The 144179-nt window shown below is 48.4% G+C and overlaps 2 protein-coding genes across 2 annotated transcripts in view; one reads left to right on the top strand and one right to left on the bottom strand.

Moving 5' to 3' along the window:
* Positions 1–10100, top strand: part of LOC139233090 (hemicentin-1-like) — a 530358-nt gene extending 520258 nt beyond the window's left edge. The window contains exons 104-106 of the mRNA XM_070863608.1: positions 2697–2816; positions 4904–5030; positions 6411–10100. Of these exons, the coding sequence (XP_070719709.1) occupies positions 2697–2816; positions 4904–5030; positions 6411–6768 (605 nt within the window). The 3' untranslated portion in view covers positions 6769–10100. The remainder of the gene's footprint in view (positions 1–2696; positions 2817–4903; positions 5031–6410) is intronic.
* Positions 10101–42941: 32841 nt separating this feature from the next.
* Positions 42942–131677, bottom strand: prdm12b (PR domain containing 12b). Its single transcript, XM_070863370.1, has 5 exons — positions 131455–131677; positions 129553–129743; positions 125500–125655; positions 123280–123394; positions 42942–43330 (listed from the first exon to the last, which is right to left on the bottom strand). Exons 1-5 carry the CDS (start codon positions 131675–131677, stop codon positions 42942–42944), a joined length of 1074 nt encoding a protein of 357 aa, XP_070719471.1.
* Between the last annotated feature and the right edge of the window lie 12502 nt (positions 131678–144179).

Below are 144179 nucleotides of genomic sequence, written 5' to 3'. Positions count from 1 at the left end.
CCCCGCCCTCCGGGGAGCTGGCTTCTGAACTTCCCCACCCGCTGGGCATTGCTGTAGGCCACTGGGCCAGGAACCTCAGGCTCGTCAAGCCCAGGCTCCTCTGCCGATGTGATGCCCCCATTCAGTGGGACTGATGGCGTGTCCCGCTCAGTTATCAAACTGTTGATCCACCCCCCCCTCGTCATCACCCCCGTCCCCCGATGTTGATGGCTCAGGGGAGGCTGAGGTGGGATTTGGCAAAAGTGGATTGGAAACGGCTACTTGATGGTAAATCAGTGTCAGAGGGAGGCATACAAGGAGGAGATCCTGAGAGCAAACAAATCTACTCTGGATGTCAAGGGACATACAGGGTAATATAAAGAAAAAAAAGGAAGCCTATGACAGATACCGGGAACTCAACACTGCAGAAACTCCAGAGGAACATAAGAAGTGCAGGGGTGCAATTAAAAAAGATATCAGGAAAGCAAAGAGAGAGCACGAAAGAATGTTGGCAAGTAAAATCAGGGAAAACCCAAAGATGTTTTATAAATACATTAAGCGCAAGAGGATAACTAGAGAAAGAGTGGGGTCTATTAGAGAGCGTAAAGGAAATCTGTGTGTGGAGGCAGAAGACGTGGGTAGTATTCTTAATGAATACTTTGCATTTGTTTTCACAAAAGAGAGGGGTGATGCAGACTTTGCAATGAGGGAGGAGTGTGAAATATTAGACGAGATAAACATAGTGAGAGAGGAAGTATTAAGGCAGCTTTGAAAGTGGATAAATCCCCAGGCCCAGATGAAATATATCCAAGGCTGTTAAGAGAAGCAAAAGAGGAAATAGCAGAGGCTCTGACCATCATTTTCCAATCCTCTCTGGCTGCAGGTGCGGTGCCAGAGGACTGGAGGACTGCTAATGTTGCACCTTTGTTTAAAAGGGGAGAAAGGGATAGACTGAGTTATTACTGGTCAGTCAGCCTAACCTCAGTGGTGGAAAAATTATTGGAAAAACTCCTGAGGGTCAGGATAAATCTTCATTTGGAAAGACATAGATTAATCAAAGACAGTCAGCATGGATTTGTCAAGGGGAAGGTCGTGTCTGACTAACTTGATTGAATTTTTCGAGGAGGTAACCAGGAGCGTCGATGAGGGCAGTGGATATGATGTAGTGTATATGGATGTTAGCAAAGCTTTTGATAAGGTCCCACATGGAAGACTGGTCACGAAAGTAATAGCCCATGGGATCCAGGGTAAAGTGGCAAGTTGGATCCAAAATTGGCTCAGAGGCAGGAAGCAAAGGTTAATGGTTGATGGGTGTTTTTGTGACTGGAAGGCTGTATCGCAGGGCTCAGTGCTGGGTCTCTTGCTTTTTGTGGTATATATTAATGACTTGGACTTAAATGTTGGGGGTATGATCAAGAAGTTTGCAGATGCACTAAAATAGGCTGTGTGGTTGATAATGAAAAAGAAAGCTGCAGACTGCAGGAAGATAGCAATATACTGGTCAGGTGGGAAGAACAGTGGCAAATGGAATTCAATCTGGATAAGTGTGAGGTAATGCATTTGGGGAGGTCTAACAAGGCAAGGGAATACACATTAAATGGTACGACACTGAAAAGTGTAGAGGGACAAAGGGACCTTGGAGTGCAGATCCCTGAAGATAGCAGGCCAGGTAGATAAAGTGGTTAAGGCGGCATATGGAATACTTGCCTTTATGAGTCGAGGCATGGAATACAAGAGCTTGGAGGTTATGCTTGAACTGTATAAAACATTGGTTAGGCTGCAGCCAGAGTAGTGTGTGGAGTTCAGGTCACCACATTACAGGAAAGATGTGATTATACTGGAAAGGGTGCAGAGGAGATTTACAAGAATGTTGCCTGGACTGAAGAATTTTAGCTATGAGGAAAGATTCGAGATGTTGGGTCTGTTTTCTTTGGAACAGAGGAGGCCAAGGGGAGACCTGATTGAGGTGTATAAAATTATGATGGGGCTGGATAGAGTGGATAGGAAGGATCTGTTTCCCTTGGCAGAGGGATAACAACCAGGGGGGCATAGATTTAAAGTAATTGGTAGAAGGTTTAGAGACGATTTGAGGGGAAATTTCTTCACCAGAGGGTGGTGGGGATCTGGAACTCGCTGCCTGAAAGGGTGGTAGAGGCAGAAACCCTCACCACATTTAAAAGGTACTTGGATGTGCATAAGAAGTGTCGTAACCTACAGGGATTAAGGTGCTATATAAATGCAAGTTGTTGTTGATAGGGTGGAAGGCAGGAGTGATTAAAAGGCAAGTGTGCAAGGTAAAAGGGGGTGGAAATAACATAAGAAATAGGAACAGGCCATTCGGCCCATCAAGCTTGCTCCGCCATTCAATATCCCAGGGCGCTACACAGCACTTTATTTTTCTTACGTACCAGAGCTGGATTCAAGCTGAAGGTGCTCGCCTCCTCTCTCCTCAGCACAGTGCTCCTCACTTAAGAAAGAAAGAACTTGCATTTATATAGCATCTTTCACAACCTCAGGACGTCTCATTGCACTTTACAGCCAATAAAGTGCTTTTAAAGTGCAGCCGCTGTTGTAATGTAACGTTTCGTGCGATTAAACAATGCGGGCAGGTGAGAGCTGATGACGTGGGATAGAAATATTACCCGAGTTGTGAACCGATATCCCGAGTGATGTGATCCAGCGCTGTGCCTGATTGGCCTGTGTGGGGTTTTTTTCAGACATCAACGAATGCCAGACTTGGAATTTCTGCCAACATGATTGCAGGAACACGCAGGGCAGCTTCCACTGTATGTGCCCGTCTGGGTATCGACTGCTGCCCAACGGGAGAAGCTGCCAGGGTAAGTGCCTGTCGCTGGCAAACCACATGAGCGGAGCATGCTGCTCGTCATGGCAACAGCTGGTTCCTCGCGGTTTTACCCATCGGTGAAATAACCCACTTTTTGCCCCGCTCGCTGATTTTCTCCTGAAGGTGCCGACACCCAGCTGCTTCCTGGCTGGTCAGTCACTGGTGTGTGTGTGTGTGTGTTTGTGTGTGTGTGTGTGTTTGTGTGTGTGTGTATCTGTGTGTGTGTGAGTGTGTGTATCTGTGTGTGAGTGTGTGTATCTGTGTGTGTGTGTGTATCTGTGTGTGTGTGTGTATCTGTGTGTGTGTGTGTGTGTGTGTGTATCTGTGTGTGTGTGTGTGTGTGTGTGTGTGTGTGTGAGTGAGTGTCTGTGTGTGTGTGTGTGTATCTGTGTGAGTGAGTGTCTGTGTGTGTGTGTGTATCTGTGTGAGTGAGTGTCTGTGTGTGTGTGTATCTGTGTGAGTGTGTGTGTGTGTGTATCTGTGTGAGTGTGTGTGTGTGTGTATCTGTGTGTGTGTGTGTATCTGTGTGTGTGTGTGTATCTGTGTGTGTGTGTGTGTATCTGTGTGTGTGTGTGTATCTGTGTGTGTGTGTGTGTATCTGTGTGTGTGTGTGAGTGTGTGTGTGTCTGTTTTTGTGTGTGTGAGTGAATGTCTGTGTGTGTGAGTGTGTGTGTGTCTGTGTGTGTGCGTGTGAGTGTGTGAGTATGTGTGTGTCTGTGAGTGTGTGAGTATGTGTGTGTCTGTGAGTGAGTGAATGTGTGTGTGAGTGTGTGTGTGCGTATCTGTGTGTGTGTGTGTGTGTGTCTGTTTTTGTGTGTGTGTGTGAGAGTGTGTGTGTGTGTCTGTTTTTGTGTGAGTGTGTGTGCGTGAGTGAGTGTGTGAGTGTGTATCTGTGTGTGTGTGTGTGTGTCTGTGTGTGTGTCTGTTTTTGTGTGTGTGTGTGTGAGTGTGTGTGTGTCTGTTTTTGTGTGTGTGTGTGTGTGAGTGAGTGTGTGTGTGTCTGTGTGTGTGTCTGTTTTTGTGTGTGTGTGTGTGAGTGTGTGTGTGTGTGTGTGTGTGTCTGTGTGTGTGTCTGTTTTTGTGTGTGTGTGTGAGAGTGTGTGTGTGTGTCTGTTTTTGTGTGTGTGTGAGAGTGTGTGTGTGTGTCTGTTTTTGTGTGAGTGTGTGTGTGTGTGTGAGTGAGTGTGTGTGTGTGTATCTGTGTGTGTGTGTGTGTGTGTGTGTCTGTGTGTGTGTCTGTTTTTGTGTGTGTGTGTGTGAGTGTGTGTGTGTCTGTTTTTGTGTGTGTGTGTGTGTGAGTGAGTGTGTGTGTGTCTGTTTTTGTGTGTCTGTTTTTCTGTGTGTGTGTGTGTGTGTGTGTGTGTCTGTTTTTCTGTGTGTGTGTGTGTGTGTGTGTGTCTGTTTTTCTGTGTGTATGTTTGTGAGTGACTGTGTATGTGTCTGTTTTTGTGTGTGTGACTGTGTGCGTCTGTGCGTGCGTGCATACCCCCACCCGCCTCCCCACCCACTGGCTCCGCCCACCCTCGGGACACCGTTTTGGTCCCCACACTTCAAAAGGGACAAAAGTCTGTCGGCGAGGGTGCAGGGAGCAAGTGACCCGAATGATCCCAAGGGATAAAGGGATCCAGCTCGGAGAAACGGTTAGAGAATTCAGAACTCTACGCTTCAGCTCTGCTGGGAGCGACCTGCCGGTGGGCCAGGACAGACCCAGGGACGGTGACGGAGAACTCTGTGACATTGGCTGATGGTGGTGATTCTGGGAGTACACCTCTGTGTCAAGCTGTCGCTGGACTAGTTTTGGGAGAACAGCTCCCCCAACATTGGCACTGGACCCCACGATGTAAGCGAGGGTGGCCTCCCAGGCCAGGGGTGGCAGGGCTGGGCGCATCCTGATTGGATGCCCAGGGCGCGGCCGAGTGGTTTGTACAGTTTGATCAGTTTTGTTGCTCACAAGAATGCGTGGGGGGGAATGCGAGTATTGGGCGCCAATGGGCCAATTGCCTTTTAGCGGGGATGTTGAGGTATTTTTCTATTGGCAACAGAGCACCACATCCCATCAATCTTGCTTCTTTGTTTCAGATATTGACGAATGTCGGGAACAGAACGTGAAATGTGGGCTGAACCAGATGTGCTTCAACACACGAGGCAGCCATCATTGCATCGATACCCCATGTCCAGCCACCTACCGCCAGGGAGCCAGCCCAGGGTAGGAACACATAAGAATATAAGAAATAGGAGCAGGCGTATGCCATTTGGCCCCTCGAGCCATTCAATAAGATCATGGCTGATCTTCTACCTAAACTCCACTTTCCTGCACTATCCCCTTATCCCTTAATATCCAAAAATCTATCGATCTCCATCTTGAATATACTCAAAGACTGAGCCTCACAGTCCTCCGGGGTAGAGAATTCTAGAGATTCACCACCCTCTGATTGAAGAAGTTTCTCCTCATCTCAGTCCTAAATGGTCAACCCTTTATTCTGAGAATCTGACTCATTGTTCTAGACTCCCTAGCCAGAGGAAACATTCTTCCTGCATCTACCCTGTCAAAAGAATATAGACCTAGTCTATTCAATCTCTCCTCATAGTACAATCCCCCAACCCAGGAATCAGTCTGATGAACCTTTGTTGCACTTTCTCTATGGCAAATATATCCTTTCTTAGGTAAGGCACACAAATGTACTCAGAACATAAGAACATCAGAAATAGGAGCAGGAGTAGGCCATTTGGCCCCTTGAGCCTGCTCCGCCATTCAATAAGACCATGGCTGATGTGACCTTGGCCTCAACACCACTTCCCTGCCCGCTCCCCATAACCCTTGACTGCCTTATCATTCAAAAATCTGTCCATCTCCAGCTTAAATATATTCAATGACCCAGCCTCCACAGCTCTCTGGGGTAGAGAATTCCACAGATTCACGACCCTCTGAGAGAAGAAATTCCTCCTCATCTCTGTTTTAAATGGGCGGCCCCTTATTCTGAAACTATGCCCCCTCGTTCTAGATTCCCCCACGAGGGGAAACATCCTCTCAGCATCTACTCTGTCAAGCCCCCTCACAATCTTATACGTTTCAATAAGATCACCTCTCATTCTTCTAAACTCCAATGAGTACAGGCTCAACCTTTCTTCATAAGACAGGTTTGTAGAGCTGATGCATTGTGAGTGGCTTAGCCAGTCACGTGACATTCACAAGACTCCACGAAACCCCAGTCAGCTGGGTCTAGGTTCGTCATCTCGGGAATCAACCTAGTGAACCTTCTCTGAACTGCCTCCAATGCAAGTACACCCTTCCCTAAATACAGAGACCAAAACTGTACGCAGTACTCTAGGTGTGGTCTCACCATCGCCCTGTACAGTTGTAGCAGGACTTTCCTACTTTTATACTCCACCCTCCTAGCAATAAAGGCCTGGAGGAATCCTGGGGTTCATTGTCGCCCTTTGGCCATGTGGGGGGGGGGCGGGGCCTGGCGGGGGCGGCGGGGGGGGGGGGGTGTGGGTGGGAGGGTGTTTAATTTTCCGGGCCTGAAACCCATCGCTGTCTCGTTTTTTTTAAATTTCTTCTTCTTCCTCTCTTCCTCCTCGGCAGGACCTGTTACCGACGCTGTGCGCTGAACTGTGCGGCCAGCCCCCTCGCCCTGCAGTACAAGCTGCTGACCCTCCCCCACGGCATCCCGGCGCGGCACGATGTGATCCGACTCTCCGCCTTCTCCGAGCGGGGGGTGCTGCAGAGCCGCACCAACTTCACCACCGTGCAGCGGGAAGCGGGCAGCCCCTTCACCATCCGGACCGAGGGGGGCCGGGGGATTGTGCAGACGCTGAGGCCGCTGGCGGAGTCCGGGGTCCACCGGCTGAAGGTGCGAGCCGCCACCTACGACGAGGGCGGGGCGCTGAAATACCAGAGCGTCTTCGTCATCTTCATCGCCGTGTCCCCCTACCCTTACTGAGGAAGGGACAGGAGTCTGGCCCGTCGGGGGGAAAAATGTTGATTCAAAGTTCTCTCCGTTTCTATGTTGCGTTTTTTTTTTAAAAAGATAGATGGTTTATTTTTTTGAACATTTTTCCTCCTCCTGACCATGACTTGCCAGGTCTTCACAGCTCAGCTCTTCCACAAGGTCTGGTCGTGTGGTGCTCACAGTTATTGTAAAATATATGCTTCGCGGGTTCTTTGCTTAAGAATTCAGAGCAACACATTGCTATTAAGAACTAAGTTGATTTATTATCAAAGGATTAACAATCACACTATACATTACCAATTTATCCACTAGGCTCACAACTGCATACCTCATCGTGTATCCAACTGAACCCAACTGGCTGGGGTTTTATTGAGTTTTGTGAATGTCATGTGACTGGCTAAGCCACTCCCAATGCAACAGCTCGACAACCATTTTAATTATAACATTAAGCCAAATGCCTCAGTTTGTAAGGGCACCAAAACCCACGAATTAACATTTAAAAAACAAAACTGAATTTAAATTCCCCGGCTGCCATGATGGGATGTGAACTCACATCTCTGGATCACCAGTCTTAGGCCTCTGACTTAGGAATCCAGTAACATAACCACTATGCTACCATACTCTGCTCTTGCTTGAAAAGTTAATCAGGAGTGAGCATGCCTTGTGTATGTACTTTGATTGGTGGCCATTCAAACAGCCCAAAACCAATTCCACAACATTGCCGTGATGAGCACACGCTCTAACCAACCCCACTAAGCATACTCACAGCTGGTCACGTGTCTGGGGTGGGGGGGGGGTAGCGCCAGAGACGGAGACAACATGACCGTAAGTTTGCTGTTGACCCAACTCGTTCAGCAACGTCCTTCAGGCTCGGGCAACCCAGCCTACCGGGGACTTTAGTCCACAATACTAGATCTTAATGCCCACTGGGCAGACTGGCAAAACCACGCGCTTGTTTGTAGGCGATGGTTCAAGGAGGTGGCCCTCCTCCGCGGGACAACCAGAAATGGGCTGTGAAGGCAGGAGGGCAACAAGGGCCAGCCTCAACACACGCTGCCGTTCCCACGGCACTGGGAACTGTCTCCTCAGACTGACCCCAAGAGCTGGTGAGGAGTCGCTCGACCCTGGCCAAGGTCCACTGTCCAACGGGCAGGGATAACTGATGCCTTTGCGAACAAGTCTATCTAAATGCGTGTGCATTTCCCCCCCACGCTTTGAAGTGGTGCAGAACTCTGGTGCAAGATTGCCCCCCCCCCCGTGGACTTGCTGTCACTTTAAGAGAAGGTATGGGTGGGCGGCTCCTGTTAAATTGAGGCTGAGTTGAAGGACTGACCACACAAACCCTGATCCTCTGGAGGGTTTTAGCTTCTCCTGAATTTGACGGGATAGTCACAGGCAATCCGTCACCCCTTCCCAAAAGGGGATTTGTTTTTAAAAAAAAAAAGACTTTGTTCGATGTTTTCCCATGTGTGTTTTTTTTGTTGTAAACTTAACCGGGTCCCTGTTTGGAAGGGCAGTCAGACTGTGTGAGGACCTGTAATAAGAAAAACAAGAGAGTGAGGGGCCTGTTCACAGAGGATCTGTGCAGTGCAGTGACAGTGCGTTGGGGCGAGCGGGGCCAGGGGATTGTCCATCGCTACTCGATTGGAGATGTTGCGAGGGTTGTGTCTCTGTGAGAGGGCTGTAGACCAGGTCTGTGATTTTCAGCATCTGTGGCCTGTTTGGACTTCTGTATTTCCTGCTTTCTCTAGTATTTCTCCGCCCACAGCGTACCTCACTTGATAACCGATCTTTCAACATTTTGGCCGCACCCTATAGAATTCTCTCCCTACATCTTGCTGCTTCCCTTTCTGCCTTTAAATATCTCCTCAAAACCTATCTTTTTAATTGCACCTTCAGCCAACACTCCAATATCCTCCATCTCTTGGTTGATGTCCCTCCTACATCCCTCCAACATTCAATCTTCCCTCTCTCCTAAATCTTCCGACATTCAGTCTTCCCTCTCTCGTAAATCCTCCAAAATTCAGTCTTCCCTCTCTCCTAAATCCTCCAAAATTCAGTCTTCCCTCTCTCCTAAACCTTCCAAAATTCAATCCCTCGCTCCTAAACCCTCCAATATTCAATCTTTCCCCCTCTCCTAAACCCTCCAATATTCAGTCTTCTCACTCTCCTAAACCCTCCAATATTCAATCTTTCCCCCTCTCCTAAACCCTCCAATATTCAGTCTTCTCACTCTCCTAAAGCCTCCAAAATTTAAATCTTTCCCCCTCTCCTAAACCCTCCAATATTCAGTCTTCTCACTCTCCTAAACCCTCCAATATTCAGTCTTCTCACTCTCCTAAAGCCTCCAAAATTTAAATCTTTCCCCCTCTCCTAAACCCTCCAATATTCAGTCTTCTCACTCTCCTAAACCCTCCAATATTCAATCTTTCCCTCTCTCCTAAACCCTCTAAAACAACATTGACAGCAATTTGTATTTATATAGCACCTTTAATGTAGTGAAACGTCCCAAGACGCTTCACAGGAGGATTACAAGACAAACATTTGACACCGATCCACATTAAAAAAAAATTAGGGCAAGTCACCAAAAGCTTGGTCAAAGAAATAGGATTTAAGGAGCATCTTAAAGGAGGAAAGAGAGGCAGAGAGGTTTAGCCAGGGAGTTCCAGAACTTGGGGCCCAGGCAGCTGAAGGCACGGCCACCAATGGTTGAGCGATTTATAATCAGGGATGCTCATGAGGGCAGAATTTGAGGAGCGCAGACATCTCGGGAGGTTGTGGGGCTGGAGGTGATTACAGAGATAGGGAGGGGCGAGGCCATGCAGGGATCTAACGTGCAGTCTTTCCTCTCTCCTAAACCCTCTAGCGCTCAGACCCCCTCCCCAATGTCACAGCACCTCCTGCCTAAGTTTCCTGGGTCTCCGCTTGCATGCAGGATGACCAGAGGCAAATGGGCCTCACTGCTTGAGTTCAGACCGCAGGATCTCGGAGACAGACAGCAAGCAGTCAGAAACCGAACTAAAGTAAGCCCTTTGTTAGAGCCAGTGTCAGCATACAGTCACCAAAATGTGTTTAATGTTCCTCACTCCTGAACGAGCTGCTTCATATATTGCAGCCCCCCCGATGTGTCTGAATGTGTCGCGCTGAGTTATGAGATCCAGTGTTTGGAGGGACAAGTGCAGGCAGAACAGTCACAACCCTGTGTCAGGCAGCTGTGATTTTTATTGTAAAACAGTGCCACAAATTCTGTATGAAATGCTTTTTTTCCCCTATTTATTTGTCCTTGTGCAGGGTCTGAACATGTTCACGGAAACATTAAAATGAGGAATTGAAAAAAAAATAAAAGTTTTTAAAATGTGAAAGGCTCGAATGGTGTGGATGTCTTCCAATACACACCGCACACGCACTCACTCACACGCACTCACTCACGCGCACACACACACGCGTGCACTCACACACGCGCGCACACACATGCGCACTCACGAGTGCACTCACTCATACACGCGCGCACTCACTCACGCGAACTCACATACGTGCACTCAAGCGCGCGTACTCACGCGCACTCAGTCATATGCGCGCTCACTCACACGTGCACTCACTCACGCGTATTCACTCACACACGCACTCACACACGTGCATTCATTCACACACACACTTGCACTCACTCACGCACTCACACTCACTCGCACACATGCACTCACACACGCACACACACACGCGCGCGCACTCACTCACACACCGCACTCCCTCACACATGCATACACTTACAAAATTATAAACTCTTTGGCCTGGATTTTACACTGGTGATCACCCATTGCTCCAGCATAAATCGAGCAGCTACTTGTGATCAATAGCCGAGATAGACTAATTGGCCAGACCCACCAAGAAGCCACCAAATTTTTCTGCACTCCTACTTGTCAATGACCATGAAAGAAAGCAAGTCTTACACATTGGGTAGCACACTCGTCTCGATGAGTCAGAAGGTTGTGGGTTCAAGTCCCACTGCAGGGATCTGCGCATAGAAATCTAGGCTGACACTCCAGTGCAGTGACGAGGGAGTGCTGCACTGTCGGAGGTGCCATTTTTGGGGTGAGACGTTAAACCGAGGCCCCGTCTGCTCTCAAGTGGACGTAAATGATCCCACGGCACTATTTCGAAGAAGAGCAGGGGAGTTATCCCATGTGTCCTGGCTAATATTTAACCCTCAATCAACATAACAAAAACAGTTTCTTTTTTAAAATTCGTTCTTGAAATGTCAGTGTCACTGGCAAGGCCAGCATTTATTGGCCATCGCTAATTGTCGTCGAGAAGATGGTGGTGAGCCGCCTTCTTGAACCGCTGCAGTCCGTGTGTTGATGGTTCTCCCACAGTGCTGTTAGGGAGGGAGCTTCAGGATTGTGATCCAGCGCTGATGAAGGAACGGCGATATGCTTCCAAGTCAGCATGGTGTGTAACTTGGAGGGGAATGTGGAGGTGATGGTGTTCCCATGCGCCTGCTGCCCTTATCTTTCTAGGTGGTAGAGTTCGCGGGTTTGGGAGGTGCTGCCGAAGAAGTCTTGCCGAGTTACTGCAGTGCTTCTTGTGGATGATACACACTGCAGTCACGGTGCGCCGGTGGTAGAGGGAGTGAATGTTTAAGATGGTGGATGGGGTGCTCCTGGATGGTGTCGAGCTTCTTGAGTGTTGTTGGAGCTGCACTCATCCAGGCAAGTGGAGAGTATTCCATCACACTCCTGACTTGTGCCTTGTAGATGGTGGAAAGGCTTTGGGGAGTCAGGAGGTGAGACACTCACCACAGAATACCCAGCCTCTGACCCACTCTTGTGACCACAGTATTTATGTGGCTAGTCCAGTTAAGTTTCTGGTCAATGGTGACCCCCAGGATATTGATGGGATTCGGCGATGGTAATGCCGTTGAATGTCAAGGGGCGGCGGTGGTTAGACTCATGCTTGTTGGAGATAGGCATTGCCTGGCACTTGTGTGGCGAGAATGTTACTTGCCACTTACCAGCCCGAGCCTGAATGTCGTCCAGGTCTTGCTAGATGTGGACATGGGAGCTATGCTAAAGAGCTGACCTCACAAATTTGCATGCAATCAGCACATTTCTAATTGAGTCTCTCCAAACAATGGCTGTTCCACCATACACTAGGCCAATGGAGGATCATGGAATGATATAGCACAGAAGGAGGCCATTTGGCCCATCGTGTCTGTGACCAATGATTCCTCTGGCCACGTAGCGCTCCAGGAATTCCGCATTTTGAATGTAAAAACCGTGCATGCGAGATATTTTGAATGGTCCGCACAGCCCCTTAAAGGGACCGCGCGGTGCCAAACAACATTACAGGGAATATTGCCTGTGCCAGCTCTTTCGTAGAGCTATCCAATTAGTCCCACCACCCTACTGTTTCCCCATAGCCCTGCAAATTTTCCCCCTTCAAGTATTTATCCAATTCACTTTTGAAAGTTACTATTGAATCTGCTTCCACCGCCCTTTCAGGCAGTGCGTTCCAGATCTTCACAACTCGCTGTGTAAAAAAATTCTCTTCCTCTTCCCTCTGGTTAATTTGCTAATTATCTTAAATCTGTGTCCTCTGGTTACTGACCCTCCTGCCACTGGAAACAGTTTCTCCTTATTTACTCTATCAAAACCCATCATGATATTGAACACTGCTATTAAATCCCCCCTTAACCAGCTCTGCTCTAAGGAGAACAACCTCAGCTCCAGTCTCTCTACATTACTGAAGTCCTGCAGGATTGTGGTTTCGTCTCACACAGAGGTGAGTGATTGGCGTGCGTAGAGAACCAACTGGATAGACATATAGAAAAAGATGGAGAGGCCGAGGGAAAGATGGAATGAGAGCGATGGGGCACTGTGCACCTAACCGTGGTCGTGATCAGCTCTTTCTATCCCAGGATGACCAGCTCCAAGTACAATGATTCTACATTGTTCTGATCAATGGATGATATCAAATGGGAGACTATTAAAATATCAGTGTAACTATTTGTACTGCACTTTTTTGACAGACATGCAACAAGCCCTCCCCCTGCGACAAGCCCTCCCCCCCCCCCCCCCACCCCCAACCTCCATTCCATCTACATGCTGCTGAGAAGCAGGACCTGAGGCTCCGACCCTCTTCACCCCCCCCCCCCCTCCCCACCCCCACCCCAGGCGGGCCTGGGGAAGGTGGCTGGCATGGGGCCAAGAGGGAGAGAGAGGCTGGGGGGAGGGGGAGAGAGAGAGAGGCTGGAGAGGGGGTGGGAGTGAGTGAGAGAGGCTGGGGGGAGGGGGAGAGAGAGGCTGGGGAGAGGGGAGAGAGAGAGAGGCTGGGGGGAGAGAGAGAGAGGCTGGAGAGGGGGTGGGAGTGAGTGAGAGAGGCTGGGGGGAGGGAAAGAGAGGCTGGGGGGAGAGAGAGAGGCTGGGGGGAGGGGGGAGAGAGAGAGAGAGGCTTGGGGGAGAGAGAGAGAGGCTGGAGAGGGGGTGGGAGTGAGTGAGAGAGGCTGGGGGGAGGGAAAGAGAGAGGCTGGGGGGAGAGAGAGAGGCTGGGGGAGAGAGTGAGGCTGGGGGAAGAGAGAGAGGCTGGGGGGAGAGGGGGAGAGAGTGAGGCTGGGGGAGAGTGAGAGAGGCTGGAGGGGGGGAGGCTGCAAGAGGCTGGGGGAGGGGAGAGATACGGGTGGGGGGGAGGTGGATCGGAGGGGAGAGAGGGAACTCACTGAAGATGGATCACATTCTTCCAACCCCCTACAAGGGACATCGTTGGAGTGGATGATATCCAGAAGTCATGAAACTGTCACTATTTACTTCATACCCAATAAACCTGTTAACAATCCGCACACAATGTCCCATCTTTGGTGGGGTGGGGGAGGGGGGGGGAAGAATGCTCTTGCGCTGGGGTAATGCATGCACTTGGACTGGGGTAAGGCACTTTGGCTGGGGGAGGTAAACACTTGGACTGGGGTAAGGCACTTTGGCTGGGGGAGGTAAACACTTGGACTGGGGTAAGGCACTTTGGCTGGGGGAGGTAAACACTTGGACTGGGGTAAGGCACATTGGTTGGCCCTTGCTGTCTTCTGGGAGTGCTCTGTCCTCAGGAAGTCAAAGTGGATCGAGTTAGAATTTGCAAAGTCAGTGAAAACTTAGGATGGGCAGTTCCAGTTACACATTCCAGTGAATCTTCAGGATCTGGCTTATCCTCCAAGGGGACCAGTTATAGACAAAGGATGGAGCATGGTGACCGTTTTAGCAGTACAAATAAGCACGTCTGTTGTGGAAGATTTCAAAAGACTCCACACAAGTCTGACATCGAGAGTTCAAACAGTCTTTAATCGCACGCGTAGGGAGACAACCTGCTTTCTGTCCTTAGCCAAGTCTCTCCGAATTGATACAGAAATTTACAGATATTTATACTCATAAATGACACATTGTACAATGTCCCCGCCTACTTTCTAGATTTCATCATTCATCTTAATTCCTGTTTACTATTAGATGTTCACCTTAGTTTTGATAACAGTTAGACAGTAGGCGGTTTCAGTCCGCATTATATAACACGTAAACAGTCACTTTATAAACAGTTGTGGTCAACAGTTAGTCTGCCCTATAACACACAATGTTGTAACTGATTTACTACTGGCAGTTGGGGTCAGCAGGTTTAGCTTAATCACATTTCACTTTATCTTGTTATTGTTTTACCACTCAAACTGTTGTCCAAGATATCCTTGGTTTTCCTGCCACACAAACTATTTCTAGGCTCCTCTTTCAGTCCCCCCTTTTGGCCCTTGGCTATTACCGGCCCAAAGTAGCCACTAAGGGCCACATCGCTAATAGTGATGATAGTCTAGGCCATTGTGCAGCTATCTGTAAATGTTCTCCTATATGGCTCTCTGTACGTCAGCCTTTGTGACCTCTGCCAACCTTTTGGTTCTTAGTCCCCTGCATTTATGACAGCAGCCTGCTAACAGGTATAGAGTGATTAATCCCTGTAGGGACACCAAGGTGGGGGACACTATTCTTATCCAGGGATGTATCTGGACATTCATGCCCCAGTCCCATGCCATGGAGTAACACGGGGGAGTGCCCAACATTTCGATTTCTTCCCCAGTTGTCTTGATTTCTTCTTGTAACTGGTGGTATTGCTTCACCATTTTCTCCAGTTTTTCTGCTAACTGGGTTAGGTGTTCGGGGAGTTTTGGGATTTCGAGGCCCGCAGGTCCCCTCTTAAACTCTCCGTGGCATTGAGAACCACCTGTTGTCTTTTATATATTGCTATCAGATGTCCGATAGTCGTTGGTGTTAGTGGGCAGGAACAGAAGCTCGCAGTGTTAATTGGGCGTACAATGGATCTGTAGACATACTGTTTTTCACTTGTAGTCACACAGGATTCCCCTTTGCCCTGGTATACATACGAACATAAGAACTAGGAACAGGAGTAGCCCATACGGCCCCTCGAGCCTGCTCCGCCATTCAATAAGATCATGGCTGATCTGATCATGGACTCAGATCCACTTCCCCGCCCACTCCCCATAACCCCTTATTCCCTTATCTTTTAAGAAACTGTCTACTTCTGTCTTAAATTTATTCAATGTCCCAGCTTCCACAGCTCTCTGAGGCAACGAATTCTACAGATTTACAACACTCTGATAGAAGAAATTTCTCCTCATCTCAGTTTTAAATGGGCCCCTTATTCTAAGATCATGCCCTCTAGCTCTAGTCTCCCCCATCAGTGGAAACATCCTCTCTGCATCCACCTTGTCAAGCCCCCCCATAATCTTATACGTTTCGATAAGATCACCTCTCATTCTTCTGAATTCCAATGAGTAGAGGCCCAACCTACTCAACCTTTCCTCATAAGTCAACCCCCTCATCTCCAGAATCAACCTAGTGAGCCTTCTCTGAACTGCCTCCAAAGCAAGTATATCCTTTCGTAAATATGGAAACCAAAACTGCACGCAGTATTCCATGTGTTGCCTCACCAATACCTTGTATAGCTGTAGCAAGACTTCCCTGCTTTTATACTCCATCCCCTTTGCAATAAAGGCCAAGATTCCATTGACCTTCCTGATCACTTGCTGTACCTGCATACTCTCCTTTTGTGTTTCATGCACAAGTGCCCCCAGGTCCTGCTGTACTGCAGCACTTTGCAATCTTTCTCCATTTAAATATTAAATTGCTCTTTGATTTTTTTCTGCCAAAGTGCATGACCTCACACTTTCCAACATTATACTCCAGCTGCCAAAATTTTGCCCACTCACTTAGCCTGTCTATGTCCTTTTGCAGATTTTTTGTGTCCTCCTCACACATTGTTTTTCCTCCCACCTTTGTATCATCAGCAAACTTGGCTACATTACACTCAGTCCCTTCTTCCAAGTCGTTAATATAGATTGTAAATAGATGGGGTCCCAGCACTGATCCCTGCGGCACCCTACTAGTTACTGGTTGCCAACCAGAGAATGAACCATTTATCCCGACCCTCTGCTTTCTGTTAGTTAGCCAATCGTCTATCCATGCTAATATATTACCCCCAGGGTGGGTCGGCTCATATTGGTCCTTGGTTACCTCCACGATGCAATTCGAGGGAGTATTAAATCCGCATAGTGCCTGGGTTCCAGTCCCTTTTGGATGTGGGCACATCACTGTGTTTCTGTGTTCCTTGCATCCTGTCAGTGATACTCTGACCAGGGTCTCTCCCATACCGGGCGCTAGCTCCTTTCTAGTGGCATGGCTCAAAGTCGGGTCGTATCTAACGTGTGCTTTTCCCTGGTTGATCCCTATGTTTTCTACTTGGTGCAGTGGGTAGGGTATTTGGCTCTCGACCGGTATCATCGTGATCATTCTGAGGCATTGTGTGTGGTTCATCACACAATTCCGTACCAGTGGGGTGTACTCGGAATAACCCTCGTAGTTGGCATGCTGTCAGACTGTTGGGATTACTGGCCATACCTTTTACTTTCTCGTTACTGATCCAGCTACGGACCTCTCTCTGATACAGCTGGTCCAGATTGGCCCGGACTTGACCAGTTACCCTTGCCCCATTGATGTGACATAGCATTTCGTTTTTAATTTCTTGCTGATTCACTCTGTTGACATCTATTAGGTGGTCTCTGCATGTGCCTCTAGGATGTGAGTTATTCCCAACAGGATTTTTACTGTGTTCGTCCCCAGCTGGCCTCCCTTTTGAGCCTCGCTGTTTGTTTGTGTTAGCACCCACTTTAGTTTGTCGTTTAACTTTCCTCGTTCTTGGTCTACTGCCTCGATATATTGGGTATTGATTAGTGAAGTTCCTGTGTTAAACACGGTCCCCATATCCCTCAGTGTGCTCCTTTACCTTCTACCCCACTTTCTTTCTCCTTTCCTACGCGGCCCTGACCTTTGTGCAGTTGGTCTATTACATTTTTTATCAGTGATTTATATAGCTGTTGCGTTTGTGGACTGCACCATGTGGGTAGATAGATCCGTGCCAAATTCAATACCACAGGCACGAGCTCGTGGCGTACATTATCATACAATATTCTCTGATTGTCCACTAATACCAGTCCACCTTTGGGACCTGGGGTTGTCTCCAGACATTCCCTGGGTTTTGGTGTTGTCCTAATGTTTGGTGTGAGTGCAGTGGTGGTTCTGTTTGCAGGACACATCTTCCACCACTGGGTATTGTCAGCCATAGCGAATGGTGAACACTCCCTTTCCTGCCGGTCAGCCTTATTTGTGAATGTCTCCTTCGAGCCTCAACAGGCCAACATCGCCAGCATCGAAGCACTGACCACACTCGACCAGCTCCGTTGGGCGAGCCACATTGTTCACATGCCCAACACAAGACTCCCAAAGCAAGCACGCTACTCGGCAAGCGAGCACCAGGTGGGCAGAGGAAACGTTTCAAGGACACCCTCAAAGCCTCCTTGATAAGGTGCAACATCCCCGACACCTGGGAGTCCCTGGTCAAAGACTGCCCTAAGTGGAGGAAGAGCATCCGGGAGGGTGCTGAGCACCTCGAGTCTCATCGCCAAGAGCATGCAGAAATCCAGCGCAGGCAGCGGAAGGAGCATGCGGCAAACCAGACTCCCCACCCACCCTTTCCTTCAACCACTGTCTGTCCCACCTGTGACAGCCTGTAATTCTTGTATTGGACTGTACAGCCACCTGAGAACTCACTTTTGGAGTAGGAGCAAGTCTTCTATAAATATGTGAAGAGAAAAAGATTAGTGAAGTCAAACGTAGGTCCCTTGCAGTCGGATTCAGGTGAATATATAATGGGGAACAAAGAAATGGCAGACCAATTCAACAAATACTTCAGTTCTGTCTTCACGAAGGAAAACACAAATAACCTACCAAATGTACTAGGGGACCGTGGGTCTAGTGAGAAGGAGGAACTGAAGGATATCCGTATAAAGCAGGAAATTGTGTGAGGGAAATTGATGGGATTGAAGGCCGATAAATCCCCGGGGCCGGATAGTCTGCATCCCAGAGTACTTAAGGAAGTGGCCATAGAAATAGTGGATGCATTGGTTCTCATTTTCCCACAGTCTATCGACTCTGGATCAGTTCCTATGGACTGGAGGGTAGCTAATTAATGTAACACCACTTTTTAAAAAAGGAGGGAGAGAGAAAACAAGTAATTACAGACCGGGTTAGCCTGACATCAGTAGTGGGGAAAATGTTGGAATCAATTATTAAGGATGAAATAGCAGCGCATTTGGAAAGCAGTGACAGGATCGGTCCAAGTCAGCATGGATTTATGAAAGGGAAATCATGCTTGACGAATCTTCTGGAATTTTTTGAGGATGTAACTAGTAGAGTGGACATCGGAGAACCAGTGGATGTGGTGTATTTGGACTTTCAAAAGGCTTTTGACAAGGTCCCGCACAAGAGATTGGTGTGCAAAATCAAAGCACATGGTATTGGGGGTAATGTACTGACGTGGATAGAGAACTGGTTGGCAGACAGGAAGCAGAGAGTTGGGATAAACGGGTCCTTTTCAGAATAGCAGGCAGTGACTAGTGGAGTGCCGCAGGGCTCAGTGCTGGGACCCCAGCTCTTTACAATATACATTAACGATTTAGATGAAGGAATTGAGTGTAATATCTCCAAGTTTGCAGATGACACTAAGCTGGGTGGTGGTGTGAGCTGTGAGGAGGACGCTAAGAGGCTGCAGGGTGACTTGGACAGGTTAGGTGAGTGAGCAAACGTATGGCAGATGCAGTATAATGTGGATAAATGTGAGGTTATCCATTTTGGGGGCAAAAACACGAAGGCAGAATAATATCTGAAAAACACGAAGGCAGATTAGGAAAAGGGGAGGTGCAACGAGACCTGGGTGTCATGGTTCATCAGTCATTGAAAGTTGGCATGCAGGTACAGCAGGTGGTGAAGAAGGCAAATGGTTTGTTGGCCTTCATAGCTAGGGGATTTGAGTATAGGAGCAGGGGGGTCTTACTGCAGTTGTACAGTGCCTTGGTGAGGCCTCACCTGGAATATTGTGTTCAGTTTTGGTCTCCTAATCTGAGGAAGGATGTTCTTGTTATTGAGGGAGTGCAGCGAAGGTTCACCAGACTGATTCCAGGGATGGCTGGACTGACTAATGAGGAGAGACTGGATCAACTGGGCCTTTATTCACTGGAGTTTAGAAGGATGAGCGGGGATCTCATAGAAATGTATGAGATTCTGACAGGACTGGACAGGTTAGATGCGGGAAGAATGTTCCCGATGTTGGGGAAGGCCAGAACCAGGAGACATAGTCTTAGGATAAGAGGTAGGCCATTTAGGACTGAGATGAGGAGAAACTTATTCACTCAGAGAGTTGTTAACCTGTGGAATTCCCTGCCACAGAGAGTTGTTGATGCCAGTTCATTGAATATATTCAAGAGGGAGTTAGATATGGCCCTTACGGCTAAAGGGGATCAAGGGGTATGGAGAGAAAGCAGGAAAGGGGTCCTGAGGAAATGATCAGCCATTATCATATTGAATGGCAGTGCTGGCTCGAAGGGCCGAATGGCCCACTCCTGCACCTATTTTTCTATGTTTCTATGTTTCCTCGATTTCGAGGAACTGCCTATGATGATGATGATGATGGAACAATTGGCTCAGGAATAATGCAGGATTCCCCTTTCTCGTTCTCCCAGCTGTTGGGGAGGATTGTTGTCCATCCGTCTTCACACTTTACGCATTCGGCTGCCCCTGTGCTCGCCTGGAGTATCCCATTGGCACATGTCACTCCGCCCTCCGTCTTGTACCGGTGTTTATTGACAGACCACCGATGGCCCAATGATATGCAGCGCATATCAGTATTTTACCTGCGGGAAGATAGTACGGTCTTGGTCGTCACCAAGGGTTAGTGGCCTTTACTACTATATCTCTTAAGCTGGGTCCAGTGTCTCATGTATTTAACTCTTTGTAACCTGCATGACACTGACCACCAGAGGGCCCACCTGTTGGAGACCCAAGGGATTCCAGCATCCCTTGGGAGCACAGTATATAAGCAGGCCACCTATGAGGTACCTGCACTCTGGAATCTTATTAAAGGAGCTAAGGTCACACTTGCTCATTGTACACAGCACCCAGTTTCACCCTTTATTATGTGCGTATCAATTGGCGAAGAGGTAATGAACAACCGCGCGAAAATGCAAAGAACAGTCGGCATCCTGGAAAAGTTCTCAGAAGGGGACGATTGGGAGGCATTCGTGGAGAGACTTGACCAATACTTCGTGGCCAACGAGCTGGAAGGGGAGGAGAACACTACCAAACGAAGGGCGATCCTCCTAACTGTCTGTGGGGCAACAAACTATGGCCTCATGAAGAATCACCTGGCCTCGGCAAAACCAACAGAGAAATCCTAGGAAGAATTGTGTACGCTGGTCCGGGAGCACCTAAATCCTAAGAAAAACGTTTTGATGGCGAGATATCGGTTCTACACGTGTCAACGATCGGAGGGCCAGGAAGTGGCGAGCTACGTCGCTGAACTAAGGCACCTCACAGGACATTTTGAGTTTGAGGGATTCCTAGAACAACTGCTCAGAGACTTTTTTGTACTGGGCATTGGACATGAGACAATTCTTCGCAAACTGTTGACTGTAGAAACTCCAAATCTAAGTAAAGCCATAACGATAGCCCAAGCATTTATATCCACCAGCGACAACACCAAGCAGATTTAGCAGAATAAAGAAGTTTCAGCCAGTACTGTACATAAAGTAACGTCGGTTTTGAGCAGAAACGTACATAGCAGAACACACACATCAGCTGCTGTGGCCCGACCTCACATAACCCAGAGTCCGCCATCAATTGTTAATGCGAGGCAGTTAACACCTTGTTGGCGCTGCGGAGGTGATCATCGGCCCCATCAATGCCACTTTAAGCACTATGCCTGCAATGGTTGCAGAACAATGGGACACTTCCAATGAATGTGCAGGCGAGCTGCAAACCCTGCAAAGCACCATGTTGCAGAGGAAGATCGATCTGCAGTGGATCAGGTTGATTTTGGGACTCGTACTGAGGAGGTAGAAGTGTACGGCATACATACATTCACTATGAAATGTCCACCAATAATGTCGAAAGTTGAACTGAACGGTATTCCAGTGTCTATGGAGCTGGACACAGGGGCAAGTCAGTCCAACAATGAGTAAAAAGCGCCTTCGACAGGCTGTGGGGCAAAAAGGCACACAGGCCCAAGCTCAGTCCCATTCACACCAAACTAAGGACTTACACCAAGGAACTAATCCCTGCAATTGGCAGTGCAGAAGTCAAAATCTCCTGTGACAGAGCAGTACACGAACTCCCGCTGTGGATTGTGCCAGGGGATGGTCCCATGTTGTTTGGCAGAATCTGGCTGGGAAAAATCGTCTGGAACTGGGACGACATCCGAGCACTTTCGTCCGACGCTTCATTTACCCAGGTTCTGAGCAAGTTGCCAGGTTTGGTTGAGCCAGGCATCGGAAGCTTCTCGGGGGGCGAAAGTGCAGATCCATTTGGTTCCCGGTACGCGACCCATCCAACACAAGGCCCGGGCGATACCGTATATGATGCATGAAAAAGTGGAAATTGAGCTGGACAGGCTGCAACGTGAAGGCATCATCGCGCCTGTGGAATTCAACGACTGGGCCAGTCCGATTGTCCTGGTATTTAAGGGGGACAGCATGGTTAGAATTTGTGGGGACTATAAAGTAACGATTAACCATTTTTTGCTGCAGGACCAGTACCCGCTACCCAAGGCAGACAACCTATTTGCGACCCTGGCTGGAGGGAAGACATTCATCAAGCTGGACCTGACCTCGGCCTACTTGGCGCAGGAGCTGGAGGAATCTTCGAAAGGCCTCACCTGCATCAACACTCACAAAGGTCTGTTCATCTACAATAGATGTCCATTTAGGATTCGATTGGCTGCGGCTATTTTTCAAAGGAACATGGAGAGACTGCTAAAGTCGGTTCTGCTCACCGTGGTTTTCCAGGACGACATATTGATCACAGGTCGGGACACCATCGAACACTTGCAGAGCCTGAAAGAGGTTCTTAGTCGGTTGGATCGCGTGGGGCTCAGGTTGAAACGCTCGAAGTGGGTTTTCCTGGCACAGGACGTGGAGTTCCTGGGAAGGAGAATCGCGGCAGATGGCATCAGACCCATCGACGCCAAGACGGAGGCCATCGAGAACGCACCACGACCACAGATCGTGACGGAGCTGCGGTCATTCCTGGGACTCCTTAACTATTTCAGTAATTTCCTACCTGGGTTAAGCACCCTGCTAGAACCACTACATGCACTACTGCGCAAGGGAGACGACTGGGTATGGGGGAATTCACAAGAGGCTGCCTTTAAGAAAGCCAGAAATCTGTTGTGTTCTGACAAACTGCTTGTCCTGTAATAACCCTTGTAAACGATTAGTGCTAGCTTGCAATGCGTCGTCATACGGGGTCGGGTGTGTGTTACAACAGGCTAATGAGCCGGGGATTTTGCAACCGGTCATTATGCATCCAGGAGTTTGTCCAAGGCCGAAAGGGCCTACAGCATAGTTGAAAAAAAGGCTCTGGCATGCATTTACGGGGTAAAAAAATGCACCAGTACTTATTTAGCCTCAAGTTTGAGCTTGAAACTGACCACAAGCCGCTCATGTCGCTGTTCTCTGAGAGCAAAGGGATTAACTCCAATGCCTCTGCCCGCATCCAAAGATGGGCGCTCACGCTGTCGGCATACAATTGTGTAATCCGCCACAGACCAGGCACAGAGAACTGCACAGATGCTCTCAGTCGGCTGCCATTGCCCACCATTGGGGTGGAGATGACACAGCCAGCGGACTTGCTCATGGTCATGGAGGCATTTGAGAACGAGAAGTCCCCCGTTATGGACCAGCCAGGATCTTTTACTATCCTTGGTAAAAAACCGTGTCCTGCATGACACCTGACCACACTGTTGGAGTCCCAAGGGATCCCAGCATCCCTTGGGAGCACAGTATATAAGCAGGCCACCCACGAGGTATCTGCACTCTTGAATCTTATTAAAGGAGCAAAGGTCACACTTGCTCATTGTACACAGTACTCAGTCTCACCCTTTATTATGAGCATATCACAGTGTTTCCACCGTCCCTTTCCATTCATATCTACAGATGCACACGTATCGCTTATCTGTATTACTTCATGTGGTCCAGTCCACCATGGGGCAAACCCTGGTCGCCCTGGCAATGTTTGGACCATCGTGGAGTCGCCTAACTTTGGTAGGGGTTCCATTGGTCCTGCCATTTAGTTCTCCTGATCTCTAATAGCCTGTTGGTCCCTTACCTCCTGTCACAGAGCTTTCAGCTGCTCGTGTAATATTTTAACCTAATTTTTGATTGGATCCCTGACTGGCCCTAATTCTGCGCTTCCCGTGGAGGTTCCTTCAGGTAGGCGCATTGCGCGTCCAGTCATTAACTAGTACGGGGTCAGTCCGGTTGTCCGGTTGGGTGTTACTCGTAGGGGCATTAATATATATATTAATGCTGTTATGTCTTGAATGAAGAGTCAGACTAGATACTGCAAGCTCAAAGTAAGGTGTGACCGCAGTCCTTTATTGCAGATCTCAGAGTGCCTCTCCAGCCTGTGAGGCCTCCTTATGTACAGGTGCTTCCAAGGGATTGTTGGATCCCTTGAGACTCCAGGGGATAAGCTCTCTGGTGATTAGACATGGTATTTACATATATATAACAAATACGTCTGACCATGATTTTCCTGTTTCTGTGATCGCTTTGGCTATTGCTGTTTGAAGAGTTCGGTTCATACGTTCAACCATTCCTGAGCATTGTGGATGATACGGTATGTGAAATCATTGTTGGATACCTAATAATTGACAGGCCTCTTTCATTACCTTTCCTATAAAGTGGGTTCCCTGATCGGAGTCTATTTGCAAAGGAACGCCCCATCTTGGGATAATCTCATATACAAATATTTAGGCTACTGTTCTCGTGGAGCCATCTCTGGTGGGGTACGTCTTTACCCACCCTAGTCTATTATTACCAAGCAGTACGTTTTACCTCGACTGTTTTGTAACGGTCCCGTAAAATCTATTTGGAGATTCTCCCATGGTCCCTTTGGTCTAGGTTGATGTGCCTTTCGGATCTTTATAGGTCGTCCGGGATTATGTTGGGCACATATGATGCAGCGTTGGCAATGTTTAGCCACATCCTTACCTAATCCACCTCACCACCAATCTCTTTTGAGTCTATTTATCATATTTCCCCTTCCCACATGGTCAGCCCGTGATATATGTCTAATAGGTGTTTCTGGATGCAGCTGGGGGCTAGGTATTTAGGTATTATTTCTCCATATCCCGTCTGTTTCTTGTTTCGCCCCCTTTCTCTCCCACCCTTCCTTTTCGTTAACGCCTGTGTCCTCCTGTAGTTGCTTTATGTTAATTTTTTCTGACCCAAAGGCTATTTCGGCACAGCTTCCGTTTCTGCCACCTTAAGGGGGGGCTTGGTCGGTTACCTCGTTCCCCCTTTGGATCGCATCTGTCACCTTTTGGTGTGCTTTCATCTTGATTACTGCTGCCTCTGTAGGAGCCTTTGCAGCTGCTATAAGGTTCTTTACTATGTGTCTGATGTGCCGTGCCCCGGAGGTAACGTATCCTTTCCGATTCCATGCGGTCATGTGATCAGGCCGAAAGCGTATCTACTGTCCGTAGAGATATTTACTTGTTTTTCTTCTGCTAATTCTAGGACTTGAGTTAGGGCGACTAGTTTGGCTACTTGTGCTGACATAGATCCTTCCAACCCCCCTTTTGCTATTACCTCCTCATCCTGATCTACCATTGCCCACCCTGTTTGTGGTTCCCTATCAATATAGTTCCTGGAGCTATCCACATACAGTGTGAGGCCTGGATTTTCAATGGCTTCATCCAATATCCCACTGGGATTTTCCAACTCTATTGCTATCTCGCAGAGGTGTTCTTCTCCCTCGGACAGTATTCCGTCGGCGGGGTTAGGGCGGGAATCCTTCATTATCTGTACCGATCGGTCCTTGGGGATCAGGACTACCTCCCAAGTGGCCCTTCTGCTGTCTGATACTGCCCTTAGCTTCCCTGTATTTAATAGTTCTGCTAGTGTGTGCTAGGTGTGTAGGATTATTTGGCCAGACATGACTACTGGTTCACTGAACCTTACAGCCCACACTGCACAGTCCAGTGCTGTCACACATTGAGCTAATCCCACTGGTGTTTGTTGGGTCGAGTAGTATGCTACTGGTTTCATTCTATCGCCATGGTCTTGTGTGACTACTGCGTTATAGAAATTCCCTTCTATACTACAGTGTGTATGAAAGAGCCGTCCCATGTTAGTTAGTTCTAAGGCGGATACTGCCATTCAGGCAGTCTTAAGTTCAAGGTACGCTACATCTTGTTCAGGTCCCCAGTCTATCTTTTCTGCCAATGGTTTTCCACCCTTAATCGATCGCTGAATCGCTATGGCTGTGAAGTTTGGTATGACGTTTCTACAATAATGAAACAGTCCCAAGACTTTCCGGAACTCCCTCACTGCGGTTGGTCGGGGCATTTCGCTGACAGCCGTTTTCTGGTCTTGCGGCAATGCTTTTGATCCCTGGCTAATCTCGTGGCCTAGATACCGCACCTGCTCTACTCCCACTTGAGCCTTTTTGGGGGTTTACCTTAAAACCTGATTCTTCCAAAGCCTGTAAAATGAGTACCAATGTTCACAAGTGCCCCGTTTCATTTCCGACGCTATTAGTATATCGGCAACGTATTGTAACACCATGCTATTATATGGGGCCAGGTCCAAATTTTTTAGAGATAGACTCATTACTTGGTGAAATATTCCAGGGCTATAATGGAACCCTGTGGGCCTCCCTTTCAGGTATATTGTCGATTTTCCACCGTAAATGTGAAATTATCCGGTGATTCCTGAGCCAGTGGCATTGACCAAAATCCATATCCAATACCATAAATACCCGATGTTGGGGCTTAAATCCATTAAATATTGTTGCCACAATATGTTCTCTCGTGGGACGACCTTATTCAGGCCCGTTTAATCTATTGTTTGGCAATATGAGCCGTCAGACTTTGTTACTGACCAGATTTGTGAATTGGTGGTTGACACCGTTTCACATAATACCCCTTGCTTCACTAATTCTTCAACAATACCGGCTACGGCTTGTTTGGCCTCGGGTGTTATGGGATATTGTCGGTGGGCTATGTGCGGGTCCTGGTACCTCAATGGGCTCAGTTTTTACCAAACCACAGTCTTGTTTTGACTGGGTCCAGACTCCTGGTATGTTTGCACAAATATTTCCACATTGCCCATCTTGTAACTAATCTCGAGATAGCATTTTAGTACTACCCAGTCGTGTGGTATAATTGGCTCGTGCCTTAGGTCTGGACCCTCGTTGATTCCTTCCAGATTTGTCCGTCCAAACTAGCTGTCTTTTTGTGGGGTCTATCGGGACTCCGAATTCGCTCAAATGGTCTATTCCCAATATTCTCCTCTCGGGGTTTTTGCATACCCAAAATTGTACGGGTAATCGTAATCCTTCTACTTCCTGTAGTTGAGTTTCACTTTTATATGCTCTTGTCTGAGTTCCTCCTATTCCCTGGATTAATATGGAGTATTTGGTTAGTGGTAAATTTAAATTTGTTATTGACAGATACCAACATCATCATCATAGGCAGTCCCTCGGAATCGAGGAAGACTTGCTTCCATTCTTAAAATGAATTCTTAGGTGGCTGAACAGTCCAATACGAGAACCACAGTCCCTGCCACAGGTGGGACAGACAGCTGCTGAGGGAAGGGGAGGGTGGGACTGGTTTGCCGCATGCTCCTTCCGCTGCCTGCGTTTGATTTCTGCATGCTCTCGGCGATGAGACTCGAGATGCTCAGCGCCCTCCCGGATGCACTTCCTCCACTTAGGGCAGTCTTTGGCCAGGGACTCCCAGGTGTCGGTGGGGATGTCGCACTTTATCAGGGAGGCTTTGAGGGTGTCCTTGAAACATTTCCTCTGCCCACCTTTGGCTCGTTTGCCAACATATCGCACTGCCGGTCCCCTAACAGCGCTGTTATGTACATACATGGATCGGTCCTTCCTCCGGGGGCCGAGGCTACCTATTTCTTAGTCAACGACTTTACCAACTGCAGAAGCTGCCCCTTATTTAAGGTTTCTACGGGAGATATCTCATCGATTGGTGCATACCTGCCCTGTGGCCCTCGCCCTTCACTGCCTCCTCCCCATGTCCAGCAGTCCTTTGTCTCATGTCCCATTTTATTGCAGTTTCTGCACTGCACTCTTCTTTTTAAGGTGATTTTTGAGCGATAAGGGATTAAAGGGTTATGGGGAGCGGGCAGGGAAGTGGAACTGAGTCCATGATCAGATCAACCATCATCATCATAGGCAGTCGCTCGAAGCGAGGATGACTTGCTTCCACGCTGAAAAAGGATGAGTTCACAGGTGTTTCAATGAAGGACCTAATATTCCGGATCCCGAACTGCATGTTGAAGGGTGGAAGATGCCTGTGCATGGCTTTTTTTAATGTGTGGTGGCCGTTGCACACCAGCCACCACACGGGCTTGACAGAGCTAGGTCTTGGTCCAGTGGCAAGGACGACTGGAGACCAGCTCTGCTGCACAGACTTAGTGCGCGCACATACTGCAGTGTGGGCTGCCCCGGGCCCTCGCCTCTCCTGGGCCCCAAACACTCACCCTCTCCTGGGCCCCGATCACATCCCTCTACGAACTCTCGCCGCTCCTTCGCCCCGACCTCACCGCTCCTGCTGTAACCTGCCCGCACTGCAGTCAGCCATCGGCCTCCTGCAGCAGCACGCACTGCTCCCTGCAGTGGTATACCACCACACACTGCTCCCTCCAATGGCCCCGGCCTGCTGATGGTCTTGCAGGCCGGGACCGGGCCGATTTCCGGGCAGGGCCTCCGCACGCTGTTCCTTCCATGATCATATTGAATGGTGGAGCAGGCTCGCTGGGCCAAATAGCCTCACCCTGCTCCTATTTCTTACATTCTCCTATCTTTCCCTGGTGCCCTACAGTCTTGGCGGCGGTGTCCTGGGTTATTGCAGTTAAAACATCACTTTGGTCTGTCTACAGCTCCCATATATTCTTTTCCTCCCATGGCGGCCACCTTTGACCTCTGCTGGTTGTCTACTGCAGTGGCCCATCGCGTTACTCCGTCATAACCTTGCATGGTGACTAAGCCGGTTTTAAGATTAACTTGGTGCGTGCTGCTGGGCCCATCTTTAAACATTTTTAGAAAGGCTGCATTATCTCGGGTAGGACCCACCACTATACCGGAGTGTGCCTGACAGCTGGTGTATCTCCTTTCACCATCGTCGTGTGCGGAGTCGCCTTTATTTTGGGTAACTCCCATTATCAGTCCCCAATTTATAGGGACTGCTCCCATTACACGTGTTACTGCAGCTCTGAACAGCGTGTGTTCGGCCTCGCCTTGTCCCACACCATGGGTGCCACATGCACGCTCCAGGTTCCATCCCGGAACCGCTGGTCCAACTCTTCCCACATACTTTCCTGCATTTTTGCCAGTACCAGCCCCTCCACATCTCGGTTATGTAGAGTGGCAGATACGCATTTCTCTCATTTTTTTTGCCAAAATTCGGCGTTATTCTGTCTAGCTTTTACTTCTGGGAGTAATTGCAGAAACTTCAACTTGTTGCCGGGGGAGAATGGTACATTTGTAGTCCGGATTACACCCACTCCTGCTGCCGCTGGAGGGGCAGCATTTGGTTGGACAGGTGCTCCTGGGATGAATTCCGATATAATAGGAGTTCGTGAGAATGGTTTGCCATGGGGGGGTGCATCCCACCTGTGATCCCTGTTATAATCTGCTGCCTTTCTTCCTAAACCTCCCCAGTCTATGGATCCGTCATCGTTTGTACAGTTGTGCTGGCACATGATTTCTTAACATTTGCTTGCATTCTTTTAGCGACCGCCTCGGTAACTTTTTTGCTTAATTCATAATATGCTCGAGTTACTTTTATTCATGTCTTTTCTTCCTTAGCTTTCTTCTCGTCTTCCCACCACTTCTTTTGCTCGGCAGGAATTGCACTGCGATCCCATTTAATTTTCAGCATCTTTACTATAATCTGTTTATTCCTATCGGCTAAATACTTGGTCAGGGATCCCTCGTGTCCCCACTCCAAGTCCTCATCTTCCACGGTTATTTGTTGTCGGCGGTATCTTTCCTTTCAAACTTCTCCTGAGTGAGGCGGATACTTGCAACTTATATCGACTTTATACGTTCAATCGCAACGTTCTTAACATATACTCTACGCTACCGATTCAATCCAGATAACACAATATTACATGTCGTTTTAGCTGGGGTGGGGGTTAGCCATAGACTGCATGTAGTCTCGTTCAGATCTGCAGGATCACCAGACAGACTTCTACTTGTCCTGTGTGTGTGTGTGGTAATTGAAAATGTACGCACGCATTTGACGTGTTTCCATCTGCCAGTGTCTGCCATCCGCTTGAGATCCTGCCGACTACACAAATTGTTGTGGAATATTTCAAAATCATCCACACAAGTCTGACATCGAGAGTTCAAACAGTCTTTAATCGCACGCGTGGGGAGACAACCTGCTTTCTGTCCTTAGCCAAGTCTCTCCAAATTGATACAGAAATTTGCAGATATTTATACTCATAAATGACACATTTGTCCCCGCCTACTTTCTAGATTACATCATTAGTCTTAATTCCTGTTTACTACCAGATGTTCACCTTAGTTTGATAACAGTTAGACAGTAGGCAGTTGCAGTCAGCATTATATAACACGTAAACAGTCACTTTATAAACAGTTAGTCTGACCTATGACACACAATGTTGTAACTGATTTACTACTGGCAGTTGGGATCAGCAGGTTTAGCTTAATCATATTTCGCTTTTTCTTGTTTATTGTTTTACCACTCAAGCTGTTGTCCAATATATCCTTGGTTTTCCTGTCACACAAGCTATTCCCAGGCTCCCCCTTTAATGTCCTTAAAATATATGAACCATGCTATAGCTAAATTCACTCTGTGCACAGAACTAATCAGAGTGAAACAGGAACTGAGCAAGAGAGATTAGAAAGAAGACTTGCATTTAAATAGCGCCTTTCACGACCATCGAACATCTCAACGTGCTTTACAGCCAATGAAGTACTTTTGGAGTGTAGTCACTGTTGTAATGTTGGAAACGCGGCAGCCAATTTGTGCACAGCAAGCTCCCACAAGTGACAATGACCAGATAATCTGTTTTTATTATGTTGATTGAGGGATAAATATTTTCCAGGGTACCGGGGATAACTCCCCCTGCTCTTCTTCGAAATAGTGCCATGGGATCTTTTACATCCACCTAAGGTTTAACGTCTCATCCGAAAGACAGTGCAGCACTCGCTCAGCACCGCACTGGAGTGTCAGCCTAGATCTATGTGCTCAAGTTCCTGGAGTGGGATTTGATCCCACAATCTTCTGACTCGGAGGCAAGAGTGCTGCCCACTGAGCCACTGTAAGAGCAGGAAATAGAGAGAAAAATTGTGAATGTGGGAGAAAGAGAAATAGATTGGGATCTGCATCTCCTTTGATGGGGATGGACTCGGTAGATAGACAAAGTGATGACCAGCCACAGGAAAGCAACACTTGCTGAGACCTTGGCAGTCAGTGGCTCCTGTTCTTCACTCACTCGATCAGTGAGTGAGTTCTCTCTCTCCTCTGTGCCACCCATCACTCCCCAGTAATTGCGATAGGTTTTTGCAAAGGTTTTTTTTATCTATACAAGGGCTCATCACTAAAAACATTTGCAACTGTTTCTGTGCAGATCTGATTGAGGTCGGCGACTGATAAACCAGCTCTGGGTTGTTTGCGTAGGTTGTTGGGTAAATGAGTTCACCCCTTTCAACAACAACTTGCATTTGTATAGCATCTGTAAGATAGTCAAATGTCCCAAGGAGCTGCACAGGAGCGATTAGCAAATGAAAGTTGACACCGAGCCACATGTAAAGAGATGTTAGAACTGGTGACCAAAAAGCTTGGACAAAGAGGTCAGTCTTAAGGAGCGTCTTAAAGGAGCAGAAAGCGGTAGAGAGCAAGGTTCTCTGTTAAGCTCCCTCGCAGGCCGCTTGCCGGGACAAAACCCGCCTGCACGGAAATTTGAATGGGCCGCACAGCCCGTTTAAGGGGCCACGCACCCGAAAAAAACAATTAAAGGGAACATTGGTAGAGAGGCTTAGGGAAGAAATTTCAGAGCTGAGGGTTTAGGCAGCTGTGGGCATAGCCACCAATGGCGGAGCGATTAAAATTGGAGATGCCGCAAGATGCCAGTATGGGAGGAGCGTGGAGATCTCAGTACTTAGGTCATCGCATGGGCTGAGACATTCAACGTGTACAAGTAAATCACTGGGTGGGTGGATAGCTGGCAATATGGGTAGACAGGGTGTTCTCTACAGCGGAGTACTGCTCTCTGGAATGGCTTTCAAGTCCACATGTCAAATCCGTTGATGTCCAGCTGAATTCTACTATGAAAATGATCAGCGGTATGCTTTTATCGACACCAACACCTTGGCTGCTCGTGCTTGCAAACATCGCACCACCACACCTACGCCGCGAATGTGCAGGCTCCAGAGAATACAACCGCTCATTATCATAGGCGGTTCCTTATATAGAGGATGACTTGCTTCCACGCCAAAAAGGGTTGAGTTCACAGGTGTTTCAATGAAGGACCTAATATTCCAGATCCCGAACTACATGTTAAAGGATGGAAGATGCCTGTGCGTGGATTTTTTTAACGTGTGGTGGCCGTTGCACACCAGCCACCACACGGGCTTGACAGAGCTAGGTCTTGGTCCAAGTGGCAAGGGTTACCCAAGATCTGGAGACCAGCTCTGCTGCACAGACCTAGTGCGCACACATATCGCAGTGTGGGCTGGCCCGTGTGGCCCCTGGGCCCTCGCCTCTTCTGGATACAGAGTAGATTGACACATCTTGCATATTGTTAATTGCAGTTTCTCGAGATTATGAAATAGAAAGGCAATCTAAAAATGAAACATAATTATCATTAAGAAACTGTGCAACAGCACCACCTGCCGGTCACAGAGTGGTACAACACCACCTACCTGTCACAGCGTGGTCCAGCAGCACCACCTGCCGGACACAGAGTGGTACAGCAGCACCACCTGCTGGTCACAGAGTGGTGCAGCAGAGCCACCTGCCGGTCACAGAGTGGTACAGCAGCACCACCTGCCGGTCACAGAGTGGTACAGCAGCACCACCTGCCGGTCACAGAGTGGTACAGCAGCACAACCTGCCGGTCACAGAGTGGTACAGCAGCACCACCTGCCGGTCACAGAGTGGTACAGCAGCACCACCTGCCGGTCACAGAGTGGTAAAGCAGCGCCATCTGCCGGTCACAGAGTAGTACAGCAGCACCATCAGGGAATGAAGCTGGGCCTTGCTGGATTGTGTGGATCAGTCCAACATGTAGAGGTGTCTTTCAACTGATCGACCACGGGGGTAGGGAGAAAGGGAAGCTTGGAGCTTGGTGCGAAAGAACACACGGTGATGACACGAGAGGAAGGGGTGTGCTAAACGTCGATGGTGTCTGTCCACTCTCGTTGGCTGCTGGTCAGCAAATGATTCTGGTGATTTGCTTTGCTCGGAACGCATGGTGTTGCTCGCTTCACGGAGACCACGCTGTCGATTTACGTACACTGCAATTTGAAGACGAGGCCCTCAAAACTGCCACCAAGCTCATGATCTACAGGGCTGTAGTAATACCTGCCCTCCTGTATGGCTCAGAGACATGGACCATGTACAGTAGACACCACAACTTGCTGGAGAAATATCACCAACGATGTCTCCGCAAGATCCTACAAATCTCCTGGGAGGACAGGCGCACCAACATCAGCGTCCTCATTCAGGCCAACATCCCCAGCATTGAAGCACTGACCACAGTTAATCAGCTCCGCTGGGCAGGCCACATAGTCCGCATGCCAGACACAAGACTCCCAAAGCAAGTGCTCTACTCGGAGCTCCTTCACAGCAAACGAGCCAAAGGTGGGCAGTGGAAACGCTACATCGACACCCTCAAAGCCTCCCTGATAAAGTGCAACATCCCCACTGACACCTGGGAGTCCCTGGCCAAAGACCGCCCTATGTGGAGGAAGTGTATTCGAGAGGGCGCTGAGCTGAGAGCCTCAACGCCGAAAGCATGCAGAAATCAAGCGCAGGCAGCGGAAAGAGCGCGCGGCAAACCTGTCCCACCTACCCCTTCCCTCAACAACTATCTGTACCACCTGTGACAAAGTCTGTGGGTCTCGTATTGGACTGCACAGCCACCAAAGAACTCACTTCAGGAGTGGAAGAAAACCTTCCTCGATTCCGAGGGACTGTCTATGATGATGATGATGACTGCAGTAATGAATGGTGAGTGGTGCATGGAGTAATGTCAGCATGGTCTAAATCATCGGCCTTTGCAATGTGAAATAAGATGCTAAAATACTCACTTGGCTCAGGAGCAGAATCAGTTCTGATAATTGGTTGAAAAGTGGGGTTTTTATTTCTCTTCCACCACCCCCCCGCAGCACCCTGCCAACGTGTGTGAATCTGGACACTGAGAGAGCTCCAGTCGTCGTAGGAGAGGAGGACCCGGTCGCCGTTGAGGAGGAGGTCGCCTGTCACCGCAGGAGGTCCAGCGTCGTCAAGGAGGAGAGGCCCATCTGGCGCTGCTGGAGGTGTTCCATAAGAACATAAGAATTAGGAACAGGAGTAGGCCATCTAGTCCCTCGAGCCTGCTCCGCCATTCAACAAGATCATGGCTGATCTGGCCGTGGACTCAGCTCCACTTACCCGCCCGCTCCCCGTAACCCTTAATTCCCTTATTGGTTAAAAATCTATCTATCTGTGACTTGAATACATTCAATGAGCTAGCCTCAACTGCTTCCTTGGGCAGAGAATCCACAGATTCACAACCCTCTGGGAGAAGAAATTCCTTCTCAACTCGATTTTAAATTGGCTCCCCCGTATTTTGAGGCTGTGCGCCCTAGTTCTAGTCTCCCCGACCAGTGGAAACAACCTCTCTGCCTCTATCTTGTCTATCCCTTTCATTATTTTAAATGTTTCTATAAGATCACCCCTCATCCTCTGAACTCCAATGAGTAAAGACCCAGTCTACTCAATCTATCATCATAAGGTAACCCCCTCATCCCCGGAATCAGCCTAGTGAATCGTCTCTGTACCCCCTCCAAAGCTAGTATATCCTTCCTTAAGTAAGGTGACCAAAACTGCATGCAGTACTCCAGGTGCGGCCTCACCAATACCCTATACAGTTGCAGAAGGACCTCCCTGCTTTTGTACTCCATCCCTCTCGCAATGAAGGCCAACATTCCATTCGCCTTCCTGATTTCCTGCTGTACCTGCAAACTAACTTTTTGGGATTCATGCACAAGAACCCCCAGGTCCCTCTGCACCGCAGCATGTTGTAATTTCTCCCCATTCAAATAATATTCCCTTTTACTGTTTTTTTTCCCAAGGTGGATGACCTCACATTTTCCGACATTATATTCCATCTGCCAAACCTTAGCCCATTCGCTAAACCTATCCAAATCTCTTTGCAGCCTCTCTGTGTCCTCTACACAACCCGCTTTCCCACTAATCTTTGTGTCATCTGCAAATTTTGTTACACTACACTCTGTCCCCTCTTCCAGGTCATCTATGTATATTGTAAACAGTTGTGGTCCCAGCACCGATCCCTGTGGCACACCACTAACCACCGATTTCCAACCCGAAAAGGACCCATTTATCCCGACTCTCTGCTTTCTGTTAGCCAGCCAATTCTCGATCCATGCTAATACATTTCCTCTGACTCCGCGTACCTTTATCTTCTGCAGTAACCTTTTGTGTGGCACCTTATCGAATGCCTTTTGAAAATCTAAATACACCACAACCATCGGTACACCTCTATCCACCATGCTCGTTATATCCTCAAAGAATTCCAGTAAATTAGTTAAACATGATTTCCCTTTCATGAATCCATGTTGCATCTGCTTGATTACACTATTCCTATCTAGATGTCCCGCTATTTCTTCCTTAATGATAGCTTCAAGCATTTTCCCCACTACAGATGTTAAATTAACTGGCCTATAGTTACCTGCCTTTTGTATGCCTCCTTTTTTAAACAGAGGCGTTACATTAGCTGCTTTCCAATCCGCTGGTACCTCCCAGAGTCCAGAGAATTTTGGTAGATTATAACGAATGCATCTGCTATAACTTCCGCCATCTCTTTTAATACCCTGGGATGCATTTTATCAGGACCAGGGGACTTGTCTACCTTGAGTCCTATTAGCCTGTCCAGCACTACCTCCCTAGTGATAGTGATTGTCTCAAGGTCCTCCCTTCCCACATTCCTGTGACCAGCAATTTTTGGCATGGTTTTTGTGTCTTCCACTGTGAATACCGAAGCAAAATAATTGCTTAAGGTCTCAGCCATTTCCAGATTTCCCATTATTAAATCCCCCTTCTCATCTTCTAAGGGACCAACATTTACTTTAGTCACTCTTTTCCATTTTATATATCTGTAAAAGCTTTTACTATCCGTTTTTATGTTTTGCGCAAGTTTACCTTCGTAATCTATCTTTCCTTTCTTTATTGCTTTCTTAGTCATTCTTTGCTGTCGTTTTAAATTTTCCCAATCTTCTATTTTCCCACTAACCTTGGCCACCTTATACGCATTGGTTTTTAATTTGATACTCTCCTTTATGTCCTTGGTTATCCACGGCTGGTTATCCCTTCTCTTACCACCCTTCTATTTCACTGGAATATATTTTTGTTGCGCACTATGAAAGAGCTCCTTAAAAGTCCTCCACTCTTCCTCAATTGTGCCACCGTTTAGTCTGTGTTTCCAGTCTACTTTAGCCAACTCTGCCCTCATCCCACTGTAGTCCCCTTTGTTTAAGCATAGTACGCTCGTTTGAGACACTATTTCCTCACCCTCAATCTGCATTACAAATTCAACCATAGTGTGATCACTCATTTATTCTGATCGCCGCTGGAGGTGTAGGGGGTGGCGGGTCTGTCAGCTTGCCTTCCTGACTAGGGCAGTTTCGAGTCGCTCCCATTCCCTGGTTCTCGACATTGGATTATTAATCAGAGTATGATGAAGTGGAGCAGATAACTGTTTTGTACAAAGAAGGTTTGGGTTTTATTCAAGAAAGCAAATAACACAAATACACTCCAATAGAACTGTAAAATCTTACAAAAAGGCTCTAAACAATGGGGAATACTCTATTACAGGTGATAAGCACAACAGAAATACCTCCCAGCTCCCACTTACTCTCTAACTAGGTCAAACTCTAGGGCTCCAGGGATTTATGTTCACCAGATCCTTCCTTTGACAGTTAGGGCTGTTTCGCGGTTTCGGGGTTCTTTGGTTTTAGCCAGTTTGCCTTGCCATACCCCGGACGTGGTAGAAGACCACTGCTGCGTATTGAAACCAATTGGGGTGAGTCCGCTGATGCGGTTAGACACGTTTTGGATTTATCTCTGGTGAGTACCCAATTTTCTTTGTTATCAATAGGGTTTTAAATTCTTTAGGTAATTTTTAGCCGCTGGATATTCTAGGCACAAATTATAGAGTGGAAAACTTGCGTAGACCCTGGTTTTCTTGGTGGTTTATTTTCCTGGTTGGTTTCGTCGGTCGCAGTGGTCCGGTTGATGGCTGTTACCAAGTCATCACTGATTGTTGTTTTTTAAGTTCTTTTCTCCGATGTCGCGATGTTTCTTCCTGTGTTTTCTCGCCGTGTGCTCTCAATCTTGATCTTCTTGTTCTGAAGTGATGGCCAAATAGTTCCCTCTTGGTACGATAGGCCCACAGTTATACTCTGAGAGGCTGCTTAATCTTTGCGCCAAATCTAAAGTTTCTTTTATTTAAGTTTTGCTGCCCATTGATTTTAAGTGTCTTCTTTGTATAAGTTTTGGCGGGCTAGCCAACTGAAACTTGATTAAATGTTTTAATCTGGCGTTGATAGACTTTGGGATCGCGGTACTCCTTACTTATGAGCTGATGAACTCTTGTCCATTGTAATAGCACTGCTTTGGCTTCGGGAAGTCTGGACTGAGCCAGATATTTCTATGCATGTCGAAAAGGTGTTGGAATATATCTGTGATATTTGGGTCCTGTGGGTGGGGTGGATAATGTTTTCTTCCGTGGTCAATTGTTTAAATGCTAATGTTTTCTGGGAGCCTGACTATGGTTAAACAGCTCCCCCAGACAAACTGATTAGCTACAATATCCACATTTTCGAGGTAAAGGTTGTTCCCACCCCTCTGTTTCTGCAGTTTTTCCCCACAGGCCCAAACATGTCTTTTAAAATCCCAAACTTGGTTAAGACTCGTAGATTTCTTCCATGTGCCTTTTAAGATTCTACATTTTCTGTTTAATCGGCCCAAATCGAATTTCCTTTTCAGTGAATCCAAACATGGGGGGGAGGGATTTCCACCAATTTTGGAATCTTACAGAGGGTGGAGGGGAGGGGGGGATTGGAGGCCCGATAGCCAGGTCCAGGTTGTCATCGCAGGAGGCCCAGTCGCAGGAGGCCCAGTCGCAGGAGGCCCAGTCGCAGGAGGCCCAGTCGCAGGAGGCCCAGTCGCAGGAGGCCCAGTCGCAGGAGGCCCAGTCGCAGGAGACCCAGTCGTCGCAGGAGGCCCAGTCACAGGAGGCCCAGTTGCAGGAGGCCCAGTCACAGGAGGCCCAGTCGCAGGAGGCCCAGTCGCAGGAGGCCCAGTTGCAGGAGGCCCAGTCGCAGGAGGCCCAGTCGCAGGAGGCACAGTCGCAAGAGGCCCAGTCACAGGAGGCCCAGTCACAGGAGGCCCAGTCGTCGCAGGAGGCCCAGTCACAGGAGGCCCAGTCGCAGGAGGCCCAGTCACAGGAGGCCCAGTCACAGGAGGCCCAGTCGTCGCAGGAGGCCCAGTCACAGGAGGCCCAGTCATCGCAGGAGGCCCAGTCACAGGAGGCCCAGTCACAGGAGGCCCAGTCGTCGCAGGAGGCCCAGTCGCAGGAGGCCCAGTCACAGGAGGCCCAGTCGCAGGAGGCCCAGTCGCAGGAGGCCCAGTCGCAGGAGGCCCAGTCACAGGAGGCCCAGTCACAGGAGGCCCAGTCGTCGCAAGAGGCCCAGTCGCAGGAGGCCCAGTCACAGGAGGCCCAGTCGCAGGAGGCCCAGTCGCAGGAGGCCCAGTCGCAGGAGGCCCAGTCTCAGGAGGCCGAGTCGCAGGAGGCCCAGTCACAGGAGGCCCAGTCACAAGAGGCCCAGTCGCAGGGGGCCCAGTCGCAGGAGGCCCAATCGCAGGAGGCCCAGTCGCAGGAGGCCCAGTCGCAGGAGGCCCAGTCGCAGGAGGCCCAGTCGCAGAAGGCCCAGTCACCGCAGGAGGCCCAGTCACCGCAGGAGGCCCAGTCACAGGAGGCCCAGTCGCAGGAGACCCAGTCGCAGGAGGCCCAGTCACAGGAGGCCCAGTCACAGGAGGCCCAGTCACAGGAGACTCAGTCACAGGAGACTCAGTCGCAAGAGGCCCAGTCGCAGGAGACTCAGTCACAGGAGGCCCAGTCACAGGAGGCCCAGTCGCAAGAGGCCCAGTCGCAGGAGACCCAGTCACAGGAGGCCCAGTCATAGGAGGCCCAGTCACAGGAGGCCCAGTCGCAGGAGGCCCAGTCGTCGCAGGAGGCCCAGTCGCAGGAGGCCCAGTCGCAGGAGGCCCAGTCGCCGCAGGAGGCCCAGTCACAGGAGGCCCAGTCGCAGGAGGCCCAGTCGCAGGAGGCCCAGTCGCCGCAGGAGGCCCAGTCACAGGAGGCCCAGTCACAGGAGGCCCAGTCGCAGGAGGCCCAGTCGTCGCAGGAGGCCCAGTCCCAGGCGGCCCAGTCGCAGGAGGCCCAGTCGTCACAGGAGGCCCAGTCACAGGAGGCCCAGTCGTCGCAGGAGGCCCAGTCGCAGGAGGCCCAGTCGTCACAGGAGGCCCAGTCACAGGAGGCCCAGTCACAGGAGGCCCAGTCGTCACAGGAGGCCCAGTCACAGGAGGCCCAGTCACAGGAGGCCCAGTCACAGGAGGCCCAGTCGCAGGAGGCCCAGTCGTCACAGGAGGCCCAGTCACAGGAGGCCCAGTCGTCACAGGAGGCCCAGTCGCCGCAGGAGGCCCAGTCACAGGAGGCCCAGTCGCAGGAGGCCCAGTCGCAGGATACCCAGTCGTCGCAGGAGGCCCAGTCACAGGAGGCCCAGTCGCAGGAGGCCCAGTCGCAGGAGGCCCAGTCGCAGGAGACCCAGTCGCAGGAGGCCCAGTCACAGGAGGCCCAGTCGTCGCAGGAGACCCAGTCACAGGAGGCCCAGTCACAGGAGGCCCAGTCGTCGCAGGAGACCCAGTCACAGGAGGCCCAGTCACAGGAGGCCCAGTCACAGGAGGCCAGTCGCAGGAGGCCCAGCCGCAGGAGGCCCAGTCACAAGAGGCCCAGTCACAGGAGACCCAGTCACAGGAGGCCCAGTCACAAGAGGCCCAGTCACAGGAGGCCGTCGTCGCAGGAGGCCCAGTCACAGGAGGCCAGTCGCAGGAGGCCCAGCCGCAGGAGGCCCAGTCACAGGAGGCCCAGTTGCAGGAGGCCCAGTCACCGCAGGAGGCCTCGATGACCGACGGCGAAATGATTGGAAGAACTGCGACAAATGGAATGGATTCCTTACAGAGGACCCCACAGTAAAAACCTGAAGGATCAAACCTTCCTCGCAAACATCAACCGCCTCAGAACCGGTCACGGTCGATGCTGCCACCTTCTCCAGAGCTGGAAGATTAAAGTCTCCCCATCACGTGACTGTGGAGCTCCTAATCAGACCCTGGGGCACATTGTTGAGCACTGCCCTCGGAGGGAACTCACAGGCAGCCCACAAGTTATCCACGGTGTTACACCAGAAGCTTTGGCCTGGAGATCCGAATTAAGTATTGTTGTTTGATTTGCTTTGCTACCACTGTACAAAAGAAGAAGACAGGACAATAAGCTGAGCTCACTACCTGCTGGCCCAAGGTGAGAGTGTGACCCAGATCACATTGCTGGTTTTATAAATCTTAAATTTCCCATCAAAACACAGCTGATTTGTGGCATTTTCAGAAATAAGGTACGGTTTATTCAGGAATACAAGAAAAAAAAGTACAGATTTATTTATACATTTGCATACAGTGAACATTTACAATTCAATATATATAATTACAAATGTAATGATATGTCAGGCAAATATCTCGTTTAAATATTTACAGAGTAAAGTGACAATTATTTTTATTCTCTTTTGGAAGCTGCACACAATCACTGCAAACAATGTTTTATTTTTGTCATGATGATTAATAACTAATAGGTACTGTAGTTCACTTCACAGCGTTCGCACATTTAAAAAGGTAGTCAGAGGATGGTGCTGCAGTGGGTCAGCACAGACACCAGGGGGCAGCCAACACCAGTATACACAGACCAGGTGTGTGAGGAGGCAAGGTAACAGCACGTGTGCTTAGTCTGGTGGCCAGTTACCGAATGAATAAATCCAAGTGGGATCAGCTCCTAATTGAAATTATAGTCAAACCTCAATAAGAATACCCTTTGTAATTAAACAATCTCAATATTTCAAACACTGTTCTTCAATGATGCTTAACCCTTTGGGAAAAAAATTAAACAAATTCCATTATGGTGAGAGATTAAGCAAATTTGTATTATAAGAGGTTTTTATTAATCCATTTGATGTGGGTGTCACTGCTCATCCCTTATTAGTGAAATAGATGTGTTTTTAACCCAATATGGTAGTTTCACAGTCACCAATACTGCTACTAGCTTTTTATTCCAAATGTATTTAATTAATTCTATCGTAGCCATGGTGGGATTTGAAATCACCCCCCCAGATTATTCAGGTCAGGCCTCTGGATTATTAGTCCAGTAACATAACCACTATGCTACCGTTCCCATCTACAAAATGGGTTTCATTATAACATGGCCATGCACTGTGGTGCCATTTGGTCCTTACGGAAAGAACCATTTTATTCAGTCCCAGGGAGCCTCCAAGTTGTGCAATATTGAGCTATGCACATCATGGTGCTCCCACATTCATTCACTGGTCTGTATTATGATCGCTGCTGTCAGTATAATTGGCCTTGGCCTTTTTGAGCTCGAGTCGAGAAAATCAGACCGGGTTCCTCCCACTCCCAAGGCCTTCAACTGGACAATGTGCATGAACAAGCCGCACTTGACTCAGCTGTGGCTGCCTGCACCGTCAAATAGCCTCCACAACACGATACTTGATTATGAAGAAATACAAATACAGAGACTAGAAAAATTGGGGCTGTTTTTGTTAAGAATGGGGAGAGTACAGGGTGGTTTGATAACATGGTTTTAATGGGATGGGACAAAGGTGGATAGAACCAGATTGATTCAGGAGTCTAGAATGAGGGGACAGGTATAAAATTCGATTTAGATCTGAGAGCAGAAGGGATTCTTTTCACACAGAGGAATGAGAGGCGGTGGAGTGCACTGCTGGAGTTAGCGATACCTCGTCAATAATTAACAATTGTTTGGATCGGTTGTTGAGGGAAAAAGATCTGGGAGCAGAGAGGCGACATGGGATTAGGATTACTGTTGATGTGGACGATGAATGCCAACACTGGGCCAAAACGGCGGTTTCCATTTAGTAATCCCGATGTGATTCTATGATGGAACACCTGGGCGAGGTGTCGGGAGGCAGCTGGTCCTCAGAGTGAGCGAACACCTTCAGGAGCAGAGCAGGAGAGGCAGGGTGATAGGTTGGGTCGAGTCGGTAGTGAGGTAACTCGGTCGTGAAGTACATAAGAAATAGGAGCAGGAGTAGGCCCTACGGCCCCTCGAGCCTGCTCCGCCATTCAATAAGATCATGGCTGATCACCGACCTCAACTCCACGTTCCCCGCCTGATCTCCATATCCCTCGATTCCCCTAGACTCCAAAAATCTATCGATCTCAGCCGTGACTATATTCAGAGACTCAGCATCCACAGTCCTCTGGGGCAGAGAATTCCACAGATTCACAACCCTCTGAGTGAAGAAATTCCTCCTCATCTCAGTCTTAAATGGCCTACCCCTTATCCTGAGACTGTGCCCCCTGGTTCTAGACACTCCAGCCCCGGGGGAAACAACCTCTCAGTATCCACCCTGTCAAGCCCCCTCAGAATCGTGTATGTTTGTACGGAGCAGACTTTGATGGGCTGGCTGCAGGCTTCCCTTTGGACTTGCTGTCTAGCGTATCTTTCTTGGCGTTGACATTGCATTTTGATGATTTAATTGCTGGAAATTTTACCACTTTGTTTTAGAAAAAAAAACCCGGACGCGGCAACAGATGCAGGCAGTACAGCATACGTTAGCAACACATGAGAGACAGCGAGAGAGAGAGAGAGAAACAGGCTGAGTTCAGACAAACGTAACATTTCTGTTCTTTTGAACCTTTTTCTTGACCTCCACAGCTTGCTTCACCGGCCAAAATTGGAGGCTGAAACGGAAACTCCTTTTGGCCGAACGGGTCTGTCTCCACGATGCCGGTTTTTGACATATCTTGGTACAGGTGGCAGCGAGAGAGAGAGAGAGAGAGAGAGAGGGTCTCGTCTCCTTCCGCGGAAGGTTTTTTTGTTTCTTTTTTTTTTGTCGTGGGTTTCGAAGTGTCTCTGGTCAGCCCCGCCTCTGCAGTCACAGCACCATGGTGGGGATGTGGTGGGCCAAGGTGGCGGAGTGGGGCACGGCCAGGGTGGGGGAGTGGGGCTGCAGCGAGCCCGGGGGAGGCCGGTGGCGGGCGCTCTTCTGGTGGGCCCGCAGTCCGGCCAGCTGGGAGTAGGCGCTCTGGCAGACCTGGCACTTGTAGGGCCGCTCGCCCGTGTGCAGGCGCACGTGGTTCCGCAGCGTGGACGACTGGCTGAAGCGGCGGTTGCAGAAGCGGCAGATGAAGGGCTTGTCCAGGGTGTGGATGCGCATGTGCGAGCGCAGGTTGCTGCGTGAGTTGAAGCCTCGGTGGCAGATCACGCAGCGCATGCGCCCTGCGCTGCTGCTTCCGCCGGAACCGTCCGGCCCGTTCAGGTCGTCTGCAGGGGAGAGAGAGAGAGAGAGAGAAGGGGGGGGCGGGGGGGGGGAAAGGAAATGTCGTTTAGTCGGACATCTTCGCCCTGTTGCCGGAGCACTGCGTCCAAACCTGCGCGCCGCGCGACGGGAATCACGTCGAGGCCCACGGAGAGGGTGCAGAGGGTGATTTACCAGAATGGTACCCAGGGACGAGGGGGACTTTGGTTACGTGGAGAGATTCGACAAGCTGGGGGTGTTCTCCTTAGAGCAGAGAAGGTTAAGGGGAAGATTTACAACAACAACTTGCTTTTATACAGCGCCTATAACGTCCCAAGGCGCTTCACCGGAGTATTTTGAAATTTAAAAAATTGACACGGAGCCGCATAAGTAGAAATTAGGGCAGGTGACCGAAAGCTGGGTCAAAGAGGTAGGTTTTAAGGAGGTGGTCTTGAAGGAGGAATGGGAGGCAGAGAGGTTTAGCGAGGGAGTTCCAGAGCTTGGGGCCCAGGCAACAGAAGGCATGGCCACCAATGGTTGAGCGATTATAATCAGGGATGCTCAAGAGGGCATAATTAGAGGAGCACAGACATCTCGGAGGGTTGTGGGGCTGGAGGAGATTACAGAGATAGGGAGGGGCGAGGCCATGAGGGATTTGAAAATAAGGATGAGAATTTTGAAATCGAGCCGTTGCTTAACCAGAAGCCAATGTTGGTCAAAGATTTATTTAATAGAGGTGTTCAAAATGATAAAGCTTTTTGATAGAGTAAAGAAGGAAAGACTGTTTCCACTGGCAGAAGGGTCAGAAAGCAGAGGGCAGATAATTGGCAAAACAACCACGGGGGAGAGGTGAAGATTGTTTTAACGCAGCGAGTTGTTATGATCTGGAATGTGCAGCCTGAAAGGGTGGTGGAACTTCCAATAATGAATGTGTTATACACTTGCAGGGCTACGGGGAAAGAGCAAAGAAAGAAAGACTTGCATTTATGTAGCGCCTTTCACGACCACCGGATGTCTCAAAACACTTTACAGCCAATGAAATACTTTTGGAGTGTAGTTTCTGTTGTAATGTGGGAAACGCGACAGCCAATTTGCACACAGCAAGCTCCCACAAACAGCAATGTGCTAATGACCAGATAATCTGGTTTTTTTTTTAATGTTGCTTGAGGGATAAATATTGACCAGGACACGGGGGATAACTCCCCTGCTCTTCTTTGACATAGTGCCATGGGATCTTTTACGTCCACCTGAGAGGGCAGACTTGGTTTAATGTCTCATCTGAAGGACGGCACCGGCAACAGTGCAGCACTCCCTCGGCACTGCATTGGAGTGTCAGCTTAGATCTATGTGCTCAAGTCTCTGGAGTGGGACCTGAACCTACAACCTTCTGATTTAGAGATGAAAGTGCGACCCACTGAGCCACAGCTGACACAGCAGGGGAGTGGGACCAGTTGGAAAATTCCTCCGTAGAGCCGCGCAGGCATGATGGGCCGAATGGTTTCCTTCGGTGCTGTATGATTTTATGATTCTCTGGTTTATAATCAGCACAGCAGAGGCATTATAGTTAGAAGATAGGCTAATAAACAGATGATGTTAGTGGGATAGCAGGACAGCTTTCTGAAGGGCATGGGTCTTATTATGATGAGGGACATCAGTAGCTAAACATGTTTAAAACCACATTCAGTATCAAGCATTCACCGATGTGATACACCCAATGTTAAATTCACGGGAAACTGCCTAACACACTGCCCCACACTGCAAGCCTGGCTCAGGTACAGCTGATGGTAATTCAGATTAAAGCTCCATTGACATTGTCTCATCAAGGTTAGATACAGACTAACGCTCCCTTTACAATGTCCCGTCATGTATGCCCAGGTCAGCTACTGAGGTTAGACACAGACTAATGCACCCGCTGCACGCTTCCATTATGTACAACGTGGTACAGCACGGGTTAGATACAGACTTCCGTCTGATCTGATCTCAGCACCCCGCCAATCACCAGTGCCCCTTTCCGCCCCAAATGACATTCCCATTTTCCACTCGAACTGTTCTAAAGGCAACCCTAAATAAAACTGATTCTGTTTCCAAATGGTCTGCAGTAAATGGCGCTTTTCATCCAAACTCATTTCTCATAGAAACCTTAGCCTCTGCAGAGAGAGGAGACCATTTATTGCATCACTCTGGGCTGGGTTGAATAACAGAGTGTGAAATACAGTGTGATAACACACTGTGCACAGTCCCAGAGTGTGAAAGGACAGTGTGATAAACCACTGTACCCAGTCCCAGAGTGTGAAAGGACAGTGTGATAACACACTGTACCACCCAGTCCGAGACTGAGAAAGGACAGTGTGATAACCCACTGTACCCAGTCCCAGAGTGTGAAAGGATAGTGTGATAACCCACTGTACCCAGTCCCAAAGTGTGAAAGGACAGTGTGATAATTAACTGTACCCAGTCCCAGAGTGTGAAAGGACAGTGTGATAACGGACTGTACCACCCAGTCCTGGAGTGTGAAATGACAGTGTGATAAACCAGTGTACCCAGTCCCAGAGTGTGAAAGAACAATGTGATAAACCACTGTACCAGCCAGCCCCACGGTGTAAATTGACAGTGTGATAACCCACTGTACCACCCAGTCCGAGACTGAGAAAGGACAGTGTGATAACCCACTGTACCCAGTCCCAGAGTGTGAAAGGACAGTGTGATAACCCACTGTACCCAGTCGCAGAGTGTGAAAGGACAGTGTGATAACCCACTGTACCCAGTCGCAGAGTGTGAAAGGACAGTATGATGACCCACTGTACCCAGTCCCAGAGTGTTAAAGGACAGTGTGATAACCCACTGTACCCAGTCCCAGAGTGTGAAAGGACAGTATGATAACCCACTGTACCCAGTCCCAGAGTGTGAAAGGACAGTGTGATAACCCACTGTACCCAGTCCCAGAGTGTGAAAGGACAGTGTGATAACCCACTGTACCCAGTCCCAGAGTGTGAAAGGACAGTGTGATAACACACTGTACCCAGTCGCAGAGAAAGTGAGAGGACAGTATGATAACCCACTGTACCCAGTCCCAGAGTGTTAAAGGACAGTGTGATAACCCACTGTACCCAGTCGCAGAGTGTGAGAGGACAGTATGATAACCCACTGTACACAGTCCCAGAGTGTTAAAGGACAGTATGATAACCCACTGTACCCAGTCGCAGAGTGTGAGAGGACAGTATGATAACCCACTGTACCCAGTTCCAGACTGTGAAAGGACAGTGTAATAACCCACTGTACCATGCAGTCCAAGAGTGTGAAAGGACAGTGTGATAACCCACTTTACCGAGCCCCAGTATGTGAAAGGACAGTGTGATAACCCACTGTACCCGGTCCCAGAGTGTGAAAGGACAGTGTGATAACCCACAGTACCATCGAGTCCCAAAATGTTAATGGACAGTGTGATAACCGACTGCACCCAGTCCTACAGTATGAAAGGTCAGTGTGATGATCCACTGTATCACACAGTCCCAGAGTGTGAAAGGACAGTGTGGTAACCCACTGTACCCAGACCCAAAGTATGAAAGGATCCTGTGATAACCACTGTAGCCAGTCCCAGAATATGAAAGGACAGAGTGATAACCGACTGTACCCAGTCCTAGAGTATGAAAGGATGTGATAACCCACTGTACCTAGTTCCAGAGTATGAAAGGATAGTGTGATAACCGACTGTACCCAGTCCTAGAGTATGAAAGGATCGTGTAATTACCCACTGTACCCAATCCCAGAGTATAAAAGGATAGTGTGATAACGAATTGTACCCAGTCCCAGAGTATGAAATGATCCTGTGATAACACACTGCACCCAGTCCCAGAGTTTGAAAGGACAGTTTGATAACCCACTGTACCATGTCCCAGAGTGTGAAAGGACAGTGTAATAACCCACTGTACCCAGTCCCAGACTGTGAAAGGACAGTGCAATAACCCACTGTACCAGCCTGTCCCAGAGTGTGAAAGGACAGAGTGTTAAACCAACGTACGCAAATCCAGAATTTGAAAGGAAAGTGTGATAACTCACTGTACCCAGTCCCAGAGAGTGAGAGGACATTCTGATAACCCACTGTACCCAGTACCAGAGAGTGTAAGGAAGTGTGATAACCCACTGTACAACGCATTCCCAGTGTGAAAGGACAGTGTGATAACCCACTGTACCCAGTCCCAGAGTGTGAAAGGACAGTGTGATAACCCAATGTACCACCCAGTCCCAGAGTGTGAAAGGACAGTGTGATAACCCACTTTACCCAGTCCCAAGAGTGAAAGGACAGTGTGATAACCCACTGTACCCAGTGCCAGTGTGAAAAGACAGCGTGATACCCCACTGTATCCAGTACCAGAGTATGAAAGGACAGTGTGATAACCCACTGTACCCTGTCCCAGAGTGTGAAAGGACAGTGTAATAACCCACTGTACCGGCCTGTCCCAGAGTGTGAAAGGACAGTGTGATAACTCACTGTACCCAGTCCCAGAGAGTGAGAGGACAGTGTGATAACCCACTGTACCCAGTACCAGAGTGTGAAAGGACAGTGTGATAACCCACTTTACCCAGTCCCAAGAGTGAAAGGACAGTGTAATAGCCCACTGTACCACCCAGTCCCAGACTGTGAAAGGACAGTGTGATAACCCACTGTACCAAGTCTCAGTGTGAAAAGACAGTGTGATACACCACTGTATCCAGTACCAGAGTGTGAAAGGACAGTGTGATTACCCACTGTACCCAGTCCCAGAGTGTGAAAGGACAGTGTGATAACCCACTGTACCCTGTCCCAGAGTATAAAAGGAAAGTGTGATAAGCCACTGTACCCAATCGCAGAGTGTGAAAGTATAGTGTGATAACCCAATGTACCCAGAGACAGAGTATGAAAGGACAGTGTGATAACTCACTGTACCCAGTCGCAGAGTGTGAAAGGACAGTGTGATAACTCACTGTACCCAGTCCCAGAGTGTGAAAGGACAGTGTGATAACCCACTGTACCACGCAGTCCAAGAGTGTGAAAGGACAGTGTGATAACCCACTTTACCCAGTCACAAGAGCAAAAGGACAGTGCGATAGCCCACTCTACCACCCATTCCCAGAGTGTGAAAGGACAGTTTGATTACCCACTGTACCCAGACGCAGAGTGTGAAAGGACAGTGTAATAACTCACTGTACCCAGTCCCAGAGTGTGAAAGGACAGTGTGATAACTCACTGCACCTAGTGCCAGAGTGTGAAAGGACGATGTGATAACTCAACGTACCCAGTCCCAGAGTGTGAAACGACAGTGTGATAACTCACTGTACCCAGTCCCAGAGTGTGAAAGGACAGTGTGATAACTCACTGCACCTAGTACCAGAGTGTGAAAGGACGATGTGATAACTCAACGTACCCAGTCCCAGAGTGTGAAAGAACAGTGTGATAACCCAATGTACCCAGTCGCAGAGTGTGAAAGGACAGTGTGATAACTCACTGTACCCCGTCCCAGAGAGTGAGAGGACAGTGTGATAACCCAATGTACCCGGTCCCAGAGTGTGAAAGGACAGTGTGATAACTCACTGTACCCAGTCACAGAGAGTGTGAGGACAGTGTGATAACCCAATGTACCACCCATTCCCAGAGTGTGAAAGCAGAGTGTGATGACCCAATGTACCCAGTCCCAGAGTATGAAAGGATCCTGTGATAACCCACTGTACCCAGTCCCAGAGTATGAAAGGACAGTGTGATAACTGACTGTACCCAGTCCCAGAGTGTGTAATGACAGTGTGAAAACCCACTGTACCATGTTCCAGAGTGTGAAAGGACAGTGTAATAACCCACTGTACCACCCTGTCCCAGAGTGTGAAAGGACAGTGTGATAAACCACTGTACCCAGTCCCACGGTGTGAAAATACAGTATCATAACCCACTGAGCAACAATCCCGTAGTGTTAAAGGAGAGTGTGAAAACCCACTGTACCATATTCCAGAGTGTGAAAGGACAGTGTAATAACCCACTGTTCCACACAGTCCAAGAGTGTGAAAGGACAGTGCAATAACCCACTGTACCCAGTCCCAAAGTGTGAAAGGACAGTGTAATAACCCACTGTAGCACCCTGTCCCAGAATGTGAACGGACAGTGTGATAAACCACTGTACCCAGTCCCACGGTGTGAAAGGACAGTGTGATAACACACTTTACATAGTCCCAAGAGTGAAAGGACAGTGTGATAACCCACTGTCCCACCCAGTCCCACGGTGTGAAAAGACAGTATCATAACCCACTGACCAACAATCCTGTAGTGTTAAAGGACAGTGTGATAACCCCACTGTACCTAGTACCAGAGAGTGTAAGGACAGTGTGATAACCCACTGTATAACGCATTGCCAGTTTGAAAGGACAGTGTGATAACCCACTCTACCCAGTCCCAGAGGATGAAAGGACACTGTGATAACCCACTGTACCACCTAGTCCAAGAGTTTGAAAGGACTGTGTGATAACCCACTGTAGAACCCAGTCAGAGAGAGTGATACGACAGTGTGAGAACCCACTGTACCCAGTCGTAGAATGAAAGGACAGTGTGATAACCCACTGTAGCACCCAGTCCCAGTTTCAAAGGACAGTGTGATAACCCACTGCACCCAGTTCCAGAGTGTGAAAGGACAGTGTGATAACACACTTTACATAGTCCCAAGAGTGAAAGGACAGTGTGATAGCGCACTGTACCACCCAATCCCAGAGTGTGAAAGGGCAGCATGATAACTCACTGTAATCCAGTACCAGTGTGAAAAGAGAGTGTGATACCCCACTGTATCCAGTACCACAGTGCGAAAGGACAGTGTGATTACCCACTGTACCCAATCGCAGAGTGTGAAAGTACAGTGTGATAACCCAATGTACACAGACCCAGAGTATGAAAGGACAGTGTGATAACTCACTGTACCCAGTCCCAGAGTGTGAAAGGACAGTGTGATAACTCACTGCACCGAGTGCCAGAGTGTGAAAGGACAGTGTGATAACCCACTGCACCCAGTCCCAGAGTGTGAAAGGACAGTGTGATAACCCAATGTACCCGGTCCCAGAGTGTGAAAGGACAGTGTGATAACTCACTGTACCCAGTCACAGAGAGTGTGAGGACAGTGTGATAACCCAATGTACCACCCATTCCCAGAGTGTGAAAGCAGAGTGTGATGACCCAATGTACCCAGTCCCAGAGTATGAAAGGATCCTGTGATAACCCACTAACCCAGTCCCAGAGTATGAAAGGACAGTGTGATAACTGACTGTACCCAGTCCCAGAGTGTGTAATGACAGTGTGAAAACCCACTGTACCATGTTCCAGAGTGTGAAAGGACAGTGTAATAACCCACTGTACCACCCTGTCCCAGAGTGTGAAAGGACAGTGTGATAAACCACTGTACCCAGTCCCACGGAGTGAAAATACAGTATCATAACCCACTGAGCAACAATCCCGTAGTGTTAAAGGAGAGTGTGAAAACCCACTGTACCATATTCCAGAGTGTGAAAGGACAGTGTAATAACCCACTGTTCCACACAGTCCAAGAGTGTGAAAGGACAGTGCAATAACCCACTGTACCCAGTCCCAAAGTGTGAAAGGACAGTGTAATAACCCACTGTAGCACCCTGTCCCAGAATGTGAACGGACAGTGTGATAAACCACTGTACCCAGTCCCACGGTGTGAAAGGACAGTGTGATAACACACTTTACATAGTCCCAAGAGTGAAAGGACAGTGTGATAACCCACTGTCCCACCCAGTCCCACGGTGTGAAAAGACAGTATCATAACCCACTGACCAACAATCCTGTAGTGTTAAAGGACAGTGTGATAACCCCACTGTACCTAGTACCAGAGAGTGTAAGGACAGTGTGATAACCCACTGTATAACGCATTGCCAGTTTGAAAGGACAGTGTGATAACCCACTCTACCCAGTCCCAGAGGATGAAAGGACACTGTGATAACCCACTGTACCACCTAGTCCAAGAGTTTGAAAGGACTGTGTGATAACCCACTGTAGAACCCAGTCAGAGAGAGTGATACGACAGTGTGAGAACCCACTGTACCCAGTCGTAGAATGAAAGGACAGTGTGATAACCCACTGTAGCACCCAGTCCCAGTTTCAAAGGACAGTGTGATAACCCACTGCACCCAGTTCCAGAGTGTGAAAGAACAGTGTGATAACACACTTTACATAGTCCCAAGAGTGAAAGGACAGTGTGATAGCGCACTGTACCACCCAATCCCAGAGTGTGAAAGGGCAGCATGATAACTCACTGTAATCCAGTACCAGTGTGAAAAGAGAGTGTGATACCCCACTGTATCCAGTACCACAGTGCGAAAGGACAGTGTGATTACCCACTGTACCCAATCGCAGAGTGTGAAAGTACAGTGTGATAACCCAATGTACACAGACCCAGAGTATGAAAGGACAGTGTGATAACTCACTGTACCCAGTCCCAGAGTGTGAAAGGACAGTGTGATAACTCACTGCACCGAGTGCCAGAGTGTGAAAGGACAGTGTGATAACCCACTGCACCCAGTCCCAGAGTGTGAAAGGACAGTGTGATAACCCACTGTACCACGCAGTCCAAGAGTGTGAAAGGACAGTGTGATAACCCACTTTACCGAGACCCAGTGTGTGAAAGGACAGTTTGATAACCCACTGTACCCAGTACCAAGAGTTAAAGGACAATGTGATAACCCACTGTACCCAGTTCCAGAGTGTGAAAGGACAGTGTGATAACCCACTTTACCCAGTCCCAAGGCTGAAAGGACAGTGTGATAGCCCACTGTACCACCCAGTCCCAGAGTGTGAAAGGACAGCATGATAACCCACTGTACCCAGTCCCAGTGTGAAAAGACCGTGTGATAAACCTCTGTATCCAGGACCAGAGTTTGAAAGGACAGTGTGATAACCCAGTGTACCCAGTCCCAGTGTGAAAGGACAGTGTGATAACACACTGTACCCAGTCGCAGAGAAAGTGAGAGGACAGTATGATAACCCACTGTACCCAGTCCCAGAGTGTTAAAGGACAGTGTGATAACCCACTGTACCCAGTCGCAGAGTGTGAGAGGACAGCATGATAACCCACTGTACCCAGTCCCAGTGTGAAAAGACCGTGTGATAACCCTCTGTATCCAGGACCAGAGTGTGAAAGGACAGTGTGATAACCCAGTGTACCCAGTCCCAGTGTGAAAAGACAGTGTGATACCCCTCTGTATCCAGTACCAGAGTGTGAAAGGACAGTGTGATTACCCACTGTGCCCAGTCCCAGAGTGTGAAAGGACAGTGTGATAACCCACTGTACCCTGTCCCAGAGTATAAAAGAAAAGTGTGATAACCCACTGTACCCAGTCACAGAGTGTGAAAGGACAGTGTGATAACCCAATGTACCCAGACCCAGAGTGTGAAAGGACAGTGTGATAACTCACTGTACCCAGTCCCAGAGTGTGAAAGGACAGTGTGATAACTCACTGCACCTAGTCCCAGAGTGTGAAAGGACAGTGTGATCACCCACCATACCCAGTCCTAGCGTGTGAAACGACAGTGTGATAACTCACTGTACCCAGTCCCAGAATGTGAAAGGACAGTGTGATGAACCAATGTACCCAAATCCAGCGTGTGAAAGGAACAGTGTGATAACTCACTGTACCCAGTCCCAGAGTGTGAAAGGACAGTGTGATAACCCACTGTCCCACCCAGTCCCAGAGTGTTAAAGCACAGTGTGACAACCCAATGTACCCAGTCCCAGAGTATGAAAGGATCCTGTGATAATCCACTGTATCCAGTCCCAGAGTATGAAAGGGCAGTGTGATAACTGACTGTACCCATTCCCAGAGTGTGATAACCCACTGTAGCATGTTCCAGAGTGTGAAAGGACAGTGTAATAACCCACTGTACCACGCAGTCCAAGAGTGTGAAAGGACAGTGCAATAACCCACGATACCCAGTCCCAAAGTGTGAAAGGACAGTGTAATAACCCACTGTACCACCCAGTCCCAGAGTGTGAAAGGGCAGCGTGATAACTCACTGTACCCAGTCCCAGTGTGAAAAGACAGTGTGATACCCCACTGTATCCAGTACCAAAGTGTGAAAGGACAGTGTGATACCCCACTGTACCCAGTTCCAGAGTGTGAAAGGACAGTGTGATAACCCACTGTACCCAGTCCCAGAATGTGAAAGGACAGTGTGATAACCCACTGTACCCAGACCCAGAGTATGAAAGGACAGTGTGATAACTCATTGTACCCAGTCCCAGAGTGTGAAAGGACAGTGTGATAACTCACTGCACCTAGTCCCAGAGTGTGAAAGGACAGTGTGATCACCCACTGTACCCAGTCCTAGAGTGTGAAACGACAGTGTCATAACTCACTGTACCCAGTCCCAGAATGTGAAAGGACAGTGTGATAAACCACTGTACCCAAATCCAGCGTGTGAAAGGACAGTGTGATTACCCACTGTACCCAGTCCCAGAGTGTGAAAGGACAGTGTGATAACCCACTGTACCCAGTTCCAGAGTGTGAAAGGACAGTGTGATAACCCACAGTACCCAGTCCAAAGAGTGAAAGGACAGTGTGATAACCCACTGTACAACGCAGTACCAGTGTGAAAGGTCAGTGTGATAACCCACTCTACCCAGTCCCAGAGTGTGAAAGGACAGTGTGATAACCCAATGTACCATCCAGTTCCAGAGTGTGAAAGGACAGTATGATAACCCACTTTACCCAGTCCCAAGAGTGAAAGGACAGTGTGATAACCCACTGTACCCAGTCACGGAGTATAAAAGGAAAGTGTGATAACCCACTGTACCCAGTCACAGAGTGTGAAAGGACAGTGTGATAACTCACTGTACCCAGTCCCAGAGTGTGAAAGGACAGTGTGATAACTCACTGCACCTAGTCCCAGAGTATGAAAGGACAGTGTGATCACCCACCATACCCAGTCCTAGCGTGTGAAACGACAGTGTGATAACTCACTGTACCCAGTCCCAGAATGTGAAAGGACAGTGTGATAAACCAATGTACCCAAATCCAGCGTGTGAAAGGAACAGTGTGATAACTCACTGTACCCAGTCCCATAGTGTGAAAGGACAGTGTGATAACCCACTGTCCCACCCAATTCCAGAGTGTTAAAGCACAGTGTGACAACCCAATGTACCCAGTCCCAGAGTATGAAAGGATCCTGTGATAATCCACTGTATCCAGTCCCAGAGTATGAAAGGGCAGTGTGATAACTGTCTGTACCCATTCCCAGAGTGTGATAACCCACTGTAGCATGTTCCAGAGTGTGAAAGGACAGTGTAATAACTCACTGCACCTAGTCCCAGAGTGTGAAAGGACAGTGTGATAACTCACTGTACCCAGTCCCAGAATGTGAAAGGACAGTGTGATAAACCAATGTACCCAAATCCAGCGTGTGAAACGACAGTGTGATAACTCACTGTACCCAGTCCCAGAGAGTGACAGGACAGTGTGATAACCCAATGTACCCAGTCCCAGAGTATGAAAGGACAGTGTGATAACCCACTGTCCCATCCAGTCTCAGAGTGTGAAAGGACAGTGTAATCATTGTACCCAGTCGCAGAGTGTGGAAGGACAGTGTGATAACCCACTGTACCCAGTTGCAGAGTGTGAAAGGACAGTGTGATAACTCACTGTACCCAGTCCCAGAGTGTGAAAGGACAATGTGATAACTCCCTGTACCCAGTCCCAGTGTGTGAAAGGACAGTGTGATAACCCACTTTACCCAGTCCAAAGAGTGAAAGGACAGTGTGATAGCCCACTGTACCACCCAGTCCCAGACTGTGAAAGGACAGTGTGATACCCCACTGTATCCAGTACCAGAGTGTGACAGGACAGTGTGATTACCCACTGTATCCAGTCCCAGACTGTGAAAGGACAGTGTGACTCCCATTGCACCAATCACAAATGTGAAAGTACAGTTTGATAACCCAATGTACCCAGACCCAGAGTATGAAAGGACAGTGTGATAACCCACTGCACCCAGTCCCAGAATGTGAAAGGACAGTGTGATAACCCACTGTACCCAGTCCCAGACTGTGAAAGGACAGTGTGATAACTCACTGTACCCGGTCCCAGAGAGTGAGAGGACAGTGTGATAACCCACTTTACCCAGTCCAAAGAGTGAAAGGACAGTGTGATAGCCCACTGTATCACCCAGTCCCAGACTGTGAAAGGACAGTGTGATCATTGTACCCAGTCGCAGAGTGTGGAAGGACAGTGTGATAACCCACTGTACCCAGTTGCAGAGTATGAAAGGACAGTGTGATAACCCACTGCACCCAGTCCCAGAATGTGAAAGGACAGTGTGATAACCCACTGTACCCAGTCCCAGACTGTGAAAGGACAGTGTGATAACTCACTGTACCCGGTCCCAGAGAGTGAGAGGACAGTGTGATAAGCCACTGTACCCAGTCCCAGAGTGTGAAAGGACAGTGTGATAACTCACTGTACCCAGTCCCATAGTTTGAAAGGACAGTGTGATAACTCACTGTACCCAGTCCCAGAGACTGAGAGGACAGTGTGATAACCCAATGTACCCAGTCCCATAGTGTGAAAGGACAGTTTGATAACTCACTGTATCCAGTCGCAGAGTGTGGTAGGACAGTGTGATAACCCACTGTCCCACCCAGTCCCAGAGTGTAAAAGCACAGTGTGATAACCCAATGTACCCAGTCCCAGAGTGTGAAAGGACAGTTTGATAACTCACTGTACCCAGTCGCAGAGTGTGGTAGGACAGTGTGATAACCCACTGTACCCAGTCCAAGAGTGTGAAAGGACAGTGTGATAACTCACTGTACCCAGTCCCAGGCTGTTAAAGGACAGTGTGACAACCCACTATACCCGCTTCCGGAGTATGAAAGGATCCTGTGATAACCCACTGTTCCCAGTCCCAGAATATGAAAGGACAGTGTGATAACCGACTGTACCCAGTCCCAGAGTGTGAAAGGACAGTGTAATAACCCACTGTACCACGCAGTCCAAGAGTGTGAAAGGACAGTGCAATAACTGAGTGTACCCAGTCCCAGAATGTGAAAGGACAGTGTAAAAACCCACTGTCCCACCCTGTCCCAGAGTGTAAAAGGACAGTGTGATAACCCACTGTACCCTGTCCCAGAGTATAAAAGGAGAGTGTAATAACCCACTGTACCCAGTCCCAGACTGTGAAAGGACAGTGTGATAACTCAATGTACCCAGTCCCAGAGTGTGAAAGGACAGTGTGATAACTCACTGTACCCAAATCCAGAGTGTGAAAGGACAGTGTGATAACTCACTGTACCCAGTCCCAGAGAGTGAGAGGACAGTGTGATAAACCACTGTACCCAGTCCCAGAGTGTGAAAGGACAGTGTGATAACGCACTGTACCCAGTCCCATAGTTTGAAAGGACAGTGTGATTACTCACTGTACCCAGTCCCAGTGTGAAAAGACAGTGTGATACCCCACTGTACGCAGTACCAGAGTGTGAAAGGACAGTGTGATTACACACTGTACCCAGTCCCAGAGTGTGAAAGGACTGTGTGATAACCTACTGTACCCTGTCCCAGAGTATAAAAGGAGAGTGTGATAACCCGCTGTACCCAGTCCCAGACTGTGAAAGGACAGTGTGATAACTCAATGTACCCAGTCCCAGAGTGTGAAAGGACAGTGTGATAACTCACTGTACCCAGTCCCAGTGTGAAAAGACAGTGTGATACCCCACTGTACGCAGTACCAGAGTGTGAAAGGACAGTGTGATTACACACTGTACCCAGTCCCAGAGTGTGAAAGGACTGTGTGATAACCTACTGTACCCTGTCCCAGAGTATAAAAGGAGAGTGTGATAACCCGCTGTACCCAGTCCCAGACTGTGAAAGGACAGTGTGATAACTCAATGTACCCAGTCCCAGAGTGTGAAAGGACAGTGTGATAACTCACTGTATCCTGTCCCAGAGTGTGAAAGAAAAGTGTGATAACTCCCTGTACCCAGTCCCAGAGTGTGAAAGGACAGTGTGATAACTCACTGTACCCTGTCCCAGAGTGTGAAAGAACAGTGTGATAACTCCCTGTACCCAGTCCCAGAGTGTGAAAGGACAGTGTGATAACTCACTGTACCCTGTCCCAGAGTGTGAAAGAACAGTGTGATAAACCACTGTACCCAAATCCAGAGTGTGAAAGGACAGTGTGATAATTCACTGTACCCAGTCCCAGAGAGTGAGAGGAGAGTGTGATAAACCACTGTACCCAGTCCCATAGTTTGAAAGGACAGTGTGATAACTCACTGTACTCAGTACCAGAGACTGAGAGGACAGTGTGATAACCCAATGTACCCAGTCCCATAGTGTGAAAGGACAGTGTGATAACTCACTGTACCCAGTCGCAGTGTGTGGTAGGACAGTGTGATAACCCACTGTACCCAGTCCAAGAGTGTGACAGGACAGTGTGATAACCCACTGTACCCAGTTCCAGAGTGTGAAAGGACAGTGTGATAACTCCCTGTACCCAGTCCCAGAGTGTGAAAGGACAGTGTGATAACTCCCTGTACCCAGTCCCAGAGTGTGAAAGGACCGTGTGATAACTCACTGCACGTAGTCCCAGAGTGTGAAAGGACAGTGTGATAACTCACTGTACCCAGTCCCAGAGTATGAAAGGACACTGTGATAAGCCACTGTACCACCCAGTCCCACAGTGTGAAAGGACAGTGTGATAAAGCACTGTACCCAGTCCCACGGTGTGAAAAGACAGTGTCATAACGCACTGCGCCACAATCTCGGAGTGTTAAAGGACATTGTGATAACCCACCATACCCAGTCCCAGAGTGTGAAAGGACACTGTGATAACCCACTGTACCACCCATTCAGAGAGAGTGATACGACAGTGTGATAACCCACTGTGCCCAGTTGTAGAGTGAAAGGATAGTGTGATAACCCACTGTATCGCCCAGTCCTGGAGTATAAAAGGACAGTGTGATAACGCACTGTACCCAGTCCCAGAGTGTGAAAGGACAGTGTGATAACCCACTGTACCCAGTCCCAGTGTGAAAAGACAGTGTGATACCCCACTGTACGCAGTACCAGAGTGTGAAAGGACAGTGTGATTACCCTACTGTACCCAGTCACAGAGTGTGAAAGGACAGTGTGATAACCCAATGTACCCAGACCCAGAGTGTGAAAGGACAGTGTGATAACTCACTGTACCCAGTCCCAGAGTGTGAAAGGACAGTGTGATAACTCACTGCACCTAGTCCCAGAGTGTGAAAGGACAGTGTGATCACCCACCATACCCAGTCCTAGCGTGTGAAACGACAGTATGATAACTCCCTGTACCCAGTCCCAGAGTGTGAAAGGACAGTGTGATAACTCACTGTACCCTGTCCCAGAGTGTGAAAGAACAGTGTGATAAACCACTGTACCCAAATCCAGAGTGTGAAAGGACAGTGTGATAATTCACTGTACCCAGTCCCAGAGAGTGAGAGGAGAGTGTGATAAACCACTGTACCCAGTCCCATAGTTTGAAAGGACAGTGTGATAACTCACTGTACTCAGTACCAGAGACTGAGAGGACAGTGTGATAACCCAATGTACCCAGTCCCATAGTGTGAAAGGACAGTGTGATAACTCACTGTACCCAGTCGCAGTGTGTGGTAGGACAGTGTGATAACCCACTGTACCCAGTCCAAGAGTGTGACAGGACAGTGTGATAACCCACTGTACCCAGTTCCAGAGTGTGAAAGGACAGTGTGATAACTCCCTGTACCCAGTCCCAGAGTGTGAAAGGACAGTGTGATAACTCCCTGTACCCAGTCCCAGAGTGTGAAAGGACAGTGTGATAACTCACTGCACGTAGTCCCAGAGTGTGAAAGGACAGTGTGATAACTCACTGTACCCAGTCCCAGAGTATGAAAGGACACTGTGATAAGCCACTGTACCACCCAGTCCCACAGTGTGAAAGGACAGTGTGATAAAGCACTGTACCCAGTCCCACGGTGTGAAAAGACAGTGTCATAACGCACTGCGCCACAATCTCGGAGTGTTAAAGGACATTGTGATAACCCACCATACCCAGTCCCAGAGTGTGAAAGGACACTGTGATAACCCACTGTACCACCCATTCAGAGAGAGTGATACGACAGTGTGATAACCCACTGTGCCCAGTTGTAGAGTGAAAGGATAGTGTGATAACCCACTGTATCGCCCAGTCCTGGAGTATAAAAGGACAGTGTGATAACGCACTGTACCCAGTCCCAGAGTGTGAAAGGACAGTGTGATAACCCACTGTACCCAGTCCCAGTGTGAAAAGACAGTGTGATACCCCACTGTACGCAGTACCAGAGTGTGAAAGGACAGTGTGATTACCCTACTGTACCCAGTCACAGAGTGTGAAAGGACAGTGTGATAACCCAATGTACCCAGACCCAGAGTGTGAAAGGACAGTGTGATAACTCACTGTACCCAGTCCCAGAGTGTGAAAGGACAGTGTGATAACTCACTGCACCTAGTCCCAGAGTGTGAAAGGACAGTGTGATCACCCACCATACCCAGTCCTAGCGTGTGAAACGACAGTATGATAACTCCCTGTACCCAGTCCCAGAGTGTGAAAGGACAGTGTGATAACCCAATGTACCCAGTCCCATAGTGTGAAAGGACAGTGTGATAACCCACTGTCCCACCCAGTCCCAGAGTGTAAAAGCACAGTGTGATAACCCAATGTACCCAGTCCCAGAGTGTGAAAGGACAGTGTGATAACTCACTGTACCCAGTCCCAGAGAGTGAGAGGACAGTGTGATAAGCCACTGTACCCAGTCCCAGAGTGTGAAAGGACAGTGTGATAACTCACTGTACCCAGTCCCATAGTTTGAAAGGACAGTGTGATAACTCACTGTACCCAGTCCCAGAGACTGAGAGGACAGTGCGATAACCCAATGTACCCAGTCCCATAGTGTGAAAGGACAGTGTGATAACCCACTGTCCCACCCAGTCCCAGAGTGTAAAAGCACAGTGTGATAACCCAATGTACCCAGTCCCAGCGTGTGAAAGGACAGTTTGATAACTCACTGTACCCAGTCACAGAGTGTGGTAGGACAGTGTGATAACCCACTGTACCCAGTCCAAGAGTGTGAAAGCACAGTGTGATAACCCAATGTACCCAGTCCCAGAGTGTGAAAGGACAGTTTGATAACTCACTGTACCCAGTCGCAGAGTGTGGTAGGACAGTGTGATAACCCACTGTACCCAGTCCAAGAGTGTGAAAGGACAGTGTGATAACTCACTGTACCCAGTCCCAGGCTGTTAAAGGACAGTGTGACAACCCACTATACCCGCTTCCGGAGTATGAAAGGATCCTGTGATAACCCACTGTTCCCAGTCCCAGAATATGAAAGGACAGTGTGATAACCGACTGGACCCAGTCCCAGAGTGTGAAAGGACAGTGTAATAACCCACTGTACCACGCAGTCCAAGAGTGTGAAAGGACAGTGCAATAACTGAGTGTACCCAGTCCCAGAATGTGAAAGGACAGTGTAAAAACCCACTGTCCCACCCTGTCCCAGAGTGTGAAAGGACAGTGTGATAAACTACTGTACCCAGTCCCACGGTGTGAAAAGACAGTGTCATAACCCACTGCGCCACAATCCCGGAGTGTTAAAGGACATTGTGATAACCCACCGTACCCAGTCCCAGAGTATGAAAGGACACTGTGATAAGCCACTGTACCACCCAGTCCCACAGTGTGAAAGGACAGTGTGATAAAGCACTGTACCCAGTCCCACGGTGTGAAAAGACAGTGTCATAACGCACTGCGCCACAATCTCGGAGTGTTAAAGGACATTGTGATAACCCACCATACCCAGTCCCAGAGTGTGAAAGGACACTGTGATAACCCACTGTACCACCCATTCAGAGAGAGTGATACGACAGTGTGATAACCCACTGTGCCCAGTTGTAGAGTGAAAGGATAGTGTGATAACCCACTGTATCGCCCAGTCCTGGAGTATAAAAGGACAGTGTGATAACGCACTGTACCCAGTCCCAGTGTGAAAAGACAGTGTGATACCCCACTGTACGCAGTACCAGAGTGTGAAAGGACAGTGTGATTACCCTACTGTACCCAGTCCCAGAGTGTGAAAGGACAGTGTGATAACCCAATGTACCCAGACCCAGAGTGTGAAAGGACAGTGTGATAACTCACTGTACCCAGTCCCAGAGTGTGAAAGGACAGTGTGATAACTCACTGCACCTAGTCCCAGAGTGTGAAAGGACAGTGTGATCACCCACCATACCCAGTCCTAGCGTGTGAAACGACAGTGTGATAACTCACTGTACCCAGTCCCAGAATGTGAAAGGACAGTGTGATAAACCAATGTACCCAAATCCAGCGTGTGAAAGGAACAGTGTGATAACTCACTGTACCCAGTCCCAGAGTGTGAAAGGACAGTGTGATAACCCACGGTCCCACCCAGTCCCAGAGTGTTAAAGCACAGTGTGACAACCCAATGTACCCAGTCCCAGAGTATGAAAGGATCCTGTGATAATCCACTGTATCCAGTCCCAGAGTATGAAAGGGCAGTGTGATAACTGACTGTACCCATTCCCAGAGTGTGATAACCCACTGTAGCATGTTCCAGAGTGTGAAAGGACAGTGTAATAACCCACTGTACCACGCAGTCCAAGAGTGTGAAAGGACAGTGCAATAACCCACGATACCCAGTCCCAAAGTGTGAAAGGACAGTGTAATAACCCACTGTACCACCCAGTCCCAGAGTGTGAAAGGGCAGCGTGATAACTCACTGTACCCAGTCCCAGTGTGAAAAGACAGTGTGATACCCCACTGTATCCAGTACCAAAGTGTGAAAGGACAGTGTGATACCCCACTGTACGCAGTACCAGAGTGTGAAAGGACAGTGTGATAACCCACTGTACCCAGTTCCAGAGTGTGAAAGGACAGTGTGATAACCCACTGTACCCAGTCCCAGAATGTGAAAGGACAGTGTGATAACCCACTGTACCCAGACCCAGAGTATGAAAGGACAGTGTGATAACTCACTGTACCCAGTCCCAGAGTGTGAAAGGACAGTGTGATAACTCACTGCACCTAGTCCCAGAGTGTGAAAGGACAGTGTGATCACCCACTGTACCCAGTCCTAGAGTGTGAAACGACAGTGCCATAACTCACTGTACCCAGTCCCAGAATGTGAAAGAACAGTGTGATAAACCACTGTACCCAAATCCAGCATGTGAAAGGACAGTGTGATTACCCACTGTACCCAGTCCCAGAGTGTGAAAGGACAGTGTGATAACCCACTGTACCCAGTTCCAGAGTGTGAAAGGACAGTGTGATAACCCACTTTACCCAGTCCAAAGAGTGAAAGGACAGTGTGATAACCCACCGTACCCAGTCCCAGAGTATGAAAGGACACTGTGATAACCCAATGTACCCAGTCCCATAGTGTGAAAGGACAGTGTGATAACCCACTGTCCCACCCAGTCCCAGAGTGTAAAAGCACAGTGTGATAACCCAATGTACCCAGTCCCAGAGTGTGAAAGGACAGTGTGATAACTCACTGTACCCAGTCCCAGAGAGTGAGAGGACAGTGTGATAAGCCACTGTACCCAGTCCCAGAGTGTGAAAGGACAGTGTGATAACTCACTGTACCCAGTCCCATAGTTTGAAAGGACAGTGTGATAACTCACTGTACCCAGTCCCAGAGACTGAGAGGACAGTGTGATAACCCAATGTACCCAGTCCCATAGTGTGAAAGGACAGTGTGATAACCCACTGTCCCACCCAGTCCCAGAGTGTAAAAGCACAGTGTGATAACCCAATGTACCCAGTCCCAGAGTGTGAAAGGACAGTTTGATAACTCACTGTACCCAGTCACAGAGTGTGGTAGGACAGTGTGATAACCCACTGTACCCAGTCCAAGAGTGTGAAAGCACAGTGTGATAACCCAATGTACCCAGTCCCAGAGTGTGAAAGGACAGTTTGATAACTCACTGTACCCAGTCGCAGAGTTTGGTAGTACAGTGTGATAACCCACTGTACCCAGTCCAAGAGTGTGAAAGGACAGTGTGATAACTCACTGTACCCAGTCCCAGGCTGTTAAAGGACAGTGTGACAAACCACTATACCCGCTTCCGGAGTATGAAAGGATCCTGTGATAACCCACTGTTCCCAGTCCCAGAATATGAAAGGACAGTGTGATAACCGACTGTACCCAGTCCCAGAGTGTGAAAGGACAGTGTAATAACCCACTGTACCACGCAGTCCAAGAGTGTGAAAGGACAGTGCAATAACTGAGTGTACCCAGTCCCAGAATGTGAAAGGACAGTGTAAAAACCCACTGTCCCACCCTGTCCCTGAGTGTGAAAGGACAGTGTGATAAACTACTGTACCCAGTCCCACGGTGTGAAAAGACAGTGTCATAACCCACTGCGCCACAATCCCGGAGTGTTAAAGGACATTGTGATAACCCACCGTACCCAGTCCCAGAGTATGAAAGGACACTGTGATAAGCCACTGTACCACCCAGTCCCACAGTGTGAAAGGACAGTGTGATAAAGCACTGTACCCAGTCCCACGGTGTGAAAAGACAGTGTCATAACGCACTGCGCCACAATCTCGGAGTGTTAAAGGACATTGTGATAACCCACCATACCCAGTCCCAGAGTGTGAAAGGACACTGTGATAACCCACTGTACCACCCATTCAGAGAGAGTGATACGACAGTGTGATAACCCACTGTGCCCAGTTGTAGAGTGAAAGGATAGTGTGATAACCCACTGTATCGCCCAGTCCTGGAGTATAAAAGGACAGTGTGATAACGCACTGTACCCAGTCCCAGAGTGTGAAAGGACAGTGTGATAACCCACTGTACCCAGTTCCAGAGTGTGAAAGGACAGTGTGATTACCCTACTGTACCCAGTCCCAGAATGTGAAAGGACAGTGTGACAACCCACTGTACCCAGACCCAGAGTATGAAAGGACAGTGTGATAACTCACTGTACCCAGTCCCAGAGTGTGAAAGGACAGTGTGATAACTCACTGCACCTAGTCCCAGAGTGTGAAAGGACAGTGTGATCACCCACTGTACCCAGTCCTAGAGTGTGAAACGACAGTGCCATAACTCACTGTACCCAGTCCCAGAATGTGAAAGGACAGTGTGATAAACCACTGTACCCAAATCCAGCATGTGAAAGGACAGTGTGATTACCCACTGTACCCAGTCCCAGAGTGTGAAAGGACAGTGTGATAACCCACTGTACCCAGTTCCAGAGTGTGAAAGGACAGTGTGATAACCCACTTTACCCAGTCCAAAGAGTGAAAGGACAGTGTGATAGCCCACTGTACCACCCAGTCCCAGACTGTGAAAGGACAGTGTGATAACCCACTGTACCCAGTCCCAGTGTGAAAAGACAGTGTGATACCCTACTGTACCCAGTACCAGAGTGTGACATGACAGTGTGATAAACTACTGTACCCAGTCCTTCGGTGTGAAAAGACAGTGTCATAACCCACTGCGCCACAATCCCGGAGTGTTAAAGGACATTGTGATAACCCACCGTACCCAGTCCCAGAGTATGAAAGGACACTGTGATAAGCAACTGTACCACCCAGTCCCACAGTGTGAAAGGACAGTGTGATAAAGCACTGTACCCAGTACCAGTGTGAAAAGACAGTGTGATACCCCACTGTACGCAGTACCAGAGTGTGAAAGGACAGTGTGATTACCCTACTGTACCCAGTCCCAGAGTGTGAAAGGACAGTGTGATAACCCAATGTACCCAGACCCAGAGTGTGAAAGGACAGTGTGATAACTCACTGTACCCAGTCCCAGAGTGTGAAAGGACAGTGTGATAACTCACTGCACCTAGTCCCAGAGTGTGAAAGGACAGTGTGATCACCCACCATACCCAGTCCTAGCGTGTGAAACGACAGTGTGATAACTCACTGTACCCAGTCCCAGAATGTGAAAGGACAGTGTGATAAACCAATGTACCCAAATCCAGCCTGTGAAAGGAACAGTGTGATAACTCACTGTACCCAGTCCCAGAGTGTGAAAGGACAGTGTGATAACCCACTGTCCCACCCAATCCCAGAGTGCTAAAGCACAGTGTGACAATCCAATGTACCCAGTCCCAGAGTATGAAAGGATCCTGTGATAATCCACTGTATCCAGTCCCAGAGTATGAAAGGGCAGTGTGATAACTGACTGTACCCATTCCCAGAGTGTGATAACCCACTGTAGCATGTTCCAGAGTGTGAAAGGACAGTGTAATAACCCACTGTACCACGCAGTCCAAGAGTGTGAAAGGACAGTGCAATAACCCACGATACCCAGTCCCAAAGTGTGAAAGGACAGTGTAATAACCCACTGTACCACCCAGTCCCAGAGTGTGAAAGGGCAGCGTGATAACTCACTGTACCCAGTCCCAGTGTGAAAAGACAGTGTGATACCCCACTGTATCCAGTACCAAAGTGTGAAAGGACAGTGTGATACCCCACTGTACGCAGTACCAGAGTGTGAAAGGACAGTGTGATAACCCACTGTACCCAGTTCCAGAGTGTGAAAGGACAGTGTGATAACCCACTGTACCCTGTCCCAGAATGTGAAAGGACAGTGTGATAACCCACTGTACCCAGACCCAGAGTATGAAAGGACAGTGTGATAACTCACTGTACCCAGTCCCAGAGTGTGAAAGGACAGTGTGATAACTCACTGCACCTAGTCGCAGAGTGTGAAAGGACAGTGTGATCACCCACTGTACCCAGTCCTAGAGTGCGAAACGACAGTGTCATAACTCACTGTACCCAGTCCCAGAATGTGAAAGGACAGTGTGATAAACCACTGTACCCAAATCCAGCATGTGAAAGGACAGTGTGATTACCCACTGTACCCAGTCCCAGAGTGTGAAAGGACAGTGTGATAGCCCACTGTACCACCCAGTCCCAGACTGTGAAAGGACAGTGTGATAACCCACTGTACCCAGTCCCAGTGTGAAAAGACAGTGTGATACCCTACTGTACCCAGTACCAGAGTGTGACATGACAGTGTGATTACCCACTGTACCCAATCACAAATGTGAAAGTACAGTTTGATAACCCAATGTACCCAGACCCAGAGTATGAAAGGACAGTGTGATAACTCACTGCACCTAGTCCCAGAGTGTGAAAGGACAGTGTGATAACTCACTGTACACAGTCCCAGAATGTGAAAGGACAGTGTGATAAACCAATGTACCCAAATCCAGCGTGTGAAACGACAGTGTGATAACTCACTGTACCCAGTCCCAGAGAGTGACAGGACAGTGTGATAACCCAATGTACCCAGTCCCAGAGTATGAAAGGACAGTGTGATAACCCACTGTCCCATCCAGTCTCAGAGTGTGAAAGGACAGTGTAATCATTGTACCCAGTCGCAGAGTGTGGAAGGACAGTGTGATAACCCACTGTACCCAGTTGCAGAGTGTGAAAGGACAGTGTGATAACTCACTGTACCCAGTCCCAGAGTGTGAAAGGACAGTGTGATAACTCCCTGTACCCAGTCCAAAGAGTGAAAGGACAGTGTGATAGCCCACTGTACCACCCAGTCCCAGACTGTGAAAGGACAGTGTGATACCCCACTGTATCCAGTACCAGAGTGTGACAGGACAGTGTGATTACCCACTGTATCCAGTCCCAGACTGTGAAAGGACAGTGTGACTCCCAGTGCACCAATCACAAATGTGAAAGTACAGTTTGATAACCCAATGTACCCAGACCCAGAGTATGAAAGGACAGTGTGATAACCCACTGCACCCAGTCCCAGAATGTGAAAGGACAGTGTGATAACCCACTGTACCCAGTACCAGACTGTGAAAGGACAGTGTGATAACTCACTGTACCCGGTCCCAGAGAGTGAGAGGACAGTGTGATAAGCCACTGTACCCAGTCCCAGAGTGTGAAAGGACAGTGTGATAACTCACTGTACCCAGTCCCATAGTTTGAAATGACAGTGTGATAACTCACTGTACCCAGTCCCAGAGACTGAGAGGACAGTGTGATAACCCAATGTACCCAGTCCCATAGTGTGAAAGGACAGTTTGATAACTCACTGTACCCAGTCGCAGAGTGTGGTAGGACAGATTGATAACTCATTGTACCCAGTCGCAGAGTGTGGTAGGACAGTGTGATAACCCACTGTACCCAGTCCAAGAGTGTGAAAGGACAGTGTGATAACTCACTGTACCCAGTCCCAGGCTGTTAAAGGACAGTGTGACAACCCACTATACCCGCTTCCGGAGTATGAAAGGATCCTGTGATAACCCACTGTTCCCAGTCCCAGAATATGAAAGGACAGTGTGATAACCGACTGTACCCAGTCCCAGAGTGTGAAAGGACAGTGTAATAACCCACTGTACCACGCAGTCCAAGAGTGTGAAAGGACAGTGCAATAACTGAGTGTACCCAGTCCCAGAATGTGAAAGGACAGTGTAAAAACCCACTGTCCCACCCTGTCCCAGAGTGTAAAAGGACAGTGTGATAACCCACTGTACCCTGTCCCAGAGTATAAAAGGAGAGTGTGATAACCCACTGTACCCAGTCCCAGACTGTGAAAGGACAGTGTGATAACTCAATGTACCCAGTCCCAGAGTGTGAAAGGACAGTGTGATAACTCACTGTACCCTGTCCCAGAGTGTGAAAGAACAGTGTGATAAATCACTGTACCCAAATCCAGAGTGTGAAAGGACAGTGTGATAACTCACTGTACCCAGTCCCAGAGAGTGAGAGGACAGTGTGATAAACCACTGTACCCAGTCACAGAGTGTGAAAGGACAGTGTGATAACTCACTGTACCCAGTCCCATAGTTTGAAAGGACAGTGTGATAACTCACTGTACCCAGTCCCAGTGTGAAAAGACAGTGTGATACCCCACTGTACGCAGTACCAGAGTGTGAAAGGACAGTGTGATTACACACTGTACCCAGTCCCAGAGTGTGAAAGGACAGTGTTATAACCCACTGTACCCTGTCCCAGAGTATAAAAGTAGAGTGTGATAACCCGCTGTACCCAGTCCCAGACTGTGAAAGGACAGTGTGATAACTCAATGTACCCAGTCCCAGAGTGTGAAAGGACAGTGTGATAACTCACTGTATCCTGTCCCAGAGTGTGAAAGAACAGTGTGATAAACCACTGTACCCAAATCCAGAGTGTGAAAGGACAGTGTGATAATTCACTGTACCCAGTCCCAGAGAGTGAGAGGAGAGTGTGATAAACCACTGTACCCAGTCCCATAGTGTGAAAGGACAGTGTGATAACTCACTGTATCCTGTCCCAGAGTGTGAAAGAACAGTGTGATAAACCACTGTACCCAAATCCAGAGTGTGAAAGGACAGTGTGATAATTCACTGTACCCAGTCCCAGAGAGTGAGAGGAGAGTGTGATAAACGACTGTACCCAGTCCCATAGTTTGAAAGGACAGTGTGATAACTCACTGTACCCAGTACCAGAGACTGAGAGGACAGTGTGATAACCCAATGTACCCAGTCCCATAGTGTGAAAGGACAGTGTGATAACTCACTGTACCCAGTCGCAGAGTGTGGTAGGACAGTGTGATAACCCACTGTACCCAGTCCAAGAGTGTGAAAGGACAGTGTGATAACCCACTGTACCCAGTTCCAGAGTGTGAAAGGACAGTGTGATAACTCCCTGTACCCAGTCCCAGAGTGTGAAAGGACAGTGTGATAACTCCCTGTACCCAGTCCCAGAGTGTGAAAGGACAGTGTGATAACTCACTGCACGTACTCCCAGAGTGTGAAAGGACAGTGTGATAACTCACTCTACCCAGTCCCAGAGTGTGAAAGGACAGTGTGATAACCCACTGTAGCCAGTCCCAGAGTGTGAAAGGACAGTGTGATAACCCACTGCACCCAGTCCCAGACTATGAAAGGACAGTGTGATAACTCACTGTACCCAGTCCCAGAGAGTGAGAGGACAGTGTGATAAACCAATGTACCCAGTCCCAGAGTGTGAAAGGACAGTGTGATAACCCAATGTACCCAGTCCCAGAGTATGAAAGGACAGTGTGATAACCCACTGCACCCAGTCCCAGAATATGAAAGGACAGTGTGATAACCCACTGTACCCAGTCCCAGACTGTGAAAGGACAGTGTGATAACCCACTGTACCCAGTCCCAGAGAGTGAGAGGACAGTGTGATAAGCCACTGTACCCAGTCCCAGAGTGTGAAAGGACAGTGTGATAACCCAATGTACCCAGTCCCATAGTGTGAAAGGACAGTGTGATAACTCACTGTACCCAGTCCCAGAGAGTGAGAGGACAGTGTGATAAGCCACTGTACCCAGTCCCAGAGTGTGAAAGGACAGTGTGATAACTCACTGTACCCAGTCCCATAGTTTGAAAGGACAGTGTGATAACTCACTGTACCCAGTCCCAGAGACTGAGAGGACAGTGTGATAACCCAATGTACCCAGTCCCATAGTGTGAAAGGACAGTGTGATAACCCAATGTACCCAGTCCCAGAGTGTGAAAGGACAGTTTGATAACTCACTGTACCCAGTCGCAGAGTGTGGTAGGACAGTGTGATAACCCACTGTACCCAGTCCAAGAGTGTGAAAGGACAGTGTGATAACTCACTGTACCCAGTCCCAGGCTGTTAAAGGACAGTGTGACAACCCACTATACCCGCTTCCGGAGTATGAAAGGATCCTGTGATAACCCACTGTTTCCAGTCCCAGAATATGAAAGGACAGTGTGATAACCGACTGTACCCAGTCCCAGAGTGTGAAAGGACAGTGTAATAACCCACTGTACCACGCAGTCCAAGAGTGTGAAAGGACAGTGCAATAACTGAGTGTACCCAGTCCCAGAATGTGAAAGGACAGTGTAAAAACCCACTGTCCCACCCTGTCCCAGAGTGTGAAAGGACAGTGTGATAAACTACTGTACCCAGTCCCACGGTGTGAAAAGACAGTGTCATAACCCACTGCGCCACAATCCCGGAGTGTTAAAGGACATTGTGATAACCCACCGTACCCAGTCCCAGAGTATGAAAGGACACTGTGATAAGCCACTGTACCACCCAGTCCCACAGTGTGAAAGGACAGTGTGATAAAGCACTGTACCCAGTCCCACGGTGTGAAAAGACAGTGTCATAACGCACTGCGCCACAATCTCGGAGTGTTAAAGGACATTGTGATAACCCACCATACCCAATCCCAGAGTGTGAAAGGACACTGTGATAACCCACTGTACCACCCATTCAGAGAGAGTGATACGACAGTGTGATAACCCACTGTGCCCAGTTGTAGAGTGAAAGGATAGTGTGATAACCCACTGTATCGCCCAGTCCTGGAGTATAAAAGGACAGTGTGATAACGCACTGTACTCAGTCCCAGAGTGTGAAAGGACAGTGTGATAACCCACTGTACCCAGTCCCAGTGTGAAAAGACAGTGTGATACCCCACTGTACGCAGTACCAGAGTGTGAAAGGACAGTGTGATTACCCTACTGTACCCAGTCCCAGAGTGTGAAAGGACAGTGAGATAACCCACTGTACCCTGTCCCAGAGTATAAAAGGAGAGTGTGATAACCCACTGTACCCAGTCCCAGACTGTGAAATGACAGTGTGATAACTCAATGTACCCAGTCCCAGAGTGTGAAAGGACAGTGTGATAACTCACTGCACCTAGTCCTAGAGTATGAAAGGACAATGTGATAACTCACTGTACCCAGTCCCAGAGAGTGAGAGGACAGTGTGATAAACCACTGTACCCAGTCCCATAGTTTGAAAGGACAGTGTGATAACTCACTGTACCCAGTCCCAGTTTGAAAAGACAGTGTGATACCCCACTGTACGCAGTACCAGAGTGTGAAAGGACAGTGTGATAACTCACTGTACACAGTCCCAGAGTGTGAAAGGACAGTTTGATAACTCACTGCACCTAGTCCCAGAGTGTGAAAGGACAGTGTGATAACTCACTGTACACAGTCCCAGAATGTGAAAGGACAGTGTGATAAACCAATGTACCCAAATCCAGCGTGTGAAACGACAGTGTGATAAATCACTGTACCCAGTCCCAGAGAGTGACAGGACAGTGTGATAACCCAATGTACCCAGTCCCAGAGTATGAAAGGACAGTGTGATAACCCACTGTCCCATCCAGTCTCAGAGTGTGAAAGGACAGTGTAATCATTGTACCCAGTCGCAGAGTGTGGAAGGACAGTGTGATAACCCACTGTACCCAGTTGCAGAGTGTGAAAGGACAGTGTGATAACTCACTGTACCCAGTCCCAGAGTGTGAAAGGACAGTGTGATAACTCCCTGTACCCAGTCCCAGAGTGTGAAAGGACAGTGTGATAACTCACTGCACGTAGTCCCAGAGTGTGAAAAGACAGTGTGATAACTCACTGTACCCAGTTCCAGTGTGTGAAAGGACAGTGTGATAACCCACTTTACCCAGTCCAAAGAGTGAAAGGACAGTGTGATAGCCCACTGTACCACCCAGTCCCAGACTGTGAAAGAACAGTGTGATACCCCACTGTATCCAGTACCAGAGTGTGACAGGACAGTGTGATTACCCACTGTATCCAGTCCCAGACTGTGAAAGGACAGTGTGACTCCCAGTGCACCAATCACAAATGTGAAAGTACAGTTTGATAACCCAATGTACCCAGACCCAGAGTATGAAAGGACAGTGTGATAACCCACTGTTCCACCCAGTCCCAGAGTGTAAAAGCTCAGTGTGATAACCCACTGTACCCAGTCCAAGAATTTGAAAGGACAGTGTGATAACTCACTGTACCCAGTCCCAGAGAGTGAGAGGAGAGTGTGATAAACCACTGTACCCAGTCCCATAGTGTGAAAGGACAGTGTGATAACTCACTGTATCCTGTCCCAGAGTGTGAAAGAACAGTGTGATAAACCACTGTACCCAAATCCAGAGTGTGAAAGGACAGTGTGATAATTCACTGTACCCAGTCCCAGAGAGTGAGAGGAGAGTGTGATAAACGACTGTACCCAGTCCCATAGTTTGAAAGGACAGTGTGATAACTCACTGTACCCAGTACCAGAGACTGAGAGGACAGTGTGATAATCCAATGTACCCAGTCCCATAGTGTGAAAGGACAGTGTGATAACTCACTGTACCCAGTCGCAGAGTGTGGTAGGACAGTGTGATAACCCACTGTACCCAGTCCAAGAGTGTGAAAGGACAGTGTGATAACCCACTGTACCCAGTTCCAGAGTGTGAAAGGACAGTGTGATAACTCCCTGTACCCAGTCCCAGAGTGTGAAAGGACAGTGTGATAACTCCCTGTACCCAGTCCCAGAGTGTGAAAGGACAGTGTGATAACTCACTGCACGTAGTCCCAGAGTGTGAAAGGACAGTGTGATAACTCACTCTACCCAGTCCCAGAGTGTGAAAGGACAGTGTGATAACCCACTGTAGCCAGTCCCAGAGTGTGAAAGGACAGTGTGATAACCCACTGCACCCAGTCCCAGACTATGAAAGGACAGTGTGATAACTCACTGTACCCAGTCCCAGAGAGTGAGAGGACAGTGTGATAAACCAATGTACCCAGTCCCAGAGTGTGAAAGGACAGTGTGATAACTCACTGTACCCTGTCCCAGAGTGTGAAAGAACAGTGTGATAAATCACTGTACCCAAATCCAGAGTGTGAAAGGACAGTGTGATAACTCACTGTACCCAGTCCCAGAGAGTGAGAGGACAGTGTGATAAACCACTGTACCCAGTCACAGAGTGTGAAAGGACAGTGTGATAACTCACTGTACCCAGTCCCATAGTTTGAAAGGACAGTGTGATAACTCACTGTACCCAGTCCCAGTGTGAAAAGACAGTGTGATACCCCACTGTACGCAGTACCAGAGTGTGAAAGGACAGTGTGATTACACACTGTACCCAGTCCCAGAGTGTGAAAGGACAGTGTTATAACCCACTGTACCCTGTCCCAGAGTATAAAAGTAGAGTGTGATAACCCGCTGTACCCAGTCCCAGACTGTGAAAGGACAGTGTGATAACTCAATGTACCCAGTCCCAGAGTGTGAAAGGACAGTGTGATAACTCACTGTATCCTGTCCCAGAGTGTGAAAGAACAGTGTGATAAACCACTGTACCCAAATCCAGAGTGTGAAAGGACAGTGTGATAATTCACTGTACCCAGTCCCAGAGAGTGAGAGGAGAGTGTGATAAACCACTGTACCCAGTCCCATAGTGTGAAAGGACAGTGTGATAACTCACTGTATCCTGTCCCAGAGTGTGAAAGAACAGTGTGATAAACCACTGTACCCAAATCCAGAGTGTGAAAGGACAGTGTGATAATTCACTGTACCCAGTCCCAGAGAGTGAGAGGAGAGTGTGATAAACGACTGTACCCAGTCCCATAGTTTGAAAGGACAGTGTGATAACTCACTGTACCCAGTACCAGAGACTGAGAGGACAGTGTGATAACCCAATGTACCCAGTCCCATAGTGTGAAAGGACAGTGTGATAACTCACTGTACCCAGTCGCAGAGTGTGGTAGGACAGTGTGATAACCCACTGTACCCAGTCCAAGAGTGTGAAAGGACAGTGTGATAACCCACTGTACCCAGTTCCAGAGTGTGAAAGGACAGTGTGATAACTCCCTGTACCCAGTCCCAGAGTGTGAAAGGACAGTGTGATAACTCCCTGTACCCAGTCCCAGAGTGTGAAAGGACAGTGTGATAACTCACTGCACGTACTCCCAGAGTGTGAAAGGACAGTGTGATAACTCACTCTACCCAGTCCCAGAGTGTGAAAGGACAGTGTGATAACCCACTGTAGCCAGTCCCAGAGTGTGAAAGGACAGTGTGATAACCCACTGCACCCAGTCCCAGACTATGAAAGGACAGTGTGATAACTCACTGTACCCAGTCCCAGAGAGTGAGAGGACAGTGTGATAAACCAATGTACCCAGTCCCAGAGTGTGAAAGGACAGTGTGATAACCCAATGTACCCAGTCCCAGAGTATGAAAGGACAGTGTGATAACCCACTGCACCCAGTCCCAGAATATGAAAGGACAGTGTGATAACCCACTGTACCCAGTCCCAGACTGTGAAAGGACAGTGTGATAACCCACTGTACCCAGTCCCAGAGAGTGAGAGGACAGTGTGATAAGCCACTGTACCCAGTCCCAGAGTGTGAAAGGACAGTGTGATAACCCAATGTACCCAGTCCCATAGTGTGAAAGGACAGTGTGATAACTCACTGTACCCAGTCCCAGAGAGTGAGAGGACAGTGTGATAAGCCACTGTACCCAGTCCCAGAGTGTGAAAGGACAGTGTGATAACTCACTGTACCCAGTCCCATAGTTTGAAAGGACAGTGTGATAACTCACTGTACCCAGTCCCAGAGACTGAGAGGACAGTGTGATAACCCAATGTACCCAGTCCCATAGTGTGAAAGGACAGTGTGATAACCCAATGTACCCAGTCCCAGAGTGTGAAAGGACAGTTTGATAACTCACTGTACCCAGTCGCAGAGTGTGGTAGGACAGTGTGATAACCCACTGTACCCAGTCCAAGAGTGTGAAAGGACAGTGTGATAACTCACTGTACCCAGTCCCAGGCTGTTAAAGGACAGTGTGACAACCCACTATACCCGCTTCCGGAGTATGAAAGGATCCTGTGATAACCCACTGTTTCCAGTCCCAGAATATGAAAGGACAGTGTGATAACCGACTGTACCCAGTCCCAGAGTGTGAAAGGACAGTGTAATAACCCACTGTACCACGCAGTCCAAGAGTGTGAAAGGACAGTGCAATAACTGAGTGTACCCAGTCCCAGAATGTGAAAGGACAGTGTAAAAACCCACTGTCCCACCCTGTCCCAGAGTGTGAAAGGACAGTGTGATAAACTACTGTACCCAGTCCCACGGTGTGAAAAGACAGTGTCATAACCCACTGCGCCACAATCCCGGAGTGTTAAAGGACATTGTGATAACCCACCGTACCCAGTCCCAGAGTATGAAAGGACACTGTGATAAGCCACTGTACCACCCAGTCCCACAGTGTGAAAGGACAGTGTGATAAAGCACTGTACCCAGTCCCACGGTGTGAAAAGACAGTGTCATAACGCACTGCGCCACAATCTCGGAGTGTTAAAGGACATTGTGATAACCCACCATACCCAATCCCAGAGTGTGAAAGGACACTGTGATAACCCACTGTACCACCCATTCAGAGAGAGTGATACGACAGTGTGATAACCCACTGTGCCCAGTTGTAGAGTGAAAGGATAGTGTGATAACCCACTGTATCGCCCAGTCCTGGAGTATAAAAGGACAGTGTGATAACGCACTGTACTCAGTCCCAGAGTGTGAAAGGACAGTGTGATAACCCACTGTACCCAGTCCCAGTGTGAAAAGACAGTGTGATACCCCACTGTACGCAGTACCAGAGTGTGAAAGGACAGTGTGATTACCCTACTGTACCCAGTCCCAGAGTGTGAAAGGACAGTGAGATAACCCACTGTACCCTGTCCCAGAGTATAAAAGGAGAGTGTGATAACCCACTGTACCCAGTCCCAGACTGTGAAATGACAGTGTGATAACTCAATGTACCCAGTCCCAGAGTGTGAAAGGACAGTGTGATAACTCACTGCACCTAGTCCTAGAGTATGAAAGGACAATGTGATAACTCACTGTACCCAGTCCCAGAGAGTGAGAGGACAGTGTGATAAACCACTGTACCCAGTCCCATAGTTTGAAAGGACAGTGTGATAACTCACTGTACCCAGTCCCAGTTTGAAAAGACAGTGTGATACCCCACTGTACGCAGTACCAGAGTGTGAAAGGACAGTGTGATAACTCACTGTACACAGTCCCAGAGTGTGAAAGGACAGTTTGATAACTCACTGCACCTAGTCCCAGAGTGTGAAAGGACAGTGTGATAACTCACTGTACACAGTCCCAGAATGTGAAAGGACAGTGTGATAAACCAATGTACCCAAATCCAGCGTGTGAAACGACAGTGTGATAAATCACTGTACCCAGTCCCAGAGAGTGACAGGACAGTGTGATAACCCAATGTACCCAGTCCCAGAGTATGAAAGGACAGTGTGATAACCCACTGTCCCATCCAGTCTCAGAGTGTGAAAGGACAGTGTAATCATTGTACCCAGTCGCAGAGTGTGGAAGGACAGTGTGATAACCCACTGTACCCAGTTGCAGAGTGTGAAAGGACAGTGTGATAACTCACTGTACCCAGTCCCAGAGTGTGAAAGGACAGTGTGATAACTCCCTGTACCCAGTCCCAGAGTGTGAAAGGACAGTGTGATAACTCACTGCACGTAGTCCCAGAGTGTGAAAAGACAGTGTGATAACTCACTGTACCCAGTCCCAGTGTGTGAAAGGACAGTGTGATAACCCACTTTACCCAGTCCAAAGAGTGAAAGGACAGTGTGATAGCCCACTGTACCACCCAGTCCCAGACTGTGAAAGAACAGTGTGATACCCCACTGTATCCAGTACCAGAGTGTGACAGGACAGTGTGATTACCCACTGTATCCAGTCCCAGACTGTGAAAGGACAGTGTGACTCCCAGTGCACCAATCACAAATGTGAAAGTACAGTTTGATAACCCAATGTACCCAGACCCAGAGTATGAAAGGACAGTGTGATAACCCACTGTTCCACCCAGTCCCAGAGTGTAAAAGCTCAGTGTGATAACCCACTGTACCCAGTCCAAGAATTTGAAAGGACAGTGTGATAACTCACTGTACCCAGTCCCAGAGAGTGAGAGGAGAGTGTGATAAACCACTGTACCCAGTCCCATAGTGTGAAAGGACAGTGTGATAACTCACTGTATCCTGTCCCAGAGTGTGAAAGAACAGTGTGATAAACCACTGTACCCAAATCCAGAGTGTGAAAGGACAGTGTGATAATTCACTGTACCCAGTCCCAGAGAGTGAGAGGAGAGTGTGATAAACGACTGTACCCAGTCCCATAGTTTGAAAGGACAGTGTGATAACTCACTGTACCCAGTACCAGAGACTGAGAGGACAGTGTGATAATCCAATGTACCCAGTCCCATAGTGTGAAAGGACAGTGTGATAACTCACTGTACCCAGTCGCTAAGTGTGGTAGGACAGTGTGATAACCCACTGTACCCAGTCCAAGAGTGTGAAAGGACAGTGTGATAACCCACTGTACCCAGTTCCAGAGTGTGAAAGGACAGTGTGATAACTCCCTGTACCCAGTCCCAGAGTGTGAAAGGACAGTGTGATAACTCCCTGTACCCAGTCCCAGAGTGTGAAAGGACAGTGTGATAACTCACTGCACGTAGTCCCAGAGTGTGAAAGGACAGTGTGATAACTCACTCTACCCAGTCCCAGAGTGTGAAAGGACAGTGTGATAACCCACTGTAGCCAGTCCCAGAGTGTGAAAGGACAGTGTGATAACCCACTGCACCCAGTCCCAGACTATGAAAGGACAGTGTGATAACTCACTGTACCCAGTCCCAGAGAGTGAGAGGACAGTGTGATAAACCAATGTACCCAGTCCCAGAGTGTGAAAGGACAGTGTGATAACCCAATGTACCCAGTCCCAGAGTATGAAAGGACAGTGTGATAACCCACTGCACCCAGTCCCAGAATATGAAAGGACAGTGTGATAACCCACTGTACCCAGTCCCAGACTGTGAAAGGACAGTGTGATAACCCACTGTACCCAGTCCCAGAGAGTGAGAGGACAGTGTGATAAGCCACTGTACCCAGTCCCAGAGTGTGAAAGGACAGTGTGATAACCCAATGTACCCAGTCCCATAGTGTGAAAGGACAGTGTGATAACTCACTGTACCCAGTCCCAGAGAGTGAGAGGACAGTGTGATAAGCCACTGTACCCAGTCCCAGAGTGTGAAAGGACAGTGTGATAACTCACTGTACCCAGTCCCATAGTTTGAAAGGACAGTGTGATAACTCACTGTACCCAGTCCCAGAGACTGAGAGGACAGTGTGATAACCCAATGTACCCAGTCCCATAGTGTGAAAGGACAGTGTGATAACCCAATGTACCCAGTCCCAGAGTGTGAAAGGACAGTTTGATAACTCACTGTACCCAGTCGCAGAGTGTGGTAGGACAGTGTGATAACCCACTGTACCCAGTCCAAGAGTGTGAAAGGACAGTGTGATAACTCACTGTACCCAGTCCCAGGCTGTTAAAGGACAGTGGATTTGTGAAAGGGAAATCATGCTTGACAAATCTTCTGGAATTTTTTGAGGATGTTTCCAGTAAAGTGGACAAGGGAGAACCAGTTGATGTGGTATATTTGGACTTTCAGAAGGCTTTCGACAAGGTCCCACACAAGAGATTAATGTGCAAAGTTAAAGCACATGGGATTGGGGGTAGTGTGCTGACGTGGATTGAGAACTGGTTGTCAGACAGGAAGCAAAGAGTAGGAGTAAACGGGTACTTTTCAGAATGGCAGGCAGTGACTAGTGGAGTGCCGCAAGGTTCTGTGCTGGGGCCCCAGCTGTTTACATTGTACATTAATGATTTAGACGAGGGGATTAAATGCAGTATCTCCAAATTTGCGGATGATACTAAGTTGGGTGGCAGTGTGAGCTGCGAGGAGGATGCTATTAGGCTGCAGAGTGACTTGGATAGGTTAGGTGAGTGGGCAAATGCATGGCAGATGAAGTATAATGTGGATAAATGTGAGGTTATCCACTTTGGTGGTAAAAACAGAGAGACAGACTATTATCTGAATGGTGACAGATTAGGAAAAGGGAAGGTGCAACGAGACCTGGGTGTCATGGTACATCAGTCATTGAAGGTTGGCATGCAGGTACAGCAGGCGGTTAAGAAAGCAAATGGCATGTTGGCCTTCATAGCGAGGGGATTTGAATACAGGGGCAGGGAGGTGTTGCTACAGTTGTACAGGGCCTTGGTGAGGCCACACCTGGAGTATTGTGTACAGTTTTGGTCTCCTAACTTGAGGAAGGACATTCTTGCTATTGAGGGAGTGCAGCGAAGGTTCACCAGACTGATTCCCGGGATGGCGGGACTGACCTATCAAGAAAGATTGGATCAATTGGGATTGTATTCACTGGAGTTCAGAAGAATGAGAGGGGACCTCATAGAAACGTTTAAAATTCTGACGGGTTTAGACAGGTTAGATGCAGAAAGAATGTTCCCAATGTTGGGGAAGTCCAGAACCAGGGGTCACAGTCTGAGGATAAGGGGTAAGCCATTTAGGACCGAGATGAGGAGAAACTTCTTCACCCAGAGAGTGGTGAACCTGTGGAATTCTCTACCACAGAAAGTAGTTGAGGCCAATTCACTAAATATATTCAAAAGGGAGTTAGATGAAGTCCTTACTACTCGGGGGATCAAGGGTTATGGCGAGAAAGCAGGAAGGGGGTACTGAAGTTTCATGTTCAGCCATGAACTCATTGAATGGCGGTGCAGGCTAGAAGGGCTGAATGGCCTGCTCCTGCACCTATTTTCTATGTTTCTATGTTTCTATGTGACAACCCACTATACCCGCTTCCGGAGTATGAAAGGATCCTGTGATAACCCACTGTTTCCAGTCCCAGAATATGAAAGGACAGTGTGATAACCGACTGTACCCAGTCCCAGAGTGTGAAAGGACAGTGTAATAACCCACTGTACCACGCAGTCCAAGAGTGTGAAAGGACAGTGCAATAACTGAGTGTACCCAGTCCCAGAATGTGAAAGGACAGTGTAAAAACCCACTGTCCCACCCTGTCCCAGAGTGTGAAAGGACAGTGTGATAAACTACTGTACCCAGTCCCACGGTGTGAAAAGACAGTGTCATAACCCACTGCGCCACAATCCCGGAGTGTTAAAGGACATTGTGATAACCCACCGTACCCAGTCCCAGAGTATGAAAGGACACTGTGATAAGCCACTGTACCACCCAGTCCCACAGTGTGAAAGGACAGTGTGATAAAGCACTGTACCCAGTCCCACGGTGTGAAAAGACAGTGTCATAACGCACTGCGCCACAATCTCGGAGTGTTAAAGGACATTGTGATAACCCACCATACCCAATCCCAGAGTGTGAAAGGACACTGTGATAACCCACTGTACCACCCATTCAGAGAGAGTGATACGACAGTGTGATAACCCACTGTGCCCAGTTGTAGAGTGAAAGGATAGTGTGATAACCCACTGTATCGCCCAGTCCTGGAGTATAAAAGGACAGTGTGATAACGCACTGTACCCAGTCCCAGAGTGTGAAAGGACAGTGTGATAACCCACTGTACCCAGTCCCAGTGTGAAAAGACAGTGTGATACCCCACTGTACGCAGTACCAGAGTGTGAAAGGACAGTGTGATTACCCTACTGTACCCAGTCCCAGAGTGTGAAAGGACAGTGAGATAACCCACTGTACCCTGTCCCAGAGTATAAAAGGAGAGTGTGATAACCCACTGTACCCAGTCCCAGACTGTGAAATGACAGTGTGATAACTCAATGTACCCAGTCCCAGAGTGTGAAAGGACAGTGTGATAACTCACTGCACCTAGTCCTAGAGTATGAAAGGACAATGTGATAACTCACTGTACCCAGTCCCAGAGAGTGAGAGGACAGTGTGATAAACCACTGTACCCAGTCCCATAGTTTGAAAGGACAGTGTGATAACTCACTGTACCCAGTCCCAGTTTGAAAAGACAGTGTGATACCCCACTGTACGCAGTACCAGAGTGTGAAAGGACAGTGTGATAACTCACTGTACACAGTCCCAGAGTGTGAAAGGACAGTTTGATAACTCACTGCACCTAGTCCCAGAGTGTGAAAGGACAGTGTAATAACCCACTGTACCACGCAGTCCAAGAGTGTGAAAGGACAGTGCAATAACTGAGTGTACCCAGTCCCAGAATGTGAAAGGACAGTGTAAAAACCCACTGTCCCACCCTGTCCCAGAGTGTGAAAGGACAGTGTGATAAACTACTGTACCCAGTCCCACGGTGTGAAAAGACAGTGTCATAACCCACTGCGCCACAATCCCGGAGTGTTAAAGGACATTGTGATAACCCACCGTACCCAGTCCCAGAGTATGAAAGGACACTGTGATAAGCCACTGTACCACCCAGTCCCACAGTGTGAAAGGACAGTGTGATAAAGCACTGTACCCAGTCCCACGGTGTGAAAAGACAGTGTCATAACGCACTGCGCCACAATCTCGGAGTGTTAAAGGACATTGTGATAACCCACCATACCCAATCCCAGAGTGTGAAAGGACACTGTGATAACCCACTGTACCACCCATTCAGAGAGAGTGATACGACAGTGTGATAACCCACTGTGCCCAGTTGTAGAGTGAAAGGATAGTGTGATAACCCACTGTATCGCCCAGTCCTGGAGTATAAAAGGACAGTGTGATAACGCACTGTACCCAGTCCCAGAGTGTGAAAGGACAGTGTGATAACCCACTGTACCCAGTCCCAGTGTGAAAAGACAGTGTGATACCCCACTGTACGCAGTACCAGAGTGTGAAAGGACAGTGTGATTACCCTACTGTACCCAGTCCCAGAGTGTGAAAGGACAGTGAGATAACCCACTGTACCCTGTCCCAGAGTATAAAAGGAGAGTGTGATAACCCACTGTACCCAGTCCCAGACTGTGAAATGACAGTGTGATAACTCAATGTACCCAGTCCCAGAGTGTGAAAGGACAGTGTGATAACTCACTGCACCTAGTCCTAGAGTATGAAAGGACAATGTGATAACTCACTGTACCCAGTCCCAGAGAGTGAGAGGACAGTGTGATAAACCACTGTACCCAGTCCCATAGTTTGAAAGGACAGTGTGATAACTCACTGTACCCAGTCCCAGTTTGAAAAGACAGTGTGATACCCCACTGTACGCAGTACCAGAGTGTGAAAGGACAGTGTGATAACTCACTGTACACAGTCCCAGAGTGTGAAAGGACAGTTTGATAACTCACTGCACCTAGTCCCAGAGTGTGAAAGGACAGTGTGATAACTCACTGTACACAGTCCCAGAATGTGAAAGGACAGTGTGATAAACCAATGTACCCAAATCCAGCGTGTGAAACGACAGTGTGATAAATCACTGTACCCAGTCCCAGAGAGTGACAGGACAGTGTGATAACCCAATGTACCCAGTCCCAGAGTATGAAAGGACAGTGTAATCATTGTACCCAGTCGCAGAGTGTGGAAGGACAGTGTGATAACCCACTGTACCCAGTTGCAGAGTGTGAAAGGACAGTGTGATAACTCACTGTACCCAGTCCCAGAGTGTGAAAGGACAGTGTGATAACTCCCTGTACCCAGTCCCAGAGTGTGAAAGGACAGTGTGATAACTCACTGCACGTAGTCCCAGAGTGTGAAAAGACAGTGTGATAACTCACTGTACCCAGTCCCAGTGTGTGAAAGGACAGTGTGATAACCCACTTTACCCAGTCCAAAGAGTGAAAGGACAGTGTGATAGCCCACTGTACCACCCAGTCCCAGACTGTGAAAGAACAGTGTGATACCCCACTGTATCCAGTACCAGAGTGTGACAGGACAGTGTGATTACCCACTGTATCCAGTCCCAGACTGTGAAAGGACAGTGTGACTCCCAGTGCACCAATCACAAATGTGAAAGTACAGTTTGATAACCCAATGTACCCAGACCCAGAGTATGAAAGGACAGTGTGATAACCCACTGTTCCACCCAGTCCCAGAGTGTAAAAGCTCAGTGTGATAACCCACTGTACCCAGTCCAAGAATTTGAAAGGACAGTGTGATAACTCACTGTACCCAGTCCCAGGCTGTTAAAGGACAGTTTGACAACCCACTATACCCGCTTCCGGAGTATGAAAGGATCCTGTGATAACCCACTGTTCCCAGTCCCAGAATATGAAAGGACAGTGTGATAACCGACTGTACCCAGTCCCAGAGTGTGAAAGGACAGTGTAATAACCCACTGTACCACGCAGTCCAAGAGTGTGAAAGGACAGTGCAATAACTGAGTGTACCCAGTCCCAGAATGTGAAAGGACAGTGTAAAAACCCACTGTCCCACCCTGTCCCAGAGTGTAAAAGGACAGTGTGATAACCCACTGTACCCAGTCCCAGACTGTGAAAGGACAGTGTGATAACTCAATGTACCCAGTCCCAGAGTGTGAAAGGACAGTGTGATAACTCACTGTACCCTGTCCCAGAGTGTGAAAGAACAGTGTGATAACTCAATGTACCCAGTCCCAGAGTGTGAAAGGACAGTGTGATAACTCACTGTACCCTGTCCCAGAGTGTGAAAGAACAGTGTGATAAATCACTGTACCCAAATCCAGAGTGTGAAAGGACAGTGTGATAACTCACTGTACCCAGTCCCAGAGAGTGAGAGGACAGTGTGATAAACCACTGTACCCAGTCACAGAGTGTGAAAGGACAGTGTGATAACTCACTGTACCCAGTCCCATAGTTTGAAAGGACAGTGTGATAACTCACTGTACCCAGTCCCAGTGTGAAAAGACAGTGTGATACCCCACTGTACGCAGTACCAGAGTGTGAAAGGACAGTGTGATTACACACTGTACCCAGTCCCAGAGTGTGAAAGGACAGTGTGATAACTCACTGTATCCTGTCCCAGAGTGTGAGAGGACAGTGTGATAAACCACTGTACCCAGTCCCATAGTTTGAAAGGACAGTGTGATAACTCACTGTACCCAGTACCAGAGACTGAGAGGACAGTGTGATAACCCAATGTACCCAGTCCCATAGTGTGAAAGGACAGTGTGATAACTCACTGTACCCAGTCGCAGAGTGTGGTAGGACAGTGTGATAACTCACTGCACGTAGTCCCAGAGTGTGAAAGGACAGTGTGATAACTCCCTGTACCCAGTCCCAGAGTGTGAAAGGACAGTGTGATAACTCACTGCACGTAGTCCCAGAGTGTGAAAGGACAGTGTGATAACTCACTCTACCCAGTCCCAGAGTGTGAAAGGACAGTGTGATAACCCACTGTACCCAGTCCCAGACTGTGAAAGGACAGTGTGATAACCCACTGTACCCAGTCCCAGAGAGTGAGAGGACAGTGTGATAAGCCACTGTACCCAGTCCCAGAGTGTGAAAGGACAGTGTGATAACCCAATGTACCCAGTCCCATAGTGTGAAAGGACAGTGTGATAACTCACTGCACCCAGTCCCAGAGAGTGAGAGGACAGTGTGATAAGCCACTGTACCCAGTCCCAGAGTGTGAAAGGACAGTGTGATAACTCACTGTACCCAGTCCCATAGTTTGAAAGGACAGTGTGATAACTCACTGTACCCAGTCCCAGAGACTGAGAGGACAGTGTGATAACCCAATGTACCCAGTCCCATAGTGTGAAAGGACAGTGTGATAACCCAATGTACCCAGTCCCAGAGTGTGAAAGGACAGTTTGATAACTCACTGTACCCAGTCGCAGAGTGTGGTAGGACAGTGTGATAACCCACTGTACCCAGTCCAAGAGTGTGAAAGGACAGTGTGATAACTCACTGTACCCAGTCCCAGGCTGTTAAAGGACAGTGTGACAACCCACTATACCCGCTTCCGGAGTATGAAAGGATCCTGTGATAACCCACTGTTTCCAGTCCCAGAATATGAAAGGACAGTGTGATAACCGACTGTACCCAGTCCCAGAGTGTGAAAGGACAGTGTAATAACCCACTGTACCACGCAGTCCAAGAGTGTGAAAGGACAGTGCAATAACTGAGTGTACCCAGTCCCAGAATGTGAAAGGACAGTGTAAAAACCCACTGTCCCACCCTGTCCCAGAGTGTGAAAGGACAGTGTGATAAACTACTGTACCCAGTCCCACGGTGTGAAAAGACAGTGTCATAACCCACTGCGCCACAATCCCGGAGTGTTAAAGGACATTGTGATAACCCACCGTACCCAGTCCCAGAGTATGAAAGGACACTGTGATAAGCCACTGTACCACCCAGTCCCACAGTGTGAAAGGACAGTGTGATAAAGCACTGTACCCAGTCCCACGGTGTGAAAAGACAGTGTCATAACGCACTGCGCCACAATCTCGGAGTGTTAAAGGACATTGTGATAACCCACCATACCCAATCCCAGAGTGTGAAAGGACACTGTGATAACCCACTGTACCACCCATTCAGAGAGAGTGATACGACAGTGTGATAACCCACTGTGCCCAGTTGTAGAGTGAAAGGATAGTGTGATAACCCACTGTATCGCCCAGTCCTGGAGTATAAAAGGACAGTGTGATAACGCACTGTACCCAGTCCCAGAGTGTGAAAGGACAGTGTGATAACCCACTGTACCCAGTCCCAGTGTGAAAAGACAGTGTGATACCCCACTGTACGCAGTACCAGAGTGTGAAAGGACAGTGTGATTACCCTACTGTACCCAGTCCCAGAGTGTGAAAGGACAGTGTGATAACCCATTGTACCCTGTCCCAGAGTATAAAAGGAGAGTGTGATAACCCACTGTACCCAGTCCCAGACTGTGAAAGGACAGTGTGATAACTCAATGTACCCAGTCCCAGAGTGTGAAAGGACAGTGTGATAACTCACTGCACTTAGTCCTAGAGTATGAAAGGACAATGTGATAACGCACTGTACCCAGTCCCAGAGTGTGAAAGGACAGTGTGATAACTCACTGTACCCAGTCCCAGTTTGAAAAGACAGTGTGATACCCCACTGTACGCAGTACCAGAGTGTGAAAGGACAGTGTGATAACTCACTGTACACAGTCCCAGAGTGTGAAAGGACAGTTTGATAACTCACTGCACCTAGTCCCAGAGTGTGAAAGGACAGTGTGATAACTCACTGTACACAGTCCCAGAATGTGAAAGGACAGTGTGATAAACCAATGTACCCAAATCCAGCGTGTGAAACGACAGTGTGATAAATCACTGTACCCAGTCCCAGAGAGTGACAGGACAGTGTGATAACCCAATGTACCCAGTCCCAGAGTATGAAAGGACAGTGTGATAACCCACTGTCCCATCCAGTCTCAGAGTGTGAAAGGACAGTGTAATCATTGTACCCAGTCGCAGAGTGTGGAAGGACAGTGTGATAACCCACTGTACCCAGTTGCAGAGTGTGAAAGGACAGTGTGATAACTCACTGTACCCAGTCCCAGAGTGTGAAAGGACAGTGTGATAACTCCCTGTACCCAGTCCCAGAGTGTGAAAGGACAGTGTGATAACTCACTGCACGTAGTCCCAGAGTGTGAAAAGACAGTGTGATAACTCACTGTACCCAGTCCCAGTGTGTGAAAGGACAGTGTGATAACCCACTTTACCCAGTCCAAAGAGTGAAAGGACAGTGTGATAGCCCACTGTACCACCCAGTCCCAGACTGTGAAAGAACAGTGTGATACCCCACTGTATCCAGTACCAGAGTGTGACAGGACAGTGTGATTACCCACTGTATCCAGTCCCAGACTGTGAAAGGACAGTGTGACTCCCAGTGCACCAATCACAAATGTGAAAGTACAGTTTGATAACCCAATGTACCCAGACCCAGAGTATGAAAGGACAGTGTGATAACCCACTGTTCCACCCAGTCCCAGAGTGTAAAAGCTCAGTGTGATAACCCACTGTACCCAGTCCAAGAATTTGAAAGGACAGTGTGATAACTCACTGTACCCAGTCCCAGGCTGTTAAAGGACAGTTTGACAACCCACTATACCCGCTTCCGGAGTATGAAAGGATCCTGTGATAACCCACTGTTCCCAGTCCCAGAATATGAAAGGACAGTGTGATAACCGACTGTACCCAGTCCCAGAGTGTGAAAGGACAGTGTAATAACCCACTGTACCACGCAGTCCAAGAGTGTGAAAGGACAGTGCAATAACTGAGTGTACCCAGTCCCAGAATGTGAAAGGACAGTGTAAAAACCCACTGTCCCACCCTGTCCCAGAGTGTAAAAGGACAGTGTGATAACCCACTGTACCCAGTCCCAGACTGTGAAAGGACAGTGTGATAACTCAATGTACCCAGTCCCAGAGTGTGAAAGGACAGTGTGATAACTCACTGTACCCTGTCCCAGAGTGTGAAAGAACAGTGTGATAACTCAATGTACCCAGTCCCAGAGTGTGAAAGGACAGTGTGATAACTCACTGTACCCTGTCCCAGAGTGTGAAAGAACAGTGTGATAAATCACTGTACCCAAATCCAGAGTGTGAAAGGACAGTGTGATAACTCACTGTACCCAGTCCCAGAGAGTGAGAGGACAGTGTGATAAACCACTGTACCCAGTCACAGAGTGTGAAAGGACAGTGTGATAACTCACTGTACCCAGTCCCATAGTTTGAAAGGACAGTGTGATAACTCACTGTACCCAGTCCCAGTGTGAAAAGACAGTGTGATACCCCACTGTACGCAGTACCAGAGTGTGAAAGGACAGTGTGATTACACACTGTACCCAGTCCCAGAGTGTGAAAGGACAGTGTGATAACTCACTGTATCCTGTCCCAGAGTGTGAAAGAACAGTGTGATAAACCACTGTACCCAAATCCAGAGTGTGAAAGGACAGTGTGATAATTCACTGTACCCAGTCCCAGAGAGTGAGAGGAGAGTGTGATAAACCACTGTACCCAGTCCCATAGTTTGAAAGGACAGTGTGATAACTCACTGTACCCAGTACCAGAGACTGAGAGGACAGTGTGATAACCCAATGTACCCAGTCCCATAGTGTGAAAGGACAGTGTGATAACTCACTGTACCCAGTCGCAGAGTGTGGTAGGACAGTGTGATAACCCACTGTACCCAGTCCAAGAGTGTGAAAGGACAGTGTGATAACCCACTGTACCCAGTTCCAGAGTGTGAAAGGACAGTGTGATAACTCCCTGTACCCAGTCCCAGAGTGTGAAAGGACAGTGTGATAACTCCCTGTACCCAGTCCCAGAGTGTGAAAGGACAGTGTGATAAACCAATGTACCCAAATCCAGCGTGTGAAACGACAGTGTGATAAATCACTGTACCCAGTCCCAGAGAGTGACAGGACAGTGTGATAACCCAATGTACCCAGTCCCAGAGTATGAAAGGACAGTGTGATAACCCACTGTCCCATCCAGTCTCAGAGTGTGAAAGGACAGTGTAATCATTGTACCCAGTCGCAGAGTGTGGAAGGACAGTGTGATAACCCACTGTACCCAGTTGCAGAGTGTGAAAGGACAGTGTGATAACTCACTGTACCCCGTCCCAGAGTGTGAAAGGACAGTGTGATAACTCCCTGTACCCAGTCCCAGAGTGTGAAAGGACAGTGTGATAACTCACTGTACCCTGTCCCAGAGTGTGAAAGAACAGTGTGATAAATCACTGTACCCAAATCCAGAGTGTGAAAGGACAGTGTGATAACTCACTGTACCCAGTCCCAGAGAGTGAGAGGACAGTGTGATAAACCACTGTACCCAGTCCCATAGTTTGAAAGGACAGTGTGATAACTCACTGTACCCAGTACCAGAGACTGAGAGGACAGTGTGATAACCCAATGTACCCAGTCCCATAGTGTGAAAGGACAGTGTGATAACTCACTGTACCCAGTCGCAGAGTGTGGTAGGACAGTGTGATAACCCACTGTACCCAGTCCAAGAGTGTGAAAGGACAGTGTGATAACTCCCTGTACCCAGTCCCAGAGTGTGAAAGGACAGTGTGATAACTCACTGCACGTAGTCCCAGAGTGTGAAAGGACAGTGTGATAACTCACTCTACCCAGTCCCAGAGTGTGAAAGGACAGTGTGATAACTCACTGCACGTAGTCCCAGAGTGTGAAAGGACAGTGTGATAACTCACTCTACCCAGTCCCAGAGTGTGAAAGGACAGTGTGATAACCCACTGTAGCCAGTCCCAGAGTGTGAAAGGACAGTGTGATAACCCACTGCACCCAGTCCCAGACTATGAAAGGACAGTGTGATAACTCACTGTACCCAGTCCCAGAGAGTGAGAGGACAGTGTGATAAACCAATGTACCCAGTCCCAGAGTGTGAAAGGACAGTGTGACAACCCAGTGTACCCAGTCCCAGAGTATGAAAGGACAGTGTGATAACCCACTGCACCCAGTCCCAGAATATGAAAGGACAGTGTGATAACCCACTGTACCCAGTCCCAGACTGTGAAAGGACAGTGTGATAACCCACTGTACCCAGTCCCAGAGAGTGAGAGGACAGTGTGATAAGCCACTGTACCCAGTCCCAGAGTGTGAAAGGACAGTGTGATAACCCAATGTACCCAGTCCCATAGTGTGAAAGGACAGTGTGATAACTCACTGTACCCAGTCCCAGAGAGTGAGAGGACAGTGTGATAAGCCACTGTACCCAGTCCCAGAGTGTGAAAGGACAGTGTGATAACTCACTGTACCCAGTCCCATAGTTTGAAAGGACAGTGTGATAACTCACTGTACCCAGTCCCAGAGACTGAGAGGACAGTGTGATAACCCAATGTACCCAGACCCATAGTGTGAAAGGACAGTGTGATAACCCAATGTACCCAGTCCCAGAGTGTGAAAGGACAGTTTGATAACTCACTGTACCCAGTCGCAGAGTGTGGTAGGACAGTGTGATAACCCACTGTACCCAGTCCAAGAGTGTGAAAGGACAGTGTGATAACTCACTGTACCCAGTCCCAGGCTGTTAAAGGACAGTGTGACAACCCACTATACCCGCTTCCGGAGTATGAAAGGATCCTGTGATAACCCACTGTTTCCAGTCCCAGAATATGAAAGGACAGTGTGATAACCGACTGTACCCAGTCCCAGAGTGTGAAAGGACAGTGTAATAACCCACTGTACCACGCAGTCCAAGAGTGTGAAAGGACAGTGCAATAACTGAGTGTACCCAGTCCCAGAATGTGAAAGGACAGTGTAAAAACCCACTGTCCCACCCTGTCCCAGAGTGTGAAAGGACAGTGTGATAAACTACTGTACCCAGTCCCACGGTGTGAAAAGACAGTGTCATAACCCACTGCGCCACAATCCCGGAGTGTTAAAGGACATTGTGATAACCCACCGTACCCAGTCCCAGAGTATGAAAGGACACTGTGATAAGCCACTGTACCACCCAGTCCCACAGTGTGAAAGGACAGTGTGATAAAGCACTGTACCCAGTCCCACGGTGTGAAAAGACAGTGTCATAACGCACTGCGCCACAATCTCGGAGTGTTAAAGGACATTGTGATAACCCACCATACCCAATCCCAGAGTGTGAAAGGACACTGTGATAACCCACTGTACCACCCATTCAGAGAGAGTGATACGACAGTGTGATAACCCACTGTGCCCAGTTGTAGAGTGAAAGGACAGTGTGATAACCCACTGTATCGCCCAGTCCTGGAGTATAAAAGGACAGTGTGATAACGCACTGTACCCAGTCCCAGAGTGTGAAAGGACAGTGTGATAACCCACTGTACCCAGTCCCAGTGTGAAAAGACAGTGTGATACCCCACTGTACGCAGTACCAGAGTGTGAAAGGACAGTGTGATTACCCTACTGTACCCAGTCCCAGAGTGTGAAAGGACAGTGTGATAACCCACTGTACCCTGTCCCAGAGTATAAAAGGAGAGTGTGATAACCCACTGTACCCAGTCCCAGACTGTGAAAGGACAGTGTGATAACTCAATGTACCCAGTCCCAGAGTGTGAAAGGACAGTGTGATAACTCACTGCACCTAGTCCTAGAGTATGAAAGGACAATGTGATAACTCACTGTACCCAGTCCCAGAGAGTGAGAGGACAGTGTGATAAACCACTGTACCCAGTCCCATAGTTTGAAAGGACAGTGTGATAACTCACTGTACCCAGTCCCAGTTTGAAAAGACAGTGTGATACCCCACTGTACGCAGTACCAGAGTGTGAAAGGACAGTGTGATAACTCACTGTACACAGTCCCAGAGTGTGAAAGGACAGTTTGATAACTCACTGCACCTAGTCCCAGAGTGTGAAAGGACAGTGTGATAACTCACTGTACACAGTCCCAGAATGTGAAAGGACAGTGTGATAAACCAATGTACCCAAATCCAGCGTGTGAAACGACAGTGTGATAAATCACTGTACCCAGTCCCAGAGAGTGACAGGACAGTGTGATAACCCAATGTACCCAGTCCCAGAGTATGAAAGGACAGTGTGATAACCCACTGTCCCATCCAGTCTCAGAGTGTGAAAGGACGGTGTAATCATTGTACCCAGTCGCAGAGTGTGGAAGGACAGTGTGATAACCCACTGTACCCAGTTGCAGAGTGTGAAAGGACAGTGTGATAACTCACTGTACCCAGTCCCAGAGTGTGAAAGGACAGTGTGATAACTCCCTGTACCCAGTCCCAGAGTGTGAAAGGACAGTGTGATAACTCACTGCACGTAGTCCCAGAGTGTGAAAAGACAGTGTGATAACTCACTGTACCCAGTCCCAGTGTGTGAAAGGACAGTGTGATAACCCACTTTACCCAGTCCAAAGAGTGAAAGGACAGTGTGATAGCCCACTGTACCACCCAGTCCCAGACTGTGAAAGAACAGTGTGATACCCCACTGTATCCAGTACCAGAGTGTGACAGGACAGTGTGATTACCCACTGTATCCAGTCCCAGACTGTGAAAGGACAGTGTGACTCCCAGTGCACCAATCACAAATGTGAAAGTACAGTTTGATAACCCAATGTACCCAGACCCAGAGTATGAAAGGACAGTGTGATAACCCACTGTTCCACCCAGTCCCAGAGTGTAAAAGCTCAGTGTGATAACCCACTGTACCCAGTCCAAGAATTTGAAAGGACAGTGTGATAACTCACTGTACCCAGTCCCAGGCTGTTAAAGGACAGTTTGACAACCCACTATACCCGCTTCCGGAGTATGAAAGGATCCTGTGATAACCCACTGTTCCCAGTCCCAGAATATGAAAGGACAGTGTGATAACCGACTGTACCCAGTCCCAGAGTGTGAAAGGACAGTGTAATAACCCACTGTACCACGCAGTCCAAGAGTGTGAAAGGACAGTGCAATAACTGAGTGTACCCAGTCCCAGAATGTGAAAGGACAGTGTAAAAACCCACTGTCCCACCCTGTCCCAGAGTGTAAAAGGACAGTGTGATAACCCACTGTACCCTGTCCCAGAGTATAAAAGGAGAGTGTGATAACCCACTGTACCCAGTCCCAGACTGTGAAAGGACAGTGTGATAACTCAATGTACCCAGTCCCAGAGTATGAAAGGACAGTGTGATAACTCACTGTACCCTGTCCCAGAGTGTGAAAGAACAGTGTGATAAATCACTGTACCCAAATCCAGAGTGTGAAAGGACAGTGTGATAACTCGCTGTACCCAGTCCCAGAGAGTGAGAGGACAGTGTGATAAACCACTGTACCCAGTCCCAGAGTGTGAAAGGACAGTGTGATAACTCACTGTACCCAGTCCCATAGTTTGAAAGGACAGTGTGATAACTCACTGTACCCAGTCCCAGTGTGAAAAGACAGTATGATACCCCACTGTACGCAGTACCAGAGTGTGAAAGGACAGTGTGATTACACACTGTACCCAGTCCCAGAGTGTGAAAGGACAGTGTGATAACCCACTGTACCCTGTCCCAGAGTATAAAAGGAGAGTGTGATAACCCGCTGTACCCAGTCCCAGACTGTGAAAGGACAGTGTGATAACTCAATGTACCCAGTCCCAGAGTGTGAAAGGACAGTGTGATAACTCACTGTATCCTGTCCCAGAGTGTGAAAGAACAGTGTGATAAACTACTGTACCCAAATCCAGAGTGTGAAAGGACAGTGTGATAATTCACTTTACCCAGTCCCAGAGAGTGAGAGGAGAGTGTGATAAACCACTGTACCCAGTCCCATAGTTTGAAAGGACAGTGTGATAACTCACTGTACCCAGTCCCAGAGACTGAGAGGACAGTGTGATAACCCAATGTACCCAGTCCCATAGTGTGAAAGGACAGTGTGATAACTCACTGTACCCAGTCGCAGAGTGTGGTAGGACAGTGTGATAACCGACTGTACCCAGTCCCAGAGTGTGAAAGGACAGTGTAAAAACCCACTGTACTACGCAGTCCAAGTGTGTGAAAGGACAGTGCAATAACTGAGTGTACCCAGTCCCAGAGTGTGAAAAGACAGTGTAAAAACCCACTGTACCCTGTCCCAGAGTGTGAAAGGACAGTGTGATTACCCACTGTACCCAATCGCAGAGTGTGAAAGTACAGTGTGATAACCCAATGTACCCATTCCCAGAGTGTGAAAGCAGAGTGTGATAACCCAATGTAACCAGTACCAGAGTATGAAAGGATCCTGTGATAATCCACTGTACCCAGTCCCAGCGTATGAAAGGACAGTGTGATAACTGACTGTACCCAGTCCCAGAGTGTGATAACCCACTGTAGCATGTTCCAGAGTGTGAAAGGACAGTGTAATAACCCACTGTACCATGCAGTCGAAGAGTGTGAAAGGACAGTGTGATTACCCTACTGTACCCAGTCCCAGAGTGTGAAAGGACAGTGTGATAACCCACTGTACCCTGTCCCAGAGTATAAAAGGAGAGTGTGATAACCCACTGTACCCAGTCCCAGACTGTGAAAGGAAAGTGTGATAACTCAATGTACCCAGTCCCAGAGGGTGAAAGGACAGTTTGATAACTCACTGCACCTAGTCCCAGAGTGTGAAAGGACAGTGTGATAACTCACTGTACACAGTCCCAGAATGTGAAAGGACAGTGTGATAAACCAATGTACCCAAATCCAGCGTGTGAAAGGACAGTGTGATAACTCGCTGTACCCAGTCCCAGAGAGTGAGAGGACAGTGTGATAAACCACTGTACCCAGTCCCAGAGTGTGAAAGGACAGTGTGATAACTCACTGTACCCAGTCCCATAGTTTGAAAGGACAGTGTGATAACTCACTGTACCCAGTCCCAGTGTGAAAAGACAGTATGATACCCCACTGTACGCAGTACCAGAGTGTGAAAGGACAGTGTGATTACACACTGTACCCAGTCCCAGAGTGTGAAAGGACAGTGTGATAACCCACTGTACCCTGTCCCAGAGTATAAAAGGAGAGTGTGATAACCCGCTGTACCCAGTCCCAGACTGTGAAAGGACAGTGTGATAACTCAATGTACCCAGTCCCAGAGTGTGAAAGGACAGTGTGATAACTCACTGTATCCTGTCCCGGAGTGTGAAAGAACAGTGTGATAAACTACTGTACCCAAATCCAGAGTGTGAAAGGACAGTGTGATAATTCACTTTACCCAGTCCCAGAGAGTGAGAGGAGAGTGTGATAAACCACTGTACCCAGTCCCATAGTTTGAAAGGACAGTGTGATAACTCACTGTACCCAGTCCCAGAGACTGAGAGGACAGTGTGATAACCCAATGTACCCAGTCCCATAGTGTGAAAGGACAGTGTGATAACTCACTGTACCCAGTCGCAGAGTGTGGTAGGACAGTGTGATAACCGACTGTACCCAGTCCCAGAGTGTGAAAGGACAGTGTAAAAACCCACTGTACTACGCAGTCCAAGTGTGTGAAAGGACAGTGCAATAACTGAGTGTGCCCAGTCCCAGAGTGTGAAAGGACAGTGTAAAAACCCACTGTCCCACCCTGTCCCAGAGTGTGAAAGGACTGTGTGATAACTCACTGTACCCAGTCCCAGAGTGTGAAAGGACAGTGTGATTACCCACTGTACCCAATCGCAGAGTGTGAAAGTACAGTGTGATAACCCAATGTACCCATTCCCAGAGTGTGAAAGCAGAGTGTGATAACCCAATGTACCCAGTACCAGAGTATGAAAGGATCCTGTGATAATCCACTGTACCCAGTCCCAGCGTATGAAAGGACAGTGTGATAACTGACTGTACCCAGTCCCAGAGTGTGATAACCCACTGTAGCATGTTCCAGAGTGTGAAAGGACAGTGTAATAACCCACTGTACCATGCAGTCGAAGAGTGTGAAAGGACAGTGTGATTACCCTACTGTACCCAGTCCCAGAGTATAAAAGGAGAGTGTGATAACCCACTGTACCCAGTCCAAGACTGTGAAAGGAAAGTGTGATAACTCAATGTACCCAGTCCCAGAGTGTGAAAGGACAGTATGATAACTCACTGCACCTAGTCCCAGAGTATGAAAGGACAATGTGATAACTCACTGTACCCAGTCCCAGAGAGTGAGAGGACAGTGTGATAAACCACTGTACCCAGTCCCATAGTTTGAAAGGACAGTGTGATAACTCACTGTACCCAGTCCCAGTTTGAAAAGACAGTGTGATACCCCACTGTACGCAGTACCAGAGTGTGAAAGGACAGTGTGATAACTCACTGTACCCAGTCCCAGAGTGTGAAAGGACAGTTTGATAACTCACTGCACCTAGTCCCAGAGTGTGAAAGGACAGTGTGATAACTCACTGTACACAGTCCCAGAATGTGAAAGGACAGTGTGATAAACCAATGTACCCAAATCCAGCGTGTGAAACGACAGTGTGATAAATCACTGTACCCAGTCCCAGAGAGTGACAGGACAGTGTGATAACCCAATGTACCCAGTCCCAGAGTATGAAAGGACAGTGTGATCACCCGGCCCATCCAGTCTCAGAGTGTGAAAGGACAGTGTAATCATTGTACCCAGTCGCAGAGTGTGGAAGGACAGTGTGATAACCCACTGTACCCAGTTGCAGAGTGTGAAAGGACAGTGTGATAACTCACTGTACCCAGTCCCAGAGTGTGAAAGGACAGTGTGATAACTCCCTGTACCCAGTCCCAGAGTGTGAAAGGACAGTGTGATAACTCACTGCACGTAGTCCCAGAGTGTGAAAAGACAGTGTGATAACTCACTGTACCCAGTCCCAGTGTGTGAAAGGACAGTGTGATAACCCACTTTACCCAGTCCAAAGAGTGAAAGGACAGTGTGATAGCCCACTGTACCACCCAGTCCCAGTGTGTGAAAGAACAGTGTGATACCCCACTGTATCCAGTACCAGAGTGTGACAGGACAGTGTGATTACCCACTGTATCCAGTCCCAGACTGTGAAAGAACAGTGTGACTCCCAGTGCACCAATCACAAATGTGAAAGTACAGTTTGATAACCCAATGTACCCAGACCCAGAGTATGAAAGGACAGTGTGATAACCCACTGCACCCAGTCCCAGAATGTGAAAGGACAGTGTGATAACCCACTGTACCCAGTCCCAGACTGTGAAAGGACAGTGTGATAACTCACTGTACCCGGTCCCAGAGAGTGAGAGGACAGTGTGATAAGCCACTGTACCCAGTCCCAGAGTGTGAAAGGACAGTGTGATAACTCACTGTACCCAGTCCCATAGTTTGAAAGGACAGTGTGATAACTCACTGTACCCAGTCCCAGAGACTGAGAGGACAGTGTGATAACCCAATGTACCCAGTCCCATAGTGTGAAAGGACAGTGTGATAACCCACTGTTCCACCCAGTCCCAGAGTGTAAAAGCACAGTGTGATAACCCACTGTACCCAGTCCAAGAGTGTGAAAGGACAGTGTGATAACTCACTGTACCCAGTCCCAGGCTGTTAAAGGACAGTTTGACAACGCACTATACCCGCTTCCGGAGTATGAAAGGATCCTGTGATAACCCACTGTTCCCAGTCCCAGAATATGAAAGGACAGTGTGATAACCGACTGTACCCAGTCCCAGAGTGTGAAAGGACAGTGTAATAACCCACTGTACCACGCAGTCCAAGAGTGTGAAAGGACAGTGCAATAACAGAGTGTACCCAGTCCCAGAATGTGAAAGGACAGTGTAAAAACCCACTGTCCCATCCGGTCCCAGAGTGTAAAACGACAGTGTGATAACCCACTGTACCCTGTCCCAGAGTATAAAAGGAGAGTGTGATAACCCACTGTACCCAGTCCCAGACTGTGAAAGGACAGTGTGATAACTCAATGTACCCAGTCCCAGAGTGTGAAAGGACAGTGTGATAACTCACTGTACCCTGTCCCAGAGTGTGAAAGAACAGTGTGATAAATCACTGTACCCAAATCCAGAGTGTGAAAGGACAGTGTGATAACTCACTGTACCCAGTCCCAGAGAGTGAGAGGACAGTGTGATAAACCACTGTACCCAGTCCCAGAGTGTGAAAGGACAGTGTGATAACTCAATGTACCCAGTCCCAGAGTGTGAAAGGACAGTGTGATAACTCACTGTATCCTGTCCCAGAGTGTGAAAGAACAGTATGATACCCCACTGTACGCAGTACCAGAGTGTGAAAGGACAGTGTGATTACACACTGTACCCAGTCCCAGAGTGTGAAAGGACAGTGTGATAACCCACTGTACCCTGTCCCAGAGTATAAAAGGAGAGTGTGATAACCCGCTGTACCCAGTCCCAGACTGTGAAAGGACAGTGTGATAACTCAATGTACCCAGTCCCAGAGTGTGAAAGGACAGTGTGATAACTCACTGTATCCTGTCCCAGAGTGTGAAAGAACAGTGTGATAAACCACTGTACCCAAATCCAGAGTGTGAAAGGACAGTGTGATAATTCACTGTACCCAGTCCCATAGAGTGAGAGGAGAGTGTGATAAACCACTGTACCCAGTCCCATAGTTTGAAAGGACAGTGTGATAACTCACTGTACCCAGTCCCAGAGACTGAGAGGACAGTGTGATAACCCAATGTACCCAGTCCCATAGTGTGAAAGGACAGTGTGATAACTCACTGTACCCAGTCGCAGAGTGTGGTAGGATAGTGTGATAACCCACTGTACCCAGTCCAAGAGTGTGAAAGGACAGTGTGATAACTCACTGTACCCAGTCCCAGGCTGTTAAAGGACAGTGTGACAACCCACTATACCCGCTTCCGGAGTATGAAAGGATCCTGTGATAACCCACTGTTCCCAGTCCCAGAATATAAAAGGACAGTGTGATAACCGACTGTACCCAGTCCCAGAGTGTGAAAGGACAGTGTGATTACCCACTGTACTACGCAGTCCAAGTGTGTGAAAGGACAGTGCAATAACTGAGTGTACCCAGTCCCAGAGTGTGAAAGGACTGTGTGATAACTCACTGTACCCAGTCCCAGAGTGTGAAAGGACAGTGTGATTACCCACTGTACCCAAATCCAGAGTGTGAAAGGACAGTGTGATAATTCACTGTACCCAGTCCCATAGAGTGAGAGGAGAGTGTGATAAACCACTGTACCCAGTCCCATAGTTTGAAAGGACAGTGTGATAACTCACTGTACCCAGTCCCAGAGACTGAGAGGACAGTGTGATAACCCAATGTACCCAGTCCCATAGTGTGAAAGGACAGTGTGATAACTCACTGTACCCAGTCGCAGAGTGTGGTAGGATAGTGTGATAACCCACTGTACCCAGTCCAAGAGTGTGAAAGGACAGTGTGATAACTCACTGTACCCAGTCCCAGGCTGTTAAAGGACAGTGTGACAACCCACTATACCCGCTTCCGGAGTATGAAAGGATCCTGTGATAACCCACTGTTCCCAGTCCCAGAATATAAAAGGACAGTGTGATAACCGACTGTACCCAGTCCCAGAGTGTGAAAGGACAGTGTGATTACCCACTGTACTACGCAGTCCAAGTGTGTGAAAGGACAGTGCAATAACTGAGTGTACCCAGTCCCAGAGTGTGAAAGGACAGTGTAAAAACCCACTGTCCCACCCTGTCCCAGAGTGTGAAAGGACTGTGTGATAACTCACTGTACCCAGTCCCAGAGTGTGAAAGGACAGTGTGATTACCCACTGTACCCAATCGCAGAGTGTGAAAGTACAGTGTGATAACCCAATGTACCCATTCCCAGAGTGTGAAAGCAGAGTGTGATAACCCAATGTACCCAGTACCAGAGTATGAAAGGATCCTGTGATAATCCACTGTACCCAGTCCCAGCATATGAAAGGACAGTGTGATAACTGACTGTACCCAGTCCCAGAGTGTGATAACCCACTGTAGCATGTTCCAGAGTGTGAAAGGACAGTGTAATAACCCACTGTACCACGCAGTCCAAGAGTGTGAAAGGACAGTGTAATAACCCACTGTACTACCCTGTCCCAGAGTGTGAAAGGACAGTGTGATAAACCACTGTACCCAGTCCCACGGTGTGAAAAGACAGTACCAAAACCCACTGAGCAACAATACCGTAGTGTTAAAGGACAGTGTGATAACCCCACTGTACCCAGTACCAGAGAGTGTAAGGACAGTGTGATAACCCACTGTACAATGCAGTGCCACTTAAAAAGGACAGTGTGATATCCCACTGTACCCAGTCCCAGAGGATGAAAGGAGACTGTGATAACCCACTGTACCACCCAGTCCCAGAGTGTGAAAGGACTGTGTGATAACCCACTGTCGAACCAGTCAGAGAGAGTGATACGACAGTGTGATAACCCACTGTAAGCAGTCGTAGAATGAAAGGACAGTGTGATAACCCACTGTAGCACCCAGTCTCAGTTTCAAAGGACAGTGTGATAACCCACTGCACCCAGTCGCAGAGTGTGAAAGGACAGTGTGATAACTCACTGTACCCAGTTGCAGAGAGTGAGAGGACAGTGTGATAACCCACTGTACCATCCATTGCCAGAGTGTGAAAGGACAGTGTGATAACCCACTGTACACAGTCCCAGTGTGAAAAGACAGTGTGATACCCCACTGTACGCAATACCAGAGTGTGAAAGGACAGTGTGATTACTCACTGTACCCAGTCCCAGAGTGTGAAAGGACAGTGTGATAACCCACTGTACCCTGTCCCAGAGTATAAAAGGAGAGTGTGATAACCCACTGTACCCAGTCCCAGACTGTGAAAGGACAGTGTGATAACTCAATGTACCCAGTCCCAGAGTGTAAAAGGACAGTGTGATAACTCACTGTACCCTGTCCCAGAGTGTGAAAGAACAGTGTGATAAACCACAGTACCCAAATCCAGAGTGTGAAAGGACAGTGTGATAACTCACTGTACCCAGTCCCAGAGAGTGAGAGGACAGTGTGATAAACCACTGTACCCAGTCCCAGAGTCTGAAAGGACAGTGTGATAACTCACTGTACCCAGTCCCATAGTTTGAAAGGACAGTGTGATAACTCACTGTACCCAGTCCCAGAGACTGAGAGGACAGTGTGATAACCCAATGTACCCAGTCCCAGAGTGTGAAAGGACAGTGTGATAACTCACTGTACCCAGTCGCAGAGTGTGGTAGGACAGTGTGATAACCCAATGTACCCAGTCCCAGAGTGTGAAAGGACTGTGTGATTACCCACTGTACCCTGTCCCAGAGTATAAAAGGAAAGTGTGATAACCCACTGAACCCAGTCACAGAGTGTGAAAGGACAGTGTGATAACCCACTGTACCCAGTCCCAGAGTATGAAAGGACAGTGTGATAACCCACTGTCCCATCCAGTCTCAGAGTGTGAAAGGACAGTGTAATCATTGTACCCAGTCGCAGAGCGTGGAAGGACAGTGTGATAACCCACTGTACCCAGTTGCAGAGTGTGAAAGGACAGTGTGATAACTCACTGTACCCAGTCCCAGAGTGTGAAAGGACAGTGTGATAACTCCCTGTACCCAGTCCCAGAGTGTGAAAGGACAGTGTGATAACTCACTGCACGTAGTCCCAGAGTGTGAAAGGACAGTGTGATAACTCACTGTACCCAGTCCCATTGTGTGAAAGGAGAGTGTGATAACCCACTTTACCCAGTCCCAGACTGTGAAAGGACAGTGTGACTCCCAGTGCACCAATCACAAATGTGAAAGTACAGTTTGATAACCCAATGTACCCAGACCCAGAGTATGAAAGGACAGTGTGATAACTCACTGTACCCAGTCCCAGAGTGTGAAAGGACAGTGTGATAACTCACTGCACCTAGTCCCAGAGTGTGAAAGGACAGTGTGATCACCCACTGTACCCAGTCCTAGAGTGTGAAAGGACAGTGTGATAACCCACTGTAGCCAGTCCCAGAGTGTGAAAGGACAGTGTGATAACCCACTGCACCCAGTCCCAGACTATCAAAAGGACAGTGTGATAACTCACTGTACCCAGTCCCAGAATGTGAAAGGACAGTGTGATAACCCACTCTACCCAGTCCCAGAGTGTGAAAGGACAGTGTGATAACCCAATGTACCATCCAGTTCCAGAGTGTGAAAGGACAGTATGATAACCCACTTTACCCAGTCCCAAGAGTGAAAGGACAGTGTGATAACCCACTGTACCCAGTCCCAGAGTATAAAAGGAAAGTGTGATAACCCACTGTACCCAGTCACAGAGTGTGAAAGGACAGTGTGACAACCCAATGTACCCAGTCCCAGAGTATGAAAGGATCCTGTGATAATCCACTGTATCCAGTCCCAGAGTATGAAAGGGCAGTGTGATAACTGACTGTACCCATTCCCAGAGTGTGATAACCCACTGTAGCATGTTCCAGAGTGTGAAAGGACAGTGTAATAACCCACTGTACCACGCAGTCCAAGAGTGTGAAAGGACAGTGCAATAACCCACGATACCCAGTCCCAAAGTGTGAAAGGACAGCGTGATAACTCACTGTACCCAGTCCCAGTGTGAAAAGATAGTGTGATACCCCACTGTATCCAGTACCAAAGTGTGAAAGGACAGTGTGATACCCCACTGTACGCAGTACCAGAGTGTGAAAGGACAGTGTGATAACCCACTGTACCCAGTTCCAGAGTGTGAAAGGACAGTGTGATAACCCACTGTACCCAGTCCTAGAATGTGAAAGGACAGTGTGATAACCCACTGTACCCAGACCCAGAGTATGAAAGGACAGTGTGATAACTCACTGTACCCAGTCCGAGAGTGTGAAAGGACAGTGTGATAACTCACTGCACCTAGTCCCAGAGTGTGAAAGCACAGTGTGATCACCCACTGTACCCAGTCCTAGAGTGTGAAACGACAGTGTCATAACTCACTGTACCCAGTCCCAGAATGTGAAAGGACAGTGTGATAAACCACTGTACCCAAATCCAGCATGTGAAAGGACAGTGTGATTACCCACTGTACCCAGTCCCAGAGTGTGAAAGGACAGTGTGATAACCCACTGTACCCAGTTCCAGAGTGTGAAAGGACAGTGTGATAACCCACTTTACCCAGTCCAAAGAGTGAAAGGACAGTGTGATAGCCCACTGTACCACCCAGTCCCAGACTGTGAAAGGACAGTGTGATAACCCACTGTACCCAGTCCCAGTGTGAAAAGACAGTGTGATACCCTACTGTACCCAGTACCAGAGTGTGACATGACAGTGTGATTACCCACTGTACCCAATCACAAATGTGAAAGTACAGTTTGATAACCCAATGTACCCAGACCCAGAGTATGAAAGGACAGTGTGATAACTCACTGCACCTAGTCCCAGAGTGTGAAAGGACAGTGTGATAACTCACTGTACCCAGTCCCAGAATGTGAAAGGACAGTGTGATAAACCAATGTACCCAAATCCAGCGTGTGAAACAACAGTGTGATAACTCACTGTACCCAGTCCCAGAGAGTGACAGGACAGTGTGATAACCCAATGTACCCAGTCCCAGAGTATGAAAGGACAGTGTGATAACCCACTGTCCCATCCAGTCTCAGAGTGTGAAAGGACAGTGTAATCATTGTACCCAGTCGCAGAGTGTGGAAGGACAGTGTGATAACCCACTGTACCCAGTTGCAGAGTGTGAAAGGACAGTGTGATAACTCACTGTACCCAGTCCCAGAGTGTGAAAGGACAATGTGATAACTCCCTGTACCCAGTCCCAGTGTGTGAAAGGACAGTGTGATAACCCACTTTACCCAGTCCAAAGAGTGAAAGGACAGTGTGATAGCCCACTGTACCACCCAGTCCCAGACTGTGAAAGGACAGTGTGATACCCCACTGTATCCAGTATCAGAGTGTGACAGGACAGTGTGATTACCCACTGTATCCAGTCCCAGACTGTGAAAGGACAGTGTGACTCCCATTGCACCAATCACAAATGTGAAAGTACAGTTTGATAACCCAATGTACCCAGACCCAGAGTATGAAAGGACAGTGTGATAACCCACTGCACCCAGTCCCAGAATGTGAAAGGACAGTGTGATAACCCACTGTACCCAGTCCCAGACTGTGAAAGGACAGTGTGATAACTCACTGTACCCGGTCCCAGAGAGTGAAAGGACAGTGTGATAAGCCACTGTACCCAGTCCCAGAGTGTGAAAGGACAGTGTGATAACTCACTGTACCCAGTCGCATAGTTTGAAAGGACAGTGTGATAACTCACTGTACCCAGTCCCAGAGACTGAGAGGACAGTGTGATAACCCAATGTACCCAGTCCCATAGTGTGAAAGGACAGTTTGATAACTCACTGTACCCAGTCCCATAGTTTGAAAGGACAGTGTGATACCCCACTGTCCCACCCAGTCCCAGAGTGTAAAAGCACAGTGTGATAACCCAATGTACCCAGTCCCAGAGTGTGAAAGGACAGTTTGATAACTCACTGTACCCAGTCGCAGAGTGTGGTAGGACAGTGTGATAATCCACTGTACCCAGTCCAAGAGTGTGAAAGGACAGTGTGATAACTCACTGTACCCAGTCCCAGGCTGTTAAAGGACAGTGTGACAACCCACTATACCCGCTTCCGGAGTATGAAAGGATCCTGTGATAACCCACTGTTCCCAGTCCCAGAATATGAAAGGACAGTGTGATAACCGACTGTACCCAGTCCCAGAGTGTGAAAGGACAGTGTAATAACCCACTGTACCACGCAGTCCAAGAGTGTGAAAGGACAGTGCAATAACTGAGTGTACCCAGTCCCAGAATGTGAAATGTCAGTGTAAAAACCCACTGTCCCACCCTGTCCCAGAGTGTAAAAGGACAGTGTGATAACCCACTGTACCCTGTCCCAGAGTATAAAAGGAGAGTGTGATAACCCACTGTACCCAGTCCCAGACTGTGAAAGGACAGTGTGATAACTCAATGTACCCAGTCCCAGAGTGTGAAAGGACAGTGTGATTACACACTGTACCCAGTCCCAGAGTGTGAAAGGACTGTGTGATAACCCAGTGTACCCTGTCCCAGAGTATAAAAGGAGAGTGTGATAACCCGCTGTACCCAGTCCCAGACTGTGAAAGGACAGTGTGATAACTCAATGTACCCAGTCCCAGAGATTGAGAGGAGAGTGTGATAAACCACTGTACCCAGTCCCATAGTTTGAAAGGACAGTGTGATAACTCACTGTACCCAGTACCAGAGACTGAGAGGACAGTGTGATAACCCAATGTACCCAGTCCCATAGTGTGAAAGGACCGTGTGATAACTCACTGTACCCAGTCGCAGAGTGTGGTAGGACAGTGTGATAAGCCACTGTACCCAGTCCCAGAGTGTGAAAGGACAGTGTGATAACCCAATGTACCCAGTCCCATAGTGTGAAAGGACAGTGTGATAACCCACTGTCCCACCCAGTCTCAGAGTGTGAAAGGACAGTGTAATCATTGTACCCAGTCGCAGAGTGTGGAAGGACAGTGTGATAACCCACTGTACCCAGTCCCAGACTGTGAAAGGACAGTGTGATAACTCAATGTACCCAGTACCAGAGACTGAGAGGACAGTGTGATAACCCAATGTACCCAGTCCCATAGTGTGAAAGGACCGTGTGATAACTCACTGTACCCAGTCGCAGAGTGTGGTAGGACAGTGTGATAAGCCACTGTACCCAGTCCCAGAGTGTGAAAGGACAGTGTGATAACTCACTGTACCCAGTCCCAGAGAGTGAGAGGTCAGTGTGATAAACCAATGTACCCAGTCCCAGACTGCGAAAGGACAGTGTGATAACTCACTGTACCCAGTCCCAGAGAGTGAGAGGACAGTGTGATAAGCCACTGTACCCAGTCCCAGAGTGTGAAAGGACAGTGTGATAACCCAATGTACCCAGTCCCATAGTGTGAAAGGACAGTGTGATAACCCACTGTCCCACCCAGTCCCAGAGTGTAAAAGCACAGTGTGATAACCCAATGGACCCAGTCCCAGAGTGTGAAAGGACAGTGTGATAACTCACTGTACCCAGTCCCAGAGAGTGAGAGGACAGTGTGATAAGCCACTGTACCCAGTCCCAGAGTGTGAAAGGACAGTGTGATAACTCACTGTACCCAGTCCCATAGTTTGAAAGGACAGTGTGATAACTCACTGTACCCAGTCCCAGAGACTGAGAGGACAGTGTGATAACCCACTGTCCCACCCAGTCCCAGAGTGTAAAAGCACAGTGTGATAACCCAATGTACCCAGTCCCAGAGTGTGAAAGGACAGTTTGATAACTCACTGTACCCAGTCGCAGAGTGTGGTAGGACAGTGTGATAACCCACTGTCCCACCCAGTCCCAGAGTGTAAAAGCACAGTGTGATAACCCAATGTACCCAGTCCCAGAGTGTGAAAGGACAGTTTGATAACTCACTGTACCCAGTCGCAGAGTGTGGTAGGACAGTGTGATAACCCACTGTACCCAGTCCAAGAGTGTGAAAGGACAGTGTGATAACTCACTGTACCCAGTCCCAGGCTGTTAAAGGACAGTGTGACAACCCACTATACCCGCTTCCGGAGTATGAAAGGATCCTGTGATAACCCACTGTTCCCAGTCCCAGAATATGAAAGGACAGTGTGATAACCGACTGTACCCAGTCCCAGAGTGTGAAAGGACAGTGTAATAACCCACTGTACCACGCAGTCCAAGAGTGTGAAAGGACAGTGCAATAACTGAGTGTACCCAGTCCCAGAATGTGAAAGGACAGTGTAAAAACCCACTGTCCCACCCTGTCCCAGAGTGTAAAAGGACAGTGTGATAACCCACTGTACCCTGTCCCAGAGTATAAAAGGAGAGTGTGATAATCCACTGTACCCAGTCCCAGACTGTGAAAGGACAGTGTGATAACTCAATGTACCCAGTCCCAGAGTGTGAAAGGACAGTGTGATTACACACTGTACCCAGTCCCAGAGTGTGAAAGGACAGTGTGATAACCCACTGTACCCTGTCCCAGAGTATAAAAGGAGAGTGTGATAACCCGCTGTACCCAGTCCCAGACTGTGAAAGGACAGTGTGATAACTCAATTTACCCAGTCCCAGAGTGTGAAAGGGCAGTGTGATAACTCACTGTATCCTCTCCCAGAGTGTGAAAGAACAGTGTGATAAACCACTGTACCCAAATCCAGAGTGTGAAAGGACAGTGTGATAATTCACTGTACCCTGTCCCGGAGAGTGAGAGGAGAGTGTGATAAACCACTGTACCCAGTCCAAGAGTGTGAAAGGACAGTGTGACAACCCAATGTACCCAGTTCCAGAGTATGAAAGGACAGTGTGATAACTCCCTGTACCCAGTGCCAGAGTGTGAAAGGACAGTGTGATAACTCCCTGTACCCAGTCCCAGAGTGTGAAAGGACATGTGATAACTCACTGCACGTAGTCCCAGAGTGTGAAAGGACAGTGTGATAACTCACTGTACCCAGTCCCAGAGTGTGAAAGGACAGTGTGATAACCCACTGTAGCCAGTCCCAGAGTGTGAAAGGACAGTGTGATAACCCACTGCACCCAGTCCCAGACTATGAAAGGACAGTGTGATAACTCACTGTACCCAGTCCCAGAGAGTGAGAGGTCAGTGTGATAAACCAATGTACCCAGTCCCAGAGTGTGAAAGGACAGTGTGATAACCCAGTGTACCCAGTCCCAGAATATGAAAGGACAGTGTGATAACCCACTGCACCCAGTCCCAGAATATGAAAGGACAGTGCGATAACCCACTGTACCCAGTCCCAGACTGTGAAAGGACAGTGTGATAACTCACTGTACCCAGTCCCAGAGAGTGAGAGGACAGTGTGATAAGCCACTGTACCCAGTCCCAGAGTGTGAAAGGACAGTGTGATAACCCAATGTACCCAGTCCCATAGTGTGAAAGGACAGTGTGATAACCCACTGTCCCACCCAGTCCCAGAGTGTAAAAGCACAGTGTGATAACCCAATGGACCCAGTCCCAGAGTGTGAAAGGACAGTGTGATAACTCACTGTACCCAGTCCCAGAGAGTGAGAGGACAGTGTGATAAGCCACTATACCCAGTCCCAGAGTGTGAAAGAACAGTGTGATAACTCACTGTACCCAGTCCCATAGTTTGAAAGGACAGTGTGATAACTCACTGTACCCAGTCCCAGAGACTGAGAGGACAGTGTGATAACCCAATGTACCCAGTCCCATAGTGTGAAAGGACAGTGTGATAACCCACTGTCCCACCCAGTCCCAGAGTGTAACAGCACAGTGTGATAACCCAATGTACCCAGTCCCAGAGTGTGAAAGGACAGTTTGATAACTCACTGTACCCAGTCACAGAGTGTGGTAGGACAGTGTGATAACCCAATGTACCCAGTCCCAGAGTGTGAAAGGACAGTTTGATAACTCACTGTACCCAGTCACAGAGTGTGGTAGGACAGTGTGATAACCCACTGTACCCAGTCCAAGAGTGTGAAAGGACAGTGTGATAACTCACTGTACCCAGTCCCAGGCTGTTAAAGGACAGTGTGACAACCCACTATACCCGCTTCCGGAGTATGAAAGGATCCTGTGATAACCCACTGTTCCCAGTCCCAGAATATGAAAGGACAGTGTGATAACCGACTGTACCCAGTCCCAAAGTGTGAAAGGACAGTGTAATAACCCACTGTACCACGCAGTCCAAGAGTGTGAAAGGACAGTGCAATAACTGAGTGTACCCAGTCCCAGAATGTGAAAGGACAGTGTAAAAACCCACTGTCCCACCCTGTCCCAGAGTGTGAAAGGACAGTGTGATAAACTACTGTACCCAGTCCCATGGTGTGAAAAGACAGTGTCATAACCCACTGCGCCACAATCCCGGAGTGTTAAAGGACATTGTGATAACCCACCGTACCCAGTCCCAGAGTATGAAAGGACACTGTGATAAGCCACTGTACCACCCAGTCCCACAGTGTGAAAGGACAGTGTGATAAACCACTGTACCCAGTCCCACGGTGTGAAAAGACAGTGTCTTAACGCACTGCGCCACAATCCCGGAGTGTTAAAGGACATTGTGATAACCCACCATACCCAGTCCCAGAGTGTGAAAGGAACTGTGATAACCCACTGTACCACCCATTCAGAGAGAGTGATACGACAGTGTGATAACCCACTGTGCCCAGTCCCAGAGTGTGAAAGGACAGTGTGATAACTCACTGTATCGCCCAGTCCTGGAGTATAAAAGGACAGTGTGATAACGCACTGTACCCAGTCCCAGAGTGTGAAAGGACAGTGTGATAACCCACTGTACCCAGTCCCAGTGTGAAAAGACAGTGTGATACCCCACTGTACGCAGTACCAGAGTGTGAAAGGACAGTGTGATAACTCACTGTACCCAGTCCCAGAGTGTGAAAGGACAGTGTGATAACTCAATGTACCCAGTCCCAGAGTGTGAAAGGACAGTGTGATAACTCACTGCACCTAGTCCCAGAGTATGAAAGGACAATGTGATAAACCAATGTACCCAAATCCAGCTTGTGAAACGACAGTGTGATAACTCACTGTACCCAGTCCCAGAGAGTGACAGGACAATGTGATAACCCAATGTACCCAGTCCCAGAGTATGAAAGGACAGTGTGATAACCCACTGTCCCATCCAGTCTCAGAGTGTGAAAGGACAGTGTAATCATTGTACCCAGTCGCAGAGTGTGGAAGGACAGTGTGATAACCCACTGTACCCAGTTGCAGAGTGTGAAAGGACAGTGTGATAACTCACTGTACCCAGTCCCAGAGTGTGAAAGGACAGTGTGATAACTCCCTGTACCCAGTCCCAGAGTGTGAAAGGACAGTGTGATAACTCACTGCACGTAGTCCCAGAGTGTGAAAAGACAGTGTGATAACTCACTGTACCCAGTCCCAGTGTGTGAAAGGACAGTGTGATAACCCACTTTACCCAGTCCAAAGAGTGAAAGGACAGTGTGATAGCCCACTGTACCACCCAGTCCCAGACTGTGAAAGAACAGTGTGATACTCCACTGTATCCAGTACCAGAGTGTGACAGGACAGTGTGATTACCCACTGTATCCAGTCCCAGACTGTGAAAGGACAGTGTGACTCCCAGTGCACCAATCACAAATGTGAAAGTACAGTTTGATAACCCACTGCACCCAGTCCCAGAATGTGAAAGGACAGTGTGATAACTCACTGTACCCAGTCCCAGAGACTGAGAGGACAGTGTGATAACCCAATGTACCCAGTCCCATAGTGTGAAAGGACAGTGTGATAACCCACTGTCCCACCCAGTCCCAGAGTGTAAAAGCACAGTGTGATAACCCACTGTACCCAGTCCAAGAGTGTGAAAGGACAGTGTGATAACTCACTGTACCCAGTCCCAGGCTGTTAAAGGACAGTGTGACAACCCACTATATCCGCTTCCGGAGTATGAAAGGATCCTGTGATAGCCCACTGTTCCCAGTCCCAGAATATGAAAGGACAGTGTGATAACCGACTGTACCCAGTCCCAGATTGTGAAAGGACAGTGTAATAACCCACTGTACCACGCAGTCCAAGAGTGTGAAAGGACAGTGCAATAACTGAGTGTACCCAGTCCCAGAATGTGAAAGGACAGTGTAAAAACCCACTGTCCCACCCTGTCCCAGAGTGTAAAAGGAGAGTGTGATAACCCACTGTACCCAGTCCCAGACTGTGAAAGGACAGTGTGATAACTCAATGTACCCAGTCCCAGAGTGTGAAAGGACAGTGTGATAACTCACTGTACCCTGTCCCAGAGTGTGAAAGAACAGTGTGATAAATCACTGTACCCAAATCCAGAGTGTGAAAGGACAGTGTGATAACTCACTGTACCCAGTCCCAGAGAGTGAGAGGACAGTGTGATAAACCACTGTACCCAGTCCCAGAGTGTGAAAGGACAGTGTGATAACTCACTGTACCCAGTCCCATAGTTTGAAAGGACAGTGTGATAACTCACTGTACCCAGTCCCAGTGTGAAAAGACAGTGTGATACCCCACTGTACGCAGTACCAGAGTGTGAAAGGACAGTGTGATTACACACTGTACCCAGTCCCAGAGTGTGAAAGGACAGTGTGATAACCCACTGTACCCTGTCCCAGAGTATAAAAGGAGAGTGTGATAACCCGCTGTACCCAGTCCCAGACTGTGAAAGGACAGTGTGATAACTCAATGTACCCAGTCCCAGAGTGTGAAAGGACAGTGTGATAACTCACTGTATCCTGTCCCAGAGTGTGAAAGAACAGTGTGATAAACCACTGTACCCAAATCCAGAGTGTGAAAGGACAGTGTGATAATTCACTGTACCCAGTCCCAGAGAGTGAGGGGAGAGTGTGATAAACCACTGTACCCAGTCCCATAGTTTGAAAGGACAGTGTGATAACTCACTGTACCCAGTCCCAGAGACTGAGAGGACAGTGTGATAACCCAATGTACCCAGTCCCATAGTGTGAAAGGACAGTGTGATAACTCACTGTACCCAGTCGCAGAGTGTGGTAGGACAGTGTGATAACCCACTGTACCCAGTCCAAGAGTGTGAAAGGACAGTGTGATAACTCACTGTACCCAGTCCCAGGCTGTTAAAGGACAGTGTGACAACCCACTATACCCGCTTCCGGAGTATGAAAGGATCCTGTGATAACCCACTGTTCCCAGTCCCAGAATATGAAAGGACAGTGTGATAACCGACTGTACCCAGTCCCAGAGTGTGAAAGGACAGTGTAATAACCCACTGTACCACGCAGTCCAAGTGTGTGAAAGGACAGTGCAATAACTGAGTGTACCCAGTCCCAGAGAGTGAAAGGACAGTGTAAAAACCCACTGTCCCACCCTGTCCCAGAGTGTGAAAGGACTGTGTGATAACTCACTGTACCTAGTCCCAGAGTGTGAAAGCAGAGTGTGATAACCCAATGTACCCAGTCCCAGAGTATGAAAGGATCCTGTGATAATCCACTGTACCCAGTCCCAGAGTATGAAAGGACAGTGTGATAACTCACTGTACCAGTCCAAGAGTGTGATAACCCACTGTAGCATGTTCCAGAGTGTCAAAAGACAGTGTAATAACCCACTATACCACGCAGTCCAAGAGAGTGAAAGGACAGTGCAATAACCCACTGTACCCAGTCCCAAAGTGTGAAAGGACAGTGTTATAAACCACTGTACCCAGTCCCACGGTGTGAAAAGACAGTATCATAACCCACTGAGCAACAATCCCGTAGGGTTAAAGGACACTGTGATAACCCACTGTACCACCCAGTCCCAGAGTGTGAAAGGACTGTGTGATAACCCACTGTAAGCAGTCGTAGAATGAAAGGACAGTGTGATAACCCACTGTAGCAGCCAGTCCCAGTTTCAAAGTACAGTGTGATAACCCACTGCACCCAGTTCCAGAGTGTGAAAGGACAGTGTGATAACCCACTTTACCGAGTCCCAAGAGTGAAAGGACAGTGTGATAGCCCACTGTACCACCCAGTCCCACAGTGTGAAAGGGCTGTGTGATAAACCAATGTACCCAAATCCAGAGAGAGAAAGGACAGTGTGATAACTCACTGCACCCAGTCCCAGAGAGTGAGAGGACAGTGTAATAAACCAATGTACCCAGTGCCAGAGTGTTAAAGGACAGTGTGATAACTCACTGCACCCAGTCCTAGAGTGAGAAAGGGCAGTGTGATAACTCGCTGTACCCAGTACCAGAGTGTGAAAGGACAGTGTGATAACTCACTATACCCAGTCGCAGAGTGTGAAAGGATAGTGTGATAACCCACGGTACCCAGTCCGAGAGTGTGAAAGGACAGTGTGATAACCCACTGTACCGAGTCCCCGTGTGAAAGGACAGTGTTATAACCCACTGTACCCAGTTTCAGAGTGTGAAAGGACAGTGTGATTACTCACTGTACCCAGTCCCAGAGTGTGAAAGTGCAGTGTGATAACCCACTGTACCCTGTCCCAGAGTATAAAAGGAGAGTGTGATAACCCACTGTACCCAGTCCCAGACTGTGAAAGGACAGTGTGATAACTCAATGTACCCAGTCCCAGAGTGTAAAAGGACAGTGTGATAACTCACTGTACCCTGTCCCAGAGTGTGAAAGAACAGTGTGATAAACCACTGTACCCAAATCCAGAGTGTGAAAGGACAGTGTGATAACTCACTGTACCCAGTCCCAGAGAGTGAGAGGACAGTGTGATAAACCACTGTACCCAGTCCCAGAGTCTGAAAGGACAGTGTGATAACTCACTGTACCCAGTCCCATAGTTTGAAAGGACAGTGTGATAACTCACTGTACCCAGTCCCAGAGACTGAGAGGACAGTGTGATAACCCAATGTACCCAGTCGCAGAGTGTGATAGGACAGTGTGATAACCCAATGTACCCAGTCCCAGAGTGTGAAAGGACAGTGTGATTACCCACTATACACAGTCCCAGAGTGTGAAAGGACAGTGTGATAACCCACTGTACCCTGTCCCAGAGTATAAAAGGAAAGTGTGATAACCCACTGTACCCAGTCACAGAGTGTGAAAGGACAGTGTGATAACCCACTGTACCCAGTCACAGAGTGTGAAAGGACTGTGTGATAACTCACTGTACCCAGTCCCAGAGTGTGAAAGGACAGTGTGATAACCCACTGTACCCAGTCCCAGACTGTGAAAGGACAGTGTGATAACTCAATGTACCCAGTCCCAGAGTGTGAAAGGACAGTGTGATAACTCACTGTACCCTGTCCCAGAGTGTGAAAGAACAGTGTGATAAACCACTGTACCCAAATCCAGAGTGTGAAAGGACAGTGTGATAACTCACTGTACCCAGTCCCAGAGAGTGAGAGGACAGTGTGATAAACCACTGAACCCAGTCCCAGAGTGTGAAAGGACAGTGTGATAACTCATTGTACCCAGTCCCAGAGTGTGAAAGGACAGTGTGATAACCCACTATACCCAGTCCCAGAGTGTGAAAGGACAGTGTGATAACTCCTTGTACCCAGTCCCATAGTTTGAAAGGACAGTGTCATAACTCCCTGTACCCAGTCCCAGAGAGTGAGAGGACAGTGTGATAGCCCACTGTACCACCTAGTCCCAGAGTGTGGTAGGACAGTGTGATAACCCAATGTACCCAGTCCCAGAGTGTGAAAGGACAGTGTGATTACCCACTATACACAGTCCCAGAGTGTGAAAGGACAGTGTGATAACCCACTGTACCCTGTCCCAGAGTATAAAAGGAAAGTGTGATAACCCACTGTACCCAGTCACAGAGTGTGAAAGGACAGTGTGATAACCCACTGTACCCAGTCACAGAGTGTGAAAGGACTGTGTGATAACTCACTGTACCCGGTCCCAGAGATTCAGAGGACAGTGTGATAACCCACTGTACCCAGTCCCAGACTGTGAAAGGACAGTGTGATAACTCAATGTACCCAGTCCCAGAGTGTGAAAGGACAGTGTGATAACTCACTGTACCCTGTCCCAGAGTGTGAAAGAACAGTGTGATAAACCACTGTACCCAAATCCAGAGTGTGAAAGGACAGTGTGATAACTCACTGTACCCAGTCCCAGAGAGTGAGAGGACAGTGTGATAAACCACTGAACCCAGTCCCAGAGTGTGAAAGGACAGTGTGATAACTCATTGTACCCAGTCCCAGAGTGTGAAAGGACAGTGTGATAACCCACTATACCCAGTCCCAGAGTGTGAAAGGACAGTGTGATAACTCCTTGTAGCCAGTCCCAGAGTGTGAAAGGACAGTGTCATAACTCCCTGTACCCAGTCCCAGAGAGTGAGAGGACAGTGTGATAGCCCACTGTACCACCTAGTCCCAGAGTGTGAAAGGACATTGTGATAACTCCCTGTACCTAGTCCCAGAGTGTGAAAGGACAATCTGATAACTTACTGCACGTAGTCCCAGAGTATGAAAGGACAGTGTGATCATTTACTGTATCCAGTCCTAGAGTGTGAAAGCACAGTGTGATAACTCACTGTACCCAGTCGCAGAGTGTGAAAGGACAGTGTGATAACCCACTGTACCCAGTCCCAGAGTGTGAAAGGACAGTGTGATAACCCACTGTACCCAGTCCCAGAGTGTGAAAGGACAGTGTGATAACCCACTGCACTCATTCCCAGAATGTGAAAGGACAGTGTGATAACTCACTGTACCCAATCCCACAGATTCTGAGGACAGTGTGATAACCCACTGTACCCAGTCCCAGCGTGTGAAAGGACAGTGTGATAACTCACTGTACCCTGTCCCAGAGTGTGAAAGAACAGTGTGATAAACCACTGTACCCAAATCCAGAGTGTGAAAGGATAGTGTGATACCCCTTTGTATCCAGTACCAGAGTGTGAAAGGACAGTGTGATTACCAACTGTGCCCAGTCCCAGAGTGTGAAAGGACAGTGTGATAACCCACTGTACCCTGTCCCAGAGTATAAAAGGACAGTGTGATAACCCACTGTACCCAGTCCCAGAATGTGAAAAGACAGTGTGATTACCCACTGTACCCAATCGCAGAGTATGAAAGTACAATGTGATAACCCAATGTACCCAGACCCAGAGTGTGAAAAGACAGTGTGATAACTCACTGTACCCAGTCCAAGAGGGTGAAAGGACAGTATGATAACTCACTGCACGTAGTCCCAGAGTGTGAAAGGACATTGTGATAACTCACTGTACCCAGTCCCAGAATGTGAAAGGAGTGTGATAACCCAATGTACCCAAATCCAGAGTGTGAAAGGACAGTGTGATAACTCACTGTACCCAGTCCCAGAGTGTGAAAGGACAGTATAAAAATCCCACTGTACTACGCAGTCCAAGTGTGTGAAAGGACAGTGCAATAACTGAGTGTACCCAGTCCCAGAGTGTGAAAGGACAGTGTAAAAACCCACTGTCCCACCCTGTCCCAGAGTGTTAAAGTACAGTGTGACAACCCAATGTACCCAGTCCTAGAGTGTGAAAGGACAGTGCAATAACTCACTGTAACAAGTCTCAGAGTGTGAAAGGACAGCGTGATAACCCACTGTACCCAGTCGCAGAGTGTGAAAGGACAGTGTGATAACTCACTGTACCCAGTCGCAGAGAGTGAGAGGACAGTGTAATAACCCACTGTACCACCCATTCCCAGAGTGTGAAAGCAGAGTGTGATAACCCAATGTACCCAGTCCCAGAGTATGAAAGGATCCTGTGATAATCCACTGTACCCAGTCCCAGAGTATGAAAGGACAGTGTGATAACTGACTGTACCCAGTCCAAGAGTGTGATAACCCACTGTAGCATGTTCCAGAGTGTCAAAGGACAGTGTAATAACCTACTGTACCACGCAGTCCAAGAGAGTGAAAGGACAGTGCAATAACCCACTGCACCCAGTCCCAAAGTGTGAAAGGACAGTGTTATAACCCACTGTACTACCCTGTCCAAAATTATGAAAGGACAGTGTGATAAACCACTGTACCTAGTCCCACGATGTGAAAAGACAGTATCATAACCCACTGAGCAACAATCCCGTAGGGTTAAAGGACACTGTGATAACCCACTGTACCACCCAGTCCCAGAGTGTGAAAGGACTGTGTGATAACCCACTGTCGAACCCAGTCAGAGAGAGTGATACGACAGTGTGATAACCCACTGTAAGCAGTCGTAGAATGAAAGGACAGTGTGATAACCCACTGTAGCAGCCAAGTCCCAGTTTCAAAGTACAGTGTGATAACCCACTGCACCCAGTTCCAGAGTGTGAAAGGACAGTGTGATAACCCACTTTACCGAGTCCCAAGAGTGAAAGGACAGTGTGATAGCCCACTGTACCACCCAGTCCCACAGTGTGAAAGGGCTGTGTGATAAACCAATGTACCCAAATCCAGAGAGAGAAAGGACAGTGTGATAACTCACTGCACCCAGTCCCAGAGAGTGAGAGAACAGTGTAATAAACCAATGTACCCAGTGCCAGAGTGTGAAAGGACAGTGTGATAACTCACTGCACCCAGTCCTAGAGTGCGAAAGGACAGTGTGATAACTCGCTTTACCCAGTACCAGAGTGTGAAAGGACAGTGTGATAACTCACTGTACCCAGTCGCAGAGTGTGAAAGGACAGTGTGATAACCCACGGTACCCAGTCCGAGAGTGTGAAAGGACAGTGTGATAACCCACCGTACCGAGTCCCCGTGTGAAAGGACAGTGTTATAACCCAATGTACCCAGTTTCAGAGTGAATAGACAGTGTCATAACCCACTTTACCCAGTCCCAAGAGTGAAAGGTCAATGTGATAACCCACTGTACCAACCAGTCCCAGAGTGTGAAAGGACAGTGTGATAACCCACTGTACCCAGTCCCAGTTTGAAAGGACATTGTGATAGCTCACTGTACCCAATCGCAGAGTGTGAAAGTACAGTGTAATAACCCAATGTACCCAGTCCCAGAGTGTGAAAGGACAGTGTGAAAACTCACTGTACCCAGTCCTAGAGTGAGAAAGGACAGTGTGATAACTCGCTGTACCCAGTACCAGAGTGTGAAAGGACAGTGTGATAACTCACTATACCCAGTCGCAGAGTGTGAAAGGATAGTGTGATAACCCACGGTACCCAGTCCGAGATTGTGAAAGGACAGTGTGATAACCCACTGTACCGAGTCCCCGTGTGAAAGGACAGTGTTATAACCCACTGTACCCAGTTCCAGAGTGAAAAGACAGTGTGATACCCCACTTTACCCAGTCCCAAGAGTGAAAGGTCAATGTCATAACCCACCGTACCAACCCATCCCAGAGTGTGAAAGGACAGTGTGATAACCCACTGTACCCAGTCCCAGTGTGAAAAGACAGCGTGATACAGCACTGTACCCAGTCCCAGGGTGTGAAAGGACAGTGTGATATCCCACTGTACAACCCAGTCGCAGAGTGTGAAAGGACTGTGTGATAAACCACTGTACCATCAAGTCAGAGAGAGTGATACGACAGTGTGATAACCCACTGTATCCAGTCGTAGAGTGAAAGGACAGTGTGATAACCCACTGTAGCACCCAGTCCCAGTTTGAAAGGACAGTGTGATAGCTCACTGTACCCAATCGCAGAGTGTGAAAGTACAGTGTAATAACCCAATGTACCCAGTCCCAGAATGTGAAAGGACAGTGTGATACCTCACTGTACCCAGTCCTAGAGTGAGAAAGGACAGTGTGATAACTCGCTGTACCCAGTACCAGAGTGTGAAAGGACAGTGTGATAACTCACTGTACCCAGTCCTAGAGTGAGAAAGGACAGTGTGATAACTCGCTGTACCCAGTACCGGAGTGTGAAAGGACTATGTGATTACCCTCTGTACCCAATCGCAGAGTGAGAAAGGACAGTGTGATAACTCACTGTACCCAGTACCAGAGTGTGAAAGGACAGTGTGATAACTCACTGTACCCAGTCGCAGAGTGTGAAAGGACAGTGTGATAACCCACTATACCTAGTCCCCATGTCAAAGGACAGTGTGATAACCGACTGTACCCAGTCCCAGAGTCTGAAAGGATAGTGTGATAACCCACTCTCCCCCATCCCAGAGTGTGAAAGAACAGTGTGATAACCGACTGTACCACAATCGTGAAGTTTGAAAGGACAGTGTGATAACCCACTGTACCACTCAGTCCCGGAGTGTGAAAGGACAGTGTGGTAACCCACTGTACACAATTCCAGAATATGAAAGGACTGTGTGATAACCCACTGCACCATCCAGTTCCAGAGTTTGAAAGGACAGTGTTATAGCCCACTGTGCCAAGTTCCAGAGTGTGAAAGGACAGTGTCATAACCCACTTTACCCAGTCCCAAGAGTGAAAAGACAGTGTGATACCCCACTGTACCCAGTCCCAGAGTGTGACAGGACAATCTGATAACCCACTGTACCCAGTCCCAGAGTGTGAAAGGACAGTGTCATAACCCATTGGAGCACCCAGTCCCAGAGTGTGAAAGGACTGTGTGATGACCCATTGTCCCACCCAGTCAGAGAGAGTGATACGACAGTGTGATAGCCCACTGTATCCAGTCGTTGAGTGAAAGGACAGTGTGATAACCCACTGTAGCACCCAGTCCCAGTTTGAAAGGACAGTGTGATAACCGACTGTACCCAGACCCAGATTGTGAAAGGACAGTGTGATAACCCACTGTACCACCCAGTCCTGGAGTGTGAAAGGACAGTGTGGTAACCCACTGAAGCACCCAGTCCCAGCTTGAAAGGACAGTGTGATAACCCACTGTAACCAGTACCAGAGTGTGAAAGGACAGTGTGATTACCCTCTGTACCCAATCGCAGAGTGTGAAAGTACAGTGTGATAACTCACTGTACCCAGTCCTAGAGTGAGAAAGGACAGTGTGATAACCCGCTGTACTCAGTCCCAGAGTGTCAAAGGACCGTGTGATAACTCACTGTACCCAATCGCAGAGTGTGAAAGTACAGTGTAATAACCCAATATACCCAGTCCCAGAGTGTGAAAGGACAGTGTGATAACTCACTATACCCAGTCCGTGAGTGAGAAAGGACAGTGTGATAACCCACTGTACCCAGTCCCAGAGTTTGACAGGACAGTGTGATAACCCACTCGACCCAGGCCCAGAGTATATAAGGACTGTGTGATAACCCACTGTACCACCCAGTCTCAGCGTGATAGGACAGTGTGATAACCCACTTTACCACCCAGTCCCAGAGTATGAAAGTACAGTGTCATAACCCACTGTACCACCCTGTCCCGGAGTGTGAAAGGTCCGTGTGATAACCCACTGTACCCAGTTCCATAATATGAAAGGACTGTGTGATAACCCACTGTACCATCCATTCCCAGAGTGTGAAAAGACAGTGTGATAAACCACTTTATCCAGTCCCAAGAGTGAAAGGACAATGTGATAACGCACTGTACCAACCAGTCCCAGAGTGTGAAAGGACAGTGTGATAACCCACTGTACCCATTCCCAGTGTGAAAAGACAGTGTGATACCCCACTGTACCCAGTCCCAGAGTGTGAAATGACAGTGTGATAACCCACTGTAGCACCCAGTTCCAGTGTGAAGTGACAGTGTGATAACCCACTGTACCGCCCAGTCCCGGAGTTTGAAAGGACAGTGTGATAAACCACTGTACCCAGTTCCATAATATGAAAGGACTGTGTGATAACCCACTGTACCATCCAGTCCCAGAGTGTGAAAGGACAGTGTTATAACCCACTGTACCCAGTTCCAGGGTGTGAAAGGACAGGGTCATAACCCACTTTACCCAGTCCCAACAGTGAAAGGACAAAGTGATAACCCACTGTACCAACCAGTCCCAGAGTGTGAAAGGACAGTGTGATAACCACTGTACCCAGTCCCAGTGTGAAAAGACAGTGTGATACCCAGTCCCAGAGTGTGAAAGGACAGTGTTATAACCCACTGTACCCAGTTCCAGGGTGTGAAAGGACAGGGTCATAACCCACTTTACCCAGTCCCAACAGTGAAAGGACAAAGTGATAACCCACTGTACCAACCAGTCCCAGAGTGTGAAAGGACAGTGTGATAACCACTGTACCCAGTCCCAGTGTGAAAAGACAGTGTGATACCCCACTGTACCCAGTCCCAGAGAGTGAAAGGACTGTGTGACAATCCACTGTACCACCCAGTCCCAGTGTGAAAGGACAATCTGATAACCCACTGTACCCAGTCCCAGAGTGTGAAAGGACAGTGTGATAACCCACTGTACCACCCAGTCCCAGAGTGTGAAAGGACTGTGTGATAACCCACTGTACCACCCAGTCAGAGAGAGTGAGACGACAGTGTGAGAACCCACTGTATCCAGTCGTAGAGTGAAAGGACAGTGTGATAACCCACTCTAGCACCGAGTCCCAGTTTGAAAGGACAGTGTGATAACCCACTGTACCCAGTCCCAGATTGTGAAAGGACAGTGTGATAACCCACTGTACCACCCAGTCTCAGTGTGAAAGGACAGTGTGATAACCGACTGTACCCAGTCCCAGAGTCTGAAAGGACAGTGTGATAACCCACTCTCCCCCGTCCCAGAGTGTGAAAGAACAGTGTGATAACCGACTGTACCACAATCGTGGAGTTTGAAAGGACAGTGTGATAACCCACTGTACCACTCAGTCACGGAGTGTGAAAGGACAGTGTGGTAACCCACTGTACACAATTCCTGAATATGAAAGGACTGTGTGATAACCCACTGCACCATCCAGTCCCAGAGTTTGAAAGGACAGTGTTATAGCCCACTGTGCCAAGTTCCAGAGTGTGAAAGGACAGTGTCATAACCCACTTTACCCAGTCCCAAGAGTGAAAAGACAGTGTGATACCCCACTGTACCCAGTCCCAGAGTGTGACAGGACAATCTGATAACCCACTGTACCCAGTCCCAGAGTGTGAAAGGACAGTGTCATAACCCATTGGAGCACCCAGTCCCAGAGTGTGAAACGACTGTGTGATGACCCACTGTCCCACCCAGTCAGAGAGAGTGATACGACAGTGTGATAACCCACTGTATCCAGTCGTTGAGTGAAAGGACAGTGTGATAACACACTGTAGCACCCAGTCCCAGTTTGAAAGGACAGTGTGATAACCGACTGTACCCAGTCCCAGATTGTGAAAGGACAGTGTGATAACCCACTGTACCACCCAGTCCTGGAGTGTGAAAGGACAGTGTGATAACCCACTGAAGCACCCAGTCCCAGCTTGAAAGGACAGTGTGATAACCCACTGTACTCAGTCCCAGAGTGTCAAAGGACCGTGTGATTACCCTCTGTACCCAATCGCAGAGTGTGAAAGTACAGTGTAATAACCCAATGTACCCAGCCCCAGAGTGTGAAAGGACAGTGTGATAACTCACTATACCCAGTCCGAGAGTGAGAAAGGACAGTGTGATAACCCACTCGACCCAGGCCCAGAGTATATAAGGACTGTGTGATAACCCACTGTACCACCCAGTCTCAGCGTGAAAGGACAGTGTGATAACCCACTTTACCACCCAGTCCCAGAGTCTGAAAGTACAGTGTCATAACCCACTGTACCACCCTGTCCCGGAGTGTGAAAGGTCAGTGTGATAACCCACTGTACCCAGTTCCATAATATGAAAGGACTGTGTGATAACCCACTGTACCATCCATTCCCAGAGTGTGAAAAGACAGTGTGATAAACCACTTTATCCAGTCCCAAGAGTGAAAGGACAATGTGATAATGCACTGTACCAACCAGTCCCAGAGTGTGAAAGGACAGTGTGATAACCCACTGTACCCAGTCCCAGAGTATGAAAGGACTGAGTGATAACTCACTGTACCACCCAGTCCCAGAGTGTGAAAGGACAGTGTGATAACCCACTGTACCCAGTCGCAGAGTGTGAAAGGGCAATGTGATAACCCACTGTACCCAGTCCCAGAGTGTGAAAGGACAGTGTGATAACCCACTGTACTCAGTCCCAGAGTGTGAAAGGACAGTGTGATAACCCACTGTACCACCGTCCCAAAGTGTGAAAGGACAGTGTGATAACCCACTTTACCCAGTCCCAGAGTGTGAAAGGACAGTGTGATAACTCACTGTACCCAGTCCCAGAGTGTGAAAGTACAGTGTGATAACCCACTGTACCACCCAGTCCCAGAGTGTGAAAGGACAGTGTAATAACCCACTGTACCCAGTCCCAGAATGTGAAAGGACAGTGTAACAACCCACTGTACCCAGTCCCTGTGTGTGTAAGGACAGTGTGATAACCCACTGAACCACCCAACCACCTAATTGTGAAGCTTCCTTTAATTTCATGCAACCTACTCCTTTAATGGTCATTTTCACTGCAAGTAGCAGTGTCTGTGATATTAAGCCTTGAGGTGTGATATTAGTGCATGAATTTATAGCATATTTTTCATCAAATGTCTTCTGCCCGCCTTTTAACAAGAGTCATTATCCCACAGGGTCAGTGTGAATATATTGTGCAATGTCGGTTCCAGTTTCTAGTTGGAATTGAAAGCCTGTCCATATCATCAACTAACCAGCCACCCTCTGGGCTCATGGGGGAAGTGAACGTAATTGGGGGAAGATATTGGAAGGTAATCAGTGCCCATTGCTCTGTACCAAAATGAGTGGTTTGGTATTTAGCTGCAAACAATTACTTCTGGAGTAAAAGCTAACAATTTATATTCTACCAATGAGTAATCTACATGGAATTGCTAGCGGTTTACGTGCTGGAGCCTGTTTAAAATTCTGCAACAATATTGCCCCCATATTCTGAAACACTCTCCTTTCTGGTCTGCCCACGTCGTTCCTCACTTCCAACACCCTGCTCGGAATGTAACTCTTTAACCACAACTTTGGTCACCTTGCTGTGGCTCAGTGGGTGGCACTCTTGCCTCTGAGTCAGAAGGTTGTGGGTTTAAGTCCCACTCCAGGCACTTATGATACATGAAATCTAGGCTGACATTCTAGTGTAGTGCTGAGGGCGCGCTGCGCTGTCGGAGTTGCCGTCTTTCAGATGGGATGTTAAATTGAGGCCCTGTCTACTCGCTCAAGTGCATATAAAAAATCCCATGGCACTATTTCGAAGAAAAGCATTGGAGTTAGCCCCAGTGTCCTGGACAATATTTATCCCTCAATCAACATCATAAAAAAAGGATTATCTGGTCATTATCACATTGCTGTTTGTGGGAGCTTGCTGTGCAGAAATTTGCTGCTGCATTTCCTACATTACAACAGTGACTACACTTCAAAAGTATTTCACTGGCTGTAAAGCGCTTTGAGACATCCGGTGGTCGTGAAAGGCGCTATATAAATACGAGTCTTTCTTTTTCCCCTAACTCTTCCCTGTGATAGCTCAGCACCTGTTCTTGCCTTGGGATGGTTTATTACAGTGACACTGCCACTTAAATGCTGATTACTGCTGCACACTTATCGCTGTAGTAATTCTGTTAAACTATTTTAAATTGCAAGGCCATCTCTGCAGGGTAACAGATGCGGTCGATGCCATTTTTGGGGGCTAGTGTTTTAAATAATTAGTGTCTCCATTCCTTAACATTCTCCCCTCCCCCAATAGGCCCTGTCGGATAAAGCATCAGATTCTGTGCCAGTATTATTCCACTGGTGTTAACAGTAATTACCATCTTTGTTCTTTTTCCTGTGTTCCTCCTCTATCCCTGGGACTCCTGGGATCCCGAGGAATGTGTTCTGTGTATTTCCGTACCACACCAGCAGCTCCTGGTCAGGGGGAATAGTCTAAGGGAAGGGGAGAAAGAGAAAAAGACTGTGCTTTAATCCCCTGTAACTATTATCGTATTATAATGTTTGAGTGCTGACATACAGTATTAAACTTTACGCAAAACTGCTGCACATCTGCAGACGTTTAAGTCCATGATGTGAACACCATCAATCCCTCCCATTTCATGCCTTGATTTTGATGCTTATCAAAGTGTGAGATATCAGCACTGAGGAAAGGTTCATTTCCCCCCACTTCAGATGCTTAGTGTCTGCAGCCAGCACTCCCAGTCAGGTACAGCACAGGTTGGACGCAGAGTGAAGCTTTCCCTCATCCACCCCAAACCCGAGGAGCTGCAGTGAGAATACTCCAAGATAATTTCACAGAAGCAAAGAAGAGAGAAAAACAAACGTTGGTCCAGTCATTCTGGGTTACATTCAAACCAAGTGAGAGAGGTGTTCTAACATGTGCCAGACAGCAGCTCAGTGGGTAGCACTCTCGCCTTCTGAGCCAGAATGTCATGGGTTCAAGTCCCACTCCAGAGAATTGAGCACAAAAATCCAGGCTGGCACTCCAGTGCTGTGCTGAGGTTGCACTGCACTGTCGGAGGTGCCATCTTTCACATGAGATGTTAGCCCCATCTGCTCTCTCAGAAGGATGTAAAAGATCCCATGGCGCTATTTCGAAGAAGAGCAGGGGAGCTATCTCCAGTGTCCTGGCCAATATTTATCCCTCAATCATAACATAAACAGATTATCTGGTTATTATCACATCAGTGGGAGCTTGCTGTGCGCAATTGGCTGCATAACATAAGAAGCAGGAGTAGGTCATACAACCCCTCAAGCCTGCTCTACCATTCAATAAGATCATGAGTTGATCCGATCATGGACTCAGCTCCACTTCCCTGCCCGCTCCCCATAACCCATTACAACAGTGATTACACGTCATTGGCTGTAAAGCGCTTGGAAAGGTACTATATAAATACAAGTCTTTCTTACTGTACCATCCCGTTTCCTTGTGCCTTTTAAAGTACAAGAGGAGAAATGAACTGTTTGACATAGGCAGCAAAAAAGACATGTTAAATCTCCACCAAAGGTGTGCGGTTAGCGGAACCCGGATGATCAATGGAGTGCTAGAACCCCTGGAATAAGGAGGGGGAGGGAAACAAATAGAGCCCTTCCGCACTGATCGCCCTGCTAGAAACACGGGGGAGGCCAGCTGATCAGCGATGGCCCCCGTGGTCGAATAGCTGACCATGGCATTCGCTATCTGGACTGGCACATGAGGGGAGGGGAGGGGGGCACTTGGACTCGGTGGTCCCGGCTGACCAGTGCCCATGGAACCAAACCAAATCCCACCTTCAGCAGAGGTTACATGGAGGAACTGTGAGAGGGGGAAATACACCTCTCAAACAGCCGATTAACCAGCAAGCCATGGTTCCACGGGATTCGGACAGAGCCAACAAGCTCAGGAGATATTTCGTTAATAACGCTGGCCTTTGCGATTTGTGCTATACAAATAGAGAGCTTGTAGGTGAGACACTTTTATTGGTGTCACTTGGAGTGCTCTGGGCACAGGTCTAGAATCAATTGTGGGACCAGGCTGGCCCAGGGCCACACCGGGTGGAAATGCTGAGCCAGCGGCTGACTGCTACCTGACTGGGCTTCAGAAATTAAGGTTCGCGGCAGTGCCATGTATAGAAAGACTCAATTTTCATATCTAGATACACAAAGTTGCAGATGCTGCAAATGTTCTGACGAAGTTAACTCATCGCTTGTCTCCACATTGTGTCTGATCTGCAGCCTGTGTTTTTATTATGGATCAACATCTGTATGTTTGTCCCTCTGCGAATTATTCTCCATCTTCAGTCCGCCTCTTCTTGCGCCTCTTGAGCGCCAGATCGGGACTGACTCTCCATCCCCAACTCCACGTGTGGAGCAGCAAGATCCCACAGCCCGCACTCGGCTCGGCTTCGCCTGGAGCGGAACTGGAATCCGCACCAATCCCCGCTCGCTCACCAGCCACAATCACACCCGGGATAGAGTGAGACCCGGCTGGGGAAACACATCCCACCCGGACCCTGCCCGCCCCAGGCCTCTGACCGACAGCGGGGCTTCCTCCTCACCTCGGTGGCTTTGTAGTAGATGTTGTTTCCCATCTGCACCACTTCCAGGTTTTGCTCCTGCTCGTTCCGCGCACACTTGATGTAGGTCATCCAGCTCCGGTGGTCCTCCTGGCTGGCGTCAATGAAATATCGCACCGTGCCATCGTCATTGAACACCTGGGGCAGAGAGGGAGAGGGAGCGGTCAGTTCTGGCCCGGGACACTGACACTAACCCGGGACACTGACACTGACCCGGGACACTGACCCGGGACACTGGCACTGACCCGGGACACTGACACTGACACTAACCCAGGACACCGGCATTAATCCGGGACACCGGCACTGAAACTAACCCGGGACACTGACACTAACCCCGGGACATCGACACTAACCCGGGACACTGACACTGACACTAACCCCGGGACATCGACACTAACCCAGGATAGTGACACTGACACTAACCCGGGACATCGACACTAACCCGGGACACTGACACTGACACTAACCCGGGACATCGACACTAACCCGGGATACTGACACTGACACTGACACTAACCCGGGTTACCTGCACTGACATTGACACTAACTCGGGACACCTGCACTGACACTGACACTAACCCGGGATACTGACACTGACGCTAACCCGGAACACCGACACTGCCACTAACCCGGGTAACCCGGGATACTGACACTGATACAAACCCGGGATACCAACAATGATACTAACCCGGGGTACTGACAGTAACCCAGGACACCGACACTGACACTAACCCAGGGCATCGACACTAACGCGAGTCATCGACAGTGACCCGGGTTAGCCTCGCCATTTGCTGCTCACTGAAGGAGTTCTGTGTGTTGTGCATCAACTGGAAAATCAGGAAACCGACTGGTTTCATTCACAAACTGATGAAGCGAGGGGAGGAGAAGTGGGAGGGGGGGGGTGTTTAGGGGGAAGCGATGCACAGAATGGGGACATGGATTTTTTTCTGCGAAAACAATAACCTTTCCCCCCATTGAAGATCTTGTTCTGCTAAAAAACACACATTCCAATATTAGCATCCGATTCTGCCCTGACCGAGCTGCTTTAAAGTAATCCTTCGCCTGGAGTCCCGGGGTGACAGACACAGCACTGGATGGAGAGCCGGAGACTGGGTGAACAAATGTCCTCCACTCCCCCACACCCAATCCGCCTTGGATCTCTGCACCCTGCTCCTGTCCAAACACCACTTCACCCCCTCAACCCCCAAGCCCCACCCAGGTCTCCCTCTGGCTTGAAATGCCCCGCTCCCAACCAGCCTTCCGTGTCTGATCCCGAAATCTCCCCTCCAAACTCCGGGAGCCAGAAATGGCCAAATGTGAGAGGGTTTACTTCAGGCCCCAGTTGGTCCCCAACCCAAGCAGCTCCCGGAGCAAAGTCCACTGCCAGGGATACTGACCCGGAGCCACAGAATCTTACAACACAGACCATTCGACCCGTCCTGCCTGTGCCGGGTCTGTACAAGTGCTGTTCAATTTAGTCCCCGACCCCTGCTTTTCCTCCCATGATCCTGCAAATTAGTCCTCTTCATCAGGTCACCCTGAATCCGGAGGACCCAGGTGATGGTCACCCTGAATCCTGAGGACCCAGGTGATGGTCACCCTGAATCCGGAGGACCCAGGAAAATGTCACCCTAAATCCTGAAGACCATGCGAAGTCCACCCTAAACCCTGAGGACCCAGGAGATGGTCACCCTAAACCCCGAGGACCCAGGAGAGGGTCACCCTGAATCCTGAGAACCTAGGAGAGGGTCACCCTGAATCCCGAGGACCATGGGAAGGCCACCCTAAACCCTGAGGACCCAGGAGATGGTCACCCTGAATCCTGAGGACCATGGGAAGGCCACCCTAAATCCCGAGGACCTAGGAGATGGTCACCCTAAAAACTGAGGACCCAGGATAAGATCACCCTCAGAGTTCCTGGTGGTAGAACTGTAGTCCAGAAAAGTGTACACTATTTCACGAGAAGAGACAGGGAAGAAAGCTGATGAGGAAGAAAGAAATGAGCTTGAAAAGTGCAAAACAATTTTAAAACCCATACTGAAATGTCCTGAAAAGCTTCTGGGACCAGGCAGCGTTTTCTGATTATAGATTAGAACGGTTTCAATTAGAATCAATATTGCTTTTAAAGTAAAATATAGACAAATCAAAAAGTTACTTGTAAAAGCAAAATTGATATTAAACCTAAACCATCAAAGAGAGAGACAGATGGAGAGACACGGTGCAAGAGACAGAGAGACAGATGGAGACACAGAGAGAGACAGAAAGAGAGATATGGGAACAAAAGAGAGAGATGGGGAATACGAGAGAAAGATGGAGAACAAGAGAGAAATAGAATAATAGCAGAACAATAGAGAAAGAGATGGGGACAAGAGAAGGTGAGAGAGTTAGTGGAACAAGAGAGAGAGAGATGGGAGACAATATGGAGTGAGAGTCAGGTGAAAGAGGGTGACACAGGATACAAAATAAACAGGGTTCTCTCCCATTTGTTCCTACAGTTTGTTTCCCTGACACAGTTATAAACCAGAATGAGCTGGGACCATCACCCCTTTTATGTACATACAACGTTCAATATACAAAATCAGGAACTGTTACAATTCCCAGGAATGCTGCACTTATGGAAGGAGAGCTATCAAACACTGTTATCCTGCCTTTATTCCTGGCCTACTTTTGATTTCTGCCATCTGATTCCATCTCAATTCCATATCCAACTATTTCCGCAAGCTTTCTGTCTCTAATCCCGATCTTAAGTCAGCCTGGATAGATCCACTGTGCAGGAAATGTTGCCCTCTATCACCCCAATGCATGGAGTGGTATTCTGTACAGCCAATGTAATTGTTTCTGATTAGTCCAAGTATCTTTGACACATGTGAGGAATCCACCAGCTTGTCTGAGAGTGTCCAAACCAAACCACTCAACAAGTAGACTTTCCATTGGCACAATGTGTGATGCACACACTCTCCCCATCGGATCAGCCCTAACACTGAATTCAACAGAGCATAGGTACAGGTGGACAGAAGCAAGGTTTTACAGCCCCCCATACCCCTCCCCCCAGTGTGTTCTGGAGCACTGCTGGAGAATAACGAAATAAAATGCTGTAAACGACCAGCACAGAGCACTGGCCAGCCTCCCACCGCTTGTTACCCAACCAGTTTGGGCATTGGCTTCCACAGGTTATGTTGAACTGAGGGGAAAGAAACCTAACCCCAACAACAGGTCTACCCCTCCTTGATCTAATACGGAGTCAAATTGGCTGGTACCAATAATCCGAGAGTGTGACGTGTTAACCCTGTAACCCATATCTGTGGAGTGTTAGTCCCTATAATCCATGTGCGGTCTGATATCCTGTATAATCCCCATGTGGAATGTTGTTCTCTATAATCCATGTGGAATATTACCCCTATAAGTTCGTGTGTGGAATAAGATCTGTTGCCCCTATCTTATTCCCTATAGCCCCAGTGTGTGTGGCGTGCTGTCCCCTATAACCAGGTGTGCGGGGCACTGCCCCCTATAACCAGGTGTGTGGGGTATTGTCCCCTATAACCAGCTGCGTGGGGTGCTGTCCCTTTAACCAGCTGTATGTGACACTGTCCCCTATAATCCAGGTGTGTGTGGCACTGTCCCCAAAAACAGCTGTGTGCGGGAGCTGCTGTCCCCTATAACCAGGTGTGTGTGGCATTGTCCGCTATAACCAGGTGTGTGGGGTGTTGTCCCCTATAACCAGGTGTGTGCGGGACGCTGTCCCCTATTATTAGCTGTGTGTGGGGGTGCTGTCCCCTATAACCAGGTGTGTGGCACTGTCCCCTATAACCAGCTGTGTGTGGGACGCTGTCCCCTGTAACCAGGTGTGTGGCACTGTCCCCTATAATCAGGTGTGTGCGGCACTGTTTTCTATAATCAGGTGTGTGGCACTGTCCCCTATAACCAGCTGTGTGCGGGGTGCTGTCCCCTATAACCAGTTATGGGTGGCATTGTCCCCTATAACCAGCTGTGTGCAGGATGCTGTCCCCTATAACCAGCTGTGCCGCCTCTCCTTACCTCCCACATGAGGTTGTTGTTCTTGTACAGGTCCACGTGCTCCGGGGAGATGACCCGGCCGGTGAACGGACCCATCTCGGTAGCGGGTTTGATCCAGGTCTTGGAGAAGATGCCCAGTCCCTCCCCGGGGATCGAGCTCTGGGCGATGATCACCTCGGAGGGCAGCACCAGGCTCGACAGCTTCTGGACTTCTGCAGCGGAGGGAAGGGAGGAGGGAGGGGGTGGGGAAGATGTGGGTGAAATCCAGCCCTGAACACCCCGAGCACAGCAACACAACCAACTGGGGCCTGGGCGGATTAAAGTCGGCGGATCAAATTGATCCCTCTTAAAAGAAAGGTCCAGGACAGACAGGCTTTGAAAATAATATTTAGTGGATGAAAATTTAAAATCAACCTTGCCATAAACGAAACTGCGCTGGTGTTCAGTGTTTAGGTCACCGTCGGTACGAAATGTAACTGGAATTGCCGGAGGAAATTGCATCAAATTAAAATTCAGAAGTTTAAAGCAACAAATAAGAATTTGCAGAACGGATTTGGTGTTAAAGATTGTTATTTCTGCTGGCTTTTTGGACGGCTGGCGGCGGCAGAGTGACGGTGGCCTCCTTGTTCGAAGAACAGCCAACCTTCGAGCGGATCTAACCGGATTAAGGCACTGAGCGCCACAGTGTGAAGGGCACTGAGGCACAGAGGACCGGTGACACACACACACACAGATCCGGCGGGGTGTGCGAGAGAGAGCGGCTCAGAGGGCACATTCGTTGGGCAGGAACGAAACATTCCTCTCTCTGTCTCTGCGCACAGATTTGGATTCGTTAAGTTAGATTTCTTGCTCCAGAGTGGGCAGATTAATTTAAACATTTCCCGTCCATAAACAATCAAGAAAACCACACAATTACCCATGAAGAGGGTGATGACACTGTCCATTCTGGGGGGCAAGTGACTAACTACAGTACACGAGCCTGGACACAGAGGCCGGGAGAGGAGGCAGAGATTGCAGCCGCTCAGACCCCGGCTACCAGTCTGTGCCCGTCACCTTTGGGATACCTGATTTGGTGTGGACACTAGTCATCCTCGGCTCCGGGGGACCGCCTAGGAAGAAGAGAAGAGCTGATAACCTGCGCTTTGCAGCCATACTCCTGACAGTTCGCCTCCTCTCCCTCTCACTCCTGGTTTTCAAAAAATTCCTTTAAAAAAAAAATCCCTTTTCAACTCTCCACCTCCTCCGCGCCCACTCACAGTGAATAAAGGTGATTCTATTGCAAACAGAATTAATTGAATTGATATCGAATCAATCCCCTTTCAACGGGGAATTGGATCTGTAATTAACAAGGGAAGGTTTGCAGGGCTGTGGGGAAAGAGGGGGAATGGGATTAATTGGATAGCTCTACCAGGGAGGATGGGCCGAATGACCTCCTTCTGTATTATATGATTCTATGATTTTTACGATAATCTAACCAGTCACTCCGTGACAGCGCAGAATAGTCTCTAATATTTCAGATACAAATCGCCCATTTCACATTTGGATCGAAATCCTGGACAGTGAAGTTTCAAGCATTATTATGTTAAATCCTCGACAATATATCATTCTCCTTATTTAAACACAGCACCCTCCTTATTCATTGTCTGTTTTACAGCAACCCGCTGAAACTCAACTCGAGAACCTGTGCTTAGATTTCCGCAGAATGAAAGCAACGAAATATATTTTTGCAAAACGCAAAAAAAAGAATGATTGTAAATCTCACTTGAAATAAAACCCAAAATAAAGGGGGTGATTTCAGTGCGGGATCTCGCCGGCTTCTGTGTATTTTACAACCTTGATGTTGTGAGTTTTTTTTAAGGGTCTGACTGTCAATTATTGCTGGAAGTTGGGGGGAGCGGGGCAGATGCCCGGGGTCTCACTCACCTCCGGTGAAGGATTGAGCCAGCGCCTCGGCGGTGAAGGCGGTTTTCTGGCCGCCGCCGCCGTTACTCTTGTCCTCGAAAAGTTGCTCCCCCAGCACGTTCCTCCAGCGGCCGTACAGAAAGCTGTGCAGGATGTCGGAGGTGATGATCTCTGCCAGCGAGAAGCCGTGAGGCTTGAAGCCGGCTTTGAGAGCCAGCGCTTCGGATGGCAGCACCGATCCCATGCTCGGCGGCAGAGGCAGCTCCCCAGTGCCAGTGGATGAAGTGTGGGCGGAGAGAGAGAGAGAGCGAGAGAGGGAGCTGCTGTGGAGGAGGGTGGGGGGGAAATGAGGAAAGGGACAGAACTATGTGCTGCACTCCCCCCACCCAAAAAATCTCTCTTTATAGCCGCCTGAATGACCCCCTAATTGGTTATTAATGACCTCCTGACGACTCAGGAGAGGCTGGTTACAGGACAGACCGTGAGTGTTTCATTCAGTGGAGGGGAGGAGAGTGAGAGAGAGAGCGGCCAGCACCCGTCCCATCGGCTCTACCGCCCCCCCCCCCCCCACACTGTGCACCTGTTGGCAGATCTTCCTCACAGCCCCACCGCACACAGGAACACAATTCTCTTTTGCATTTTTTTAACTTCAGGGCCAGCAGCCCTATAGGTAAGGCTAATAGCTCCCCCTGTCTCAAGGGACTGACAGCAATCTTTGCAAAGCCTCCCTCTTCCACCACCTCTCATTCCTCCTTCCCTCTCTCTCTCTCTCTACCGCTCCCTGTGCAGGTTTTCAGATTCCCTGGAGATGAAGGAGATGGTCAGAGCAGATAGCCCGGGCGCACGTGTTTCACTCGACTCAAACTTCAATCTGAACTGTTTCTCACGGAGGCTCTCTCCACTTAAATATAAAGGCAGATCCGAGTGCAATATAAGACTAAACCTAATGGCTCTGAAACCTTGAAACTTCTGGAAGTAGTGAGGGGGGGCCTCTCCCCGCCACAAAATCGCCCTGAAATTTAAGGGGAACAGAATCGAAACTTCGAATATGGCCAGCGAGAAAAAGTTTCCAATTTAATATTCATTGCGGCTCATCAAACGGAGCCGCGTATTGTTCTGCAGGGCTGCAATATTTGTCGGATTTTCAATAGCCCCGCTCCCTTTTTTTCATCTCTCTAAATACATTTTAAATGTTAGACAGGGGCGATTACCGCGATTGGTTTGAAACAGAGGAGCAGTCGGGCCCTGCAGCGTCCCGCTGATGCAACATCTTTATTCTCCTCTTCGCTCCCCCCACCCCCCTCTCTCCCTTCCTCATTCAGAAATAATGTCAAGACGGATAAAAGTGCTGAAGATCAATCCTTCACGCCCATTCTTGATTTTTAAAATAAACGCGATCTTTGTCACCTAAACAGGTGTGTGTCCCCGCCCGCCCCCCCCTTATTCTACCCCAACTTAAAATATTTAAGTCCCGTTCAAACCTTGGACAGGTTTGGTAGGCTGGCGGGGAGATGGAATGAATGATATAAATATCTCGATATATTTAAAATGCAAAGAGAGGTGAGGGGTGGGGGGACGAGTCTGGGGCGAGCAAGGTAAAGAAAGCAGAGAATGAATGACAGAAGAACATAGATTAGCGACAAGACAGCTGTCTTCGCCCCCCTCTTTTCCACCGTTGGTTGCTTTAGAATGTAATAGAGTGGGTCCGCTGGGTTCTGCACACGCTGGGACAGGTTAGATTTATCGCGGCTATTACTTTGAACCGAAAAAGAACGGGAAGTGGGTCAGCAGAAAGCAAGTGTTGATTCGTTTACAGGGAGCCATTCGACCCAGAGAACAAGCTGGGGGGAACACAGGGGCGCCTATTAACTTTTTAAAATCCACATCTTAGATTCGAATATTAGATCGATTGGAATATTTGTCTTATCGCCGATTTCTCTTCGTTTCAAAGGCTGGGCAGCAATTTTTATTTTAAAAGGCCTGAAATTGAGTTTAATTTTCCTTCTCCCTCCCAGTTGAACACCTGTCAGGAACATCTAGACAATCCTCTCTCTGTTCCACAAATCTTATCCCAATTTATTGAGCCGAAAGCTTCGAACACGACTGCCACCCACCCACTTCAAATGTGGCAAAGATATGTATATTTGTAAAGAAAACACATCGATAGAAAATCGACGTCTTAAACCCTGAGCACAGATAAAGGACAACATAATTTTTTTTTAAATGTATTTAAAAGGGAAGAGTAAATGTGAGCCAATTGTTATTTCACTGTACATATTAAACGAATACAACAATATACAACACTTAAACTAGACATATTGTGCACGGTGTTATACATAGGACACTGCTTTTCGAGGTGGTGCCAGCTCGCTATCACCGGTTCCACTGACTGCGGGGGAATCGTGTCCCTCACACTTTTATCAACCGTTAGCTCAAATCGAAATGTCATTTCATTGTGAATTTCATCTCCCCCCTCCAAACACCATCAAACCCCGCGCCTCTCCGGTGGACCTCAACCTGCTATTTTCAGAATAAAACACCCTTTTTAAAGTAACGCAACCGAATTGACGGCGAGCTGGGGTTTATTCCATCCTTTCCAGCTTTTTAAATCGCTTTTTTTTTCACACACGCGCGCGTTTGGGCAAAGACCATTTCAAATTTCACCCGCTCTTCATATTTTTTCTCCCTCTAATTTGGTCAAAATGTAAAAGATTTTTTTGAAAACAAAACTTGTCTCGAACTCTCAGTGCATCGCGCCCTTTAAAGAAAAAGTTTTAAAGTAAAACTTCTTGGGGGAAGACAAAAAAAACACACACACACACACATTTAAATCTAACGTTGGAAACGCGTAAATATATTTTCGGTCTTTCTTTCCAATTTGGTTCAATGGCTCAAAGCCGCAAGCAGGAGCGCCTCGCCTTTCTAATGGAAAATGGCTACAAGACCGCCAGCACAATAGAGTTTTGCAAATGTTTTTCAATAGATGAAACTCGTTGAGTGGGCATATTTGAAGAAATAGTACACAGGGGCTCTGAATGCAAAGTGCGGCTTGAAAGCGGAGTTGGGATTAACGGATGGCGACGTGCCTCGTTTGTTAGGATCAAATTTAATTAGCCCTGCACGACCCTCGACAGACAAAGACCCTCAATATGTATCCAATTTGAAGCTCATTTTGCGGGGGATTCTGAGCAACAGGCTTCGTGAAAGTCAAAGAGAAGAAGGAGCTATAAGTAAAACAATAAGGAGTTTGGGCTGCCAGGTGACTGACACGCGTAAAGGAGAGTGTCCTTTGGTACACACACACTTGGACGGTAGAGCTTGGACGCGGGGCTTTTTATCACCCAGGTTTTTGCTCTCTGTGTCTCTTGTAAAAACAGATCAACATGTGAAAGGACTAAAAAAAATACAGACAAGGATCGAACCAGCTTGTATTTAACAGCCATTCTCAAAGCAGACAGCACTTGTGGAGCGGGGTGGGGGTGGGGGCGGGGGATGGACTGGTTCTGTGGGAATATCCGCAACTGCTTCCCTTGGTTAGAAACACGCCGCGTTTACTAGATGATACAAGGTTATTATTTAAAATATAACAAGGGGGGTGTTTCAATTTGGGGAGATGGGCTATATCTGAGCGGCTGGGCCGGCTGGAGGTCATCAGCGCTGGAATCGGAGGCAGGCAGAGAGGGGAGAGGACACATGGGGCAGAGAGGGGCAGATAGAGGGAGGTAGAGACATTCGAAAGTGACAGAGGCAGCCAAGGTAAGGGGGAGGGACAGTGGGAGGCTGAGAGACTGAGACAGGTAGCTGCAGAGAGATGGTAGGAGAAAGATTAAAGGGTGGGGGGGGGGGGAGAGAAGGGAAGACAGATAAATGGGGAGATAAAAATAGAGACAGAAAAGATAGATAGATAGATAGATAGATAGATAGATAGATAGATAGATAGATAGATAGATAGATAGATAGATAGATAGATACTTGATTACAGAATTGGAGCATGCTGTAACACACAGTACTGGTCACCTTTAATAGTGCACAGAGTTCGGCACATTTCCAATACTATTGACCAGCCAGACAATCAGCTCCTGTTTCTCATTTCTCTGTGGGTGGGTGTCTATCTAAGTCATGTCCCCGAATCCAGTGAAGCCTCGTGTCCCCCTGACCCCGTGTCCCCCTCCCCTGTGCCCAGTTGTCCCATGCCACCTGTCCCATGTCACTATCTGATGCCCACATGCTCCTGTGCCCACCTGTCCCCCTGTCCTGTGCCCAGCTGTCCCGTGCCCATCTGCCCCGTGTTGCTATCCCATGTCCATGTGCCCCTGTGCCCACCAGCCCCGTGTTGCTATGCCATGCCCACATGCCCCTGTGCCCACCTGTCCCGTGTTGCTATTCCATGCCCACATGCCCCTGTGCCCACCTGCCATGTGTCCACTTGCCCACCTGTCCCATGTCACTATCCCATGCCCACCTGCCCCATGCCCACCTGTCCCGTGTCACTATCCTGTGCCCACCTGCCCTGTGCCCACCTGTCCTGTGCCCAGCTGCCCCGTTCTCAACTGCTCCCATGCCCACCTATCCTGTGCCCACCTGCCCCGCTGTACCATGTCCACCTGTACTGTGCCAACCCATCCTGTGCCCAGCTGCCCACCTGCCCCCGTGCCTGCCTATCCTGTGCCCACCTGTCCCGTGTCCATCTATCTTGTGCCCAGGTGCCCCGTGCCCACCTGTCCCATGCCCAGATGCCCCGTGCCCACCTGCCCCCATGTCCAGCTGCCTCCTGCCCACCTGCCCCGTGCCCAACTGCCCCATGCTCACCTGCCCTGTGCCCACCTGTCTCCAGCACTCACCTGGTGACAAGTGTAACCTGAGTACCTGAGGAATGGCGGTTACTGAGCCTAAATACAGAAACCCTCACTCTTCCAATGTCGACTCCCATTTAGATAGAAATATAGGCGGTTCCGTTTTGAAACTAATTCGATTTCATTTTAGTTTCGTTTCACGAACCGGCCCCTCGGAAAATGCCCAACGCCATCCAATTGTGGTAAAGTGTTTCATTCGACAGTAGTCCTTTTATTTCTCCTTTTTAGACATTGGAATTGAGAGGACGAACAGCAAGAGCGGGTTACCCGATACCCGTTGAAATAATCGATACCAGGTAAATTAACCGATACCCGCTGAATTAACCGATACCAGGTGAATTAATCGACACCCGGTGAATTAACCGATACCCGCTGAATTAATCGACACCCGGTGAATTACCCGATACCCGCTGAATTAATCGATACCCAGCGGTAAGTTCCTCTCAGGTGCCGGGTGCCTGTGGGCATGGTATTGCTCTGGTGGCCGGGCTCGGGTGTTTGAAGCCGGGAAAACAAGAGTTACAAAATAATTCTTCTCTTATCTTTTATCTGAAACTCCAGAGTCCAAACCAGGCGATCTCCGGGAGGAGACAGGTCGCACTGTTCTCAAACATCGCTGGTGAACGGCCCCGGCCACAACAGGTGGTTGGCCCAGAAGCCTAAACAGTGCGGGGACACAGTGTGACATTACTGGGCCAGTTCGAGCCAGCGAGAGCCGCGGGTCAGGACACGCTGCAGCCTGCACACTTTGTTACAAGGGTTTGTTTGATACAATATCACACATCTGTATCAAGTTTGAAATGATCTTGTCCTGTGTTTTGGTGCCGGGGTGTGTCTGCCGGGTTTGTTTTAACAATTCTTTATGCTATGTAGAAAGGTGTGGTTTTACAGCACCTGTCCAACCTGCCCGCCAGTTATTTGCAGGAAGCGCTTTATTTTCTTGTCCAAATGCGCGCTCCGAGCGGAGTGAGGTCACTGCAGGGGCTTCTCCACACGAGCCGAGCGAAAGGCCGATTCCAATAATGTTCGGGAGCTCAGAATGCAACAGCCAGTCTAGGCAGACACTCCAGGGCAGCACTGAGGGAGGTCCGCACTGTGGGGGCATTCTGTCCTTTGGATCAGACATTAATCTAGGACCCTAACCGCTTCACGTGACAGTTAAAGAAAGAGTTCCCTCATGGGGTTCAGCCAACATTTCTTCCTCTACTAACAAATTAACTGGTCATTCGCCCGCGTTGCTGCTTGTGGGATCTTGCTGTATGCATCATGGCTACACAACAGAATTTCATAGTAATGAATTGTAAGTATCCTAACTCGCACCAAGTGCCGCTCACCCATCACTCCCTGTGCTCGCTGACCTACATTGGCTCCAGATTAAGCAACGCCTCGATTTCAAAATTCTCATCCTTGTTTACAAATCCCTCCATGGCCTTTCCCCTCCCTATCTCTGTAATCTCCTCCAGCCCCACAACCCTCCACCCCACCCCGAGATATCTGCGCTCCTCTAATTCTGCCCTCCTGAGCATCCCTGATTATAATCGCTCAACCATTGGTGGCCGTGCCTTCTGTTGCCTGGACCCCAATCTCTGGAATTCCCTCCCCAAACTTGTCTGCTTCTTTCCTCCTTTCCTCTCTTTCCTCCTTTAAGATGCTCCTTAAAACCTATCTCTTTGACCAAGCTTTTGGTTCACCTGCGCTAATTTCTCCTTATGTGGCTCGGTGTCAATTTTTATTTTGGCCTTATTATGCTCCTGTGAAGCGCTTTGGGATGTTTGATTATGTTAAAGGTGCTATATAAATACAAGTTGTTGTTGTTGTGAGGTCCGTTGGGATGTTCTGAGATATAACCAGGCACGGTATTAATGATGCTGTGTGCTGCACAAGACTGATACAATGGGAATACTAATTTGGTGGGGAGAGATCAGAATACAGGAAAAAATAGGAATTAATACAAAAGAGAGTAGGGAGAGTTGGGTTCTGGTATGCTACATCCACCACCCCTATCCTCTCAAGGCTCCACTCTCCCAGGCCCTGCTAAACTCTACTCCCTGGACCCCCATTATGCTCCACTTTAAATCCACTGTCATTTTTCCTCAGTCACCTAGATTTATTATGTCAAAATAAGGTTTCAAATAAAATCATCATCATAGGCAGTCCTTCGAAATTGCTTCCACTCTAAAATGAGTTCTTATGTGACTGAACAGTCCAATACGGGAATTACAGTCTCTGTCACAGGTGGGACAGACAGTGGTTGAAGGAAAGGGTGGGTGGGACTGGTTTGCCACCTCCAGTCGTCTTGGACCCTCTTGCCACCAGATCAAAACCTTGCTCAGCTAAGCCCGTGTGGTAGCCGGTGTACAACGGCCACCCCACAGTAAAATAACTCATGCAAAGGCATCTTCCACCCTTCAATATGAAATAAAACAAAATGTCAAAAAACAACATATTTCACAATAACATTATCACTTTTACCCATAGAATTGTTTTGGTGCCTTAATGATAGCTTTTAATTAAAGACCTCACCCTCCCCTGAGCAGCCAAGGCTTTGTCGCCGATACACTTCCCTCGAACTATGAATAATCTACTCTCCGAAGAGAGATTCTGTAATCTGAGGGTGGGCAATGTGCTCAGTTACTCAGGATATTGTCAGCCCAACAGGAAGAATATTATTTTCAGCTTGTAACGGGATATATCTGTGAAGAGAGAAACAAAGTTAACGTTTCAGGTCGAAAAACCTTCAACTCTGTTTTTCTCTCCACAGATGCTGCCTGACCCACTGAGATTTCCAGCATTTTCTGCTTTTATTTCAGATTCCAGCATCCACAGTATTTTGCTTTTGGAACACGATACATCTGTTTGATTACATTTCAAAGTTATTTGAAGAAAAGTTAAAAGGGTGAATTTCAAATATTCTACTGAGGAAAGTGAATATTGAGTCTTTTTCAATCGCAGGGAAGTTGTCAGAAAGAGAGAGAAAAACAAAATCAGGGAAAAACCTCCTCAAACACCTTGGGCGAGACTTTCCACTTCACATCGCCCATCTATGGCCCATCCATGGCCCAAAACGGACCTCTATCGCCCATTTGGAGCAAAAAGTGGAAACTAGGCCCAAAATATCGCTGGAAAAACAGGTGCCTAAGTTTCCACTTTGATCGCCGAGATGATCGGCAAAAATGATCACCCACACAAGGCCCATCCCAAGTTTCGGCACCTAGCATGCACTTCGCTGGGCCGATGCAAGGCCCAAAAGAGTGCTGAGAAATAGTTGCTTTTTCTGGGCCTAAGAGAAGGAAATGGGCACTGTGGGCGCCATTTTTAAATTGGGAGCAAGGGTGGAGGATTCGTTGTGAGTTATTTGGAGAGTTAATTTAAAGTTAATAGTACTCAGAATATTGAAACAGGGAATATAAAGAGGTATTATCAAGTTATTTTTGGTAAATAGGTTTTATTAATTGAAATTATTTTGTAAATAGCTTTTACATAGTGAAATTATTTACTGATATTGTTGGGGTCTATCAAACTGACTGGTATACAGCATAGAGAGTACAGAGAGTGCATAGTACATTGATTAGAGAGTATATAGTAGAGAGATTATTATAATTAGTGAAAGTAATTATTGATAGTGATGGGGCCCATGCTTTCCCTGCCTTTAATTGCAACTGCTCACACACTGGTTACTGCAAGGATAAATCAGAGAGGTGGCAGATTAATGCGTAGATGGAAATGAAGACAGAGGAGGAGACCGTACAGCCAATGAAGGTAGTTGGAAAAGCAATCTTACCTGAACTTGTCTGAAAATGCTTGTCTTAGGAGGCTGCGATTCTGGAAGGAGGTCATCGATGAGATATGTCAACTCGTCAAGGGTGGTATGCAGCCTTCCAGCACCGTCAGAACCGCACTGTCCATTGAGGTGAAGGTTACTGCTGCCCTAGCCTTCTATGCATCGGGATCTTTTCAGGCTTCAGCTGGCGACATCTGCCATATCTCTCAGCATGCTACACACTGCTGTATTCGACAGGTGACTGAAGCTCTTTACGCTCGCAGGATGGACTTCATAAGCTTCCCAATGACCAGGGAGGCACAGACCGAGAGGGCTTTGGGTTTCTACAGGATTTCGCAGTTCCCCAAGGTACAGGGAGCAACAGACTGCATGCACATTGCCCTGAAAGCACCCTTAAAGAACTCAGAGGTGTTTCGTAACAGAAAGGGGTTCCACTCCCTAAATGTGCAGCTTGTTGTCGACCACAATCAAATAATATTAACAGTGAATGCTGGCAGCATCTATGATGCGCACATCTTACGTGTAAATGCTATCCCTGACCTGTTTGTCAATCAGCCAGAAGGTCACGGTTGGATGCTGGGGGATAAAGGGTATGGCCTTGCAAGTTGGCTGATGACCCCTCTGCGTAATCCCGTCACTGAAGCACAGAAACGGTATAATGAAAGTCACATAGCGACTCGCAACATCATTGAAAAAACAATTGGAGTCCTAAAGCAGTGCTTCAGATGCCTGGATCATTCGGGAGGCAGCCTCCAGTACCACCTTGGTCAGGTAGCAGAGTTTATTGTGGTTGTTGCATGCTGCATAACCTAGCTATAAAGAGAGAACAAGTAATGCCAGATCATGCTGCAGGTTCACCTCCAGAAGGAGATGAGACAGATGAGGCAGTCGGCGAGGATGAAGAGGAGGAACAGGCGAGAGAGGATGCGGGCGAGGACATAGGGGAGCTTAATCAGCCTGGCGATCTAGCACCAGTACCACCACACCTCTCCCAAAGACCAGTAGCCAGTGGCAGTTACACGGCCGCTAAGCTTTTGCGTCAGCAGCTCATTAATGAACGCTTTGCATGAACTATTAAGTGTGGATATTCAAATGTTCATTTACAGTTAGGGTTAATCAAAAGTGCCATTTGTATGAGGTTTTCTTGTTGTTTTGCCTGCACTGGCCTATCATCGGAATTAGTTTAAGTAAAGTTTAAAGTACTGGTATAATAAAAGAATAAACAAACAAATATGGATGAAAAACTGTACATTTGAAAACTAATGTAACTAAGAGAGAAGTTGCTGAATTAAAGTTTTTTTTATTAACAAAGATTGAAAATTTTTAATAAACTATTGAACAACATCCTCCCTCCAACCCCCCACCCCTCGCACCAACCCACCCTTCCCTCAAATCCCCAAAATGTTAACAATTAATAAAGATGAAAAAAACAATTGAACATTTAAGTAAGAACATTTATTGAACTTTTGAAAAACACTCCCCCCTCCCTACCTGTGGCCACGTTTCCCTCCAGGTCCTGTCCCACCCCGTGTTCGCACCCCACCCGCCCGTTTTGGTCTACGCAGACCGATACGAATGCGCTTTGCAGTGTGTGACGGCAAGACTTCCTGCGTGGTGGAGGTGACGGAGTGGAAGCAGAAGCCTGAGGCCCCACTTCTGAGTCAGGAGGAACTGTGTCCTCCGTACTCACTTGCGTTCTCAGGGTCTCGCTACGAGTGGACACGACACCTTGGGGTGCAGCGGCGTGTCCAGCCAGCAACGCACACCGTAGGGCATTGGTTGCGGCTGTCTGCTGCCGAATGGCATCCAACGTCTCCCGAGCAGTCTCTGACTGCTCAGAAGACCAGTTGGAGAAGTTCGTGCAGAACTCGTTCCAGGTTGTGGAGAACTGGCTCCAATTAGCTGAGAAACTCGCAAAACCCTGGATAAGGTCACGACCGATCACACAGGGATAATAAGCTCTCCGTCTGGTCCTCCGTGGTAGGCGATTGCATATCCCGCTGACCTGACCTCCGTGGGGTCAGCGTTTGCAACGTCACGTGCCTTGGCGGCATCACCTGCATATTACTTGGTACCAGTGCCTCATCCATCTCAATAAAGATGGCCGCAGGTTGTTCCCTGCCCACAAAAATTTTTATCTTCCTCTTCCTCCTCCTCCTCCTCTTGTTCCTGCACTGCAGAAATCTGCAGTGCCTCCTCTTCTGCCTCTTTCTCCTGTGAAGTTTGTGATGGCTCTGGAGCAGTGGAGGTGTCCACTGACTCCACGGACACTTGACCTTAGAAAGACAAATGAAATTTTTAAACAACGTATAACAATTAAAATCAATACATATCAATTTTTCAATAACTCAAAATATTACAATGCTTTCCATTACCCCATATGCACAAGGGTTCACCAGGCCTAACATGACCTCATTCATAGATCAAAAGTACATCACAATTATGTATCAAATTGCATTATAATTGCATAACATTACATGCGTAACTACGATATTTTTAGTATTTACTAATGTTTCACACATTGCACACTGCACAGTTCTCATTACTCACATGACTCAAGGGTGGGTTCGGCCACACCACGGGTTGTGACCGAACGGCTTTCAGGCCCCACCAAGGCCACCGCAAGCTCCTCGTATCCACTTAGTGCATGGAGCATAGCAGGGCCACCGCCCATCCTACATTGCTCTCTCTGGTTGATAGATATCTTCTTCTGTAAATGATAAGATAACATTGCACAGCATAAACTAATGGATTTGGCAATAAACATTTAAGACTGACAGATTTAAATGTTCAATTAAAAATTTGCATTACATTGCATATGAATAATATTTCATACTATAAGATTCAACTTAATGCTGGGGTGCATAAATTTATTCATAATTTAATTATGTTATAATGTAACAAAATGACATTAAAGATTCTAATTAAAATTTCCATACATCATTAAATAATACATATGGATGATTTTAAATATAAATTTCAACTTACTCTAGCTGCTGCCAGCAGGCTGTTCCATCTTTTGCAGCACTGGTCCGGTGTGCGTGCTTCATTCGATGCTGACATGACCATGTCAGCAATATCTGCCCATATCCTCCTATATGCATGGGGTGGAGGTTTCCAATACCCACCCCATGTCAAATCCTCCCACCTCGTGCTCACTATATTAACGAGGGCCTCATTGGCCTCCTCACTGAAGGGCTTGGCCTTTCGCCTCTCACTTGATCCCTCCATTATTTATACAATTAAATACTGCTACGAACATTTTAACTGGACTTGTCAGTATTTAAAAGTTTTTAAACTTCAAAAGAAAATCGTACGATGTCTAAATGTTGCAGATTTTAGTTTAAATTCCAACAATATAACCATCCAACCAAAAAGCCTCTCTCCTCTCTCTCTCTTTGATCCTCCCAGTGCTTCTGAGCATGTGTGATGACCCCTGACCTCTCAAAACGCGGCAAAGAAAATCAACCTAAAAAAAAATATGCTACCCATGCGCAGAATAGCGTTCCTAAGGAAGCTTTTTTTTCTTCTTTGATTTCCATTTTCTTTGGGCAATTGTGAGATCACCGAAAAATTTGACATCGCCGGGGTAAGGCCGAGTGGAAAATCACAACAAAAAAAAATGGGCCTTGTGCCAGCGATCAGCACGGGCGATACGTCCCACATCGCTGGAACAAGGCCCATTTTTGGGGGCCTTAGCCACCTGGTGGAAAGTCTAGCCCTATTATATATTTTTATTTTAGTTAATTTTGCCCTTTCAAAACAATCCATTAATTTATCAGTAAAATACGAAAATTATGGCTCTGTTTTGAATAATAATACCGCAGATTGTGTGTGTTTGAAAATTATTTGAATACAAACTGGATGAAAGCAATTAACGTTCTTTTTTACTTCAGAAAGCAAATCAATCTGAGAGAGATGAACAAATACCTTACCCACTGTTTAAATTTACAATGCAAAGCAAATCCCAATTGGCATAAGATTTGTTTATGCAGCTACAGTGGGTGAGTGAAACATTAATTATTTGCTATTGAATGGAAAAACCTGGAAGAGTGTGGAGTAATTATTGTTTCTTGTTATCATCCAATAACAACAGAAATCATTTTATTAGG

Source organism: Pristiophorus japonicus, chromosome 20 (genome assembly GCF_044704955.1).
Source record: "Pristiophorus japonicus isolate sPriJap1 chromosome 20, sPriJap1.hap1, whole genome shotgun sequence".
Taxonomy (NCBI): domain Eukaryota; kingdom Metazoa; phylum Chordata; class Chondrichthyes; family Pristiophoridae; genus Pristiophorus; species Pristiophorus japonicus.
This window is presented reverse-complemented; position numbering and strand designations above follow the sequence as displayed.

Excerpts from the sequence above, each read along its gene's own strand:
- prdm12b (XM_070863370.1), bottom strand. The coding sequence starts at position 131,677 with ATGGGATCGGTGCTGCCATCCGAAGCGCTGGCTCTCAAAGCCGGCTTC. Across the intron at positions 123,395-125,499 it reads TCTACTACAAAGCCACCGAG|ACTATTCCCCCTGACCAGGA; the intron begins GTGAGGAGGAAG and ends CCCTTCCCTTAG. Across the intron at positions 43,331-123,279 it reads CAGGAAAAAGAACAAAGATG|ACGACCTGAACGGGCCGGAC; the intron begins GTAATTACTGTT and ends TCTCCCCTGCAG.